General features: G+C 41.1%; 2 protein-coding genes across 4 annotated transcripts; one reads left to right on the top strand and one right to left on the bottom strand.

Annotated features, from left to right (window-relative positions):
- Positions 1-1776: 1776 nt before the first annotated feature.
- On the top strand, positions 1777-95342 carry osbpl8 (oxysterol binding protein-like 8). 3 transcript variants are annotated; one of them, XM_085375589.1, is made up of 24 exons: positions 1777-2111; positions 35267-35364; positions 59202-59238; positions 60419-60595; positions 81399-81472; positions 82697-82777; positions 84272-84373; positions 84580-84783; positions 86195-86279; positions 87496-87661; positions 87762-87987; positions 88554-88738; positions 88946-89027; positions 89120-89218; positions 89355-89451; positions 89566-89664; positions 90162-90259; positions 90924-91013; positions 91358-91494; positions 91780-91965; positions 92539-92692; positions 94049-94151; positions 94523-94628; positions 94715-95342. In XM_085375589.1, exons 2-24 carry the CDS (start codon positions 35320-35322, stop codon positions 94842-94844), a joined length of 2763 nt encoding a protein of 920 aa, XP_085231715.1. In that variant the 5' UTR covers positions 1777-2111; positions 35267-35319; the 3' UTR covers positions 94845-95342. The 3 variants fall into 3 exon arrangements, with proteins under 3 accessions (XP_085231715.1, XP_085231716.1, XP_085231717.1); XM_085375590.1 differs by lacking the exons at positions 1777-2111; positions 35267-35364 and adding an exon at positions 56701-57228; XM_085375591.1 differs by lacking the exons at positions 1777-2111; positions 35267-35364; positions 59202-59238; positions 60419-60595 and adding an exon at positions 72053-72514 and having other exon boundaries at positions 92539-92626.
- A 6172-nt stretch (positions 95343-101514) lies between these two features.
- On the bottom strand, positions 101515-103146 carry LOC146614480 (E3 ubiquitin-protein ligase TRIM39-like). Its single transcript, XM_085376548.1, has one exon. It carries the CDS (start codon positions 103144-103146, stop codon positions 101515-101517), a length of 1632 nt encoding a protein of 543 aa, XP_085232674.1.
- Between the last annotated feature and the right edge of the window lie 18668 nt (positions 103147-121814).

The following is a 121814-nucleotide window of genomic DNA, read 5'->3' as shown; positions in this document are numbered from 1 at the left end:
CAGTGACCTTTAGTGGGCTGTGTGCTCACCAGGCAGTCAGACTGGTGTTTGCTATAGGATACTGGCAGTCCAACGCTGGCGCCCAGTGCGCTCTGTTTTCAAAGTGTCACTTTCATTTTTTTGAGCAGTGTATATTGAAGTGAAAGTTAGCTTTTCAAATTTGAAAACAGGTTTTAGGATATACAGTCTTTATTTTTGGCATTTGTAATTACACACTAGTGTAAATAAGCCATCCTCCGGAAAGGTGAGTTCAAATACAAGGAACTACCTGGGGGTTTCCTTCTAGGGCAAAATCTGATTTTGCAGACTCAGCTAATTAAATAGAAAACTCTTTCTAGTTCCACTTATTTGATTTGCAGTTTGATTAATTCAGTTTTTGCCATTACAATATTACCAACAATGTAACATCTTATTAGTTTTGAATCAGATCTAAAATCTGAGCAACTGTATGAGTTAAGTATATATATCCACCCAGCTGGTATACTCACAGTATCTCATGAGCATTGTAGTTTTCAGCATTTTTATAACATAACAGTCGTATAAAGAGAGAGAGATAGTTATTTATTAATTTCATTTTTTAATGAATCCTTTGCTTATCCTGGTAAAAATGTCACCGAGATTAAAAATCTAATTTCCAAGAGAGATCTGGCATCATGCCAGCAAAGGTGATTTATTAAGAATACATAATTCTTAATAAATCGAGATAAAAAAATTTCCGGGTTGTAAATGGTCCAGTACTATTTGGTTTAGGGGAAAATCCATGATGACAAAACTGATTGATGGTCGAATTTTTATGTGAAACCATCGATGACACTACCGTTATACCGCTTTGCGCCTGTAGATGTTACCTGTCACGTGCACCTTTACCGAACCCAAAACTCCAACCACCACTAGATGTCACCGCACACCCAGGCATGGATACTTGCGGCTCCTCAATTGCAGCAGCTGCAATAATCATTGTAGTTATTACTGGGGGCAGAAAAATGATCAGCTACATTAAAAATAAGGTCGACCAAAAACACACAGGGGTGCTCATGGTAGTTGTGACTCACGAAAACCCGGCAGAGGTAAAGTTTGAATTGATCACAATTAATTAATGTGCACGTCTCCTTAACAAATTTAATCTCAGCAAAAAAGCATGACTATATAATAATAACCTGATGAGTTATATATACGAATTCCAATAAGTAGTGTTACCAGAGGCACCTGTAACTGTCAGCTGTTTGAAAGTGCACCAAAGCGATTACACGTTTGACACGTTTGCAAGGGGAAATCAGACGTTACCCGAGCAGAGGGGAATTTTCGAGCTGACGGGTCAAGTTATCCAGTAACAACCCGTACACGGGATATTAGCTGTTGGCTCTTCAAAATAAAGTCCCAAAGAGAGCCATGGCAAACGTAAAACGATCAACTCTTGATGAAAATAAACTATAACTGTTTTATAAAAAAATTATATTTTATTCACATATAAAACATTATAGGAGAAGGTGATTTAGAAAGAAAAACTGGACAAATACGATAAAGACAAGACATAAACTTTTATTTGCCATGTGAAAGTTAAAAAATTGAAGCAAAGCCCACACTGAAGTAGATTTCATGAATTAAATCAAACAGATAGGAGACCCCAAACTGTCTTATTTGGATAATTTTGACTGAAATACGTAATACATAAATACATAACGCGGACGTCTTAAAATTTTTAAATACCTTTTAGTTTGAAATCAGCGTCCGGAAGTCGTGCATTTTCCGGTTACATTACTTCATTTACCACAAAAACAGTCCTGATAGAATCGTGCAGGCACGCTGGTGGCTAACAAATAGACCGCGGACTGCTGGTAAATAAATATTAGAAAGTGTGTTAGCATTGTCAAAGTTGATTTTAAACATTTCAGACATTAAAACTGGACCTACGTGAAGCCAGCGGGCTGAGGAAACCGCGAGTCATCACTCGCTGACGCTGCCCAAAGACGAGTACCACCCGTAAACATTAACACATCTAAAGCTAACTGTTAGCAGACCGACACACGCCCCGGAGGACTGCTTTTAAATATTTACAGACAGCCTTTTCCTTTCGTGGCACAGCATAACAGGAGACCTCCGGTGGAGCCAAGGTAAGCTCAAACAAGCAAAGAAAAACACCGAAATGAAAGCTAACCCCACTGCCTGCTGTTGATTACAGGCGGCTAGCATAATTGCTAATTGTGTTTGTGGTTGACTGACAGCCGTGACTACAGACGGTTTGTGCGTATTATTGTGTAATAAATCAGGATTAGAGGTAGGGACCGTAGCAGCTCCCGCATCTTCATGCGCTGCACTTGTGCCCCCGGCATCTGTCCCAAATAAAACTCCACATTTAGCCTGTTGGTGTTAGTTAATTCAACGCGAATGCACCCCAGGGCAACGCGCTGAGTGATGAGGCTGGCTAAATTTGGATTTCCTGCCGCCCGCTGTATCCGGGTGATGTATGGGAGAAGCTGTGGATTATAAACCACACCAGCCTTTGCCACTTCAGCGGGTCTAGTGCTGATAATGTTGTTGCTTTTCTAACCCCCACCCCACCCCACCCATGCTGCCTTTCAGTCATATCTCGCTGCAGTGTTGGATGTCTGCAGCTCTGTTTCCACTTTCACTTGACAGGAGACAAGCACTGAAACAGGAGAATCACAGGGTAGCAGCAGCTCTTGCTAACTGTGTCAGACAAGCAATGCATCCGGTGGATCCTGGCGTGGTGTCTGATATCTGATATTACCATGTCATGGTGTCCACCTGCGATTTAACAGTGTTTTCTATGCCATACTCCTTTTTTTCTTGCTACTCAAAATATGCAGTGAGATGGTGAAATTATGTTGGGAACTAAATCTTGGGACCAGACTTGGCATCTGGCACTCATAAATTTATATTTGCAATATTTCCATATTTCCGTCCTGTGCCAGTGTGCATGTAAATAAGGGCAATCCCACACTTTCCATGGCAAACCTTTATTGAGGTGTGCAGTCCAAGGTCACGGGAGTAACCAGCTCATTTGCCAGTCAAAAGGAGTTTCCACTCAGACCTTTTTTGAAGCACTGCTTGTTCCCTGCACACATATGGCTTTCAGTTTGAATGCTAGTTCTATTTTGAGAGCGCAGGCATGATATTAATGCTGACATGCAGAGGAAAAAATAGAGAACTCATTTCACTTTTGTTTGTTTGTACGGTGATATAAGCGTCAGCAGTGCCTGGAAAAAAGGAAGCCGAGATGATTTCCCACAGGTGTATTTCCGTGCGTGAAAAAATAAGTGGTTGTTTCTTCCTCAATAAGTCAGACATGTCAAAAATGAAGCCTAGAAGCCAGAATCGGCCAGGCAAGGATTCCAGCCCAGTGGACAGCCTTAGAAATTGTGAACAAGTACATAGATTTGTAACCATATATTTTTTAGAAGTTTTACAGCTTTTCCTATTGATAAAGACCATCTCGCCCCAACACACACACACACACACACACACACACACACACACACACACACACACACACACCACTCCATTACCATTCACACTACACCAAAGTAATTAAGTAATAGATAAACATGACAAAAAGTTCCTGTTTTTCCATTATGATATAGATTATTTTTTTACAGGACATTATTGATATTATTGGACAGTTTGGGCATTGAACTACCAAAAGTGACTGTAATTTTACACATTTATCACATAGGTTCAGTGGTCTGGTGAACTTAAGAGCCAAGTGTAGGGCTGTATGTACCACGGTGTAAAATGACTTTGACATCCCTGCAATAAGTCGACCTCACAGTTTGTTTTTTAACTTAAAAAGTGTATCTGTCAGTTATCGCAGCCTTCATTTATTTTTGATTTGACTAATTTATTACATTTCAGTGTATATTTGTGGTCTCAAGTCAGAGCATGTAGTTTTTTGTCTGGTGTGATTCTGACCCATGTTGTTCTGGGGTGGAGACCAGGAAGCAGGTTCAGCAAACTCTGTGAGTCTAATAATAAATGCCGGGTTGATTTTTCTTGTTCTGGGAAGACTGATCAGAGTTATTTCAATCAGCTCTTGAGTTTGCTCACCTTGAGTTAAGTGTGTACGTAAAGTAGCGAAAGCAAGCGATCTTCAGTGGAATCTGCTACCACGACTCACCATGGCAACGGGCAGATAAAGAACAGAATCTCCTTTTTTTTTTTTTTAATCCAGCGGAGCGAGTAAATGAACACATGCCCGACCATGATACTTATCTCAAAAATTTGGGGGGGGGGGGAGTTATTTTATTAGCTTTGTCCACACTGTCATCATCTGTGAGAGTATAAAAATTTGTTATAAAGCATCTAATTTGGGGTCATTATTTACTCAACCTGAATTTTCATTAGATTAAGCTTGAATCTTGATTTGACATTTAATTTTCAAAGCTCCAGATCTGCCCCCAAGCAAGTTTTTTTTATTAAATAAAAAGTGTTTTTTTTCCCAGTAATTTAACTTTGTAAAAAAAAAAAAAAAATTTCGCTGGATAAAAATGAGTAATGACATTTACAGAAAAAACTTTGCTTTAATGTTCCTGACTTTAACCATGTGTAATTGCTAATATTAGACTTCACTGACTAATATTAGTCAATATGGCTGTTTTAAAGCCACAGTAGAGATGTTTTACTGAGTTACTGTTAATACTAAGAGTTGAGCAATTGTAACTGTTTAACATCTAACTTAAAAAAAAATAGAGGGCAGCTTTCCAAATCTAATGAAGGTAAAGTTTCATCCATAAAGGGAAAAAGTGTTATAGCTAAGCTTACATAAATTGAAATATTTCAGTGTAGTTTGGAAGGGTTAGGCATTAAATGGTGTTTTAAAAATGGGGAACATAACCTGTTCCTGACAGTTTTAGTTTTGATTCTCTCACTGCAGACTCGGTGCTGTTTAAGGGTTTGGAAGTAAAGATAAAATCTAAACTCACAATTTTAACATAAGCTTAGTTTAGGGTAGATGTTCTGTAGAGAATATACTGGTCAGTAGTGATTTCACGTCTGTTAATCTCTAATATGGAACCTAAACATCTACGGCATAAGTTACCATGGCGATGTAATTTTAAATTTAATAGCTTTTTTTTTTTTTTTTTTTTGGATACATGCGGGCTGTAGTTAAACATTCACCTTGTGTTACTGAAGCTGGTTAATTATTTTGAGCTCTGCAATGAGAGAGGCTTTTTTGCATATTATTTACCAAGGTGGTTATCTGGTTGTATGTTTATGCTCCACACTAGGGCTGCCACAAACGATTATTTTGATAGTCATTAGTCACCCATTATTTTTGCGATTAGTCGACTAATCAGATCATCCATTGGACGTACAGCTTATTGCACCAGCAGCATCTGCTCTTATATAACTATCATTAGCTTACAGCTTTAAGTGTTTAAGGTCTGTGCTAACTAAAAATAAAGACAAGATGATAGTTTATTAATTTTTAATGAAATTTGCAGATTGTTTCGGTGAAGTTTAATAAACTCCTTGCTTTCAAAAATATAACAGGACACCGGAGTAAATTCTGGAGCATCTCACACTTCTGATAATCAGCTGTCTGCTTGAAGTTTATTTAGCTGTGCAAAAACTATAACTTTAATCTCAGCCAAACCGATTTACTCAGGAACAAATAAAATACTAAAGAAAGCCAAACAATAACATTTTTAAGTTATCTAAGTGACTTATATATGTTTAACCTGACTAGCAAAAGACGGCGGTGGGTTTGAAAACGATTTGCCGGGAGTCTGGTGTTCTCACGGCTCTAGTGAGCCTAGCCCCCGCCTAGCTAACGAGCTAGTGGGTAACAGATGTCTCCGAAAACGTCGGAGCGCTTTTGAAAATATGTGGTGTCTTGATAAACTGAGCAGATATTTGAGGTTTACACAGCTACATTCCTGCCTGAAAATATGTTAAAGGTTTATTTTGTGACCCAGAAAGAATAATAAGAGTAAAGTTAAAACTAACTAGCTGCCGCCATTGTTGACAACTGCGCTGGGCTGCGCTATGAATTCTGGGACACAGCTTCTTCTTCTTCGGGGTTTAACGGCAGCTGGCATCCTTGTACATGCAGTGCTGCCATCTTCTGTTTCAGTCCGTTATTACACTCTTAAATCCTACTACGCATTCCTGCGTCCTTTGTGATCTTACAAAGCTTCAAACGATGCGTCGACTATTAAATTAGTCGTCGACGATTTTAATAGTCGACATAATCGTGACTAGTCGACTAATCGTGGCAGCCCTACTCCACACAATTCAAATACATAGGTAAATTAGCTATGCTTAAAATTCTAAGCAAATCAGCCTTTATTTGTGGGACAGGGCGCCTGTACAGCTGTTCTCTGTGGAGCTGTGAAGTGTAGGCTCATAATTTTGTCACCTATTGTTATTTCATTTCTACAGTCTCCATAGGAAACGGAGGAAACTGTCAGTGGTTCTGCTGTATATTTGACTTGATGCTGACATTGTCATTGTCACCCACAGAATAGTAGTACCAATAGCCAGCTGCCAACTCTATGGATGCACTAAAATTATTATTTTTTTCAGACGTTTCATCTGCTACAAACATTCTGTAGTTGTTATTAGTGTTTGCTGTTGAAGCACTTCTCTGAAAAGCATATTGCTTTCCAGTTAAATAATGACACTCATAGCATGTTTGCTTCCCACCCGTCATATCTCCTAAATTATACTGCTGTGCAGTGCTAACATTTTCTAGACAAATGCCCTGTGACAGACTGGTGACCTGTCCAGGGTGTACCCTGCCTCTCATGCTATGATAGCAGGGATAGACATCAAGCCCCTGACCCTGAAGCGGATAAGGAAGGAAATCAGTGAACACATGAATGAGTGAAATGTACAGCTTGAAACTTTGAAATTGAAATAGTTAAAAATTGCTGCTATGTGTGTTTGTAACGTAGACCGAGAACAGGTGGTGCTTATCTCAGCTGATACCGGATATAAGCCTAGAGCCTGGGGAAATAAAGTATGCTTTTATAGGCTCTAATCATATTTACTGTCTTTAAAGGGAATCACAGCAACAACATCACCGACAGCCTCCCCTGCTCACAGGCACAGACTCACCTGAAAACAAGTAGGGATGCACTCATCTGACTTTCAGTCCTGATACAGATACCTTGGCTTTGGGTGTTGGCCGGTACCAAAGACTCATTGGATACTAGTATTGAATTAATAAACGTGGTTCCACACTGTGCGGAAGAGACTGTGCAGTTTTTCTAGCTCAGAAAGCTCCTTTGGGAATGAATACACAAGTAACCACAATATGTATATGAAATCTAGATTTCCTTATTTCTGACCATTTGATAGACAAAAGTGTCTGTTATGTGTGAGCAAAGAAACCCAAATAAACAAAAGTCAAAATAATTCAGCTAATAGTGATATTACTTTGTCCCAGGCTTACTTTTCTTTAGATTTCATTTCAGTGCTTTGTTTCTCCTCTCTTCCTGTGCTCGTTGTTTCACCGTGTGAGCATGCAGAGTGCGGCAGACAGAAGATGCAAATCAAAATAACAAAAACATTTAAATGCAATAAGAGTTTTCCAACAGTTTTGCAAACTAGCCAGCAAAATTAAAAAAGTGAGAATGTGGTCATGAAAAGCACCACCCATGGCAATTTTTTCATCATCGGCCTATTTGACTGGTGTTTGTAATTAAATAGCTGTAATGTTACAAACTACTGACCTGATCAGTTTCATAAAAGAATTGAATAAGGTCACTGTGGCTATCAAAGGATGAATGTCTAATATAAATATGTGATTGTTGCATCACTATTTGAACAGTGTTAGGAGCTCTAACTAATGATGCTTTGATTCTCAAGTTATTGAAATGCCAGGATAAGTGCATCAGAGCGGAGTAATCTCCCCAGCTGGGATGTCCGGGCAACTGGATGCGGTTTGGCTGATTCGATGCATTGGCTCTGACAAATACCAGATGTGCTCAGAGTGAGATAGTGGGCCCTCATTTTTTTGTCGTGGATTTATCCATCAGCGGTACAAAAATAAGATTACATTCTGGCATACTTCTCCCTAGGGTGTAGCTCAGCAGCCTTTATTGCCATCTGTAAGAAGGTTATCTGAGGCTCACCAATAAAAAAAAAAAAACATGAACAAACAGCTGTTTTAATTCCAGTGAAACCACATAACTGTGTGGACCTTTCATTGTTGCCTGACTGCCATTGGGCTCAGACATCAAACAGAAGTGAACAAACGCACCTTCAATTTGTTTAATTTGTGCTGTCTCTGGTAGGGCTGTTCGATATAACGATATATATCGGCTGACGATATAAAAACATCTATCGTTTCATTTTACGCTATCGTTTGTTTCGTGGTGTCGCAAAATAAACTGTTTACAGCAATATTTTTCATCGTTTTGATGGTCACTGTAGTGGCTATATTAATTTCTTAAAGTTCTCTCTTTCTCTTATATTTAATATAACCACACTACAGACAGACAAGCGCCTGTTTTTGTGCGTTGTCGTTAGCAACAACGACGGTAACACCATCGCCTGTCCGCTTGTTTTCCACATAAACCTTTCACAATAAAGCTCAAGATCCTGTTGAGACTTTTCAAAATAAACTGAATCACGTGAAAGAGTATGCAGAGTATTTACGGATGAGAAGTAAAAAAGACGCCAGGTGCTAAAAAATAAACCTTAGACTCAAACGTTAGAACAGGCTTTTCACCGCAGCACGCCGTGTAATAAATACTCACAAAGAAAACGGCGGCCGTTACAACTTATGTCTAAAAATGTATCGTTTCATGCATCGGCTAAAACACTCGACTCAGCTACACGACGTCCAGCTGGAAACACTTGTTACATTTTTGTGATTTATATCGTTATCAGGACGATAGAATTCTTATATCGGGATATGGGATTTTGGTCATATCGCACAGCCCTAGTCTCTGGTGATGAAAGGATTCAGATCTGTGTGGTTTCTTGTATCAGCCTTGCTTCAAGTCCAATGCCAAGCCAGATTTGTCATTTGACCAAAAGAGAGCGGGACTGTGGAGATCTTTTTAAGTGTCCCAGCCAATTAAATTCAGTGTCCACCCTCACTGGGGCTTTGAGCAGAGCTTTGGAAGTAGGGAGACCTCATAAATGTCCACCTGATTGTGTTGCTGGGGAGATCGTGGCTCAAGAGTTGGGAGTTCGCCTTGTAATCGGAAGGTTGCCGGTTCGAGTCCCGGGTTGGACAGTCTCAGTTGTTGTGTCCTTGGGCAAGACACTTCACCCGTTGCCTACTGGTGGGGGTCAGAGTGCCCGGTGGCGCCAGTGTCCGGCAGCCTCGCCTCTGTCAGTGGCTGTGGCTATAATGTCGCTTGTGTGAATGTGTGTGTGTGTGTGTGAATGGGTGGATGACTGGTTGTGTAAAGCGCTTTGGGGTCCTTAGGGACTAGTTAAGCGCTATACAAATACAGGCCATTTACCATAAAGATTTGCTTCTTGTTTTGTTAGACACGTGATGGGTGAAGCCTTGTGCATAGTTTAAATTGAGTTAGTTTTTTCTTGCAAAACATGAGAAACATCATTAAAAAGGGTACAGTTGGAACTTCCACGTAGGGGTGGGTGATATAAACGATATACGATAGAAATGATATAAATTTGGCCAACGATAGAGATTTTGACTGTATCGCTCTTTCGCGATAGCGCATGTTGATGATGTCATCAAGCTGCGCCTGTTTTGGTTGAAAGCATCGCAGCGGCTAAAACAATTATCATCTGCAAATTATGGCGGGCGACAGTCATAGCAAGGAGATGAAGCACTGTTGAAATATGGGGAAAGCCGAAAACTGCATTTCCTCCACTTCCATAACGTTGATTCATTAATGTTGAATTCTCTCGCAGCTGTTCTGTTCCCATGTTGTTGCAGTATATTAATAACTAACCTCGTATTGTGGATGAATGATCTCAGTTGTTCTCCTGACTGACGTTTGGCCCGTGTACAGCATCCTGCTATGCAACTGCATTTGTCCCTGACCACCAGAATCCCTCACGTTAACTTTTATCGAGTGGAAAAAAAGTTGGCGTTCATCCTCCAGCTTCACTGTGCTAATGTTATGCTAACATAGCTGTGTCGCTAGCAATCACGTAGCACATCATTATATACCAGGTAGTCCAACTTCAGTAACCCTGCAAACGCCACTGCTGTTTAGTTTTCTGTCTTCATTTATGTTGGAAGTGGTAGCAGAGCTGTACGTTTGAATTAGTTTCAAAAATCTCTGTCAGAACATGGTATGAAATGTTTAGGTGGAAACTAGCGAGCTAACTTCCTGCTAACTTCTAACTCCGTTAAATTTAATAAATTCTGTTTTCATGGATGCATGGATGTAAAACTTAATTGTTACACCCGATAAAGCAGCAACGCTGATGATTTTATTAAAGATGAAAGAATTTGGACCGTTTTTAACTCTCAGTATTCGTTTGACTTTGGGACCTGAAGTTGACGGAGTTTTGGACCCAGATTACTCCGCGAAGCTCCTCACTACGGCAGCCGTAATGCTCTGACAATCCATCAAGCTGTGCGGCTTACCAAAGTTGTACTAAAACATTTTTTTAACAGATTTCCGCAGAAATCGGTTCGAGGTCAGTAAGCACAATCAGAATTCATACATAAGTCACACTGTCGATTTTGAGAAAATTAAAGGATTTTTAGTGTGGAAAATATGTTATACAGAAGAAAAGAATATATCATGATATATATCGTTACCGCACATGCTTCAAATTATATCGCGATATGAATTTTTTAAGCCATATCGCCCAGCCCTACTTCCACGTGTTCGACAATAAAGCGTCATTTCAAAATTGTTAGTTAAATTATTATTAAAGTGAGTGAGACTGTGATCACCGTGGAACCTTGATGTCCTTCAGAACTGTCACTACCAGCTTCTTGGCATCTACAAGTTAGTGCTTCAAATCTTCCTCCAAAAAACATGCCCTGTCTGAGCTCATAGGTTGACTCATGAATGGCATAAAGCTCGTCTTAGCACAGGGAGTGGAGCTGTAGGTGTGTGTAACCAGTGACCACACCTGACATTATACAGACAATGTTTTAGCTGTGTTTAAAAAAAAAAGTTCAGGATAAAACAGTTGACAGGAGGCACATGTGATTACCTGTGAATCCTGTTTTTAACATTCAGCTTGAATGACAGCGATCCTCTGGTAAAGCTGTAAGAAGGGATCTGTGTTATATGTCAGTAACGTGTTATATAATTGACCTCTGCTACTGCTATGGGTGTATTGTTCTTATACTCTTTGGGCAAAATGTTTGGAACATTTTTCACGTGTAGTGGCTAACAAAGAGAAAAATGATTTTATCAGATCATGCATCCATTGGGCGTACAGCTTATTGCACCAGCAGCATCTGCTCTTATATAACTATCATTAGCTTACAGCTTTAAGTGTTTAAGGTCTGTGCTAACTAAAAATAAAGACAAGATGATAGTTTATTAAATTTAAATGACATTTGCAAATTGTTTCGGTGAAGTTTAATAAACTCCTTGCTATTGTTGGGAAATCAGTTTTACCCCGGTTCTTTTTATTCCTCGAACATCCAGAGATGGCACCGGACTCAGTAGTCATTTTCACAAAATCTTTATTCATCTTCATTTAAGCATGCACTTCTAGAAGGGAAGACGAGGCCGGTGTCCCTCTCTAAATCTTCACCCCTTTGTTAGTTACAGCCAGCTTTATAGAGGTGACCCCATCATAAAACCCCCCACGGTGTGCTGCAAACTATGTCTATGTGCACGAGCACATGAATGCCTACATGTGCTCGTTCCCTCGTGTCTATGTGAGTGCTCGTGTGTGACTGTGTACGCATACCTGTGTGTATGTGTGAGTGCACATGAGTGAGTGTGCGTGTGGATGTGTGTGTTTTGATCGGTGTAGGTAACTCCCTAGAGGTCATAAAACCCCTCTCCCTTCCAGACCAGTTATCCAGTTACAAATGTTGAGACCCCCACCCTAAAACATCCTCTGGGGAATTTCCACTCAGTGGGGGAGAGGCCTCCTACACTCTACTCCTAAGTTCACGACACAGTGAGGCCTTTATTACTTTAAGGGCAGTATCAATGTCTCTACAATAGTTCTACATTCTATGATAACACATTTCTAAACTCTAAAATAAGCTAAACATTCTACACTATCTAAAATATAACAGGACACTGGAGTACATTCTCGAGCATCTCACACTTCTGATAATCTGCTTGATGTTTATTCAGCTGTGTAAAAACTATAACTTTAATCTCAGCCAAACCGATTTACTCAGGAACAAATAAAATACTAAAAAAAAAGCCAAACAATAACATTTTTAAGTTATCTAAGTGACTTATATATGTTTAACCTGAGTAGCGAAAGACGGCGATGGTTTGCCGGGAGTCCGGTGTTCTCACGGCTCTAGTTAGCCTAGCCCCCGGCTCGCTATCGAGCTAGTGGGTAACAGACGTCTCCGAAAACGTCGGAGCGCTTTTGAAAATATGCGGTGTCTTGATAAACTGAGCAGATATTTGAGGTTTACACAGCTACATTCTCGCATGAAAAAATGTTAAATGTTTATTTTGTGACCCAGAAAGAATAATAAGAGTAATATTCAAACTAACTAGCTGCCGCCATTGTTGAAAACTGAGCAGGGCTGCGCTATGAATTCTGGGACACAGCTTCTTCTTCGGGGTTTAATGGCAGCTGGTATCCTTGTGCACTGCAGTGCTGCCATCTTCTGTTTCAGTCCGTTATTACACTCTTAAATCCTGCTACTTATTCCTGCATCTTTTGGGGTCTTACAAAGCTTCAAACGACGCGTCAACTATTACATTTTTGATAGTTGAAGTAATCGTGACTAGTCGACTAATTGTGGCAGCCCTAGTTCCCAGTGTTCTTCATGTTTTACTTACAACCCCACCGGGAAGCTAAATTCCATGTTGTTACTTCATATTTTCTGGTGTTTCTTCTTTTCCATTCTTCAAAAAAGAAGGCCAAAATTGCCTTGTTCTTATTAGCAAAAACAAAAGTCATGATTTTTCATCAAGGATCTGTTAGATGGATGCATATGAGCAGTCCTTGATGACGTTGAATTTTTCTGTCCTCAACTGAAAGCATGACATTTCATCTGTAGCATACACAGACATCCACACCTCTGAAGTCTCCAGCGTCTCACAGCTCAGTTGCAAGGCTCTTCATCCAACTTAGCAGACACTAGTGTTAGACTGCTGGGATTTACCAGAATAGGAAAATTATAGCAAGAATTATGAAAAAAGATGCATATAGCTATATGTTCTTATTGCCTTTACCACAATTTTTCATGATATAAAAAAAGAAAGAGAAACTGGTGCCGACCGAAGAGGTTCTGGTCTTTCAACAATTGAAAATCACCAGGACTGTGATTTCTTTATTTACTTATTGTAAGTAGGGTTTAATGTATTCAAGTTGGAAATGTTTTTCCCCTGTCGAATGTGTGAAAATATTATTGGCTTTTGTTATGTTATTGTTAACAGAGTCTTTGTCTTAATTATATGCAGATCAATCATGCATATGTAATCAGCCCAAAAGCTTATTTTGAACCAGGAAAACCCTGCAATTGGTACACACTGATATTACAAATAGTACTTAAAAATATAGTGATTCATAATCAGTGTTCATTTTTACAGCAGTCACAGTCTTTTGACCAAAACGTCAGTTACTTTTAGTCATCATTTAGGCAGCTAAGCTTTCAGTTTTAGCTGAGAAAATATCATAAGATTATAACAGACTAATGATTCAGTTGAGTAAAATATAACGTGTACATTTTTTTCCGCATTTCTACCGATGAGAGTTACTCCACATGGTTTACAAAGTGTTTTATTTTCCTTGACATTAAACATGAAATATGTCCATACATCTTCTCTTCTCTTTCTTCCAAGTGTTGACACTGTGTCTCGTTTTCATGAGAAACAGAGAGCATGGAAGTTGGCGGTTCTGTTTCCAGGGTCAGATCAAACCTGTGTGACTGAGCTCACCCCACAAGGAGATTCCTTCTCATTGAATCTCCAAAGGTTGATTCTGTTCATCTGGACGTAGCGTTTTGTGGGAGAAACGTTTCGTCACTCATCCAAGTGACTTCTTCAGTCTCAGCTGACTGCAGATTTCCCCAATCTTATAAACAGTACATTTGCATAATGACTGAAACCAGCCCACTGAAGGGACAATGGGCTGGGAGGTCAGTTCTGAATCATAATTATTCCTCCCAGCCCATTGTCCCTTCAGTGGGCTGGTTTCACAATTTACAACCCAGTCATGATCTATTGGTGCACACAGTTATAGTCTGCTCAGTTGAATCTCTCTTACTGAGCTGAAGGAGTTACAGGTGTTGTGCATGCTCTGCTTTCCGGTGTCCTGCTTCACACATTCCGAACTCTTGAGTCCTGCAAACAGCTGCAGCTCTTTGAGGGATGCACAATGCATCGCTTTTGATGTTGCTGTTTGATACAGCAGGACGGGAAGGCATTGTTTTGCTGAGCTCATGTTCACAGAGAGTGTACAATGTTCACCAAATATCAAATTTTATATTACACCAGAATCCTGGAACCCATTATTGTAGTCAACAAAATCTTACCTATTTTAAGCTTTTGCCAAACATTTATATCAATCACTGAGTCCTCTGCATCTCCTTCGTGCTGTTGGCAGAAGCACTTCGGAAATCTCCACAAGTCCGGCTGCAGTAATCCGTCCGGGCTAAGCCGTGACCTGAGAGAAAAAGGTTGTGGCTGTGACGTAAACTCACATACAAATACATCACATTTCATTCCCGTGGATTTTCCACTTGGAGTGTCACATCTATAAGCTTTTTCTTACTAATGTTTCGCGGCACCAGTGATCACAGCTATTCATGATAGGCCAGTGAGGAAGAAAGGAGCTAAACTTAGCTGATACTGTCATCCAGAGCAACTTATTAAGAGGTCATTCATCTGCACTGGATCCCCAGTGTGTCATAATCATCATAATGTAGCTGTAATAAAGATGCACTGACTTCCCTGAAATGCAGTGATGACAAAAGAAAAAAACAGGCCTTAACAAAGAAACTTAATAAAGTCAGTATTTTTACATGTCAAGTTTGTTATTTATTGTCAATATTTTGTTGTGCAGCTTGTCTGTCTTCTCAACAGTCCTTTAACTGCTGCTTTGTGGGGGCATCGTCCACCTTTGTTCCAGATTAGGCAGCCTTTACTGAGTCTCTTTTCAAGGCTTTGGGGGGACGATTGTAGTTATTTCTTCAACAATGAATAGAATAGAATAGAATAGAATTCAACTTTATTGTCATTGCACATGCACAGGTACAGGGCAACGAAATGCAGTTTGCATCCATCCAGAAGTGCTTTAGTGATATAGGTATATTACAATATATATTAGCAATAGTATAGATATGTAAGTATATTACAGAAATGGGTCTATTATGGTATGTTATAATGTACACGGTATGAAGTATGTTGTGAATATTCTATAACTAAGTATGTACAGGCTGTAGTGAGTACAAGCTATGAACAGGATATAAATATGAAAAACTATACAGAATATGAAATAAATAACTTTACAGAAATCTGAGATATACAGCTATACAGAAATGGGAACTATGCAAGTTGTAAACAGTTGTAGGATTAAAGATTATTGAATGTACAGAATGATTATTTACACAGAGCTATACAGTAGTGCAGTTAAGATAAGTGAGGGTGTAGATAGTTTCTACAGAGGCTATATAAAGTGCTAGTGGTTGTGAGTGGTGGTTCACTCCATGTTATTATTGTGTGTTTGAGGGTACAGTTGTCCATTGTGTGTGTGTATGTTCAGTCCATGAGTTTAACGTGGGTCAGATGTCAGGAGGCAGAGTTCAGGAGTCTGACAGCTGTGGGGAAGAAGCTGTTCCGGTACCTGGTGGTCTCCTGTAGCGCCTCCCAGAGGGCAGGAGGGTGAAGAGTCCATGTGATGGGTGACTGGGGTCTTTGATGATTTTCCCAGCCCTTTTCAGACACCGCTTCCTGTAGATGTCTTTTATGGCAGGAAGTGGTGCTCCGGCGATGCGCTGGGCAGTTTTCACGACCCTCTGCAACGCCTTCCGGTCCGAGGCAGAGCAGTTCCCGTACCAGACTGTTATACAGTTGGTCAGGATGCTCTCGATGGTGCAACGATAGAAGTTCACCAGGATGTCTGAGGACAGGTGGTTCTTCCTCAGAGTCCTCAAGAAGAAGAGGCGCTGGTGAGCCTTCTTGACCAGCTTGGAGCAATTGGTCGTCCAGGTGAGATCCTCGGAGATGTGGACTCCCAGGAACTTGAAGCTGCTCACACGCTCCACAGCCGTCCCCTTAATGTGGATGGGTGGATGTGGGTCAGCATTCCTCCTGTAGTCCACGATGAGCTCCTTGGTCTTCTTGGTGTTAAGCAGCAGGTTGTTTGTGTCGCACCACTCAGCCAGACGATCCACCTCCTCCCTGTAGGCGGCCTCATCGTTGTCACTGATGAGGCCAATCACCGTGGTGTCATCTGCAAACTTAATGATGGTGTTGGAACCATCAGCAGGTCTGCAGTCGTGGGTGAAGAGGGAGTAGAGGAAAGGGCTCATCACACAGCCTTGTGGTACACCGGTGTTCATTGTGATGGTAGATGAGCAGTGGTTATCCAGCCGGACATGTTGGGGGCGGTTGGTCAGGAAGTCCAGTAACCATTTGCAGATGAGGGAACTGATGCCCAGGTCTGTCAGTTTCCTGATGAGTTGTGAGGGGTGGATTGTATTGAATGCTGAACTGAAGTCTATAAACAGCATTCTGGCGTAGGTGTTGTTGTTGTCCAGGTGTGAGAGGACAGAGTGCAGTGCGATGGAGACTGCATCCTCTGTGCTCCTGTTCTGGCGGTATGCGAATTGGTGGGGGTCCAGGGTGGGGGGGAGACAGGATTTGAAGTGTGCTAGGACCAGCTGCTCTAAGCACTTAGTGATGATGGGGGTGAGTGCTACTGGGCGGTAGTCATTGAGGCAAGATGGGTTGGAGTTTTTGGGTATCGGGACGATGGAGGTGGATTTGAAGCAGGCCGGTACCACAGCGTGGGCCAAGGACAGATTGAATATGTCTGTGAGCACTCCTGCAAGCTCCCCAGAACACGCTCTGAGAACACGCCCGGGGATGCCATCAGGACCTGCAGCCTTGTGGACATTGATCCTGCTCAGCACCGCTCCTACATCGGTGGGGGAGAGAGTCAGAGGTTGGTGGTCTGGCGTCATGTCTGCTTTGGTTGTGGTTGTGGGGTTCCCTCGCTCAAAACGAGCATAAAAGTTGTTGAGCTCGTTGAGGAAGGAGACATCAGAGGATGCGGGGGAGGGTTTGGTGGTCCTGTAGTCTGTAATGGTCTGGAGTCCTTGCCACATTCGTCGGGGGTTGGAGTTGGAGAAGTGTTCTTCTACCTTCTTTTTGTAATGGTGTTTGGCTTTTTTGATGCCCTTCTTTAGATTAGCCCTGGCTGTGCTGTAGGCGTGTGCATCTCCTGACCTAAAGGCAGTGTTGCGGGCCTTCAGGAGGAGACGAACATCCCGGTTCATCCAAGGCTTCTGGTTGGGGTACATGGTGATCCGTTTCTGGGTGGTGACACTGTCTGTGGTTTCGGAGATGTAATCCAGTACAGATGAGGCGTACTGGTCCAGGTCTGTGTGGGTGAACATATTCCAGTCTGTGTTTTTAAATCTGTCCTGGAGCACTGCCTCTGTCCCCTCTGGCCACACTTTAATTGTCCTCACAGCAGGTTTCACACGTTGGATGAGTGGTGAATACCTAGGTGTAAGGAACAGGGAGAGATGGTCCGATTGTCCAATGTGGGGGAGGGGTGTGGCTTTGTAGGCTCCAGCCAGGTTGGAATACACATGGTCTAAAGTCTTGTCTCCTCTGGTGTGGCAGGAGACATGTTGGTGGAATCTGGGGAGGACTGACTTTAAGTTGGTGTGGTTGAAGTCGCCAGCAACAATAACAATGAGAAGTTGAACTGAGGTATTGTTGGATGGTTAAGCCTTTGACTGTGCTCTGTTCTTGATTAGACTTTGGTTACAGTGTTCTAGCTGAGCTTAAAGGGAGGAAAACCGACTCTGCTTTATACATTTTTTGTTCTTTCTTAAAATGCCTGCATTCTTATTAACACCCTTCAAAGGCTTTCTATTACAGTGGTGTAATCTTCTTACATGGCTATGACTTTTGCACCATCCACCAAGGTCAGATGTATTCAGATAGCCTCTCATTGCAAAGCTTATTTAGCAAAGATTTAGGGAAGTGTTGAGGGAGAACTTGACTGTAGTGGTCTTCTAATTAATGCAGTCAGGTCACCCTTGACAATGAGACCTACTTTTAATGGATGCCACGAGTAATAGATTATCAGGTTATAGACTGCAAGTATAAAATCTGAAGTGTTTCCTACAGGTTTAGATTCAATCTGTGGAAAAGGTGTGGGGGGGGGGGTGTGCGACTGCATGCATGCATCCTGGGCCGGGTCGCGGGGGCAGGAGCCCAAGCAGAGAAGCCCAATCCTCCATCTCCCCAGCTGCCTCCTCTAGCTTGTCCGGGGGAACACCAAGCCGTTTCCAGGCCAGCCGAGAGATATAATCTCTCCAGCGCGTCCTGGGTCTGCCCCGGGGTCTCCTCCTGGTGGGACACGCCTGGAAAACCTCACCCAGGAGGCGCCCAGGGGGCATCCTTGTCAGATGCCCAAACCACCTCAACTGGCTCCTTTCAATGTGGAGGAGCAGCGGCTCTACTCTGAGCCCCTCCTGAATGGCTGAACTTCTCGCCCTATCTCTAAGGGAGAGGCCAGCCACCCTTCGGAGGAAGCCCATTTCCGCCGCTTGTATTCGTGCTATATAAATAAAATTGAATTGAATTCGCGATCTCATTCTTTCAGTCACTACCCACTGTGCGTGGCCATAGGTTAGGGTAGGGGTGTAGATCGACTGGTAAATTTAGAGCTTCGCTTTTACACTCAGCTCTCTCTTCACCACAACAGACCGGTGCAGCGTCTGCATCACTGCGGCCGCTGCACCAATCTGTCTGTCGATCCCCCGCTCTCTTCTCCCATCACTCGTGAACAAGACCCCAAGATTCTTAAACTCCTCCACTTGGGGCATGAACTTGTCCCTGACCTGGAGTGGGCACTCCACCCTTTTCCGGCTGAGGACCATGGCCTCAGATTTGGAGGTGCTGATTCTCATTCCCACCGCTTCACACTCAGCTGCGAACCGTTCCAAGCAAACTCCCATGCACCCTCAAGTATCCTCGAGAGGATAAAGAGCTGATCCAGTGCTCCACGACCAGGACAAAAACCGCATTGTTTCTCCTGCATCTGAGGTTTCTTAAAGATGGGGAGCACCACCCTGGTCTGCCAGTCCAGGGGTACTGCCCCTGATCTCCACGCAACATTGTAGAGACGTGTTAACCAAGACAGCCTTACAACATCCAGAGCCTTCAGGATCTCGGGGCGGACCTCATCAACCCCAGGGGCTCTGCCACCAAGGAGTTGTTTAACTGCCTCAGTGACTTCGCCCACAGAGATTGGCGGGTCATCCCCTTCGTCCCCAGACTCTGCTTCTGCCACAGAAGACGTGCCAGTGGGATTAAGGTCCTCGAAGTATTCCTTCGACCGCCCGCCAATTTTCTCAGTCAAAGTCGGCAGCACTCCAGGTAGAGCACCGCTTTCCCCTCCTGAGTCGCCTCAAACTGTGGTTTGCACAGAAGTCCAATAACAAAACACCACTCGGGTTCAGATCTGGGAGGCTGTTCCTCCCAATCACGCCTTTCCAGGTCTCGCTGTCATTGCCCACGTGAGCACTGAAGTCTCCCAATAGGACAACAGAGTCCTCAGGAGGAGCACCCTCCAGTGCCCCCACCCAGAGACTCAAAGAAGGCTGGGTACGCTGAACTGCCGCTTGGCGCATAAGCGCAGACAACGGTCAAGACCCGTTCCTTGACCCAAAGGCGAATGGAACAAACCGTCTCGTCCACTGGGAGAAACCCCAACATACCGTAGCCCGCCGCCTTTCACCAGGGGCAACTCCAGACTGTTGCTCCTCTGCCGATACTTTTAAGAATCAAGTTTCTGAACTCTGACCCTCTAAAGAGGGGTTCATAGTAGGGCTGCAACGATTAGTCGACTAGTCACGATTACGTCAACTATCAAAATCGTCAACGACTGGTTTAATAGTTGACGCGTCGTTTGAAGCTTTCTAAGATCCCAAAAAACGCAGGAATAAGTAGCAGGATTTAAGAGTGTAATAACGGACTGAAACAGAAGATGGCAGCACTGCATGTACAAGGATGCCAGCTGCCGATAAACCCCGAAGAAGAAGAAGTAGCTCTGTCCCAGAATTCATAGGCAGCCCAGCTCAGTTTCCAACAATGGGGGCAGCTAGTTAGTTTTAATATTACTCCTATTATCTTTCTGGGTCACAAAATAAACATTTAACATATTTTCAGGCAGGAATGTAGCTGTGTAAACCTCAAATATCTGCTCAGTTTATCAAGTCGTTTTCAAACCCACCGCCGTCTTTCACTACTCAGATTAAACATGATATATAAGTCACTTAGATAACTTAAAAATGTTATTGTTTGGCTTTTTTTAGTATTTTATTTGTTCGGTTTGGCTGAGATTAAAGTTATAGTTTTTACACAGCTGAATAAACGTCAAGCAGACAACTGATTATCAGAAGTGTGAGATGCTCCAGAATTTACTCCGGTGTCCTGTTATATTTTAGATAGCAAGGAGTTTATTAAACTTCACCAAAACAATCTGAAAATTTCATTAAAATTTAATAAACTATCATCTTGTCTTTATTTTTAGTTAGCACCTTAAACACTAATAGGCTGTAAGCTAATGATAGTTATATAAGAGCAGATGCTGCTGGTGCAATAAGCTGTACGTCCAATGGATGATGATCTGATTAGTCGACTAATCGCAAAAATAATCTGACTAGTCGACTATCAAAATAATCGTTTGTGGCAGCCCTAGTTCATAGTTGTGTTTGTGTTTGTTTACACATGGTAGATTTTTGGTGTGAATTAAACACAAAGGGTGCAGATTGCTGAATGATTGAAAGTGGACAGGAAAGAAAGCAATGGAAGCGGTTCAAGAATGGGAAGAAGTAAACATCAAAGATTAAAAAAAAAAAAAAAAGCAGCATGAGAAACATACACAGTGGCTGTATTGGACAGAGTATGAGTTTTTACTGACACTCAGGTCCGTATGTTATAGCTTTGGTTGGAATAGCTCACTAAATGTAGTCCCACATATTTTGACACTTCACCCTGGTGAGCGTAACAGTTACAACATGTGAAAGACATTCTGCAAAACAGTGTGCAGCACGAGTGCACAACCATGCTATTCCCTTTAGACTGGTTAACTCAGCAGATCTCACAGCCGACCTCTGGAGTAGACCAAGAACTGTAGCTGGAGTTTGATTTGGTTTGGCTGTGAAATAAAAAAAGACTCACTGATATCGAGGGCCCTTGCAACAGCGACCCGCCCACTGTGTCAATAGGGAAACACAAGACTGGAAAGGCTGGGTAAATGTGATTGGTAATAGCTAAGCTGTCAAGGTAGTGTTCATTTTCCTTTGTTCAGTCTCCCTCCCCTCACCCCCAGTCAGTCGCAGAAGATGGCTGCCACCCCCTGAACCCCTGATGGAGGTCTTTTTCCTGTTAAAGGGTGTTTTTCTTTCCCACTATCGCCAAGTGGTTGGTCATATAGGGTTGTTTCAATATTGGGCTTTTCTCTTTTGTTATTGTAGGGTCCTTATAATATAAAGCGCATTGAAGGGACTGTTGTAATTTGGCACCATATTAAAAAAATGAATTAAAATGAGTCACTGAATGGAGTTGAGTGACCATTATCTGGACCCAGTGAAAGTGTCTGTGTAGGAAAAAACGTGATTGTCATGTGCTTTTATGTTTTTAATTTTTACATCCTTTCAGAATGAGAGTTAATTGTGTGTTAAGATTTTAATACATCAGGAAATTGTTCAGGTTAATTTCATTTTGAACTTTTGTGGAATATTTAGTTGTGAATCTGATAAAAGTATTTGTGCGTCAAATCAGGTCCTGAAGATTCCCTCGAATTTCTGTTACTGTTGCTCCACACAGTTGTGTAATTCAGCTCATTAATTCCTCCTATTTAAGGAGGTTTTAATTTTTTTTCTTAATTTATTTTTTGTAATAACTGAGGAAAATTCTGGCCCTTTAATGGTATTTGATAAAGTTTCCAGAGAATTTGTGTAATGTTATAGAAGCCAGACTGTTTACCCCTTCAGGGAAACAACACTCAGACAAGCATAAGAACAATACAGGTCATGAAGTTGCTCCGACTTAATTATGTAAATTCACTGAAAAATGTGTCACAGGGCTACAGAGGTCAACAATGCTGAATGGCTCTGTTTGCTAAAAATAGCTGGTGCCCTCAGGATGCTCTCAGGTGCTATGGATAAAATAATCAAATTTCCTCTTACAGTTTACCATTTGATCAGCGTGTCTGTTGACATTTCATCTACAGGGCTGAGGTATGGTTTGTGTGTGCTCACTTTTTGCACATGTAGAATCGTCATGACCTCAGCTCTGACCTGACTGTTCTTCCCTCAGGAAGCACACAGCTGGGTGCTTTTGTGAGCAGTTTGTTCCCCCCACAGCTGGACCAGTACACACAAACACTCACTAATATAGGAACACACACATCCTGCATGCTGTGCATACACTTTTAGTACCCAGAGCACTGAGACGTTAATCTTAAAATATCCAAACCAACTGTGTTATTTCTCTGTGTCCACGAGATTCCCACAGAATTCTTCCAAAATTAGCAAACACCAGGGCAGAGCTTTTGGGGTTCAGACATATGGAAGGCTGGTGTATAAACACAACATAAGGGCAAGACTGGGAAGATTTATTTTAATGCGATGAGACACAAGATTGTATTACCTGTGAGGGGCTTCTGGGTGAAAGCTGAATCCACTTAGCCAGGAAATTAGAAGAACAATTGTGAAGTCATTATAGCCAGCTCTGGTGATCCGTGTGGGTCTTTTGTAGTGTAGTTTTGCTCTGGAAATACCCAGTCAAATATGAATGAGTGTTTATTGTTAACCATAATGCTCTTTTTTTTTTATTTCCAAAGGGTGTTATCAATTGCTAAAGACAAAAATGCATCTAGCACATGAGTACAACTAAAGAACATGAACACCAATGTTGTTTCTCCATTCGACAAATGGCATGTTCAAAAATGACCTGACACCCAAAGTATCAACGTGAAGATGAGACTGGTGTCAAAATGCAGGTAAAAAGTAGCCACACAGGGGGACAGGAGAAACCTGAACGTTTACCCAAAGTGTAGTTTTCTTTTAAAGTTTAAAATATTGAAATATCTGGTAACAAAAGAAAGATGTTAGATGTTGAATTAATGCATTTTTCCTATTATTGTTGTCACACATACACTCTACCAAAGCTGAACAATATCAGCTCAAAATAAATGCAACTGTGAATCTTTTCGTCTAAAGATCAAGCTCAACTTGAACAACTAATGGTGAATATTACTGACATCTTTCATCACTATGACACTCACCTATTTCAGTGTTGTGGTAAAATGAAAGGATATTAGAATGAAATTCTGGCTTGTGTACACCAGTCACTTGATATTACTAAGTTAATCACCCCTGTCAACATGTCCTTCACGGTGGCTGTTGGTAACATTAGATTACACAGTGGAGTTGTTGACTTACCTCAACACTGCTTACCCAAAGTGAAAGGCTTGGTAATAGGAGTATCACTTTACCGGAGGTTTGAGCTTCTCTTGTCACTCACACATGGGGCAGCAGATGTTGATGTGGATAACGAAAAATATTTTCAACCACTATGATTTGTTAACTGCTGGGTTTCTTTTTATTCGTAAGTATAGAACTATGAAACCTATAAAATGATTTCTTGGCATCTTCCCCAAGAGGAACATTTTTTAAAATGCTGCTGTCCGGGTCCTTTTCCTTTGCTGTTTGTAGGTGACTTTCTTTTTTCAGAATTTGCTATTTTCAATAACACAGCTGTAATAACACCAATACAAGTTATTATAAATAATGTCACTCGTGGCTTCAGGAACAGGGAGAAATTACTGAACAATTTGAAGCTGCATCTTCTTCTAATTCTAGCATTTGTTGCTTTAGATAATTTCCTTAGTGATGAATACAATATTCTGATTCTGTTGACTTTTTCACTTGGCAGCTTTACTGTAGGGGTACATGGTGCTATCTAATGTGTGTAGCAAGGTTTTTCATATGAAGAGCATATATAATAATAATGATAATGATGATTAGGGCTGTGCGATATGACCAAAATCTCATCTCCCGATATATCGTCCCAATAAATCACAAAAATGTAACATTTTCTGTAAATTCTGTGAATCTCGGGCAGCTCGACTTGATGAAGTGTTTCCAGCTGGACGTCGTGTAGCTGGAGTCGAGTGTTTCAACCGATCCATAAAACGATGCATTTTTAGACATAAGTTGTAACGGACGCCGTTTTCTTTGTGAGTATTTATTACACAGCGTGCTGCGGGGAGAAGCCTGTTCTAACGTTTGAGTCTAAGGTTTATTTTTTAGCACCTGACTGCTCTTTTTTGCTTCTCATCCATAAACACTGCATACTCTTTCACGTGATTCAGTTTATTTTGAAAAGTCTCAACAGGATCTTGAGCTTTATTGTGAAAGGTTTATGTGGAAATTAAACAAGTGGACAGGCGATGGTGTTACCGTCGTTGTTGCTAACGACAATGCATAAAAACAGGTGCTTGTCTGTCCGCTTAATATAGTGTGGTTATATTAAATATAAGAGAAAGAGAGAACTTTAAGAAATTAATATAGCCACTACAGTGACCATCAAAACCATGATTGCCGTAAACAGTTTATTTTATGACACCACGAAACAAATGATAGCGTAAAATGATACGATAGATGTTTTTATATCGTCATCCGATATATATCGTTATATCGAACGGCCCTAATAATAATAATAATAATAATAATAATAATAATAATAATAATAATAATAATAATAATAATAATAAACGTAGAAGCCACCTGCTGGATAGTGAATGTTCATGAGTCAGACTGGGTGTACCTGTGATTTTGTGTATTTGCTTTTCAGTTGATTCAGATGCACTTCTTACACAGGTATTTTTAATACTTTGGTATTAAGTATTGTGACCCTTGAGTATATTTAAGTCACATGCAGCAGTCGTAGCTTCCGTAGAGCGGACTCTTCTTCTCTGTCATTGCACTCGCACGCACAGAGGAAGCTCTCACTGCTGCTCTGCTGCTGACACCGGCAGCCCTGCAGCACTAGCCTACATTTCAGAGCAAGACGGAGAGAAATATGGTGATGTCACCTCCATGTCTCTCTCTCTTTGCCTCTCTCTCTCCGTCTCTGAGAAGCTGTGTTGTGAATGCGATGGTGCTTTCTGCTGCGCGAGCCGCATGAGGTAGGTCCTCCATTCAGCTCCGCTGTTGTCGTGTAGCACACGTGCATGCTGCATCGGTGTGGTTCCCTGTGTGCTTGTTCAGAATTCAGATTCAGAACAAGCACACCGATTGTCCGTTTCAGTTTACCTGCATGTCACGAGGATAAATGTATTCTGTTATGTTCCTGCGTGTATTAACCTCATCTCGTTATCTCTGTATATGTAGAATGGCTCTGTTAAAATCAGATTCTGATGTACTGAGGTCACATCTCACTACAGCTTGATGACGTGGTCTGATACCAGCTAGTTTCTCAGAATTTGTCCAGTTTCAGAATAGAGGTAGCTGATGATTTTCCACGTTTAGATGAAGCTGCTGATAGCAGCGATCGTGCAGAAACAATGATTAGGATCTTCAGGTTGCACTTTTTTTTTTCTTCTTTAAAGGTTATTCTAGGGTCACAAGGTTATCACTCATCTCTGTAGCCTCTGCACTTCCCCAGTGATGTCTGTTCCCTAGTGATCCTTCCATATATACTGTAGAATGATTGCAACCTTAAGCTGAATGTGCCGGCATCTCTGCCTCATATCATCTCTCCTGTTTCTGTTATGCAAGAGGTATCGCACACAAACAGACACACATTATTTGACTGAAGCTGCATGCGTCATACACATTTTTTGTGCAGCTCAGTAGTGGATTCGTGGCTCTGTTCTCTCTGTGATTTTTCTCCCTGTCTCTGTAGCAGGGATGGTTTATTCTGCCTATTATGAGCCAGACTGAGGCAGCCGCAGTGTTTCTCCCATAATCACACTTAACGCTGTGAGGTCACCACAGTCTCCTTGACACTCTAGGAGCATTCTTTAGCATTCCCATCCACATGCTGCTGTTACAGAGCAGATAAATCTATACTACTGATGCTGAGTCTCCTTGTTGTATCCAAAAGCCTTTTATTCATGCAAGGACACACACTTGATGATGGTGCTTCACGTTTTTCTCCCACGAGTAATTGCGATGATTATAGAAAGAAAAAAAGTCTGGAGTGAAGTTACAGCTCTGGATGCTCTGAATACTAGCTGTGATGGAGTGGCTGGTATTTTCACCTCATGAGTCTGTGTGTGTGAGGCACTTTGGCATAAATCGGATTATGTCTGTTCATCTATTGAAAGATTCAGGTTGGCTTTAAAGATATTTATTTTAACAATCTAGAGAGCATCCTCTCTTTGCACATTTGTCTGTCCTAACATGCAACCCACTGCACCCATGGTATCACAGACTACTATCTTAACATAAAGGTAAAGCAAATGCAAATTAACTTAATGGACCTTATAACTCAGTAGTGCTGCTACTGCAAACTCAGAACTTGTCCTTTTGAGGGACAAACGCAGACTGTGTCAGACAAATGGGTATTAAAGTTGACATCGGTGACACAAACTGTTTAACAGAAACTGAAAGTGCATACCGAGACTCTTTAAAGACAAGTAGTTACTCGACACGCATCATATTATTTTGAGCTGTCTGAGGGGAGGGTGATCTAAAATCTGAAATAAACTGAAGAATATTTTTAGCCAGGTCTTCCTAGTGAGTCAACCTGAGGTGTAAACACCATTTTCCTGTCTTTTTCTTCGTTGTTAGATCAGCTTGCGCATCCTTTAGAGTCGAACCTTTAAAAGAGTTTAAGCTACTCAAATGTGGACACAGAGGTGCTATTTAAAGGCTTCTTATATTTATAAGATTGGTTTTGTTTATGGATAAGATTTAATCTGTGCTACAGGAAAGGCTGACAGATATTTATTGGTGCAAAGTTACTATTAGTTTCATAGCCCAATACAGATGCTGCTTTTTATCTTTCATTCTCTGTATTTTCACAGGTACACTGTCAGAATTTTAAGTATTTCTGTTCTCACTAAGGGGAAGAACAATGACAGAGTGAAGTGCTGGATTCTCATTTGCCTGTGCCTACATGTTTAATGTTAGTCACTCTTTGGCCTACATGATTTTATTCTCTTTCAGTCTGACACAGACTTGGGCTATTTTAGCTTTAAAAAGCTGATGTGTGCAGAGTTCAACATGTCTGTACTGAATGATTTCTCAGTAGTGTGGAGTCCTTCTACTACTGTGAAGCAGCAATTAGTGTGTAATATTGTAATAAAGGGTGCATTCAAATTTATATAGTATAATATAATAATATAGGTTCACTGAGATTAAGACACTGGATCCAATAACAGTTGAGCAGCTGGATGACTTTTATTGGCAATTGCTGGTTGTTTGGATGCCTTAGCCAAATGATGTACATGGCACCTGTGGAGTCGGTGCAGGTGCCAGTAGTTTATTTAGATGAATCGGTGATTTCGGTGCATACACAGGATTCGTACAGGAAACATCTAAACAATAAGAAATTGTACTTTACTCAAAGCTGGTAGCCTGCTAGAGGTTTCATTTCTTATCAACCTATGATACTAAGACTCGCGCTATTGCAGTCTAACCGATATAGGGTTTTTAATCCCGATACCGATATTTGGTGGTTTAACAGTATATTTGCAGATATCTTTTTTCCCTTCCATATTCAAGAAATGTAAACTCCCCTGACATTTATTGTGCGCCATTCTTTACTTACTTATTTAGTCTTTGCCCAACTCTGTTGTTGTGTTTGTAGAGTTTCGAGCATAGGTCTCGTCTACAGGAGACCTACAGACCAAACTGTGTATCAACACTGTTTTTGCTGTCAGTAATGTAGTTTTCCGATTTTCATTTACTGGTTGATAAATTCCAATACCGACAGACTGGTTTAATATTGGTGGATTGTGCGGGTAAATTGGACTCTCCTAAATCGTTGCCCCCCCCCCCACCCTCTCCATTTCACAATTATACCATTTTGTTGGCAATAACAGTATTGTAGTAAAAGATTTTAATTATTTACCCCTATTCGTAATGTTAGACTAATTTGTATTTTATTGTTGTATTTCTGCTAAATTAGGCTTTATTGTAAAGCTGAAATATGTTTTGCAGCTCGATATCGATTTGTTTGCTCAGTTATTGCTCAAAAATGTCTTTCTTAAAAATAAAGGTTGACAGCCTCCCCAGTCTGGTCCAGAAATACTATAACTGGTTTAATTATTCAGATTTATTATTGTGCAATATGAGTTAACAGCTGAGTCTACGATGTTACACAGGCCTCATCACTTTCTGGGATGGCAGATGACAATATTTGCCATCCCAGAAATGACATCTGCCATTTTTCTTATTTTCCTCCTCCTTTTTTCATGGATTAGTATTTTTCCTTTTTATATGTATTTTATATTCTGAATAATTTAATCTTTGAGCATTTAAATAATGTTTTGATAAAGCATTACTATCATGAACAAACGGTGAATCCAATTTTTTTTTTTAAATAATGGAGCGATTAAACCCATCATCAAAAAACTGAATATACCATACCATACCATACCACCTTTATTTATAAAGCACTTTAACATAAAACCAGAGTTCACAAAGTGCTGTACATGCTAAAAGCATAAGTAAAGAAAATTAAAATATGAAAACTTTTTGTTCTGTGGTTTGCTGTTTGAATTCTGAAATATCAGCACCCAACTTATGACATAGTCACATGTAGGGATGGGTATTGATAAGATTTTAACGATTCCGATTCCATTTTCGATTCTGTTTAACGATTCGATTCTTTATCGATTCTCTTATCGATTCTTTTTTTTTTTTTTTTAAAAAGGAGAACACTAAGGTCGATTAGCTCAGAGCTTTGTTTTATATCTTCTCTTTGAACAAGATAGAAATTTAGGAGTAACATGGCCTTACAAACCCAACAGTGAGATCTTGAGAGATCCAGCCTACGGCTCTTCAATGGGGTGTCACAGGGTCCCCAGGAAAAAAAATTGTAAATGTAAAATAATAAAATAAATATTCTTGTGAGACATATCACATATTGACGGGGTCGGGTTATGTTAAAAAGTATAAATTGTTATACTTTGTTCATTGGTTCAAAGGTACCCCACACTTCTTTTTTTGTTTGCTTGTTTGTTCTGGTGTATTTTTCATTTGAACTGTTACTCTGCCAGAGTACTCATATTTACAAGATGGCATTGAACGCCCCATTGGTGTATCAGGAAAACTATTTTGTACGTATGTTCCTTGAAGGGGATTGAAGTCGTTCTTTTTTCCACCGCAGCGAAGGGCTAGGAGTAGGAGAGGAGCTGCTGTATGTTTTTGTTATCGAATCGATCTGATTGTGAAATAAAGCATATGCAGTGAGAAAGCAACTCCAGGAGTCATCCCTGCCTTAAAGCTGCAACATTCTTCTGTAGCAATAACAAAGTATAACATAAATTGTTCTGTGGCAATTACACAAGAATATCCAGTAATGTCCCTGCCCACAATTAAACACATTCACTTACCAAAAATCGGGGGCATCTGCTGTAGCAAATGGGTGCAAGCCTTTGACCACAAACTTAGTCACTGCTCGGTGACATTAGTCTATCCTGGCCTGAAAGGAGACGCTACCGGTAGACTGCAGCGAGAACTGCCAGCATCTGAGCCAGACTCTGTCTGTCTCTCTCATCATGGTCACCTACATGTACAGTAATGGCAGGTCTTGTAATAAGGCAGATCGCGCTAACATAATATGCACTGTTAGTTGATTATTTACCTGCCGCATTAACGGGAGAGGACGTGCAAACGTTAGCGCTGCTGCTGGGTTGAGAGTCACGAGTCCGGAGCGGAATTAAAAACGCGTGTCATCGCGTGTTTTGTGAGCAAATGCTTTTGCATATTCGTAGTGTTTCCTCCCTTAAATGAAATATCTACTTTGCAAGTTGCCCTGTTGTCATCGGTTCTCATAAAGTATAATCAAACTTTTGAGCGTTTGAGCCGCTTAGGCGCCGTGTTTCCTGCCAGGTAAATGACGCTCCGCAACGTGGTGACGTCATTCGGGGCGACTGGAATCGATAAGGGAATCGTTTGCAAAAATGGCAAACGATTCCAAGGAATTGAAACAGTGGGAACCGGTTCTCAACAAGAACCGGTTTTCGATACCCATCCCTAGTCACATGGTTTCTCTCAGCTAGCATGGTAGACTTGTATGAGTCACTTAACCATTGGCATTCATTTTCCAAGTATTCAGCAGTGACAGCAGTGTAAATGTGCCTCCCCAGATGTCAGAGAGCTGTCTCACCTTTGGACAGTGGACAGCAACATCAATACAACCAGCTTAGCTTTGGGACATTGGGATTGGAAATTTACACCAAAGGTCACACGGTGCAATGTTTAGAAATTAAAGAAGCAAAAGAAGCGGTAGTGAAAAATATGACTTGTTTGGAAGAACTGCTAGACGAAAGCCTCTGCTCTCTAAAACGAAGATGGCAGCACTGCTTAGGTTTGCAAGGTTGAATCTGGACAACCAGACGAGATGAGTAGAGATGTTTTGCCACCACAGCAAAAACTGAACACAGCACATCAGCACAAATGTCTGATGCCAACTGCCTAGCATGTTGACCACGGGTAATGATTGGGATTTGTTTTGCAGCCACAGGACCAGGGCACCTTGCAGTTATTGAGTTTACCATGAACTCTAGTATTCTAGAGTCAAATGAGACTATCATGCAAACACAGCAGCAAATCTACAAGATAAGAACTAGGAAAGAAACGATTCAAGAACAGGACTGCATAGTCTTTTGAAAATGTTCTTTTTCCCATGACTGTACCGTCATATCAACTGTATGAGGGACACATCCAACTATGAAGGACATCAGTGGTATTTCATCCTAGTGATTTTCTTTAAGAACCTCATCATATTGGAAGTACCTTGTAAAACCAACAGTTAGCCTCTGTAGTGTTTGAAAATATGCAACACTATCATTTTTGGGGGGTCTGTGGGGAAAAAAAGCCCAACCCTGCTTGTATTTCTGGCTTTGTTTTGGGGCCCGCTGCCAAGCCACAATTTTAGGATTCCCTCTGTGTTTGCCCTCTATCTTTGGCAATGATGCATAGCTCCTTGCTCACAGACTGCTGTGGTCCAACTGAAACAAGTGCCAGCAAACGATATGACGAAGTCCAGAAAATAGAAGCAGAAGATTAAGTTCCTGTCATTGGCGTGCCTTCTGTTTTATTAATTGACTCTAATAAATCTGCAATTTGACATGCTGTTAACTGAAGATAATAATAATTATCAGGCAGTAAGTAATACTGTTAACAAGTATTGTTAGCAGAAAGAATACTAATGCAAAGTTGAAATTGGATGGGGATTCTTTATAGTGCCAGCTTTTACATAGCCATGAGTAGCCATGCACTGAGTGCCACAGTGCAAAGTCTCCCGTTGTCCACTTTCACCAGGTTACTCTAGGTACAGGGACTTGCTCGTATTTAACAATATGGCTTCCTTATTCCAGCAAACTCACCATATAAAAAAACAAAACAAAAAGTAGTTAGTATAATGATGTATTACGTGGCCCAACATGAACAAATCTAGGGCAAATAAAAAGCTATTGTTTATTTAATAATCCCAAGATGGGCTAGGCGTATGTTGAATTGAGAATGTATCAACTGAAAATGTAAGTCGGTGTCAAAATGCCAACTGTATTTGACATTTTATGTACCCCAGAGGGAAATTCTGTCACCATTCCTGTTACTGCTTCAGACTATGTAATAGCAGTAAGTGTTAGCAATCATCACAATAGAGAAAAAACCCTCCTACACACTGCTATAGAACATTCTGATATTTCTAATAATTCTTCCTACCTCAGCTGCTGCTCCCAGCTGAGTCATGTGCTGATTTCTAAAGCTGACTTTGACAACGAGTGGAAAGCATCTGTCTCAGCTTGATGGGTCCTTGAGAATTGAGGCCACATGAAGTGTGTGTGCTGGCTGGAACTGAGGCTGTCGAAGCATTGGAGCGTCTCATTGGTTGAACGACTGGTGGTGGGATTTAATGACCGTGTTGTACTCTGGCTGTTTTCTTGTCCTCGGTCTGATATTGGGTACTATTTGCGTTTCCTTGACTCCTTCCTTCCTGGTACTTTTTTCATCTCTCCTCTTGGCACCTTCATAAGGAAACGTGGTTTAAAATTGGCAGCCGCTCACTTGACTTTGCCAAAATGTTAGTAGGAAAAAGCACTTTTTTTAGTCTGTGATTATTTATCTAAAACTGCTGGCTTATGTGGGGAAGTGGTTAATTGGGTCAAATAAAATTGTATTCTATGCTTATGATATTACCTGTAATGAAGCAGTGCACCACCTTTTGAAAGCCTTTGGGATTTCCTGAACATTTCCTACACACAATTCTGTTTCTCACTAATCTGGCTCACTAACATTGGGCTTGAAACTGTCCTTTTATGTCCTCAGAAGGCATTTGTTCCACACTTTTGAGCTTTGATTGTTCTTGATGAATGGTCTGATTACTGTTCTCAGGCAGGGACACATCAAATTGTAATCTTTAACCTTTATATATCCAGTTAAGAATGTGATCAGACAGTTTTCTCAATAAATAAATAAAGCACTCACAGACTGTATAACTGGTTGTAACTATGGATGATGTCACCCACTGGCTATTGGAACAATATAAAACCCAGAATTGTAAGAGATGGTTGGTGCTGTCTGTCCTGGGACATTCTGAATAGCGGGTGTGTGCGATGACGTTTCATGTGCTGCTGCTAAAAATCTGCAGTACATCCTGTACAAAATGGATTTGACTGCAGATGTCCACATATGGAGATTTAATTAAAAATTCTGTCATATGTCATTTTGGGGGGAAATTTTATGAATAAAATATATTTGAGTCTTTTCCCCCTATATTTTGATGACCTCTTCCCTATATACTGATACCTCAGTATATATCAATAAAATGTGGTTTGATAATCATTAAAATAGTTTTGGCATCTTTCCATAGGTTGCTGCATAGGCAGAGACCACCCTCACTAACCTCTGATACAAACTCAGTCATTTTGTTCTGTATTCTGGTCTGAAATATGCCAAAAAGTAAACAGATAATGAAGCAAACTTTGTGAAAACTCTATCAGTTCTTATTAACGAAGGAATCATTTCTAAAATGACCATCAGCCTATAAAGAGGGCTATGCTTCAGAAAAACGTGTGTCCCACTGGCCATAGTGTGTTCAGGTGTTCTTTCAGGTGGGGCCAACAGATTCATAACATTAACATATCAACATAAAACGGCAATCGGTGTAAGTGACTGATATTTTTAAAAAAAGAAAAAAAAATCATCTCCCCAAAAGCGTGGTGTAATTAACCAGATGGTCTCGCTTGTTCAGGAACTGATGTTCAGGATTTAACGAACAGTAGCATCACAGCTGAATACAATGGAGCAAGACTTTATTATTATTGTTTTTAAATATTTTGCATGGATACAGTGACAAAGTGGAAAGCAAACCGATATCAAGGTTTTCCATTTAGGGATGAATTGCAGATAAGAGTTAGTTAGACAAGTCCATATTAATTACATTTTTTTTATTAATGTCATTAAAAATGTCAGTGTTGCATCTAGTCATGTGATCTACTACAACAATTTCTGAAAAATATTTTACTGCTACAGCAGTTGTTGACCTCATCAATCGCATATTTATTTTGGGTGGATAAGTATAGATACTTATTGTTGATACTTTTTACCTCTAAATGAGTTAAATGCTAAAAAAATATAAAAAAAAATAAAACCACCCACACAAACACTTTAACCCACTCCCACCACTTTAAATATCAGGATTGGGTGTCATAGAAATCAATGATAACAATGTTGTCATGATACTACTATTCTGCAATGTGCAATACAAAGCAAGTCAATCATGCACGATGCAGTACACTAATTGTGGAATGAACAAGAATAAATAACCCTACAAATAAACAACAGAATCATACATTATTCACACAGTTTGATATCAGTTTTTTTTACGTAAATAATGTCTGTGCAAGTTAGCTAACTTCTATTCACATCCTCATTAATTTCATAAGAAGGGTTGATGTAGAGACGTGGTCTAGAAATTTAGAAACACTCATACGTTCCAGCAAATCTATTCAAATCATGTGCCACTGTTATTTGTAACATTTCACAATATTTTGCCAAATCAATATTTTGCCCCACTCCTTGACAAATATATAAGCAGTAGCAAGTTTCTGTAAATCCAAAGAGTACATTACAACACTTACTCTACTGATGTACCCTTGAGTAAATCCCCATCTGGTCCAGTGGAGCAGCTAAGTGGTAACCAGCACAACCTTCCCCTGGATAGATTAAGGTTAAAAACAATGCCACGCTCCAACACTTCTATAGGGAAAACAAGCTCAAGGCAGACAGAAAAAGACGTATTGAAAGGATGAATTTTTCAGGGCTCTCTGGGGAAGGGAACTGAAAGAAAAGCTAATCCTCCATCCTCCCCCACGTGCGTTGGAAATGGGCTGTTTATTGAAGGCCTGGAGATATAGCACCCTTGTTTGGGTGGAAAGGGCAATGGTGGATGGTGAGGAGGTTTCTGATTCATTAGAATACAATGGCAAAAATAAGAGAGAGCCTTTGTTCTGCTTCTATATGGCCATCACAACCAGGTTTTTCTCACTTGTAAAAAAATGAGTAGGCATAATGCGGAAAATAAGTCCAATCTTGAAACTAGACTTCCCACATAAGGTGAAAGGACACTTTGAGAAACATGCAAATGAAGGAAAGAAATAACTGCTTTCAAAATAGTCCGTTTTTTTTTTAAACTCCCAAATGAATTTTAGTCACATGTCCACATTAGTCCTCCTGTCTCTGATCTCATCTTCTTCTTCACAGATATGCAGTCTTCAGAGCAGCACTGACAGGCCTAACTCTGGTTTGACACAACCATGGAGTCCTCCTCTGAGTCCCAGCAGGAACCTGAGAAAACTTTGGTAAGTCATAATGCATAAGTGGGTACTTTTCTGGGTAGGCATGTGTTTTTAACATTTTAAGCGAAATTTCTAATGTGATTTATTATCCAAAAATATAAATAAGGACAATAAAGTATGTAAAAGTGCTATATTTTCAGACATTGTGGCAAGCAACTGACACACCCAAGATTACAAATCTGGCAAGTGACCTTAACTTTAAGCTTCACTGTTTTTTTGGCCTATGTGACAGAAAGTACAATTTACACTTAGCGTAAGGTGCTAATATTACCAGCCTGCCACAGACTTTTCAGGCTCAACAAAACTGACACTTGATTAAAGGTCACACAGATATGAGTCATTAAAATGTCCTCAACAAACAGAAATCATGATTTCAGCTACTGAAAAGGAAAAGGGTACGGTCATCTGCAGTTCTTGTTCTTTGTTGTGTGCTGCAATGTAAAGCTGTTGCAACTTCCTGTTGGGCGTTCCTTGTTGAAAGTAGCAAAGTAAAAATCCAGCTTTAAAGTTGAGAAGAAAAGATGTTTATGTCTATAGTTTCATTTGTTCTACTCCTAACAGAGCACACAGCAGGTCTACATTCAGAAATGTAGTTAATAAAATAAAAAGCTGGAAAGCAGTGGCAGCGTGTAACATATAAACTTCAAGTTAGATGTTCTTTGGAGGAGAGATTTTAGGACATTAGAAAAGTACTACGAGCCACACATCATCAGGTTCATCTAAACATTAGATGTTAAAGTATAAATGCATCCAGGGAGACGTTAAGTTTAAGCTCTTTGTAAAATGTGTGTGGTTCAAAGCACATGAAAGCCAGCACTGTGTTTGCTTGTCAAGTGCCAAAGGATTTAAGCTGTTTGGTTGGCAAACAGCTGTTTTTTTAGATATTTTTCCCCCAAAGATGTTGCGCACTAAGCAGTAATTCTATTATATTTTATATGTTACACAGTAATTGTGTTATTTATGGTGAGCTGCATGAAATTGAATCCAGTTCCAATAGTTTCTGAAATGTTTAAGATGAGGCAAGTTCTTTTGTACTGTGGGAAGCTGTGACAGCCACACTCTGTTATTGCAGTGTGAAACTCAATTCATATACAATCGTGTCAAAGGGGAACCCCAGTCCATTTGTTCTTGATGATTGGACTCAAATATGGCAAGGGTGACAAGGCATGGAGTGCTGACACGCTTTCATTATAAAAAAAACAGAGCCTACAGGTGGTGTGCTGGGTGCAGATGTTGAAGATCAAACGTGCTCTCATCTGAGGATACAGTCATGAAGCGCTCAGAACACATCATCGTCCACGATATGTTGTGTGTATATTAATGCATGTGTGCCTTGAAACATTATCATGCTATTTGCTGGGCCTTTTAAAACTGCAGCTTTAGTTAACGGACAGATGTTAGATCATCACAGTCCGGTAATCTAGTAACTTCCTAGTAACTATTTTGAAAGCAGGGTGAAATCCAGTCACAGCCTGAAGAAATATATGCATATACATTTGTGTCATATGCATAAACATATTTTTGTTTGGTGTATTAGGATAAGATCATTGTTGATAGAGACAGTAAAAATCAATGAAAATTGTATCTCCATAATAGTGTCAGGTAGCTAGCCCCCCCCCCCCCCCCCGCTCTCATAAAACACCCCTTCTATCCTCTGTTCTCATTCTGCCCTTTCATTTCACCTTAGTCATAATCCTGAGCAGCCATTTTTGCAGCCAGTAGGAGGGCAATTATGATTGCAGATAACTGGGGTGACAAGAGTGGAGGCTATCTCTCCCACAGGCCTCCACATACAGTGAAACACAATGCCACTGAATGGGAGCGGAGCTAAAAGCCCTGCCTTACTTCTCTGATTCTTGCAAAGAGTGGGAGTGAGCTCTGATAACCTTCAGTCGCTGTTAGTAGCCCAAGCTAATTTCTCACAGCCTGTTTTAGGGACTGCATAATAAAACTGCTGATGCATAAATTAGTTTGAAAGCCATGTTTTAATATTGGCTTTGAACTGCTGTTCTTTAAAAAGTGAATTTAATTTAATGAATCTGTACTACTCTGGGATTTAGGCATAAACTTGCTTTGTTGAGCTTCTGGGGCTGCGTGTTATCACTTCATCACACATTATAAGTGACTACAGTGCCAGAATGGTGTGAGACTTAAACTGTGGGATGTACTTTGCTGCAGGCTCATCCCGCTGTTGCCTGAAAAGGGTGCCTCCCAACCCCAGATGAAAGGCTCTGGGAAGCATGCCGGGTGTCTGCCGCTTCTCCCTTAACTCTGACATCCTCACAGTCAGGAGACACTTCAGGAATGTTTATGGCAGCCCACCCCCTCCTGTTTCAAACATCCACCGTCATCCAGTCTGCTGTCATTTACATTGTACATACTGAAATGAAAGCACTGGTGACCTGCTGGTCATAATAGGCAGCAGTGAAAAGGCACAACAACCATTATGCAGTTGAACAATGGGTTAAGGGAATGAGCACCTATGTAAACAGCACCTTCAGTTGTTTAAACTTTCAGCTGTGAAAGTTGCCCACCACAGCCCTGACTTCAAATGCAAGTTCAAAGTCAGATTATGCTTCGTTCAGAACACTGTTCAGACTAATAGTCAGGAATATTTATTTTGCCCCAGGTATCGGCAAAATAAACAGAGCGGCTCTGATGAAAAGATTTCAACTAGCAGAGCTTATAGAGACTCTTTGTACCGAAATCCAAAATGCCACATAATGTCACAGGAGGAAGAAGCAACAGGAGGCTTCAAGGAACCAGAGGTGAAAATTGGCTTCAGGCTCCTCTTGGGGAGTGAGGAACTGAGGCTGCCTTACTTTGTAAGCATCACTGTGTAGATGAGGGTGGTGTTGACAGAGCAGAGGTGACAGCGTGGGCTGATTAAACACATTGTCACCACTAAAACAAACTGGTTAAAGTAAACAGGAAAAGCAAGCTCATCTTTCACAGCGTTGACCTCAGAAACTGAAACTGAAAGCTAGAAAAAAACAGTAACTTTGAAAAGATGATGTGGCAGCTGTAGCTGATTTCTAAACTGATAAAGCTTCCCTTCCTCTTTGCTGGTGTGCACACTGACAAACAGGTGAACACCACTGTTGGAGTATCGACTTCCTCAACTTGATTGTCTGCTCATGAGCTGTAGTTATGATGCTAGAAGAGTGGCAGCTGTCCTCGGAGTCCTGTGTAGTGTCACATATGATACATGGCACTTTTACAGATCGTTGTTGTTATGACCACTGAAGTGCAAATTATAGCCTTTGTTTTCAACAGACAAAGAACAAGTGAAGTGGAAAAACAATCAGAGGAACTGAAGGTTACTTATAAATAAGTGGTCTGCTACTGGTATAGCAGCCTTCTACTCAATTCTGAGCACTCAAAGTGCATATATATTTATATATATATACATAAGCACTTTTATCTAACATTCACACACACTCACACTCCAATGGATGCATCAGGGCAAATCGTATAAGGGCCGTTGATCGATCTGCCGACCTTCCCATTGGTAGACGACCCATGCAAAGAAAAAATATCTCCCTATTGAGTATTCTAGATGCTGAATCAATGCTTGGGCTTAAAATTTGTTAGCAGTAGATTCACAGAGTTCATTAGAGTTAAATGAATACATTATTTTTGGGTCTGTGTTTCCACAAGCCCCGCTAATGCTAGTGACTTATTCATCATGAAGAAAACAAGACAGTCGATCGATCGATTACTTGCGCAAGGGAGGCCTCGTCTGTGTCCACCACGAAAATGACCCCGACGGCGGCCTTCTCTCACTGCCTTTTATTGAGAGACAGTTCACACAAAACACATCACAGCAAAGCAACGGCCGCATGGTTCTAAGACGAGGCATTGTATGTATATGTGTGAACTTCTGTACGAATGTGTGTGTGTGTGTGTTATGTGAGAATGTGTGTGTGCTTGTGTGTGTGTGTAAGAATGTGTGTGTGTTACCTCCTGCTGACCAAAGGGTCATAAAAGCAGGAGCAACATCACAAGAAGCAGATCTTCCAGATAGGATGCATCTGCAATAAAACATTACAGCCCCCCCCCCACCCAGAACCTCGAGAATCTGGGGGGAAGGACAGTGGAATTCCTTTCATCAGAGTTGGCAAGCATAAAATGACAACATTTAACAATTCACTCTAACAATTATACCCTTTTTTTCAGTTTCTCGTGTGTCATATCGGTGTTTGAAGACATTTTTTTCGCATAGTTTTATGTGAAGCATTAACCAGTCTGTTTTTATACTGAGTTGAGTATTTTTCACTATGTCAGGCCTTCTTACGCAGTTTGCTGACAAACAGAGCTTTTCAGCAGAGTTTAGCAGTAAGTAGTAAGTTGTACTGAGGGCTGTTATTTCCTATATAGTCATTTCCTGAGTTCTTTAGCGAGTGGTTTGTGTCTGTGTTTGTCTAAGATCTGAATTTTGATAACACCGCTGAACATATACCACAGACTGCATGTAGTTTTGGAGCTACTATTACTCCTTAATCCTGTTCAAACGTTTTCTATTTTTGATGCAAACTGTCAGGTAAGAAGTAGCTTTGTTAGCATGAAGTAATGTAGTGTTCTGACAGGTTACAGAAAATCCCCCCCCCCCCCCCCCCCCCCCCAAAAAAAAAAAACAACAACAAAAAAACAAAAACAAAAAAACAAAACAAAAACAAGTAATAATTACAGGCTTGCTTGCATTTCATGTTAAGGAGTAGACTGAAACAGTAAAGCTAACTTCACAGTTTCACTGTGGGAAAAACCCAAACATTTAATATTTGAATTGTCACTACTATTTACATTAAAGGCTCCATAAAGAAGTTTCGCTAAGAGAAACATTGAAATGTTTGATTTCTACAAGTGCCACATATAGAGTCATCACCAATGGGAAACCTGATTTACATTCAAACCGATAACAATCGTGTCTTTACCCATAAAACTAATGTGTGTGAGTTTTTAAAAAAAGTTTTTAAAATTGTCATTAGAAAGCTCTGCTTCTTTTAAAAACGATCTCTGAACATTTCTTAAGAAAAAAAAAGAGTAAAAAAACCCTGTAAAACCAGATTTCTTAAATGATATTAATGGGTTAACAGTGCAGCTCGTGTCTCTAGTATAAAGAGTGCTTTGTTTCTTCTTTGAGAAAACGCTGTCTGCAGATGAACTTTTTGGTCTAATTTTAATGGCCAGTGCTGCAAATGAGTTTTACGTGTCTGAGTGTGTTCGATAGAGCTGGTTGACTTTGTTCATGCTCTTTGCGTAAGACTCTGGTTGCTTCCACTATTTGAACTGCAAAGTGAGAGAAACAGGCGTTTTTTGTGAAGCTGAAAATAACTTTGAACCCTGACTTATGAATCACAGTCATCTCTCCCAGCAGGCTACATGCTGACTGCCTCCTTAAGACTACCAACATATACAATCAGCTACCTCTGTTATGACAGAGCTTTTTTTTTAAAAATTTTTTATTCATGTGCACCACTTTTCTTTGAAAGGTTATTTCCAGATTTCGGAGCAGATGTATTCTTACTCTAATTTAGTCTTTTTCAGTTCCTCACATCTTTGGGTTAATAAGTTGCACGTCTCTCTCTCCTGGAAGACATTCACAGTGTGGCATCTGGTCTTTCACATAGAATGTGCCCTAAATAGTGCTGTATCAAATGTGAAGAAAAAGTTCAGTCCTTGGTTGCTTTTCAGTTCCACGTAGGTGACCGATCACCGTATTGGGCTGGTGTTAATTCAGAAATGCTTAGACACAGACTCACTTATCTTCCCTCAGAGAGGTATGTGGAGGAATGGGGAGAATTTCAACCACCGATCCAACCAGTCTTTGAGAGTTGGGTCCTGACAGGCTGGTAGTTATTGATACTATCTTAACACTAGTAAGCAACGCTGTCTTTTATTCTAAAAGCACAAGAATGATGCTCTGCACACTGTGTTAACATGTGTATGTAGCATCCATGCATTAAGTTTGTAGAGGTACAGAGAGTACAGAAAAAGGAAGAAGCCATCTTTTTTCTTTTTTCTTTAATTGTACAGCGACCTCCATCGATTTGCGGTTCAGTATTCGTGAATTCACCTATTCCTGGATTTTTCTGTGGAACATAACTCGGATAATTCGCCTATTTGCTGATTTTTTATTTTTTTTTTAAATTTTCATAGAGCTAAAATGTTTGATAATTATTTTCATTAGGATGATCGTTTAAGATATATTTGGTGTTTGAACTGTTAAAATAGAAAGTTATAAACGTTTTTAGAGGGGGGAGTGGACTGTACTGATGACTGTAAAGTAGTAGTACCTGGGGTTGTAACACAAGTACTCTGAAGTCCTGTTAACTTAATTTGTAAATAATTAATAATAAATTCAAGATAATCAAAAGTAATTCAATTTTATGTTATTTTTAATATATTTAAGTAAACAGAAATTAGGTTTATTCAGCATATTATACAGTATGTATTATATTATATGTAACAGATACATTGTGCCTGTGAGCACTGTGACTTGCCAAAGAGAAGAGGGTGGGGAAAAACTGTTGGCACATCTAAGTTTCCACCCACATTAAGTTTGTTTTTTCCCATGTTATATTGTCCTGTCACCAGTAAGGTTTACATGCTAGCTAGCAACAGATTAGATGAGAACCACAACAGGCTCTGTTCAGCAGCTACTGCTGACTGTACTTGCCCCCCCCCCCCCCCCCCCATCGCTCAACCTTTGAAACCTTCTTCTAGGCTACTTGCAAAGATGTCGAAGTATTTATAAAGTAAACGCTGCAGACCTCATGAGACACTGGACAAGTCTAAATGCGTTTGCTGATGAGACTGGCGTGGAAGCTGTTTGGCTGAGTCTTGTTTTGCAGATTATTTGCGCTTACTGAAGATGCCACAGCAATCAGACTGAAACTGGAGTGTGCGCGTGCGTGCATGCGTGCGCGTGTGCGTCCTCCTTTGGGGTTATTTTCCACGATGGCTTCGGAAATCGGCACTTTGGTTTATTGGTGCAGAAGAGCCGTGTGGTTACAGTAGCCACGCTCGAGGGGATGCATGCCTTTCTGCAATAACTGCTTCAGCGCACTACGTTTTAATTGTGGCTGCCAGTTCAGTCCTTTATAAACAGAAGACAGCCTACTTCCTTGTTTTTGCAGTTGTGCGGGTGCTTTGCTGCTTTGCGTGTCAGTCAGATGATGTTGGGCTGAAAAACATGTTTGCGTTGTTGTAAAACGGAGAGTAAAAACATTGTTTCATGTTTTTTTGTGAAGATGGAAGGTGAGATATCAAGAGAGACAGTCATGAGTGCTTTTGAGGATAGATAAAAGCACTCATGACACAGTAAATAAATGCCTGCGATGTAATGCTTGAGTGGGACAATAAGAATTTTACTGAAGGCTGTGAGTGATGAGAAGAGGAAGAAAAGGACTGGCCAAGAGAGGAAACGGCGTTCATCATAGAGAGGCTTAAATTCTCTTGCATGCTTGTTCTCGGTGCTGCCTTGTCTCCTCCCTTTAGTGTTTGGTTTGTGTGTGTGTGTGTGTGGGAGACAGAGACGGGCTGTGCTCAGTGGCTTGTTGTACCAGGTTTAGTCCGATCAAGACGTGGTAGCAGCGACAAGCTCACATCCCTCTGCTGACTGACACATGGTACGCATTTCCTTTGTTTCTGTAAGTGAACCTTAACACTGCATGTGTGTCTGCTGGGTTGGTTGCAGTTACAGTTGATCACAGTGTCGCTTTAGAAGAGCTTTGATCTAGAAGATGCTTTGTTTCTTTGAACTACTGCTGCAGTAAGAGTAAGTAATTTGAAGCTCTACATGTAACTGTTTGTGATAAGGTTTCACACAAAAACACAGAGCCTGCCTTGTTGTTTCCACTCTGTTTGTTTACTTAGTGTGTTGTCACTGAATGAAGGCCAACTCTCACTGCGTGCTTTGCTCAAGGGCTGTGGGTACAGCCAACTCAGATTGTATTGCTTCTGTTGGAGCTGTAATGAAGAGTTAGATGGCTCAGTATGTGTCTTCACAGATTTCTTCTCAAGTGTAAGAATAAGGAAGGCTGCTGCAGCTGAAGCATGGATCCACTCAAGCCTAATGATGGGAGGGGGGCTGACTCTAGTTGCTTGCAAGCAAGCCACAGGCAGGAATACAACTACATTATAACAGCATAATAGCTCCTTAATGCAACCCTCTCAAGTCCAATTAAAACCCTAATGAGGCCTACAATGAGATCACAATGAAGCATTTTTTTTCTTTAAGTCAGATCAATTAACAGCAGAAACGGCAGACCAGATTCTTAATTGTCTGACCATGTGTGTGTCTCATTTAAAGGCAAATTACCCAATTATGTATTGGTGCACTAGAGTTATGTAACAGCAGTGTTTTCCAGGAATGATTGTGTTTCTGTTTAATTATATTCCCCTCCTGCAAAAGAAACCCTGCGGGAGTCTTGGAGCTATCCAAGGGCTGCAGGCAGCTAGGACTGGAGTGAGTGTAATCAGATTGACAGTACTGGCCAAGCCCTGAGCTTGTTCATTCTGAACAGCTGCTGGCGTCTGGAGCCAGATCTTAGAATAAAGAAACAGGATAAAGAATGAATTGTGAACGCGCATTTAGCGAGTATTACACAGAGGTCTTAAGTGACTTTCCAATTCCAAAATCACTCAAATTCTAGCGTTATCAGATAAATACACTGATCAAAAAAATTAAAGAAACTCTTGGAAAACGCTGATTTTTTCCCCCCCATTCTCAATGGGACAGTGTAATGTTTGAGGAACTAAAGGATGCCACATCGTTTGATGGGAATGAAAATTCAGTGGGCCACAACAACAAATAGTACTCACTAGTTTGTATGGCTCCCACGTGCTTGTATGCATGCCTGACAAAATTTGGGGATGCTCCTAATGAGTCGATGGATGGTGTCTGGTGGGATCTCCTTCCAGATCTGGACCAGGGCTGAACTCCTGAACAGTCTGAGGTAGGGCTGTGCGATTTGACCAAAATCTCATATCCCGATATAAGACATCTATCGTCCGATAACGATATAAATCACAACAATGTTACATTTTCTGTAAAATCTGTGAATCTCAGGCAGCTCGACTTGCGTGAAGTGTTTCCAGCTGGACGTCGTGTACCTGGAGTCGAGTGTTTTAGCCGATGCATGAAACGATACATTTTTAGACATAAGTTGTAACGGCGCCGTTTTCTTTGTGAGTATTTATTACACGGCGTGCTGCGGGGAAAAGCCTGTTCTAACGTTTGAGTCTAAGGTTTATTTTTTTAGCACCTGGCGGCTCTTTTTTACTTCTCATCCGTAAATAATCTGCTCTTTCACATGATTCAGTTTATTTTGAAAAGTCTCAACAGGATCTTGAGCTTTATTGTGAAAGGTTTATGTGGAACATAAACAAGCGGACACGCGATGGTTTTACCGTCGTTGTTGCTAACGACAACGCATAAAAACAGGCGCTTGTCCATCTGTAGTGTGGTTATATTAAATATAAGAGAAAGAGAGAACTTTAACTAATTAATATAGCCACTACAGTGTCCATCAGAACCATGAAAAAATATCGCCGTAAACAGTTTATTTTGCGACACCACGAAACAAACGATAGCGTAAAATGAAACGATAGATGTTTTTATATCGTCATCCGATATATATCGTTATATCGAACAGCCCTAGTCTGAGGTGCAGCCTTGCAGCATCAGATGGACTGAAACATAACGTCCCGGTGTTCTGTTGGATTTAGGTCAGGCATTAATGGGGGCCAGTCAGTAGTATCAATTCCATCATTCTCCAGGAACTGCCAGGAACTCTAGCCACATGAGGTCAGGCATTGTCCAGGAGTAACTCAGAACACACTGCCCAGTGTATTGTGTGACAGTGCGTTCAAGATTTCATCCCGATAGCTGCAGTCAGGGTGCTGTCCCTCCATGGATATGCTGCTAATTCTAGTATTATATGGCTAATGCCAGTTGGGCTCCATGGTGCCTGATACAGTAACATAAATATTGATATTTACATTGTTCACATTGTAAGGCGCTTTACCAAACTGTATTTACATTTTTGTCCTGGGGCGTTTTCATTTTACAAAGAAGCAGGTAGTGTTAGTGGTTGCTAGTAGAAATGTGCTGGACGTTTGTTGTGACGAAGGGGAACTGGGTCAATTTCAGAAATGCAGTTTACCTAAGTCAACTTTCAACAGGCCTATGAAGTTATGTCCGCCTCACCCTCCTTCAGGTTTGTGATGTGCTGTTTTTTTAATAACTTCAATAATTTATCCTGTGTCTGGAACAACTGATTTTTAAGATGCTGAGGTAGTGAAGAACTAGGTGTTCCATGACAGGACTTAACTAATCAATTGGTGCTGGTTATGTCGGTCTATCATAAGAACTCCCTTTCACCTCCCTGCTGCTCTGGGCTTGATAAAACTGAGATTCCATTCTGTGTGAAATCCACCCAGTCACCCCCACTTTCCCAGTTTTAAAGACTTGCGTGATGAAATGCTACAATTTCATGAAATGCTGTTGATCACCTGTATCAGGTTTCACATTTCTCCCCCATCTCCCAACATGATTGTATAAACTCCTTTATATTGTAAAACCGATATTTTTTTTAATCTACTTACTTCTGCGACACCTACAAGGGGTTGTTATCAGACTTAGAGTTAGGAATGGAGAGACAGGATGATGAACAGAAACGCACTGGGATTCTTCCTGTTTGCTCCAGTGTTTCTGCTTAGAATTATCTCTGTATGGATTTCCTGTCTGACCCTGCATTGCTTCCAATTTCCATTGTGTCACACACTACTTCAGTTTATCTCGAGTAGAAGTTAAAGCTTACATTTAATTGCAATTGAGCATCTTCCAAGGCATGCTATTTTGTGTGGAAATCGAATTTTGACCCTAAAAAAATGTTGAAAATCCAGTGGTGTGCTGAATATATTCAGCAGTCTACACTGTAAACTCTGCTTTATCATAAACAACATTTAGAGTGAAGCAGCACTTAAAGCTATGTTGATCAGCCAGTTGTTGTTTTCTGCCCATCTGGAAATTACTGTCTATCAAGTAATATTTAAAGCCATTGCCTGCTAAGTATCAATTTAAGTGTTTTAAATGGAATATTGAGAAAATACTAAAAATGGCAAACATTTAAGAGACTCGTTCTGCAACACTGTCACTACTTAAACTACGTAAAGCTGTCAGGTTTGCACTGATCCAAGCATTTGTTTGGCGTACAATTGTTATTTTACATCACTGAGTTCATATAATATGAGGCAGTAACTGTAGCTTGTAAGTGGACGGAAAGATTTTGAGGCGAGGGGAAGACTGAGTCAAAAGTCAGACTCATTCTGAATCATAACACAGTCACATCTTAAGACACGGACTTAATGATGTTTTTAGAATCAGAATAACTCAAGTCTCAAAATTGAACTTCCTGCAGTGGTTCTCTCTATATTCATGGAGCCATTGCAAAGAGGAACTGCTAGTAGCTAATTTGAATACTTTCAGTAGCATCAATAGAAAATCAAAACGTGAGTTCCAGTGTTCCTCACTGTATCTACAGTGGGGCAAAAAAGTATTTAGTCAGCCACCGATTGTGCAAGTTCCCCCACTTAAAATGATGACAGAGGTCAGTAATTTGCACCAGAGGTACACTTCAACTGTGAGAGACAGAATGTGAAAAAAAAATCCATGAATCCACATGGTAGGATTTGTAAAGAATTTATTCGTAAATCAGGGTGGAAAATAAGTATTTGGTCAATAACAAAAATACAACTCAATACTTTGTAACATAACCTTTGTTGGCAATAACAGAGGTCAAACGTTTACTATAGGTCTTTACCAGGTTTGCACACACAGTAGCTGGTATTTTGGCCCATTCCTCCATGCAGATCTTCTCGAGAGCAGTGATGTTTTGGGGCTGTCGCCGAGCAACACGGACTTTCAACTCCCGCCACAGATTTTCTATGGGGTTGAGGTCTGGAGACTGGCTAGGCCACTCCAGGACTTTCAAATGCTTCTTACGGAGCCACTCCTTTGTTGCCCGGGCGGTGTGTTTTGGATCATTGTCATGTTGGAAGACCCAGCCTCGTTTCATCTTCAAAGTTCTCACTGATGGAAGGAGGTTTTGGCTCAAAATCTCACGATACATGGCCCCATTCATTCTGTCCTTAACACGGATCAGTCGTCCTGTCCCCTTGGCAGAAAAACAGCCCCATAGCATGATGTTTCCACCCCCATGCTTCACAGTAGGTATGGTGTTCTTGGGATGCAACTCAGTATTCTTCTTCCTCCAAACACGACGAGTTGAGTTTATACCAAAAAGTTCTACTTTGGTTTCATCTGACCACATGACATTCTCCCAATCCTCTGCTGTATCATCCATGTGCTCTCTGGCAAACTTCAGACGGGCCTGGACATGCACTGGCTTCAGCAGCGGAACACGTCTGGCACTGCGGGATTTGATTCCCTGCCGTTGTAGTGTGTTACTGATGGTGACCTTTGTTACTTTGGTCCCAGCTCTCTGCAGGTCATTCACCAGGTCCCCCCGTGTGGTTCTGGGATCTTTGCTCACCGTTCTCATGATCATTTTGACCCCACGGGATGAGATCTTGCGTGGAGCCCCAGATCGAGGGAGATCATCAGTGGACTTGTATGTCTTCCATTTTCTGATGATTGCTCCCACAGTTGATTTTTTCACACCAAGCTGCTTGCCTATTGTAGATTCACTCTTCCCAGTCTGGTGCAGGTCTACAATACTTTTCCTGGTGTCCTTCGAAAGCTCTTTGGTCTTGGCCATGGCGGAGTTTGGAGTCTGACTGTTTGAGGCTGTGGACAGGTGTCTTTTATACAGATGATGAGTTCAAACAGGTGCCATTCATACAGGTAACGAGTGGGGGACAGAAAAGCTTCTTACAGGAGACGTTACAGGTCTGTGAGAGCCAGAGATTTTCCTTGTTTGAGGTGACCAAATACTTATTTTCCACCCTGATTTACGAATAAATTCTTTACAAATCCTACCATGTGGATTCATGGATTTTTTTTTCCACATTCTGTCTCTCACAGTTGAAGTGTACCTCTGGTGCAAATTACTGACCTCTGTCATCATTTTAAGTGGGGGAACTTGCACAATCGGTGGCTGACTAAATACTTTTTTGCCCCACTGTATAGCAGTATTGTGCTTAATATTTACATTCCTCAAAGTGCCAAATGCAAAGAACTTTTATCCCCAGTTTTGTTTTTTGGGTCTCTTTTACACACCGTCTGCTGTAGTCCACAGTTTCAGACTTTAACAACAGCCATTCTAAGCAGCTTCTGTTACATCTGTCTGAAAGCTTGGCTCCACTACATGATTAGCATCAGGCAAGGCATTAGAGGAGCATGTATTTCATTCTGAGCTATATCAGAATTTCCAGGGCACAGAGATGTACTTAAAGACGGCATAATGACACGGCTTGGTTTCAACAGGGTAATTAACAGGAGCAGCCTCACTGTCAGGCAGCCCTGTGGGTCTCCACACCTGCTCCCTATCACAGGGTTGAAAAGCTACCGACTTAAACAGGTTTCAAACTGCATTGGTACTGTATCCCAGCACGCAGTGTTCATCATTTTGTCCACACCTTTCTTTCTAGTATGTAAGCCTAACACCTACAGCTCTCCCAAAACATTAAACAGAAGGATTATACACCTGTGTTTGAGCATGTGGAAATCAAGTGCAGTAAACAAAAACGGACTAGTTTTAGCAGCGATGTTCCAATTACATCATTGACCAGGAAGGAAATTCTGCACGGTCATCATTCATTCTGCCCAATTGCTTTTGGTTATTCTGTGGAATTGACACAGATGAAACAATAAAACATTTGCCATTCACTTTTTAACAGACTTGCATGATGGTTGCTCCCTCTTTACTGAAATAAATACCTTGGCTCACCCTGTAAATTCAGGTTATGGGCTTGGCTCTTGCCTTACTTTGGCAGTATCTTGGCCAGTGCATACAGATCTCTGTGAGCCCATACCATTAGACGTTTCATTTGTGATGCCTGCTGTAGTTCCACTCCAGTTGTAAATAAGCCACCCTTTGGTCAGCACCCATGAGCACCATCCCATACTGCAGCTCTCTACCTCTGAAGTCGGCCTTTAGCCAGGGACTTTCTGATGGATGTGCCAGACTTTGAAGATACTCTGACAGGACTGCGTGCTGGCCTGCAGTGGTTTCACACTAAGACTGCTGCAGAAGGGATATTTGAGTTTCATTAGATTGCAGCTTAGAATATTTTACATGATTAAACAGTGTATTGCACAAATGAGATGTGAAGTACTCTGTTATGATGTAACATTTTATTGTACTGCTCCTCTTTATGCAGATATTTCTTCCATCAATCACTTGAGGCAGCCCAGAAACCTCTTTATTGTAAACGAGGAGCAAACTAAGTGTAAGCAGATCTAATGAACGCACTTTCTAACTTTGTAACTATCCAGTGAAATTGGCTTTGCATTCTGAAAAAAAAGTCACTTTTGAAATCATTTTATGAGACAAAACAAACCTGTTATTAGAATAAGTGCTTCTGTGTTGCTTTGATGTTTAATGTAACAGGACTCTTTCTACCGTCCATCAGGACATCTACTAGAAAACCCCTGAACCTGTTAGGTTGTTCCCTTCAGGGAGTTTTACTTTAGAGCAGTTAATTAATTCATTAAAAAAATATAATTTGCTAATCAACAAATTGGTCATTTGTTAAGCAAAATACAGTTGGAGTGTTTTTCTACTTTCCCAGAACCTGAAGTCTAAATGGCTCCAGTGCTGTTCCTGCTGTCCTCTGTGTTTGAACGTCAGGAGGTTTCAGTTAGTGCTTATCACGTCAGGAATTAGGTTTTAATTGAATTTACATTCTTTCATACAGCAGTCTATGATGGATAGGACTTGGCACGAACCAGCTTGTATGAGGTTAATCTTTTAAAAATGCATATCTTAATGTCATTATGTAAAAACTGGTTTGCATGCTGTCTGTGTGGAGAGCAGAAATTTTGAAACCACTGCCTATTGTCTGGTGATGACTTAGCATTTTATTGGTAAAGTTTATCTATGATGACTGGCACATTGCAACAAAATTTGAACTGTTCGCTCTGCTGATATACTGCATCCATCCATCTTTACTTATAAAGCACATTAAAACAACCACAGGTGACACAAAGTGCTGTTACATTGGAATAAAAATCGAATCATTTTAAGACTTGGTTCTTACTGGCTAAAGAAACTAACCAGTGAACTAAGAACCACTGGGTTCCCAGACTGTTTAGTTTTGTTCAGTTGCAGAGTCTACAAATAAGAAATGTGATAACCATACAGTGGTTTTCCTGATAATAAATGATGAGTTTTATTTGCAGTTTATTGGCTGAGGGAGGGTTTTTATAGACAGCACAGTTCTGGGAAAAGAGGGTGAGGTGTTTTTTATGAGGAACTCTTCAGTTAGTAAACTATTTGAATTGCTGAAAGCACATTAGCACATGCATTTCGAAACTCCTTTGCTGATATACACTATGGGTAGTATAAGTGTGAACGCGACCATTAGTTTGATACACAGCTGGCAAAGCTTCTAATCTAACAGTAGTGATTAAGCCAGAGTCACAACAGCTGCTGTTCCATATTAGCTGTGATGGCTAATATGAAAGGTTTTTCTTCACTTCATGTCTTAAGCATGCAGTGGTTTTCCTGAAAATTAAATAATGAGTTTTGTTTGCAGCTCTTCAGGTTTGGCGTGCTTAGTAATTATTTAGTAATCAGTTGTTTTGATGTCTTTCAGCTTGTTGTTTTGCTTTTACAGCCCACAGCTTTACTGTTTGGGTTTGAGGATATGAGGCAGCTGGTGAGTGGAGAGCAGTGGACAGCAAAAAGGAGCTAGAAGGACAGTCTCTGCTCGGTCCTGCTATCGGGGTTAGAGAAATCCTATCTGTGTGGGAGTGTGTGCGTGTGTGCACTGCAATAGCATGCACAATGCTGTTGGAAAAAACAAAAGCATAACATTCAAATGGAGAAACTCACAGTTTCGATTGCTAAGCTCGTTCTTAATTGAATAAAATGTGTATGTATGTTAATGGTGCAATTGAATTTATGAAACGCTCAGAGATGTTTTAGTTTTAGTAATCTCCAGTACTTTTAAAATCGTAACAATATTATTCCTGCTGACACAATTATAAATCAGTGCTGTGCTGTTTAATTCTAAGCCTCTGTCTGATAACATATTAGCTGAATCAAGAGGAATAGAATTCTGGATTGTGTTATTGAGCTAAACCAGCATATTTGTATAAAGAGGAATTGTTAAGTATAGTATGAACGGGACAAGTTTATGTAAATACCCTGCCATGGCCTCATATCACAACTATATCACAACACAGTGGAACATAAGAGATTTTAGAGCCACACGTTACACTTGCAATATAAATATATATTACATAAATGCAATATAAAGGCTACACATCGACAGACATGAGTTGTGCATGTGACATTTCAAAATATCAGCTTTTATACAAAATAAACAAAGTTTCATACAGTAACAGTGGCTATGTGGAGCTTTAAAAATAGCTGCCAGTGATGACTCAGCCATCCAGCAGCAGTCTAGCACCTGGAAACCTGCAGCTCTGTCTCTGTCGCTCCCTATTGAGATTTTTAGCCTCTGTAATTGTGTCTTTCTTCAGTGACAAACACCTTTGTGGCGTCTAACATACAGGCTGTGGATTTTTTTCATTATATAGATTATATAGAAGAGTTTTAGGCTGTATTTTGATTCTAGTAACTAAAGGTGCCTTTCAGATATAGGGGAAAAAACTGTTGGTATTCTTTTCTCCTTGCTGCTAAAAAGAAACTGGGTCAGGTTTGGAAGGTTTGGTGCGTTCTGATTGGGTGGAATCTGTTTAGGTAGTTACATCATCACCTTTTATAGCTGTATGAATATGGATGAGCATTTGTTTCCCAGCGTTGTGTAGATAAGCCTGAGTGTTCTTAATGCACTGCCTCCGTTTATGTAGGAGTTGGGTTTGTTCTGAATAAATGTGGAAATGGACAAAATTAGGGTTGTCTCTAAGTTTGTGCCTCTTCCCCAGACGCAAGGCCTTAAATGTTGGATATTTGGCTATACAGACTTTAACCACATACTGTTACTGTTATCTGAAAGTTGATTTAATTTATTAAAGACTAATAATCTCAAAATCGTTTCTTGCTAAGTGTAAAAAGCCCAGATGCTTTGCTCTGTGTCTGTGGTTAAAATGTATTTCAGTTTTCTCTCACAGCATCTGCTGCAGTGTCCTTGTTTGTCATGTCATCGGCACAGCAAGCTGCTGGCTTTGAAATGAAAACGAGATGAAAAGAGTCAGACAGTAAAATGTCACCTTGCTTTTCACCCCCTCTAAAAGGGAGCTGGACACCTTGAACGTTGCCCCCGTCTTTGTTTCCTTCATTAATTCAAACAAGGTTGTCTGGTGTCATCCAGTTATGTCGGCGGCTGAGGTTGAAGTACAGGCTTGACTTGCACATCTATTGTGTTTGAGCCTGCAGGTCTGAACAGACCACAGTGGGATCAAACTAGGTGAGCTGTCACAGGGAGTTTACCTTTTTATTTGCATCTGCCTTAATCAAACACAGTAAGCTGTTGCAGCAATAGCTGCCAATGTTTTCTTTATTTTCAGACTGTGAGAACTTTTCAGATTCTTACAGTATTACATGTGCGTCTGCGATCGTGCACACAAAATTGTGATTGCTCAACTCATCTGAGATCTGTTTTGATTAACCTGTCAGTGGAAACTGAAACACTACCCGCATGAAAATATTATGATGATGATTTTTCTCTTGCAATATAAGGCTAGAGCTGGGCGATATATCGAGTTTTAAAAAAATATCGATATATTTTTATACGAGATATAAGATGTGACAATATCTTTTATATCGATATAGTCTATGTTACGTTAAAGCTATACTTGTGGAGCCGCAAGTTTGCCTCTCTTTCGTCCACTTTTGTCTTTACGCAACGTTACTCGGCCTCGCCCCTCCTTCACTGAATACAACTCCCCCTCCTCCCCCATCGCTTCACCTGCAGGAAGCGACAAGACGGACACGGCAAATCTCCGTTAATGAGTTACTGCGCATCGACCCGTGCGTGGGGCTGGACGCCGTCAACGTGTTAGCTAGCTAACCACGCTAACGAGCTAACCACGCTAACGCCATGCAGCCCAGAGGCGCTGCACAGCCTAAAATCCTTTCATTTTCTCAAAAGTTGACAGCGCGCCTTATGTATGAATTCTGGTTGTGCTTGATGGCTGCGAACCGATTTTATGTGGTACACGGCGCTCAGCAATCTGTCAAAAAATGTTTTAGTACGACTTTGGTAAGCTACGGAGCTGCACCGCTTGATGGACTGTCAGAGCATTACGGCTACCGAGGAGCCTCGCGGAGTGATACGTACTGTGCTTCAACGTAATATTACCCTACTGTGTATAAGGACCATAAATGGCACCTGTTAAGAGACGTGGTTACGAAGAGGATTTCAAACTCAATGCTGTCAGTCACAGAGTAGAAGTTGGGAACAGAGCAGCTGTGAAATCTGTCTTTGTTATTACGCTCAGCGTCTTTTAGTTTACATTTTGACTGCACAATTGTGAGCTTTTTGTTATGCACAAAAACAACATTGTTTTCTTTTATTTATGGAGCATTATTATTTAATAAATGCTCATAATTTATTTTTGAGTAAATTTTATGTACATCTATGCTCTATGTTAATAAAAGTGCCTGTGTGACATCTGGGACACAGCTTTGACTAAGAACTCTCTTTTTGTTCTTACTTTATGGCTTTAAAAAAAAAAAATCGAGATATATATCTTATATCGCCATCTAGGTAAAAAATATCGAGATATGAATTTTGGGTCATATCGCCCAGCCCTATATAAGGCTGATGGGTTCGAAACTTTTATTCTCTCTAATGATGGGAAATATCACTGACAGTAAAATGTACACATATCTATGTCCATGCTTTTAAGATCCATCTACTTTAGTGAAGGATTTTAGACATCTTATGATGCACATGTTAATGCATACATTAATACACCAGCACAGGCTCATTGCAGATCTTGTTGTCAGTGGATATGCAGTACGTTCCTCCTCAGGCCTGTGAGTAGAGTCACTGCAGTGGAGGTGCAGCAGACATTGCTTGGTTTGCTCATCAGAGAGCTCTTACTGGAGCTCCTGTAAATAGCTGGATAGTATGCATTGTTTTATTATATATTTTTTTACATTAATGTAAGTTTATGTTGAGGAAATATTGCTGGCTATATATGATATGGTATGATATATATCCGGCATACAAATGTAGATATCTGTATGAGCTTCAAAAATCCAATGTGCATTAGAGCAGCGGTCCCCAACCCCCGGGCCACGGATCGGTACAGGTCCGTGAGTCGTTTGGTACCGGACCGCGAGAGTTGAGGCTTGGGTGTGAAATTTAGGGTTTTTATCGTTTTTTTAGCGTTATTTTTTTAATCGTTAACTCCATTTCCCTGGGTCTTTTCCCGTGTGTTATGAATAAATCTTCTTTTTTTGATACCGGTATTGGTTTTATTTTCTTGTATTAATCTGCAACTCCTTAAAGGCCGGTCTGTGAAAATATTGTCGGACACACGGTCCGTGGTGCAAAAAAAAGGTTGGGGGTCGCTGCATTAGAGCACAGTACGTGTACGAGACTGGGAATGGAATTTAGTATCAAAAGTTTCCAAACCAAACATGGTTGTCAGCTGCTAGCTTTCCCAAAGTCTAATACAAGTTGTGCGTGTGCGTGTGTGTGTGTGTGTTTCAGCAACTACAGTCACTCATAGCTTCACTGAAGGTGATTTTTAGGTTGCTAATATACACTGTAGAAAAAAAAAGCTGCTTTGTGGTGTTAAAGAAATGAACAGCAGGGGCACTAGAGGAGCAACAACGAGATTACTCCCAAAGCACTAACGGTTTCACAGGTGGAGGACATTTTTCCCTCCTCATCAGTTTTGCATTTGGATCATATCAGTGTTACTACTGGCAGCATGAGGTGATACCTGGACTCCAGCACAGGTAGTCCAACTCCTCCAGGCACATCAGAATGTGCCATGGCTGGAGGATTTGTTGCTTCTCACCGTAGTCTCAAGATTACTCACATTACTCAGTCCAAATCAGTATTCAGCACGTCGCCATTGAGATCTGATGTGGTTTTAACGTGTCCCTTTAGTTTTGGGATGTTTTTTGAGCAGTGTAATAGTGTAATATTAATTATGATGATTGTGAGAATATTATTTTACAGAGGATTATCTGTAAAATAATTGCAGTGCACTGCAAAATACAGACAAATGCTAAAAATCCTGCTGGCTTTAAAACTGCGAGTTTTCAGAATGGGCTCATGTGTGGTGAAATCCCCTCCATCCTTTATCTCTCTGAACTTGAGTCAGTGCTCCTCCATCTCTACCTCACTTTGTTTTCCATGTAGAAACCCCAAAAAGATGAACGTGTTAGATTATTCATGACACTAAAAGTTCAGCTGTGAGGATGTGGGTTGTACACTGTTGATTCTCATTCTCCACACAAATGTTTGTGCTGGGAAAACAGCAGACTGTACATATCTCACAGACAACTTGACAACAGACATTATTTTTGAGGATTTATAGAATATTAAAACCTGGTCACAAAAAGTTTGAGTTTGAATGATTCATGCTTTAGGTCAGCTTAGTGCATGCAAACCTCCCACCACCCTTTTTTTGATGATCAATTTATAGTGACAAAAGCTTTTCAAATGCTAATGTGCTCTTGCCACTTGCTGTGGTCCAGCAAGTGCGCTTTTATTCAACTGTATTGTTAAAACTCTTTCTCGGGCTGCCTGTCGCAGTTTCTGTTTTCTATTAGTATCACTTGGAGATTGTTGCTGGCCCTTCACTTTGTGTCTCTGTCAGCCTCTTCACCACCACCCACACTCTCATCTGCATAATTAATCAGCACTAATCACCAGGTGAGGTTGTTATAAACAGCATTCACCCCGGGTTCACAAAGACTGTCAGTCACGGAAGCTGCTGACAGTTGCTGTGAGTTTATTGAACAGACAGTTTGAGGAAAAGTGGTTTATTTTGGGATCAGACTGTGTGCTGTATTTAGAGAAAACTACCAGCCTTCCAGGAACAAATTCCTCTGACCTCTTTGCCCCAATGACTGAGGGTCATCTGTTTGCAACTTGGTGGGAGTGGCCTCAGTGTAATGGTAAGACAGCACACTGAGCCAAGATTAAATTAGGAAAGCACTCTGTTGGTGCCTCTTCACAAAGCCTCGTTAATAGATCTCTGGCGTTCAGTGACAGTTTGCTAATCCCTTATTGTTGTGAGCAGCTCTCAGTATCGTCTGCCCTCTCAGCCAGTAGGTCTCTGGGTTCTAACCAATCAGAACTTTGTGATTTGATTTCATCTGTAGGATTATCTGAGCAATAACCAATCAGTGGCCCTGTTTTCCCCGTCTTCCTTCTCACTGAGCTGCCTATGGTTGTTTTGTCTGACTAGAGATTATATAGGATCCTGCTTCACTCCGGCGGTGACCATGACACCAGATCTATTCACTGCAGCTGCCTGGACTAATATGATGGGTTTCTGTAAACCTGAGCCAGACGGTATCTTGGAGGTAGTGAAATTAAGAATCTTCTGCAGTCGTGTTGATATTTGCTGTGTCAGAGTTATGACTGAACAGAAACAGCGCCCTTACTGTTGCAGAGCTGTTACTTTTAAGATAAAGAGAGGCCATGGTGAGCAAACCTAATCAGAGCCTGTTTGTTGCTTTTGGTCAGCTGTTAAATGCTTCCACTCTCCGCTGTGCACAGGTGGAGGGAGTCATGTGGGTGAGTGTCTGTTGTTTGTGGTCAGAGCTGCTTACCAATTACACTGTAATGTTTATTGCTCTGCGGATAGGACTTAATAAGAAATATAAACCAATGGTTGAAATATTTAAGTTGATTGTAATGATTAACTTCCTGTTTATGAGACATTACATTAATAACTACCTGCAAAGTAAATGGTGTACTGTACTGAAAATATAAAACACTTGAGTAACAAAGTGGTTGTGCTGTTACATGGATATTTATTGTACCCAGAGGATGCATCCACAAATCATTAATATTTTTCTCCTGTGCTATTCTGAGGCTGATGCTGCAGGGATGACATGTCATGCAACCAGTGAATAATCCCGAAAGTTTCATTTGGCCAAAGTTCTTTTAAAAGTGATTCTTGTCACTTGGCAGGAACCTTTGAAACTACTCCAGCACTTATTTAGACGTTCCTGCTTAATTAAATAATTTGTGGCTTTTAATGATTTCTTTGAAGAATTGGGTGCACAAGTTTGAATTAATTTTGGAGTTTGGAGTTTGTCCCTTAAAAGACATCGAAGAACCTTCAGCACCACTTATTAAAGTTGTATGGTGCTAAATCAATCATTCAACCCTGGAAAAAGAGCAGCTCAAAGCTCAAATTACCATAACATGCTCATGATAAGTGTATGTAAACATCTGATCACAGCTCTATACTTCTACTATGCATGCGCAATGTTTGCTAACATAGCTTCTTTGGCTGTTGTTTGGCTCTTTGGGGAGCTTAGACATGACAGTTGTCTTCTTTGCCCCATCTCCTATAGATTTCTGCTCAGGAGTCAGGTCTCCTCCTTATATGATGTGTGGTTTAGTCATATAGCTAGCCAGCTAGCATATCCTAGCAATGACAGAAGCTGCTAACTATAATCTGTAAGAATAAGCTGGTGCATAATATTTCTAAGAGCAGGTTAGCATGAGGACATTATCACATTGCACAAAGCAGCGTTGGGTTTATTAAAATCATGGTTTTTTTTAATTTTACATTTGATTTTTAAGTTTTCAAAATGAATGTGCACTCACTCGGTTTGCTGAAGATTTCTAAACTCATCTTGTAAAACCAGTTTCATTCATCATTAATCAAAATCAGTTCCCACTGTCACGTTGCCTTGAGGTATATAGTCAATATCAGATGTGACACTAACTGAAACCCAGATGATCAATAAAACTGTGTCTTTTGAGTTTGACTAATTGGTAGACACGACCTCTGGGAAATGTTAAAGAGCTACAACCGTTCAGTGACATTTTAAATGCAAAGCAGTTGTTAGTTGCAGTGTGGGATCAACCACTGAGATGGCCCTTAATTATTATTTTGGGATTCTCCGGCAGCAGCTGTTGTAATTAATGGGCCGCTGATTGGTAGTCATTGGGAATGTGACCATTTATTCTCCATCATGTTTGTGTGTGCGCTGTAACTTTATCCATAGCTGTGTATCACCAAGTCTCCCTCCCACTGCCTCCATCACCCAACAGATTTATGTTAAGTTGTCTTCCATCCACATTTTGGTTAAACTAATGTGTTTTTTTTCTGTCTCTTGTCTCCTCTGTTTTTTTGTGTGTGTGTGTGTGTGTGTGTGTGTGTGTGTGTGTGTGTGTGTGTGTGTGTGTGTGTGTGTGTGTGTGTGTGTGTGTGTGTGTGTGTGTGTGTGTGTGTGTGTGTGTGTGTGTGTTTGTCTGTTGTCGTCCTGTGCGGCTGCGGCTTCACCTGCTGCTGTTGCTGCTGATGCTGCTGCTGATGCTGCCCACTATACACCAACCCCACTGCCCGCAAACCCACCACTGCCAACATCTGGTGAACAACACATGGCGGACACCCCTTCGTCCCCTTTAATCTCTATCCAAAATCCTCTGACACATTTTCCAATCCCTTTCATTTTCTGTCTTTCCCTCTGTTTTTATCTGCTATCACTGTCTTGCCCTTCCCCCTCATCTCCACCCTTTCGCCCTGCTAGCAACACGCAGAGTTGAGAGAGCAGCATGCCACCTCCGGTAAGCCAGTGACCTTTCAGACGAAGGGCTAAGGCCAGTGTACCCAGTCAGCAAACTGGCCAGGACTGATATTTAGGCTGAAATTGATTAGAAAAGAATGCATGTGCTCTTGCTTTTCCCAAGTATTGAGCATTTAAAGTCAGTTTTAGTGGTTAGTTAATTATGTATTTTGGGAAAGTGTGTCACTGTCCACTTCATATATGGCTTCACAACAAAATGTATCTGCATTTGGAAAAGCAAACAAAGTCCATTCTTTTGAACAGAGTGCAAAGATGAACTTTTTCTATGTAGTATATAAACTGATATTAAGAACGCTCACCCTTAACTTCAGATGTTAAAGCAAAACGATGTGATTGTGTTGCTCTTTCCTTTGTCTAATATGTAAATTCCACTTTCAAATATAGCACAGAGCCATATGGACTGGTTCACATATTGTGCTTTTCTACTCTTCTTGAGAACTCGAAGAGCTTTATACAAAATGTCCCATAAAGCACTTTTGTCTACACCCAGGTGCTTTCTGTGTAACATTCCCACACCTTCCTACTCTGATGAATGAATTGTGGAGCCATTAGGTGTTTAATATCTTGCCCAAGACTGGCAACTGAAACCATTTTAACTAAAACAATAACTTCTGCTGTTGCAAGATGGTGTGTGTAAAGATAAATGAGTAAACACATTATTTAAATAGAGATGGGATAACAAGAGACATTTAGCTGCTGACCCCAGTAAGACCAGAGCAGTTGTTGTTTTTTCTTGTTACAAATATTTTTAGAACCATAAATGGTAGAAGTGTTTTCATACTTATGCATGAGTCCTGTTTTGTTTTTTTAATGCAATGGGATTGGTCACACTTCATCCGAGATGGGCTCCCATTGCTAAGCAATAACTTGCCTGCCTGCTTCATTAGGGCTCAGTAAACAAGGTGGAGTAATAGGGGAGAGGCTCACATCTTCAGGTTATCAGCTCTCATGAAAACCGTCATGATGATAATGTTGAAAACAAATATTATGTAAGTTATCAAAATAGGTTATGAAACAGAAGGCTGCAGCTATCAGATGCTCCACAAGAGGGTTGTGTGTGGATGTGCTCTGATTTCAAGAAAGGTGGCAACATGTCAGATTTTTCTTCTGATGTCTTCCCTTTTCATCTCTCACCTCTTCTTCCTTCTCCTTTTATGTAGCTGCCATAGTGTGCGGTGATGACACCGTCCTTCTGACACAGACCCCGAGCAGGATGAGCCAGCGCCAGGTGAAGGAGCGGGACAAGGAGAGGGAGAAGGAAGTAGGCCTCCAAACACCCAACAGGGAGCAGCTTGCCAGCCCCTCTACCCTCAGCCCAGGAGTCAGCTACAGCCACGGTAAGATCTGCTTTCCAAAACACTGGTTTGTTATTATTGTCATTAGTTTGCACTTTGTTCTTGTTCGAGAGCTGAGTGCACAGTGAGCGAGAGAGAGAGGGTTATGGCACGCAGCTGAAATGAAATCATGTCCATCATGGTTATTATAGATCAGCGCGTTCGGTCATGATTTAGCGTGTCTCCATTACTGTACGTTATGTCATAGTAGTAACGCATTCTCCCAAAAAGTGCTTTATGACGTGCTCTCAGATCACATTCACACTAAAAAATTAGTCAGGATATTTTAGTTGGTTCAAATGTTGTAAAAGTGCAGAAACGTGTACTTTTCAAACCCTAACCCCTTCATGCTGCTCACTGTTTATGCAAACGTTTGACCTCCTCCTTATTTTTTGGCTGCTATGGTAATGACAGGATAAAGTAAATTACTAACACCACCCCCACTCCACACCCCCTCACATCACTACATGTCCTCAATCATAATAAAAGCAACCTGTGCTGCCTATTTGAACAAGTCATGATTTTTTTTCCCATTCAGCCTCTCAGAGTCATCATGCAGCACTTTCCTGATTATTGCTGTTGTACTTAATGCTAGTGCAGTAAATATCTGTATAATACTGAATTTAAACTCTGAGCAGATTGTTGATGCATTGCTACATGTACTTTCTAAGCAGATGTGTTATGCCAAGAAATTTGATAACGACTGGCAGACAGTTAATCCTGCACAAACATGTTCTGCTTTGTGCTTCTAAATGTTTTTTTTATATAAATTTGTTTTTCAGCCATCACAGGAATCCACAGTAACTTTACATCAGTTTCTAAAATCAGTGCTTCCTCCAGTCTTTGTGGGATTTCTGTAGTGAAATTCTGTCTTAGACCTCCTGTAGCCTGTAGCATAAAATACATGGCTCTTGAAGTACCACCCTTATGACCGACATTAAAGTACAGTAGTATAGGCCTATTTAACACTACACACAGTTTACATGAGGCACTCTTATTAATTTTAACTGTCATAAACAGGATGTGACGAGTGATAATAATAACAACTGTTCTGCATTAAAACATTCACAGCAGGTGGGATATCCAATCTTTAACTGATTACATATGAAAAAAACTACTCTGCATTTAATAAGGCTTTTGTGTTTTTAACATGTTTTAATGTTTTGTATCTTCTCTGAGTTCATTTTAAAGCTCAGTTTTTAAACCCTTACGATGTAACTACAGCCCAGCCCAGTCATGTAGCACATCATTATATACCAGCTAGCCCAACTTCAGTAACCCTGCAAAAGTCACTGCTGTTTAGTTTTCTGTCTTCATTTATGTTGGAAGTGATAACAGAGCTGTACGTTTAAATTTTTCAGAAATCCCTCAGTCAGAACATGGTATATTATTTAATCTTAAAAACATTTTTGGAGACTCCCGCGGTCTCCAAGGGGGAGAACAGCCATCATAACAAATGCTGAACTGCACACTCACCTGGAAAAAAGAAGCAAGCGAACTTACAAACTCGAAACTAACTAAAGACTGACTCAAACAGAAGATTCTTTACCCTCAATAATCACATTAAGCAACGGTTCTGAGAGAAATACAACTGAAATATATGAATTCAAAGGTGTGCATTATATAAACTGAAACTATACCAATCAAGTCATTTTCATTTAAATAGATTACGTCAAATGTTACATCCACTGCCAAGTTAAAAACAGCAGTTATCTTAGTGTGCCTGTAAGCACTGCGTCACTGTACCACCCTAATAAGTACATTTTAAAGTCTGGTGTATGTGTTCAAGTATATTATCATTTTCCTACATGTGTTTTTACTGCAGGAAAGAACCAATAAGAGAAGTTTAATTCCAAAAATAAGAGATCCATCACAGGAAAGATGGTAACTCCTACTGACTAACCAGTATATTGAGCAGGTTTTTAGTCATATCTGTTTATAGCAGACCTTTTCATTTGTGTGTCTTTGGTTTAAGTTATTCAGATTTGTTTGGAAGTACATGTTTATAATTGGAAAAATCAGCTCTCTGTTTCCTTTAAATGAAAAGTTATACTAATCAGACGCATTCCTCTCTCTCCAGTATTTTTAGAAATCGTGTCTATAAGGGATAAAATATGCTCTTCAGTACAACCAGGACTTTTGTGCTCCTGACATGACATATTGCCTGTGATAATATTAGCAAAGTAGCAAACATTGTGTCGTGGTTTTGACTGTGCGGTGGCGCTCGTGATTGCCGTCTGATGCGCCTGTTTAACAGATGGAGCAAAGAATTTCTTTGAAAATCAACCAGCAAGTCAAAGAGAGGAGGTTTGTTTCTGGGCAGCATCACATGGCATGAAATGATAAGATGTCTTTCATGTGATTCCTCAAATTTGACCATTTTCTTCACTAACCAGCTCTGTGTAATGAGGCTGAATGCAGAACTGAGCTCCTCTGCAGCAGTTGCTCTGATAAAGCACACGACTATTAATTGTTTGTTAGATATCCAGAATGGCTGTCCCAGACGGGAGCGTTAAAATATCACCGGCTCAATCGCTACACAACATGCTTGAAAAACACCATATACTTCATATACTGTACACTATAGGTCCAAACACACACACACACACACACACTCTCTGACCATTACAATCATTGTAGTTGCTGTTGAGTTCTAAATAGAGCTGCATACTGTACACGCTGAGCCTCTTAACTCTTATAATCCTGTTTCCTTTGTCTTCTTTTATTCTGTTGCGTGTTATGTTGACACTTTAAGACATAGAAGCAATGGCCATTTGTAGCCTCAGGATAGCTATCAGGGTTTTGCTTAGTCTCTCTCTTTTTTCTCTCCAGCCAACTGCAGACCTTTTTAGGAGATCCCAACTTCAAACCTGCTCATCCTGTTCCACTCGAGATTTGAGCTTCCTTTCTGGAAACCATCTCATTCAGGACTGTTGATGGGCTCAGGGATGGAAGTTCCCATGCAGCAGAATAGGAACAAATCAAAGAGGGGGTTCTATAGCTTTGAGGAAATTGGTCTTACATCATTGCTCATGCCTTATTCTTGTATTACAGCGCCCTCTTGTGGACACCTTACTGTGATTAGAAAATTACTAGAGTGTTGTTAGATTTCCTTGTTCTCAGTGTGTGTTCTTAGTATCAGAAAATTTAGTTTGATTCCTCTTAAGATCACAGAGAGCATGAAGGACAAAGAAGCGGAGGCTGATAGTTTTGATTTTGAGACTGTAAACTGTGACAGATCCTTTGTTTTTATTGCTGTGAGTGAAAAATGTTCCAATGTGGGATTTTTATTTTTAAATGAAAAATATTTTCTGGCAAATCTTGCTTATAGTATACAAGAAAAACTGAATCTCTGTGTCAGTGTTTCCTACATTATTCTAGGGTGGAACTCACTTTCTTACCACAAGAGAGAGCAAGCGGTACAGAGAATCTAATGACTGTGTTGTTATTGCAGAAACGCTCTCTGTGTCAGGCTTATCAGCCTAGGTGTATGCAGTGATCGCTGAAGAGTGTGATCTGTGTGTTGCTGTGTGGATATAGGCTCAACACATCAGCAGCCTTTTGGGATCGGTCCATTAAAATCTTTGTCAGACGTTCAATGAGATACATGTTTTGTGTTTATGGTATAGCTGAAATGTATTAGTATACATACTGGAGTAAGAAGTGCTTAGTCAGCCCTTGGCTAATATTTCTCATTTCCTGGTGTAAGCATACAGAATAAAAGCAGTCAACTTACTTCACATTCTAGTCCTCACTGCTTCAGAGAAACAAGAGTCTGTAAGAATATATACCCAATATGACCCTCAAGTCCCTGCAGTCCAGAATGGGTATCCATGGCAACCGATTTGACTTCAACGTCTAGCCGATGGTCTTGTGTCAAAGTGATGACAGTGTTTGCTTTGACGTGTTTTCTCTTGACCAGTGTTAACATAGATTCTGCCTGATGTCCTTGGGTTAAAATAGGCAGTTTCTTAATATTGGAGTTCACGAATGAATCCACCCCATACACGAGGGCACGACTGCTGCTGTGGTACAGATCTTTCTGGAAGAATATTCTGCAGGAGTTGTGAGAACATTCACATCTAAGGTGTGAAGATGGAATGTGATTTTGAATTGCTGTGTTGGTGTGTCGCTGCTGCAGAGCAGGATTTCTGGAGGATAACAACTTGTGTTGAAACATAATCACATTTGATTGTACCCCAGCTGCGATGTGCTGACTAACCCTCGTGATACATTTGCATACATAGTAATCGTTTTAAAAGGCTAGAGCTTAAAGCTCCATGTTTACATGTTCATGATGGATGAAATCCCTCTTATCCTCCTCATAGCAGATTCTGACCTCATTAGCAACCATTTGATTGTTTTTATAAAGAAATGTGCACAAAAGCACCTCCTTGCATACTCCTGGAAGTTTCAGCGTTTCAGTGTGGCTTCTAGTTTTTAGTTGAAGTCCCCTCTGTTGTCGAAAGCTTATGTGCTTGATCTCCTGATGTGATGCACCACTTTCAGATCTCTGGTATGGAGCTTGAGGCTTGATTTTCATCACTGGTGAAGATCCTGAAAACAATTGGGTCAGTTTGACACTGAAGTTGATTTCCTTACTAAAACTGTAGATATGCAGCACTGAAAGCAGTCCATGCATATCCACATTATCTGAAAGCAGAGAATGTCTAGATTAAATTGGTCCTCATACGTTGCTTAGATGCTACAACCTAGTCAATAATCTTCTTCTACATCTTCTTTGCTGTCTTCTGCTCCTCCTCCTCATTGCTTTTGTCAACCTTTCATCATTGAAGTTAATTAAGTGTATTGTATTGTAATTGATCACGCAGTTCTGCATTTCTGTCCTGCCTGGGACAGATGCTGGACACACTGGAGGGATTATATCTGGGAACATAATGGTGTCCCCATGGAGGTGTTGGAGCGGGTGGCTGGGGAGATCAGTGCTTAAACGGCTATCCCCACATTTAGTTGTAGATGCATGAATTGATCCAAATATATGCGTGAGCATGTAGTGTATTTACATTTCTACACAAAGGGAATCCAATTTGACTGCAAAATTGACTTTTTGGAAATCTAATTACTGCTAGAACGGTTGGGGGTAACCAGATTACTGCAGCATCTGCAGAAAAAGTGACTAGATGTTTGATTTACCACCTAGAGTATGTATTTCCTATCACTGATTGGATAGTTTCAGCTCACTTTGAAAGTGGGATTTTCCCATAAACTATCATGTGTGCTCTCTAAATATGAATTCTAAAATTTTGAATTTTCAAAGGATGATTTTTGACTTTATAGATTGTAATGTACTGTAATAATCTTTCAAGTCAGTTCAGTTCAATTTTATTTACACAGCACCAAATCACAACAACAGTCGCCTTAAGACACTTTATATTGTGATGTAGACCCTACAACACTACAAATAGAGAAAAACCCAACAATCATATGACCCCCTATGAGCAAGCACTTTGGCGACAGTGGGAAGGAAAAACTCCCTTTTAACAGGAAGAAACCTCCAGCAGAACCAGGCTCAGGGAGGGGCGGGGCCATCTGCTGTGATTGGTTGGGGTGAGAGAAGGAACACAGGATAAAGACATGCTGTGGAAGAGAGACAGAGGTTAATAACAAGTGTGATTCAGTGCAGAGGTCTCTTAACACATAGTGAGTGAGAAAGGTGACTGAAGAAGAAACACTCAATGCATCATGGGAATCCCTCAGCAGCCTACACCTATTGCAGCATAACTAAGGGAGGATTCAGGGTCACCTCAACAATCTTGTTGATCGAAGAAAGATGGACAAAAAATCCAACTATACCTGCAAGTTTTAATTTTGTGTTTAGTTCAGATTGCTTTCATGACTCTGTGTGCTGTTTGGATTATTTAGTTTAATTAGTGAGAGACAGAGCATAAAAACAGGCGCACAAACTCGGTGTGTTCCCTAAAGAAATAAACTCATCACTAAAGGAAACTTCACACAGCCACTTTCACTTGCTCCTCTTGCCAGACTGCTACTGGGAAAGTTTGAAAGAGATGCATGTGTGAATCATACGAGGGGGCGGATAATGAAGAGGATAAGATGGTGAGAGAATTTGATAAAGATTTGATAAAGAAATGAAGAGGAATTGTAGAAGAAGGAAAAAAGAGGAAAGGCAGGAAGTTAAGCTACAGTGCCAGAGCAGGTGGAGTCGGTGCGGATTTAAGCTCAGCCGCAGGGATTATGGCGTCAGACAGGGTTAACAGCCACTGCCAATCCAGTGTCCCTTCTTCCGCCTACGCTCTCATCCAATGAGTGCCTGACCCTGAAAGGCAAGAGCACTGAGCGAGTTTGACCAAGGTTTGTCTGTAGAGAGCTGGAGGACACGAAGACATGATGGAGAATATGTCTGCTTGCAGCCTGAGCTCTGCTCGGACGGCTGAAGGCTTGTCTGGACTGACATGACTTGGGTGTAAAGCATGATTTGGGATCTTAAACTGCCGGCAGTACTTAACGTTGGAACATTTTCTTTTAAGACTTAACCTTAAGGAGTCCAAGGTATAGTATTAAGTAGTACAAGCTGTCACAGCAGTTGAAGTAGTGCTTGGTGGAATTGGAGACAGTGAAGGCAGAAGAGTAACGTAGTTTGAAGCCACTCACCTGACTTCCAGCGCTAGCCTGTTTAGTGATTTGTGCTGTCTTGTGTGCTTTTGTGCTTATATACTCCATGTAAGGTTGCTCTCACGAGGACAGAAGGGAGCTCACACCAACATAAAACCACTTTTACTCATCAGAGTATGAATGTGGACTGAAACAAGAGATATGCATGTTGTTTGATTTACTGTAGGAAGGAGGAGTACAGCAGAAGAATGATTTAAAAAGCCTCCGTGCTCCACAGCTAATCTCAGGCTTACAGGGTCTAAGACTATAGACGTTTTACTGCGTGTGACTCTTGAAGGTGTTTGAGTCTTACTATTCTATCAATAGGTTTTTGTTCACTTTTGTGATTGACTACAAAACATGATAATAACTTCTGACTTTTATTTTTTCAATAACTCAACAAACAGCTGTATTTATTGCAAACATAGTGAAGAATAACAGGAGAGTTAATGAACTTTGCTTTGTTTTGAACCGTGACACCATGTAAAGCATCAACAGTGGTCAGATCAACTTAATGTAATAGCAACTTTGCTCTGGACAAATAAGACTAAGAGTCTTAGTGGCTCTTTGAGGCCGTATTTAGCCATAGGAACATCTCGAGCTGACATGCTAACAGTGGTGTGCTATTGCTATCATCACAATGCAGAATATTCACCATCTTCAGCTTAAGTTCATGTGCAGCTAATAGAAACAGTATTGATCAAATGTAAAGTTGTGCCTCAATGATGGCCTATCATAACGTGCCAAGTAATCATCAAAAACATCCCAGAGCGTGACAAGAATATCTTTTCTGTTTTTTTTTAAGTAAATGTCACATACATGGTTGTATTGGTTGCACTGGATCCTTATCTCCAAATTTAAAGCAGCATTCAGTGGCTTTCAAGACGGTTTATGTTCAGTTCTCCTGATGACGAAACAGAACAAGGACATCATACCGATTTTACGTTGTGGGCCACGTACAGTGTCATGAACACTTTGATCTTCATTCAATTCAGTGTCACTTGTATAGCACTAACTAAAAAGCAGCTGTCACCTCAGTGCAAAAGTGTGAGTAGGCCTTACCAGTGAAACTCCTCTTTGTCAGTGTAAAGAAGTTTAGAAGACAAAACGCCAAAACACAGACTTAACAATGTGGTGTATGCTGTACAGTGCAGCGAGGAATGCTCAGACCTCTACATTGGAGAGACCAAACAGCCACTTCACAAGCGCATGGCACAACACAGAAGAGCCACCTCCACAGGACAAGACTCAGCAGTCCATCTGCATCTTAAGGATAAAGGACACTCTTTCGAGGATGCCAATGTTCACATTTTGGACAGAGAGGACAGATGGTTTGAAAGAGGAGTGAAAGAAGCATCTATGTCCACTGTGAGCGACCATCTTTGAACAGAGGCGGTGGTTTACGACACCAACTGTCTGCCATGTATAATCCAGTTTTGAGATCCCTCCCCAGACGCCTTAACGCCCACTCACATCCTGGGCCATCTGACCTCAGGAATTCACATGATAAGGTGGGGCCAGGTTTCACAATGAACACACCCGAAACTCTGGCTGATTGGGACCCACGCCCAGTTTCACACCTTGGCTCAGGCGATTAGAGGATCATCAGGGGGTCCTTTTGTCCCTCTGTGGGGGGCCACTCCCACTAGGTTTATATCTGGGACTCTCCACCATTTGACCTTAGAACTGAAGAAGCTTCTCGGATGAGAGGTGAAACGTCTTCAAGCAACTTAAAGAAGTCTTTGCAAGCTCCTTTGACTACGATGACCTGGATGACTGAGAACCTTCACAGACATAAAGAAGTTTAAATACACATTTAATCCGTTAGATATTTAAGGAAACAGAAGTGTAGTGTCAGGCTTAAATTATAAGAAACAAATGTGTAAAATTACTGAAAAGCTTCTGTTAGCTAATAGCCCAGGCTGTCATGTGATTATAAAACAGAAACATCTTGTTAATTAAAGGTGGGGCTTTTGTTCTTTTCTTTTGAATGTATGAAGAGTCCGCCCTGGGTAGCCTGGATATAGCTGGGAAAATGACCCAGATGATGACTAAATTTAGAAAAAGACTATCATGTGACTCAGAATGCCTTTGGAGTAACCAAAATGGGCATTTCCTCCTCTGCAAGCAGGTTAATGAGGTCTAGGATGTGAATTATACACGCAGACCATCTAATTAGCTGTATTAATTAAAGCACGGTTGAGGCAGGCAGCGCTCACATTTATCAGCTGTAGATTGATTAGCTACGTTGGGGACAGATGTTTTGGAAGGGATTACACTCACAAGTACTTCACAAGTTATCTCGGCTGAAATGTCCATGGACAGCTGGCAGGCAAGGCTTTGCGAGATGCCAGCAGATTTCTAGATTCCTTGCAAAGGTCTAGAATGAAAGAATGAATAGGACGGGTGAGATTAAAGGTGGCAGAAGACTGCAAGGAACAAGAGCTGATAATGTTCTTCAGTGTTGGGTTTCAAATCTAAGACCAGGCCAAATGTGTTCCTTCGCTCTTACATAAATAAACGAGTTATCAGTGACTGTGTTTATATGAACCATACTGATGACACTTATCTTTCATTGGCCTTCAGCTTTGAACCTAAAAAGTTTATCCTTTAAAAAATCCTGAACACATTCACTGCGTGTATAAGAGAACTAAATCTAAAATAATCCACATGTATCAGCTTCTGTCGGATTTCAGACGAGACCAGAGGTCAGCTAGATTCATGGTGCAGAGGTACCATTTATAGAAAGTGCTCAGTGTGTCACAGATGTGTGCCAACAAAGCACTTCACAGTCAGTGTCACCTACAGGCACAGACAATGCACCTGGTTTTAGCTCTATTTACTGTACCTGTGTCCAGGAGAAGCACATGTTTCAATGCGGCATTCAGTGGCCGCGCTGCAGCCCGGAGCCTTCTGTGCCTTTGAACACTAAAGCTTAACCCGGCAGTGCTGACAGGCTTTCTTATTTCCCTGTGCAATGTGGGAATAAAAGGGTGGTCTGAGCAGTGGTGTGACAACAAACTTCCTTCTGTCCTCAGAGCGTGTGTGTGTGTGTGTGTGTGTGTGTGTGTGTGTGTGTGTGTGTGTGTGTGTGTGTGTGTGCATATTTGCAATCTGATGACTCGTTATAGCATAGCAGGTATGGTTTACAAGCTGTAGTTATTTGTGTTGTCAGACAGAATAGGGAATGAAAAAGGGACATTTCACTGCAAATTAATTTGGCCATTTAAAGCAGCAGCAGCCAGCGAGGAAGCTTTTCTGACTCAGTCATACTAAACAAATCCGGACAACACGGTGTACATCGACTGTACAGACATGCTCTTATTAACCCTGCCTGCTTACTGCTGTGAATGCTTCGAGTAATTTGAAGTCATTAGCTCGATGCTGGACTGAATTATCACCGTTCCCATCTTCAGTCTAACACTGCCTCTTCTCTGATGGCTATGGAGAAGGGAATTGAATATTCTTTTACTAATCTTTGAAGACCAGCATAGCGGAGCATTCAAAGAATGGTTCAGCATGTGTCTCCATCAAAACAACCAAGAACTGAGTGATTAAAACATCACTGTTGTACCCTGAGTGACTTAGTAATCGTTAGCCCCCCCATGGATCGGGGGGGGGAACACAGCTAGGTCAGTTAGTGAATTAGAACATCTGAATAATGATTATTCAGCCTGAATAATCACAGTATTAACAAAGAAGATATTTTTTGGATTCACATTTGCCCATCATATTAAATTTAAACAGAAAAGGGCAATGGTGAAAAAAACCATCCTAGAAGCCACTGACTCTGCAGCAGCTTCAGGAGAGTTTGATTAAGTAACGTGGTCATCATTTTTTTTACTTTTTATTCTGAAGGTCATGAACAAACTCTAGACCTTATACATTTGTGAACAAAACTTGCTTCAGTGCAAAAGGAAAATCAAAAATTAAAACTTTGATAACTGGCTAATCGACATTTGCTGAAAAAACAACAGCTACTGATTGATTTCTTACTTTCTAACGTTCAGACTAAGATGTCTGCTGACCACGTGGCAATCATGTAATACGTTTATAATGGACTGAAGCTGAATATGAGTCCTATGTTTATACCCTAATTTTCTAAATTACTGTTAAATGTTTTAATGCAGCTTTGACCTTCTCAGAATTTGGCAAACATAAACACTCAACAGTTTAAATATTTTCCCAACCCTGCCTCAGTGCTGGCAGAGTAGATGAATCAAACTATTATCTGGCAATCCCACCTTTTCATTCGCAGTGGCTGTCATGCTGGCTAACAGCAGTGATGCCACAGCTGCTTCCACAGCAAGACTTTCTACTTTGCTGTGTTAGCCAGGAGTATTGGTAAGAGGTTGAGCTTATCATCTGGCATCTGTGCTTTATAAAAGTCTATTATTTGCCATGTTAACTACATTTATTTTTAATCCCTTTAATTTGTTTCTGTGTCTTCCTTAGTTGTTGTGAGGGCATGAAGGGATCCTTATCCTCATATTTCTTCCTGTAATTTACCGTCATCTGCTGATGTCAAAGGATTGAACGACGACACTAAATTCAGCTGGAGAAATATTTTGACAATAATAAGTATGGTAGACGTCAGAGACATGCCACCCCAGTGACTAATCCAGAGTAAGGTTGAAAAGCGGTGAAGTGTCCCTTTGAATCTGAAATAATGACTAAGAGACGCAGCAAGAGATTGAGCTGAAGTGAAAGATGAGATGCGGAACATAAGGGCTGTTTTCAAGCTAAGATGCGGCTCCACTACCCATCCCGAGGAGAGGGAGTGGGAGGGGCTCAGCTTATTCGTTATTAAGTACTTACAGGCTGCTGCTTTCATACACACTCACAGGGCACAGATTGAGTGAGAGAGAGGGAGGCAGAGAGAGAGAGGGAGGAAGAAAGCAGTCGGCTGAAGGAAGCGTAAAGAAAAGCAGCGACTGCACCGGTCCAATGCCTGCTATCTGAACCGCTCTGTGTTTCTGTTTGTGTGTGTATGTGTTGCTGGTTGGGATATTCGCTTGCACACTAGCTGTGTGGGGAAGATCGGATTGTATCCCGATACCCTTCGACCTTCCACCTTTAAGTTTTCCTTACCCACCCCTCACTCCTCCCCTCCCGTCGGGGGAGCTCCTGCCGGCCCCATGATGAAGGAGGAAGGCCTGCTTAGTCGTCGCCGTTTCTCCACGTGCGGCGGGACGGCATCGCTTCGACCTCCACGCCCGGACGGACGCAAACTCATCCGCAATGCCTCGTTCGGGGGCTATAACGAGCTGTCACCCATCTCGCTGCCAGGTGGGTGCACAATGGCGTGGAACGTCTCGCAAAGCTCAACGCTGGGAAGTGATGCAGGCTTATTAGTAGGTTTGCAGATGATTGACTACTTTTTGGCCTTGTGTCCTAAATACAGTAGTTGTACTGTTGGTATTGGTTTACTGTGGTCCTGAGAGTTTCGAGAACCACCTTAAATTCTGTGCAATGGGATGTATTCATGAAAGGAACCGATTCTGTCGACTGCATCATAGAAGGATTTGTTTGTAGGTGTTTCGAAGGGATACGTGTGAAGGCAGAGACAAGCTTTTGGATGGGGTAAAACACCAGAATTCTTAAAATGGGTACATTATTTGATGCTTTTAGGTTTTCCTCAAAGGCATTTATAGTGTCGACTGCTTTTATTCTCACACCCAGACAATCACTGCATAAGTGTGTCAGTTGACTCAGTGAAAAAGTCATTTTTAACATTCAGCAAATACATGAATTGAAACATATGAAGACTCAAATCATTCTGCTTCATGTTCAAAGCAGGGGATTACAAAGTTGAAAGATAAGTCATTATCAAACACCATGCCACTCACTTTGATTGGTTGTAACTTAAACTTGCCTCAGCTCTGAGGCACATTGAATCAACTAGCAACGAGAGCAGAGGACACTGTTGCTGTCAACAACAGAGCTGTCAAAAGATTAGAGGCAACGCAACAGGCATTGTTTCTCTTTGAAGAGTGCAGCACTGGGCTTTATCCTACGTATGCATTTCTTTTTTGCTTGGTCATTGTTGAGAGATGATGCTTGTCTTAGAGGACTTTTCCTGCTCTCCCCTCTTTCAGAGCCACACACACAACCATTTACAGAGTCAGGAGATAGCCTTCCCTTCAACTGGTTTAGCTTTACGCGGGTTCCTGTGATACCTCTATTAGAGTGCAGTGATAATCCTTATTTTTGAAAGTACACTTAATCCCAGAGAACATTTAGGATTAAATCAGTTTTGTGTTCACTTCCTTTTGTTTATCCTGCTGAAAATGATGTAAACCTGGAGGCAGACAGCTGGCAGGCGCAAGAGCTTTCAGAGAGTGAACGTCCTCTGTCCCACTTTCACAAGTAACCGTTTTAACCTTTATGAATCCAGGAAAGGCTGACTGTGCACTAGAGCAGGGCGATATGACCAAAAATATTTATCACTATATACATTTGAAAATTTGCGATGACGATATAACTGATGATATAATTGACGCTAGACAAAATACTTTACAACTCCACAACTTTATTAGTGCAAAAAACCCCATCAATGTATTTTCACTGAAACAAGCAGCAGTTTTTTATGTGCATTAAAGTTATATAAAAATGTAACAGTGCAAATGCAAATTCCTCGCTGACAGTTTAACCAAAAGGCATTTCCAGTGGAAACTGGCCGACATATCCTCAGCATAACCATGTATAATATCCACAAAACTTAAAAAGAGGTTCTACACACACAATACGGTAACATTATGTTGAAGCACAGTACGTATCACTCCGCGAGGCTCCGCCTATGATAGCCGTAATGCTCCAACAATCCATCAAGCGGTGCGGCTTCGTAGCTTAGCAAAGTCGTACTGAAACATTTGACAGATTTTCGAGCGCCGTGCACATAAAATCATTTCGAGGTCAGTAACACAACCAGAATTCATACATAAGGCACACGGGATTATAAGGGGCTCTGTCGACTTTCAGAAAAATCAAAGGATTGATTTGAAGTGTGCCGTATTTTCCAAACAACACGGTAATAACGACGGCCCGCTAGCATGCGCTACCAAAAATAGTGCTTTGTTGTGTATCTGACGGACGAAAGCTAAACCAGTTCCACACCAGTGAAGCTGCAGCATTTTTACAAACCAGTTCTGGTTCAGCCGTTTCATTCAACGATCCGCTTTCGCTCTTCTCAGTCGCCGCCATGTGCGTATGTAAACATAGGCACTGCACATATTCTATCGCGATATTTCATTTTCCTATCGTTGCCCAAAATTACACCGGTATTACTGTGAACGGTACGATATAGCCCGGCCCTACTGTGCACAAACTCTTTTCAGCATCATACTGTGATTCAGACTTTCACAACGACCTCAGTCCTCTACTGTTTTTTTTTTTAGTGTGCAGCTCTCGCAGTTCAGCACTTTGAGCCATGTCAGTACCATGGTCACAGTGGTGGTCTTGCTCTCCTCGGTCGCTCTGTGTCTGCTTCTTTCCCCTTTAAAACAGCAGCTTCTGCAGCTACGTGTATATTTGGAGCTACGAGACATCGTCTGAGTCATACTCTGTTTCTCACAGTCAGCTCCCAGCCTTAGCTCCATTCATCTTTATTTTAGACATTCTGCTGCAGGAGACATGTGGTGCAGACGGGTAGACTCATTCATTTTCTGTGTTTTTGACAATCTCTTAATATATCTACATGTTTTTTTTGTTTTGTTTTTTACACCCACATTCCTCCAGTTGCCAGTTGACATGACCCTCTGAGACACTTTTCCTTGTTGTGTGTTATTCCTTGTACACTGAAATACATGCTTGCCAGCTGACTTGGTGTTTTTAGTCTTTTCACTTCCTTTTGAGGTTGGGGCTCTGTATTTTCATTACTAGGAGCAGCCGTACCACTTCAATGACAAACACTTTGTTTAACAAAACCGATAAGGGCGAAATTACTAATGAATATTCTTTCTTTGTTTCAATCTGTCAAATAGAAGATTTTTCTTCTCTGCTTTGTCTTTACACTTGTGTTTGTGAGACACAACAGGTGCTAAAACAAATAGTTAGCTGCTGTCCCAAAACTCTGAAGGCAATCAGTGCTGATGAAGGCAGAGTCACCAAGCAGCAGTTATAAGTGGAGGTGTCCACAGTGCCTGAGGCGAGGACGAAGATCCGGAGAATACTTGTAATTTTGTGTCCTCTTCCACTAATTGAAACAAAATGAAAGAGGCAGACTGGGAGGAACCCAGCATGCATGGCAAGCATAAAAACACTCTGGAAGTTTCCTAGAAGCAGAAAAGAACATGACCTTAAAAAGGGGCGATAGATTCATTGAAACTGAAGGTAAACTCTCTGAATAGTGACTAAGAGAAAACCTTCAACTTTTCTTATCTTCCTTAATGTATCTCTATTTGTAAACGATGGCTAGTGGGTGGAACAGGAAATCTTGGGTCAGATATCCACTGGTTGTTTTGGAAGCCTCGAAAAAAAACCCAAAAATAAATAAAATAAAAAAGTAAAAATAAAACTAGAAGTCGTGACACCATCCTGAGTTCCACATTTGGATCTGCCTAAACCTTCCTCCCACTTTATCAGCTGACAAGCCAAAATGTCATTACCTGCGGTCTGGGGAACAGTACCAGCATCTGCCAGTGTACATAAGCTCAGGTGAAATATAAATAGACCAAGACAAAAAACAGCAGCTGTGGTAATACAACCAGCCTAATGCCCTCTCTGTCATCCATACACATCCTGTTTGAAATACCAACCTTTTTTAAAAGATAATATGCTGTTGTCTCCTCACATCAGGATAAAAGTACAGCACTGTGGATCAGAGGTTTATGTGCCTGCTTTTGCAGTGGTAAGCTAAGGCTGCATAATAAGCAGGTTTGAAGGCCACCAACCAGGCCTGGAGATTTAAAAGAAACCTGGGCTCAGCTGCACCTAATGCTCTAACCTTGTATTGAAACGTTGTATTGTTCATCAGCCCATCACTAAGTGAGAGAGCACGCCCTTAGTTCCTCGGTAGTCAGAGATTGAGTGCAGCGGAAATTGATTTAGAGGTTGAAACTTGGCTTTGGCAAAACTAATGAGAGTGGAAAAAGCTGGATGCCTGCGGTCCATAATTAGATAGTCCCTGCTCATCTTCAGGTCAGCATGACCTAGCACATTGTATGGTGGATAGGATACTCTTTTTAGATTATCAAGAGGAAGTGGCACATTACAGTGTCTATGCATAGTTATGCCGATTTGTTTTAGTTTAAACGGGAGTTCCTTTCGAAACATGAAGGGATTAGTTCAGTTGTCATGGGAAAGATGACCTGGCCTAAGAAAACATTTGAACAATGTCATCTGTGGTCCAGTAACTGTGGGAATAAAACAGTTTCTGTCAACATCAAACACAACCTGAATGAATGCACGCATCGAGTGATTCAAATCCACGCTAGCTGGTTCTGCATATCATCCTCACCTCTCCTCGCAAAGCAATTGCAGCTACATGCAGCAAAAACGTCTTTGTGGAGGAACAGAGAGCATTTGAAATTAAATTTGTAGTGGTTAACACATTTGCCTTACATGTCTAAGATCAGGAAAGAAATCAAGAGGTCACAACCTTAGTGTGCTCCTAGTCCCAGTCCCAAGCTCGGACAAATGGGAGTGTTGCGTCAGGAAGTAAAATCTGTGCCAAATCAAAGTTGTGCATCCATCTGCTGTGGTGACCCCTTGGGAAATAAGGGAGCAGCTGAAAGCACCTTGCCAGTTACGTGAATTCATGCACTGCTTTGAGCTACTCTACAGATTTGTCCACGCATACTAAATTACACTAAAACAGTATCCATGACTTTTTCCAGCTGGTGTTTCTTTCCCTTTCAGTGAACCAGACGTCTTTCAATTTTTATGATGTGTCACCAGTACCATAGAGATGCTGTTGCTATGGCAGGTTTCCCACAGTAGCAAACACTCAGGCAGTTTGCTTCCCTGAAATTGAAAAGTCACTCTGCTCACAGGCTCCCCCCCCCCCCCCCCCCCCCCCCTCTCGATTTGTTGTTCTTAGCTCACCTGTTGCCATGGCGGCGTTCATATTTCCTACCAGAATAATAGAGCAGCATCATAGAAAGCTGCGCGTAAGCCGATTTTGAAGAAACCTAGAGACTGCATTGATTAACTCCCTGGATCAATCTGGTTTTATGAGCTTTAAATGAACTTGATTTAATGAATGTGACGTAGTAGGAATCCAAGTGCTTGCAATAAAAACATCTTCTGGTGGGAGAAGCAGCTTCAGGGTTGCATTAAACAGCTCCAAGTTGAGGTGCTGAATACCAACACTGCAGATGATTCTTAGAAGTGAAGGGACCTTTCAGGGCCAGACCTGTATCTCTATGGATGTAAGTTGAAAATGAGTGGTTTGCTTATGTCAAATTCCTAGTGACTTTTTATAGGTTGGAGGATATCAAAGAATGCTGATGTAACGCCTCATTTAAGCAGCAAACTACAAAACCAGGGAGGTTAAAGTACTGTGTTTTTGTCGTGCTCACCCTTTACTAATGCGTCTGCTGTCTGACGTACACTGTGCTTCTAATGATGCAGTCTCATTTCATTCAGTGAGGGATTTTAGAAAAGTGTAAAGGCTTTGGATTTAGCAGGATGCAGCTCTTTCTGTCTCTTTGCTGTTTAATTCCCTTTTCTCTCACTCGCTCTGTCTCTTTATCTCTTCAGTCTATGATGTTTGATGCACACTGAGATCTTTGGAGCTCCTTTCAGTCTGCAGTGGTGTGTTAGTCTCCAACACTCTCAGCCAGACACACAAACACACAGTCACTGATTTCCAGCCACATACATAACAGGGATTCCCATGTTATTGTCTTTGCATCTCACTTCTGTAATCAATTCTACATGTTTCTCATTTGTAGTCGTTTTGTTTATGAGCTCTTTTGAAGCAATCTGCTTGCAAAAGTTTTGACTATCATGAGGTTTTTCTTCTTGCAGTGTCTTATATTAAAATAAAGCTCATCTGAGTTTATTTTAAAAAGGCTAAAACCTTTCCCCCAAGGGTGAGTTTCTATTTCTGAGATTGTCTAGATTAAAAGCAGAGGACATGTCACAGACAACGCTCCGTGCCTTCATGATATGACATTAATGAAGAAACACACAAACACTGGAAGGTGTTGATTTTACATGAGCTCATTAGCAGATGGGCAGTCTCTCAGGTCTCTGCCTGGAAGAGGAACTCTAACCTTAGTCATTAGACAGTGACTGTCAGCAGTGTCACTGTCACATTTGTGACATGGTAACAAGCATGTCAACTGTTTTCCGGCTGATCTTTGCTTTTTTAACTCAAAGTGTCAAGTTTCAAAAATGAAAGTCTGATTTTCAGGTAAAAATGGAGTAAACTTCACACATTTCCCTCTAATATTTAATTTGTCTTTAGTCACAATCGTTAAATAAGCTGCCGTAATACAATGAAATCATCCTCTCTGCTTTCTGTTTGCTGCTGCTCCATGGTGACGCAGTTGTGTGAGTGGAGAAGTGGCACATTAAGGTGTCTTAAATTGAAATTAGGCACTTCATCCCAGTGGCCCACGGTGATTCTGTTCATCAGTGATTGCAAATTGAGTGACTAACATCCTCATTCAAACTTCACTGTTTGAATCCCTTTTATCATTCTTTCATCATCTTCCACTTTCCTCTCAGCCGCATCTTCTGCTGGTACTGCACCGATCGAAACAAATAAGCTAAAAGATTTATGTTTGTAGTTTAGTTTTCAGTTCATGTCCGCAGGCTGAGAGAGAAGGCAAGTACAACCTGTCAGGTTTGCAGGTTCTCAGTCTGGATGTCTAATGCAGGAGAAAACTGGAGATCAAGTTGAATGGATATGATTTATGCAGGGAAATTTTGCTTATGATTGCTGATTCTGAATTAATCTTACACAAGCAGCATGCTTGTTGACCTGTGGATGTACCCTTTTCCGTACCCTGAATGTATTGTTTGAGAAAAAGCCTTCCAAGCCATACATTTCTAAGTAGACCCCCCTTCCCCACCCCCAAGACACAAAGGCACTCCTGCACGTTCCATCTCAAGGTACATGCTGGTTTGGAGTTTGCCTGCTGCTGCTGTCATGAGTATTCTATGTCCACGTAAAAGCACCAGCAGCATGGAAGCAGCTGCTAAAAAGCTTTACTGGAAATGGAAGACACAGAGCAAATAAAGCTGGCTGATAAAAAGTAGGTTTGACAAAAACCTTATGAGGCATGCAGTAAGAATACAGTCCTGTTTCGCTGCAGCAAGACACGCGCCCACTTTTTTTTTTATTAAAGGGAATGGATGCTCAAATAGAATCTGACTTCTGTTCACATGATGAATGTCTCACTTAGAAATGAAGCTCTGCAGTTGTTCCTTCTCACAGCTGAATACTGATGACCTGAAGATAGGAAAGCATAAAATATTTACAGGCTCACTGTCACCTTGAGACCTCGTGTGCCACACACTGCAGTGATCTTAGTGGGGAATCTGTTGATGAGGTTTGGCTTATTGTTTAGAAGCTGGCTCAGTAATTAGGATTAGAAATGCTAAAGCAGAGCTGAAATAAAAAACAGAAAATTTCCTTCTGCGTAGGTTTAAGACACACTAGCTCTGTAGTGAACTCACATTCCTTTCAACAACTTACTACTTTTTCTGTGTCCACTTTTCAAAGCTACACTGTCTGAGACTGAAACGGGGAACCTCCTTTTAGCTCCTTTCAGCAACTAATTTATTGCAGATTTGAGCTCAGTTCAGATTAAGCTCTTGTCACCGGTGCTAGCTTGTTGCCATCCAGCTTCTCTGGCTTTCCTCCAGTGGCTTCAAAGGACAGTGTGCTCCTGTGACATTATGTAATGGGATTCCAGTTAGGAAGGCAGACATTTGGACTTGAAATCGTCACCATGTCACAAAACTGGAAAAGAGAGCAAAAAGAGCTGCAACTCATAATTATTAGCTAAGACAAGTTTGTTGGTTAGTTAGGATTTCTAAAACAAGCAGTGTAACAAATACTTTAAACGTCTGTTTTTGAATAAGAAGCACATTCTGGATAGAGGATAAAGATTAATGCCTCTTATTGTGATACGTCATTAACACACTTGATATCAGTACTTTGTCTGAACATACAGGCTCTAAATTAATTCGTCCAGCGATTAGTTGAACCAAACTTATTTCTATCAGTGTATTTAGAGATTTGTGTTACTCACAGTGTTTTACGACAGCTTGTTTAGCTTATTTTCACTGTTAGCGTTTTGTCTGCTGTCATGTTGTTTCTTTGGAGCCAGTAGTGACCATACTGGGATGAGAGGGCTGAGTGCCAGGTTATAATCATCCGTAAACTGTAGACATGCAGTGTGAGACACAAACAACTGTTAATTTGTACTAAGTAGAGTCCAACACATTTATCAGCGGGCTGATATTATAGACTTATTATTTGCTGGTAAATGAAGAGGATGGGAGAATCAGCCTTCCATGTTATCAATGTTGACGTTGCATAGTTTGTCCACCAGAGTGCAGCTTGTCCTGTTGTCGTGACATCTTTTGAATGCCATAATCCACCAGCCGATGGATAACTACACATAAACAGATTTCCAAAATTTTGGAATTTTAGGCAAATCGCGGTCAGTACTGTCAAACTCTAATATTATACACATAAAACACTAAAACTGCACTCAGCAGAACTGAAGCACAGACTTATTGAACACACTGTTAGAATATTAACCACTAAGAAAGTGATATTATTTGTTAGATAGCTGCACCAACAATGCTCCGAAAGAACCAGCACAACATACATGACAGATTTGGAAAATGCCATACAGAGTGAAGCCAACTGGAACTGGACGTATTGTTGATGACTGACTGCAAGTCTGTGACAGAATTTCTGTATCACAACATCATCATGGCTATAATTCTGACTTTGTCATTTTGATATCATGTGTATGAAAGTGATTTGATAGGCATTGGTAGTATTTACTATTAGATTGGTTCTTTTTTGGGAATCAGAAGCCCCTTATAAGATTTGGAGAAGTCTTCAGTATTCATTCATATGACAGCAATCAAGCATACCTGCCCACGGTTCGTGCACCTGGATAGTGTTTTAAAATAACAGGAATAGAGAATAAGGAGGTGCTGCTGGAACCAGATGAACTTAGGACTTTCTTTATGGTTACAGGTTTTGAGAGAGGGAAGGAGGACCTCTTGCCACTGCCTTTGAAAGAGGACTCTCATTCCATATCTAAGAGCAAGGTAAGAAAACTCACTCCACTGAGCTGATGCACCGTAAAGGCTAAGAAGGAATGATGGGTTGCTTCAGTGTGTAATGAGACCAGAGAATAAGGGAATTACTGCACATCTCCTTTCCTTTTCCGAGTCTAGCCTAAGGCGTGAGAGAGCCTACATTGAGATGAATCATACATCGCATACGCTGCTAAACATCAAACATTTATCAACTAAAATTCGGACTCGACCCGTCTTTCAAGCGAGCTCAGCGTGGAGGCTCGTCTAGTTTATCTGTCGAGGTCCTCATCAAATATGTCAGTGCAAACGTGGGTGTCTCGAGACTTCCTCTGAGTCACTGCACAGACACTATGAAATTGTTTTCATGAAGTATGAAGAGATGATGATCCATGCATGATGGTTAATTTAGAGATTAAAAGAATCTCTCACAGAGGCTTGCCAGGAGGAAAACAAGAGTTAAAATAATGTGTGTGTGTATTAAAAACATCCAGATGACATCTTAGATGACTAGTTCAGATGCAGAATCAAGCCCAAGCTGTGGTTTACAGCAGTCCTCACAGGAGTCGTACTCTCAGCAAAATAAATCTGAACGTTTGTGAAAAGTACAAAAGATTTGGAAGGAGGGTTTTAGCTTTGTTGCTTACTATCACGTAACCTCCATCCTGTCACCTACACTGCTTGTGTGTGTGTTTACAGCTTTAAATAGCTCACACACACACACCTATGTGGCCACTATAGGTCGCTCCGGCTGGCATGTGACGGGATCTGGCAGAGACACACCAGCAATTTTAAGCTTTGTCCTAGTAGCAGAGCTAAGTTGGGTTCTACCATGGAAACGCATGAGCTTGGTCGGAAAAAGATCTGCTAACCTCAAATAATGTCCCCGTGTTTTAGTAGACTGTGTTGGTTGTGTGATTTCAGGTAACCAATTTGTCATTAAGAGGCAAAACTTTGCTGACATTTACGTTTGCACTTTACAGACTACATTAGGCATTTTACCGATTTTTCTTTTAGTTGCCTGGAACAGAAATTCCCAGATTACCAGCATTAGTATTACTAAGGGTCTTTAAGGTGACCCCTTTGAAGTCTCCAACCTTTCAAGGGTGTGTTAACCGTTAGAATGAACAAACATGTAGCTTAAGAACAGATTTTTCTCATTTGAGTATAAAAATGAAGAATAAAGATCTTGATGTGACATCTCCAAGATCTGCCTTTTCTCTCCTGTGTTCTCAGTCTGAAACAAAGCTGTACAATGGTTCAGACAAGGATGTGTCGGCATCTGGGGGGAAGCTCACCAAAAAGGAGTCCCTCAAGGTAAGTGAGCTCAAAGCGGCTTAAGTCTTGCGTATCCAGGCGCTTAATTCTAAGGGCAGGCATAACGAGTCTTAATGAGGCTCTTTCATGTTACGTATAGCTCAATCACTGATGCTTGTCAACATGACGATTTAAAGTGTTTGTATTCAAACTGCGTGCCATTAGAGGTCATGTTTTTCGTTAAAAGCTCATACTTTTCTTCATGTAACAAATGTTAGAGTGAGTAGGACACAGTGTAGTCAAACATGTTGAAAAAAACTCAGAGGTGATGATTTTGTCCTTCAAACTTTACTTTAGTCCACCTGCCGCAGGCACAGTCTTGCAGACCTCCGAATATAAATGCGTTTCAGCTCCCACAGCTTGCATTAATTTGATGTGCGCTTTTTCCACACTTTAACCTCCTAAGACCCGAACTCTTCCACGGCATGCATTTTTAATTTCTCTTTGATATTTGGGCTGATTGGGACCTGATGAATGTAAAAATAAAGATTTACCAGATTTTTTATTTAGTTATTTTTTTTACCTAATTTTTGTTTCTAACAATAATGAGAGCCACATATTCGTTTGAAATTTCAATAGAACAGTAGCAGCATAATGTCCTCGTGAGTGGATATCAGGCCCTTGTAGAGCAAAATTGAGTATTTTGGTCTAAATAACCCAAAAATGTGATGTCCACATATGTGGACGCCAGGTCCTAGGAGGTTACAGCTGTACTCACAACAGGCCAATACGGTTGAGATCAGCTGACTGTTCTGGCACACAGAATATCAGTTATCCACAGGATTATAGCATAACACTGGAAAATGGAGTGGATGCAACTCAAACTCTACCTTTAAAGACCTGTAGTAGCTTTCATTTCTGGAAACGGATTACTTCCCTGTAAGCTGAGCTGTAGACATTAGTCAGACGGATTGCTTCTTTAATCATAAAAACATTGCTTTTGCAAAAGTGCTTTAGGAATTATTGCTTGGAACTGAATTTTGTGAGAACATATTGCAAAGTATGTGTGCTTGGTCTTTTTTTCTTTACTCAGTAGTGTACTGCAGCACTAATTTAATTGGAAAAATACAGTCTAATTAGAATCAGTCTTTTAAGATGATGCTTTAGATCCTAATAATTGATTTCTTTCCGACAAATATTTCTAATCAATTTCATTTTTGGGGGGTTTGTTTGTTTTAATCAAAATCCAGTCGGTACAAATGTTTTCTTTCGGGAAGTTGTGTATGTTGGGCCACACTCTACCTGATGATGTATAGAAAACACAGATTTTTAAACCTGTGGTGCACTGGTGTCATGCACATGTGCAGGCTTAAAGGGAGCCATTAAATGTAAAAGAGTGTACTCGACAGTCGAACAGCACCCTGGTGTTAATGTGACAGGAACACAGAGGAGTGTGATTTCACTCATAGTTTTTGTTGCCAAATGGAATTCAGTGGGAAGCCATGTCCACATAATGATGTCTTTGCATTGTCCCGCCCTCTGCGTTCCCTGTAGGTGCAGAAGAAGAACTACAGGGAAGAAAAGAAGAGGGCAACCAAGGAGCTGCTCAGCACCATCACTGATCCTTCTGTCATCGTCATGGCCGACTGGCTAAAGGTGGCGCATCCCACATTCAGTGTCTGCCTTGTGCTCTATATATTTGCATTGACAACTTGCCCTTAGGCCGGCATAAAATATAACATTACTTTTGCATTAGGAAAAATAGTGTTCCCAGCTGTAACAGTAAGACAAAGAATAAAAGAATCCCTTCAGGTTTTGGTAGCGTTTTTGAGTACCTGACTTTTTCCTGCAACTGTCTGCAGATCCGTGGCACTCTGAAAAGCTGGACCAAGCTGTGGTGTGTGCTGAAGCCGGGCGTCCTGCTCATCTACAAAACTCACAAAAACGGGCAGTGGGTGGGAACGGTGCTGCTCAATGCCTGCGAGCTCATCGAGAGGCCCTCCAAGAAAGACGGCTTCTGCTTCAAACTCTTTCACCCCCTGGAGCAGTCCATCTGGGCTGTCAAGGTCAGAGTGGACCTTTAAAAAGCATTAAGTCAGTTATGTAAATGATCCTAATGTAGCATCTTTTTAATTAAATTATGATTTTCAGACACCTTTTTAGAAAACTAACAAATAACTAAGAGAGCAACATAATAAACGCAACACCATCACAATAATCTAGCTAAGTGTAAATAATAGTAAACACTAAATATTGAATGTTATTGTGCAGCAGGCAAGACTGACAGCGCATGTTCACTGTTAAACACATTGTAACAATTAGTTTAAAGTATGCAGCAAGTGCACAGTTAACAAAAACGCTACAAAACTGTTATTTGCTCAAAAATGGCTCCGTTTGGAATCATCTCTTAGACTGCATTCTACTTCATATGGAGGTCTACAGGGATTCGTGTACTCAATGAAAAAATCACCATGAAAACAGTTGACATATAGCATTTGATTATGACATGATTTTTCTCAATATATATTTTTACATAGAAGCCTGCATGTGTTTGTTTGCTAGTCATCAATTGCTGGTATTTTCAGGCATCTAGCGAGTTCATAAGCTACTTTCTATCATGTCAAACAGCAGGCGTATGATCATTTTACCTTAGAAAGTGGTACCACAGCAGTGCCACTACAGCACACTTGTGTTTTTAAACCAGTGTCTGCTGGTTTTGGCTTAATTTTCTTAGAAATTGTTTCGCATTGTTTATAACAGTGTAATCATGAATGCAAAGCCAGACTGGTTCATTATGCAGACAGAGTTTTGCTTGCTGTCCATCGATGAGCAAAGCAGAATAAACTCTTACACATAATTAGGACTGAAAGGGCCCTTCAGTTAAAAACACTCATTTGTCCCCTGCAGTTACAATAGCGAAGCAGATGTGGATGTTAACTGTATAATGAAAGCCATGTCTTTGTTTCATTTAGGACACACACAGAGAAAATTATACCTCCAGCCAGCCTATTTCAGTTTTGGCAGTTCTCATTTTCCATTGTCCCCGTTTTCAGCTCGCCCTGCTTTCGGTCCACTCCAGTAATTTAGTATTCATCGCTGACCTTGCATTTCAAGCCTCATTTTTCGTTTGTTTGTATTATAAAAAAACAAAACCTTGAATCAAAATTACCAGTTTGTTTTGCATTACAGCGTTCCTGCTCTCCACTATTGAAATAAGCACTTCACCGGCTCTGTTTCTGTGCCCTCTATGTTCTCTCATTTGCATAATTACATATCTGTAATGCTGGATTGTTTCTGTTTGCGCATGAAATGATGTAAAACGAAAAGAGAAAATATAAAAAACTTGAGATAAAATAAAGAAATCACAATGAAAGACTTTTTAAAAGAAGAAGTAAAACACAGATCAAGAAACTGAGTAACTAGGTGAATGTTTTTAACGTGCATTCCCGTCCTTTCTTTGTGTCTTATTGTTATCAGGGTCCTAAAGGAGAAGCAGTCGGCTCCATCACGCAGCCGTTACCCAGCAGCCACCTCATTTTCCGTGCTGCCTCTGAGTCTGATGGTAGGAGACAGGCTGTCATTTAAAGCCATTTCTCTGACTTTTGTCAGCAGCCGCTTACACTGACTGATTGAGATAAACTATCAATTTGCATAATATTGGCATTAACAAAGCTGTATTAGTATCAGATGAATAGCAGATGATCTGACAGTGAGTGGCCTTCATTGGAAGAGGCACTGATCATCTTTGTTTTATAAACCATCTGCTATGTTTTGTCTCCGGCACGCTGATAAAGGAGACCTGTTCTGCTCATTTCCAGCCTCATATTTCTTTTTGTCTTAACTACAGTAGATGTGTATGACTCACAGTGCAAATGAATCATTATTTATCTTATATTGGGTCAAGGTGCCTCTGTCTGAAACAAGCATCTGTAGCTGTTTGCCTTCGAGTCCTGTGATCTTTCGTCATTGTTTTGTTCTTAAAAGGTGGGAAAGGCTTATGTGCTGGTAGACAGAATTTTATTCCTTTTACTCTTTTCAGCTTACAGTGATTTCTTGTACATACACTCACTTTGTTATTTAAAAAGTTTAACATAAAACAACATTTAAATGTGTGTACACGTGACAGAAAGGAAAAGCATAATGGGCCCACTTTAAACAGGAACCGGGCAATCGTGGCCTAACAACGTTAGCGTTTCTGGCCACAATCTAATCAAAGGTACATTAACCTTTATTATCTGAATCAGGCTGTTAGAATAATTTGTAATGTAGTTTCCAGGTAGTGATAAAGAAGCAATAAGAAATATGGTTAAATGCTCTGTTTGCTTTAATGCCAACATAGGAGACTTTAACTGCGGGTTGAACGTTGAATAAGGTGGGATGTGGAAAGGCTGGAATGGCTGTTTGTTATGAGGGCGGATGTGTGTATATGTGAATCTCAGTTTATGTCTGTGTAAATGTGAGAAAATGAAACAAAAGGAGACTTTGTGATAAATCGAAGGCTGTTCGGAGACACAGCAAGCGTGTCCTCTGTGTCTCTGTCCATGGTGCTGAAACATCCATTCCAGCCTCTCCATCATCCACTCGGTCCCTCTCCATGGTGCTGAAATAACTCCTGTTTTAGGAAGACTTCCAAAGTGAAAAAGCTTTTTAACTCACCCAGAGTTGATTCTGATGTGTGGTGAGGGGCTGTTGTGATTCACCATGAATAGATTTCATGAAAACAATAATTCACAAAATGGTTTCTGCGTCTTGTTTATCAGCTTAATTCCTGTTTCCAGGCCGATGCTGGATGGATGCCTTGGAGCTGGCCCTGAAGTGCTCCAGCCTGCTGAAGAGGACCATGATCCGTGAGGGGAAGGATGACATGAGCACTGTAGGCACTGGTGGGGAACACTCCATTAATTTCTACAGCCTCCTCAGAGCCCACAACATACACGGTTTCCAGTGAGTAGGAAATGTCATTTACATTAGATTGTAGAGCTCAGCTATTACTGATTTTATGGATTTAAAAATTATTTCTATGATATTCCCCTGCTTCTTACAGGTTCAATGACAGCGACCATTTGAAAGACCCGGACCTGTACTCAGACAAGTCAGATCGGGAAGGAGAGCAGGACCACGAGGAGTCAGATCCAGAGGGGCTGGAGAAAAGTGAGGAGAGTGACAGCGACACATCAGAGCGTCAGGACGACTCGTACATTGACCTGGACCCAAATGAGCATCTGCGTGAAACCCCATACCTGGAACAGTCCCAGGAAGAGTTAGGAGAGGTATGGAACAGGGGGTGGGGGTGGGAGGCTGCAATTTTGCTCTCCTTTGAACGTCAACAAGAAAAAGCATTGCAGATGAGATGTGATTGTACCACTAGGATACAATCTCCTAGGATTTGTAGCAGCAATTTTCATCTTTAAAACTTCATCTGAAGGCTTGTTTTTAATAAAGTTTCTCACATAATGAGGAGAAATTAGCATGTTCCTCTGCAGGGCTATTCAGCCTGTAACATGGACGAGCTTTGATCGCAGTGTGCGTGGGTGTCTGCGAGGGATGTGAGGATAAGTGTGAGAGTGAAAACACAGATTTCCGTCCTGATGAAATCTAAACGAGACAACTCAATAATTAAACACTGACTGAAGCAAAATGTTTACACTCGAGCTAATGAAAGCACCATTTGCACAAAAAGCCATGTGAACTTTGAAGCTTGTGGACATGCATAAAATTTGAAAGTAGCGTTAACAAAAGTTAAAAAAAAAGTGACAAGTGTCAATCTGTCATATATGTTACAACAGGACACGTGCAATTACTTAACCTGTCTGCTGTTTTCTGACTGTGTCCTCAGGCTGGTGAAGCTGCTCAGACAGAAACCGTATCAGAGGAGAACAAGTCTCTGATCTGGACCCTGCTGAAGCAGGTTCGACCTGGCATGGACCTGTCCAAGGTTGTGTTACCCACTTTTATCCTGGAGCCAAGATCCTTTCTGGACAAACTCTCTGATTACTACTTCCATGCAGACTTCCTGTCAGAGTAAGACATTCCATTTACCTTGACCTTTGTGAAACAGGCTTATCAATTGGGAGTAATTTGATGTGAATCAATGGTAATCGGACTTCAGCCTGCAGATAGTGGCATTAGACTGTAAACAAGTTGGCCTGGCTTTGACTTTCAAAAGAGAGAAAAAAGAGTGTTTGTGTGATGGAGGAGCATCAGTTCAAGCTTTTGCTTCATTCTCAGGGCTGCAATTGAAGAGAATGCCTATAACCGGATGAAGAAGATGGTAAAGTGGTACATCTCTGGATTTTACAAAAAGCCAAAGGTCAGCATAGCTTTTCTGCGTCAGCTGTTGGTCACATGTTTTGTATGTACATGACCCTAAAATCATGTTTTATGGTGCTTTTGAATTCACAGGGGTTGAAGAAGCCCTACAATCCCATTATTGGAGAGACGTTCCGCTGCATGTGGCTCCATCAGAAGACCAATAGCAAGACCTTCTACATGGCAGAACAGGTAACAACAATACTGCTACCGAGAGCTGCCTGATAGGTTCATCTGTTACACTGAATTTGGCTATATGAGGAGTACATATCAGATAATGTTGACAGGGTAAATCGATGACTGACAGTTTACATTATTTATTTTATAGGTATCTCATCACCCTCCAGTATCAGCCTTCTATGTCAGTAACAGGAAGGACGGATTCTGCCTCAGTGGAAGCATCCTCGCCAAGTCCAAGTTCTATGGTACAAACACGCACAGCACACTCACTGTTTAGTGCTGCTCTAATATTACTTTGACATTTTAGCTCTTTGGTCTATTATCTACTTTTGACTATCAGTACTGTTTCATTGTTTTAGGAAACTCGCTGTCGGCTATACTGGACGGGGAGGCTCGCCTCACTTTTCTCAACCGAGGGGAGGACTATGTGATGAACATGCCCTATGCTCACTGTAAAGGTTCGAATGAATCTTTTTCCTTTCACATGTCACTCATGCTGTGTGAACAGTGCTGTAACATCACTGTTCTGTTGGACATCCAAAGCACAGGGGTGGCTGTAGCTCAGGAGGTAGAGCAGGTCACCTGCTGATCGGAAGGTTGGAGGTTCGATCCCAGGCTCCTCCAGCATGCCAAGTATCCTTGGGCAAGATACTAACTCCAAGTTGCTCTCCGATGCATCCATCGGAGTATGAATGTGTGTGAGTGTAGTTAGAAAGCGCTCAGTATAGAGGTAGTGCTTGTGAGAATGGGTGTGACTGGGTGAATGTGGCGTGTTGTATAGAGCGCTTTGAGTACTCCGGGAGAGTAGAAAGGCGCTATATAAGAATCAGTCCATTTACCACATTAGCTTGCAAAAACCTGCCAAATTAACTTTGCTTTGTAGGTGCTGATCTATTTTAGATATGTTTGAGTTTACCTGTAACCTGTGCGTTCTTTTATAAAAACAATCTGCTAGGTATCCTATATGGAACCATGACTCTGGAGCTGGGTGGTCATGTCACCATTGCTTGTGAGAAAACAGGCTACAGTGCACAGCTGGAGTTCAAACTGAAGGTATGGCTTTGTTCTGTAGTTTAAAAAACTTAAAAAATACTTAACTAAAGTACTTATTTAATAGTAGTAAATAGTGTGTAAGGGGAGGCCTTTAGGCTTGTGAAGTCCTAGATTTTGTAGTAACTGTTTAAGACTTTGAAAAAAACTCAGACTCACATGATTTTTCTGAATATCTCCTCCACCCTTCCTGAAAAAACATCCCAACCCCTCCAACCACGCCTCGCTCCATCATCATTTACCAACTAGCGACAGGTACTTTTATGATAAAGCAAACAGGGTAGCGAATTTGTAAAGATAGTAAAAGTTTAAGAAATCCATTTATTTAGTAATTGCTGCCCCTCAGTTTTATATCCCTAAAGTAGGCAAACAGAACCTTGGGTTTTGTGTACCTTCTGGTACCTTAAACATGTAAGCGATTGCCATTGGCAGTTTCTACAATGTTGTTTTCTTTTAATTGGTCTTCAATGAAAAGCGGTCGTATTAGTAAATTCTCTGAGTAATAGTAAGTCACAGGATCTTTTTCTCGTACAGTAACTGCAGCAAGTAAACTGCTTTATATCCTTTCCTATTTCTTCTCCTCTCTCCTCTCCCATCCCTTCCTCTCTGCCTCCTCTTCCTTCTCATTCCTCCATTTCCCGCCCTGTTGTTTCCGTTTTTCCTGCAGCCTTTCCTGGGCAGCAGTGACTGTGTTAATCAAATCTCTGGAAAGATCAAGCTGGGAAAGGAGGTGTTAGCTACACTAGAAGGACACTGGGTAAGACGTGTGTCTGTGTTCCTGTAATCACTGCCTGTTTCATAAAAAACACAGATACAACATGTATCTGTATATATTTTGTATTGTGTCTTTAAAATCATTATTGGATTGATGTGTTGACATTTTGCTAATATTAATTCCTTATACAGAAATGAAATATATAACCAGTAATACAAGTTGCTGTGTTTTCTTCTGGTTTAAGAAAAGCTGGCAGATTTTATCAAACTAGACACGACTTTATACCCACAGAAAAAATTAACTTCTTAGTAAAACCTTCCCTTTGTTAGTTGGGTAATGTTTCAAAACTACCATGTTAAAAGCTATTTTTGTACTTTCCCCCTCAGGATAGTGAGATCTTCATTAATGATAAGAAGACTGGGATAGTGGACACTTTCTGGAACCCCACGACGGAGCTGAGGCAGAGCCGACTGACTCGTTGCACCGTCCCACTAGAGGAGCAGGGAGAGTCTGAGTCAGAAAGGTGAGCTTTGATTCGACTATTATCAGAGTATTGACTGTCAAATGTAATAGATTATCTGAAATGCACTTACTACATTGTGCAAAGGTTTGATGCTTCTGCAAACCACTTTGCAACCCCTTTTGCCGGAGTATTGCTGCTGCTTCTGGATCAGAGCTACATAGCCAAATCCATGTTACTGCACATGAAACTGTAGCTTTGTTTCAGCTGTAGTGGTTCTGATTGAAACAAAGAGTCTTATCTTTTAGTCTTTCATTAATGCTTTGTTTTTCCTTCTCAATCCGGCAGACTGTGGCAACACGTGACACGAGCCATCAACAACAAGGATCAGACCGAAGCCACCAATGAGAAGTTCGTACTGGAGGAAGCTCAGAGGAAGTCGGCGCGTGAGCGGAAAGCCAAATGTGAGGAGTGGAGTCCTGCCCTGTTCGAGCAGGACCCCATCACCGGAGAGTGGCATTACAAATATGCCGAGTGAGTGACTCCTCTGTTGCTCGTAAGCGGGTGTGGTTTGAAATCACATTAAATTCAACTGTGTGTTTAATGGAGATAAGAAAGCGCTGAGGTATGAGCTTCATGCATGTCTCTGCTGGGAGATACCGACAAAGCAGAGCTGGTGAAACTGTAGTAAAAATGACAAAAAACAGTTAAGCTTGTGTTCTGATGTGTTCACCTTCTGCTGGCGTCATTGGAGACAGAATTTGCATGCACTGGACGTCACTTCCGGAAGTCTTTTACAAGCGTATTTGCAGTCAGCTGGTTTTAAATAGATTTCCCTCTAAAGGCACATTTTATTTTTTGCCTCAGTCTCAGAATTTTTTAGTGTGGCAGGCTGCCATCTAGTGGTGATCCCCTATATGCATAGATGATGTCCAGTTTACAGTTATTTACTGTTATAATGAGAATGTTTTTGTGTGTAAGATACAGTATGCTAGATGAGAAAGAGAAAAACTGTGAGCGGTATTTATATCAGAAAAGTTATATTTGTCCCTCTTCTTTTTCATCCTTACTGTGTTTCTTCGTCTCTATCATCCTTTTCTTCCTCAGCACAAGGCCTTGGGATCCACTCAATGACCTGATCCAGTTCGAGAAAGATGGCTGTATCCAGACCAAGGTCCGACACCGCACCCCTATGGTACGTTCTGGCAGTCTTATTAGTCTGAGTAACCAGGGGCCGCGGAGGGACAATTGCAAATGCCAGGTAGGTTGTCCAAATCGAAAACCGCTGTGAAGCAATGCATCTCGCCGTCTCAGCCATCTTCCATCCATGCATCTCAAAGCACCCTGCGCACCACCTTCATTGTGACTTCTCTGTGTTGTCTTCGCGGTGCTGCCACCACCATCGTCGCTTCTGCTCCACTTTATTGTGATGTTTTTTTTCTTAGTGCCACCACCTTTATTTTTACCTTTCTTGCTGTTCGCTCTCAATGCGACGGAAGGTCTTGTCAGACTGCATGCTGTAGTAACTGGATGACAAGGCATTCTTCCTTTGTTCACTCTGAAGAGACGAGCATTGTTCAGCATGAAGGAGTGCACGAGCAGTATTTGGAAACATTGTTTGGCTGCAGGCTCTTCCACACGTTGTGAAATTTCAGAATAGTATTAAAAAGTTCAACAGAAAGCAGCAAAATTCTTCCACATGAACAAAACATCACTGCTGGAGCTCAGACTGGAACTTTTACTGTTATTTAGCTCTTTGTTTTGTTTCAGTAGGTGGCTACTTCTCCTGATAGCTACGTTGTGCACAACCTATCAGCACCAAATAACACTCAAAAAGTTAGAATCTCATTTAACTTAACGTAATAATTCGTGGCTAATTATTTATTTTAGGATGTGGAGGAGACCAAAACAGAGATAAAAGGAGAAAAAACTTTTTTAGTTTTCTAAAATTTGCAAAACGTGAAAGTGGTCATTTCCTACATTACACCCAAAAGCAAGAACCATTTCACCCTCATCAGTCTAATCCTGATCGTCACGCCTTCCTCACCCAACTCCATTCTGTTTTTGTGCAGTGTTTGTTGGACTCTTAAATTCGCTAGTTAGTCGTAAGAAGAGGCTAAAGGTTTCTGTGGACCAGTCAGTCTGGCCTCTTTGCATCCACATGTGTTCAGAGTAACCACCTGCCAGGATCTGAAGTTTGTCCCTGGTGGATAAATCAGTCACCATCAGTGCTTTCAGGCTTTTGCTTAACTGTTGCCAAATGTTGTCCAACAGGGCTGACGCTGTCCCCCGGTTGGAGTCAGTCACGCTTCTGTTAGGCAAACTTTGACATGCTTTTCTATGGCCCAGATCTTTACCTGGCAGAGTTAAACATCTGTGGAAGAAATGATTTGAATAAACAAGCTCAAGGCAGGTTTGTTCATTTGGGATGCTGAGTATGTGTTTTTTGTTGACCAGTTGAAATTAGCCTAACAGCATGCCTCGCACAACCGCCGTTTGCATCAACACTAAATAGCATGTTTGTCTGTGTGTTTATTTTGGATTTGTCAGTCCAAGATGCTGAAATTTGCCTTCTTTTCTGACACGCTTGTGTATTTATCCACACATGTGCCGACAGGTAACGGTGCCAAAGAGGAAACACAAGAGTGACAAGCCCAAGAGTCCAGAGAGCGGCTGCTCCTCACCTGAACCCGACCACCAGGACTCATCCGGCAGCGAACGTGAGCCACACACACTAAAACTCACATCTCAATACGCACATACGCAGGCTGAACAGTCAATATAGTCAGTCAACAATGTTCATTGACAAAATTTATACCTACAGCTGTGAATTTATTCATCTAAATGTCTGTTGTTGCTCTTGTTAGATGAGGAATTTGTGATACAGGTAATAAAGGGTCTTGATGACAACAGCTTTGCATTATGTAGATGTTGCTACTGATGAGAAATTAGACTTTGTGACACACCCATGAATCATATGACTCATGTGTACAAATGCTTAGAAGCAGTCTGACTTAAATACATACATCTGCATTATGTAAGTGCCCATGCGTCTATGGTTTTAAACTTGTTTTGCTCTACTTTATCGCAGGACACAAAAGCAAGCATAACAATCGGCTGAGGAAAAAAGGAGCAGACCTCAGCGAACTTCAAAGTGCCATTGAATCCATAAAGCAGACGCAGGAGGACATTAACAGGTGGGAAGTATAAGTCACACTGTGAGGCGACTGTGGTAATACGCTGGACCTTTTAGCACTCACACGTAGCATCTGTGTGTTTGCAGGACCATCACCGTGCTGCGGAGTCGTGCCGCGAGTCGGGTGGAGGGCAGCTCCTTCCTCCAGCAGCGTGACTACATCATCATCATTTTTCTCATCTTCCTTCAGGTCCTGATCAACTACATCTTCAAGTAGCAGCCATACCCCCAGAGACAGTGATGTCCTCACACAAACACGCCCTCTGAGCTTCATGGGGGCGGACTCAGACTTTGACCTCTCACAGTTAGTGACTTCAACAGTCCTCTCCAACTCTCTTCTCCTCTGTCTTTATTAGACTCACTTACATGTATCCAGAAAAGCAGACTCTTCAACACAAAGAGAGACTTTTTAAAAACATATTTATTTGGAACCAGTCTTTTGGAAAATCTGGAGAGATCCTCAGATTTCAAAGTGGAGAGGAGCAGCGGTAAGGAGAAGTCAAAGGCGAGAGTTTGGTGTGAATAAATGTTGACTGCCACCTGGAGGCGTGTTGATTTGCCTTGATGTAAGCGGCAGAGACAGCAGCCATTTTTAACCTGTTGTTTGTTTGTTTTTCTGATGGAGTGAAATCACTCTGTCGGTTCACATTTCACCTCAAACAGGTAATCGTTTACCACACAATCAAGGACCACAACTCAGATCGTAACAGAGGACAAATAGATCTCTGATTTTAATGTTTTTGTTTTTATTCTTTTGCGTCTTCACTTCGCGTATCCTTTGTGAGTTGATGTCTGCTCAGAGCAGAAAACTAGCGATGAGGGTGACGGGGCTGGGGGACGCAGTCCAGTCTGTGGGACTTTTTTTATTGTAACGGCTGGAGATTCCACACGCGGAAGTGGCAACCGCGACAGAAAACTCACAAGGGACATTGTCGTAAGGAATTAAAGCTATAATTTCTGCTGTATAATAAAACTCCACATTTTGCATACAAAGTCAGTGTTTAAAAGAAAAGTCAGACATTTGACACAATGTCATTGTATACTGTAGGTAGCATGTACAGACAGGAGCAAGGTTAGGACACTAGCCCTATGTATTTTGTATTTTGTTTTAAGGCACAAATGCACTGGAAATGTCAGATGTTTGTATGATTTATACACTTTTTATCTGTGGACATGAAAATGCTTTTACACTTCTTTCTCATCAACAGGAGGAAAAAAAGATGCATTTCTTTTGGCCGTTTCAGTGATCACTGCCCTAGATTTCAGGTAAAAGCAGGTGACATGTTTTTATCTGAGAGCTCACTGTAAGAAGCTGGATTTAGCAACTCTAATGAGTCAGCCAGGCTGAATGATGTAGTCGCTCCTCTCAATGGAAGAGCGCAGGAATTAACTTGACTTTCTTTGCCGAGATAAGCGATGGGATTGGCCAGCAGCTGCTTGGTAAAAAGAGCTAGCGTGGGTAATGGTCTGACCAGAAAAGCTCACTAGTCAACATGTTTTATCTTATTGCTTTTGCACAAAAACCAAAGTGTATAAGAGTCCATAAAACCAGCAGGGGACCTGAGCAGTTCCCTTCTGTGGCTCAGAATTGGTAATAATCCACCAGCCTTCAAAGAGCTGGTCAGCTCTTTAGAGCCCCCTTTGGTGGTATTTGATCTTCTTATCTAACATACAGCAAAAAACTGAGCGGGTATATTTCCCAAACTGAGCTGGGACTACTCCTTCAGAGAAAATATTAAAATTGCATACATGAGCTGGCCTAATGGTCTCTATATGTGAATACAGCCTCCAGATCAGGCTACAGTTGAGCAAAGTTGCCACTTCGTGCAGCGCCTTCATGACGAGTCCAGTTGAGAACATCAGTCACCTCGTTCCAGTGCTTTTGAGCCCCAAATACTAACCAGGACAACTACAGTAGACTCTTTAGTAAGTTACTAGTAAGAGGAGGATGTAGACTCCTAAACCGTCTTCATAGTAAACCATTCCAAACGTACGCAAGTACCAGCCAAGCTCAGTGTGTAGCGTAGGAGTCGATCCTTTTCACTGTGTAAATATCTGACGGCATTTCAACACCGAGGTTTGCAATACAGACACTCGCTCTGTGCACAAACCATTGCTTTTAACCTTGTGTGTCAGTCTCTCCACTGCTCTGTAGATACACAGGCATGTAGGTCGATACAAAAAAGAAGTTAATATTGGGATGCACAATTAGAACTCCCATTTAAAAAAAGAGAGAGAGAAAAGGATCCCAGGGACCTCGATGTTACAGAGGTGTAGAAGTTACATTGCGGTTCTAGTCTGTTGCCTTTGTCTTTGGACGTGCGGATGCTGAAATTAGTCTCAGAGATGGTTCGAATGACCCCCGCACTCATCCAGCTTTACAGTTTAAAAAGTTACAGCCCTGTGAGGACTGCGTTTAGCATTACCGCACATAAAAACAACTCCCAGCAATCTGCTAGCAGTAGCAGTGGTGTAGTCATATGTGATTGATTCGAGGATGAAGAACCCTGCTACCTGACCTTCTGACAAACAGCGTATCAGGTGCTAGTAAGTAAGACCAGTCTAGGCCATTCAGAAAGATCCAGACCGCTTTGTGGACCATAGCTGAACATTTTGTAAATCTCTTCGCCTGTCATGATGTTAGCCTTGTTGAAGTTTACATATTTGATTGCCTCCGCCGTCAGCAGACTGTTAAACTTTGTAACTCCCACACAGGTATGAAGAAGGAATGGTAGCATTGGCAAGAGCCAGCTACCCCCCCCCCCCCCCCCCCCCCCCCCCCCGAGTTACCCGGCTGGCCCGTGTGCGTATCTGTGTTTTTGTGCATCGTCATTGCCTCAATCGCTCATCTTAAATCGAGAATCTAGATGTTAGAGTTTGGAGAAATAAGTATATACCAGTGCCTTTTAGAGTGGGACTGTGGAGGGGGGATTAAGTGTAGGCAGTGGAGGTAAAAGAGGATAAGCAGTGGGGTTTTTTGGGGGGGGAAGGGGCACAGATATAGCCAGAGTATTAAAGGGGACCTATTCTGGTATTTTATAGTTACATTTAGTAATTATTAATGGAATTATTTCATAATTCCTACTTAACTCTGTCCCTCACTTCCTGCTGTGTGTGTGAAACTGCTGGTTTTAGCTCTTGGGACTTTCCCTGAACATCCATTTAATTCTGATTGGCTACCCCTGTCTTCTACAGACTAACATTGTGTTTGTAAGCCCCACCTCCTCCTCAAGAAAACTTGGGAGTGTTCAGAGCAGTCTCAAGTCTGAGCTGTGGACTCACACTTACGTAAACATTGGTCGTGTTTAAAATGAGCGTCTGTTATTGGGAGGAGGTGTAATAGGTCCCCTTTAAGGTGATGTAATAATGAAGGGAGCGGTGCAGTTGGGGTGAAATGAGACTCTGTTGTTTGAGTGGATGTGCCATACTTAGCCTTAGAAATGAGCTCCACAGGTCGCCACCCCACCTGGCTTCTCCTGCCTCCCCTCCTGAAGCGTTGCCATAGAAACGCACCCTTTCAGTTTCCGGATGCCGATTCCTGCCACAGGAGAGAGAGGGAGCGAGGGAGCGAGAGCCCTCCTCTTCACTGTCGTCCTCGTCTCTCTCGCTCTGTAACGCACCAAATTCAGAGGGAAATAAACATCTGTGCTGTCAGTTGTTGTCGCCGTGTCTGTAAATTAATACATTTTATTTATTCCTCTTTTATATTTGGATTCATGTTTACCTTTTTTTCTTGCTCATAGCTTTAGGTCACTGTTCTTCTTCCTTGTTCTATGATGTTTTTGTTTTTTTTGATTGATTTTAAATTCACACACAGTTGGTTTTGTTTTACTCTTCGTTACATCAGCGTACACATGGTCAGCTCCCACTGTTCCTCACCCCGAATACTCACGCACTTTGGGTTGTTTTGTTTTTTTTCATATCCGAGTACCTGAATATATTTACTGTGTCTCCATGGCAACTATAACTTCTTGGAAGTTTATGTTCACATGTAACATAACACAAAATAAAGACAAATGGACAAGTGACGTAAGGTGTTTGTATTTGCTGCAAAGACACATTATTATCCAAACCAAATGTTGTGACGTTTACGTGTTTATACTGAATTTAATGAGATCATCACATGTTGTGTGTGTTTTGGTTACTGCATAGAAGTTCACAATGGGAATAATGTGTCATGTAGAACGCTCCGAAGTGAAGGTGTGGTCGAAGACGTCCAAATGCAGGCCGATGCTGAGCGGCTAGCTTAGAGAAAATAATCGAAATAACATCAGCAAAGCAAAAAAAACCCAAAGAGGACTGGTTTACATGTATTTTTATATGGTCATGATGGACTGAGTGACTCCAGTCTGGACAAGCCCGATAAAGTCTGTCATTTCAGCTGTCATGCTCCTTTCATCCACACACCCGAGGACAACAATGTCCAAATATTACGAATAAATATTTGTGAATGCAGCCCTCATTCATTCTGTTTATTCCCATTTTTAAATCATCCCCTGGTTATTTGATTTGTCTGCACAGGTTTATATTTCAGCTGATAAAACTACCATGAGTGATTTGAAAGCATTTAGTTCAGTGTAAGTCAGCTGGACTTCCATTAGAGGGCAGTGTAAAGCCTTCCAGCATAACTCCAACCCCTAAGCCAACCACCCCACCTACCCAACAGTAGTTTTAAGGTATGAACTGACACCGGGCTGTTTCATTTCATCACAAAGAACATAAGCCACGGCTATAACAAATGAATCACGATGATTACACTATTGCACCTGTATGCCACTACATGTGTCACAGGGCACATAAACATATAACAGTCATTTCATTGCAGTGTTTTGGGTTTTTACTGTAGTGGTTTACACGTTCGCCTAACAAGCGAAAGGTCCTCGGTTCATTTCTGAGAGATGAAGCGCATCATTGGGGTTTGCGTCAGCTGCCAAACCAAAATGCAGATCTGCTTCCTGTGATGACAGCTTGTGAATAACGCAGCAGCTTTATATTAAGCCTTTTTGCAAGTTTCTGTAATGGTGTGTGAGATTGCTACTTATTTTAGTTCATTAAAAAGATGCCTCATCTTTGAAAGTGACTTCCAAGTTGCACGCTTCCATTGAGTAGTCATCCGTTCTATCATTTCCTCTTCCAAGGACGTTGGTGAGGGTTGACAGAGAAGGGCTGTCCTTCCTGTCCCTCTCAGATAACTGCAAAACATCTGATATCAATCCCCAACCTGTACCTGTGCTGCTCTGCTCTGTTCTTTTGCATCATCACTGATCAGTCGATGAAGGGAAGGAGGGAGGTCAGAGTGAAGCAGGGAGTCACTAAGAAACCGGGACTAAAAGGAGTTCAGATTTTAAAAAGGAATGAAGATTTAAATCTCCTCACAAAGGTGAGAGGTAAACTGCCAAGATGTATCCTCTGGACAGAGGAAAGAAGGCAAGGAGACATGGTGGGGCAATGGGGAAGAACAGAAAAGCATTCAAAGAAAGAGGTTGCCAAAGAATATGAAGGATAAGCAAAGAGATGGGAAAGGATAGAGGGGAGTACTGGAAGGCTAGGTGTTCTGCAAAGAGAGGAGGCAAAGAAAAGCGAGTTATATGTGAGGCTGGACCATAAGGGAGGAGAACGGGACTTGCATTGATAGAGATCAGGCTGGAAAGGATGTCCAGCAGGTTAGGATGATCAAGGATGGAGATGGAAATGCACTAACGAGTGGAGAGTGTGTGCTGGGAAGGTGGGAGGAGTACTTTGAGAGGCTGGTAAAAGATGAAAATGAGGAGGATGGTGAATCAGGAAGTGCAGGAAATTAGGAGGAAGTGAGAACAGCTATATAGAGGATCTAGAGAAAAAGGCATTTGGTCCACATAACATACCTGTGGAGGTATGAAGATGTATTTTGTTGTCAGTTCTAACATTTAACATGCTTCTCCACTTGTATCTTTGTCCCTGTATGATGGACTTTAAATTATAAGAAAATGGCTTTAAAACCTTCCCAGACTGATAGACTAAGTTGCAGATAACTTTTCCTTCCAAGCATCGCGTTAGAGACCTAAGTGAGAAAATGCTGGGAGGCAATGTCAAATGTAAATAAAAGAAGAATGCACTGATTTTATAAAACATTTGTTTTCAAAGTACAACATAGAAATCATATCAAAAGCTTAAACTGAGACATTCTCACATTTTATGAAACATATTTTATGATTTGGGTAAAAAATGTAGGATGTCTTAACTGGGTCACAGTTAATTTAAAAATGGACTGAGGCAAAGTGAAAAATCGTTATGTGCTCAGAGTAATTCAAATGTAAAATTGCTCTTGGAAAACATGGATACTACAGCCTCCAGGCTAAAGAGACCTCCCGGCTTATGAGTGCTAACTTAAAACCGCCTTAGTGAGCATAATAAACTGGCGAGGAAAGGCAGGTTGCACAGGTTTAAATCGCTCTCCCGCTGATTGCTTGCAGATTGGATTGCAGGTGAGGCAGGGGAGGTCCCATCCAAAAGGGGAGGACCCGCAGCCACAGATGGAAAACCTCCAGACACTCCAACGGACCATGACACTTTTCTTTTCTCGTGTCTTCAATTGTCTGATCTACAAGTTGATTTTTCTTTTCCCCATTTTGAGTTGAAATACTGCATACTGACAAGGATAAGCAAACTGTATATTTGAATAATTTATTGAACAAAAATATATGAAAACAAATAAGTTAGTACAGAACTTAAGAGTTCAGCTTCAGCTTTAAAACAAACACAGAACACAGAATTTAAAGTTGCCCACTCCACTGAAGCAAACACAACATTCCCACCACCACACCAAGTCATTTCATTCACACAGACTTCTTTTGCCATACGAACATATTTTGACCAGTAGTTTGTCTAAAAAGAAATAAATACTGCGTCTAATGTTTTGGAAGAACAGAAGAGATAATCAGAGGGGTGGAGTTTGCACCACCTTCATCAAAACAAGGACTGAATAATGGGTAGAGTTTCTCAGTGAAGTTACAGCCAGTAAAGGAGTAGATGAGAGCTGCTGCTCCTACATCATAAAAAGACACCAGACCCTCTTCATAGTCCACAAACACGCCCACTTTCTGTGGTTCTGCTTGCAGACTGAGACAGATTGAGGGGCCAACAACAGCTTTGTACTGATTTCCATTTCTCAGCCGAATGGTCCAGTAGCCATTTTTGGGACACAGTGGCTTTTTCTCTTTCCTGTTTATTGACTCGTTGGCCACTCCTAAATCCCACTGAGTTTTTTCATTGACCTGAACTTCATAGTAAAATCTTCCTGAGGAAAACCCCTGCTTTCCCAGAACATTTGCATAATAAATGCATCTCTTGGGGGTCTCGGGGAAATTCTGCCTTTTGTTACAACTAGATACTTGTTTCCCATCATCGGACAGGACGAGGTTAGGATGTGCTGTGTCGGGATCCAGAGTCACATCCACTGCGTACTGCTGAACCCTCTTCAGCTCCACATCATCGTGCAGCTTCTTCATCTCTTTACTGAGTGTCTGCTCCAGCTGAGCAACAGCTTTCTTCACAGTCCCCTCGTATGACGAGTGAACTGTGACCTCGGTCCAGTCTTTGGTGGGTGGAACAGGGTTCAGGGATGGTAAACTCTGGAGAAACTGGAGGTGGTCTCCAGTGTGTGAGAGCTGCTCCAGCTCAGAGATGTTCATCCTCAGCTCAGACACTTCTTTCTCCAGCTCTTTGATGAAGCCTTGAGCCTGGCTCTCTGTTGTTTTCTGCATCCCTTCGATCACACCATCGAGCTGATTCTGACTTTCTTCTATACACTTGATCAGACTGTCAAATATTTGCTCACTTACTGTTTTCTCTCTCTCTGCAGCTTCCTTGCTGCATGTTAACAATTCTCTGAAGTTGTTTATTTTCTTTTGTCTTTCTCTGATCATCTGATGAATTTTACCCTCTCTTGCTTCCACTTCGGCCTTCTTTTGCTCATATTCTGTCTTCAAAGGAATGGTGAGATGTCCCTTGTGATTGGACTGCTTGCAAAATTCACACACTGGCATCCGGTCAGTCTTGCAGAAGAGCTCTAAAGGTCTGTTATGCTCCTTACACATTCTGTCTTCAAGGTTCTTTACAGGATCAATCAGCTGATGCCTTTTCAGGCCTGTGACTCTGCGATGAGGCTCCAGGTGAGTCCTACAGTAGGAAGTCAGACACTGCAGGCAGGACTTCACAGCCTTCATCTTGGTTTCACTGCACACCTCACATGAAACTTCTCCTGATTCGGCTTGCTGTTCCTCTGCTCTGCCATTTTTCTTTACGGTGGACTGTTTGAACATATCCACCATCTCAGATAAGATGGTGTTGACGCACAGCTCTGGTCTGCTGTGGAAAACCTTAACACACAGTGGACACTGACAGCAGAGACTAATATTCCAGTTTTCTGTGATGCAGGTCTTGCAGAAGTTGTGTCCACACGGGATGGTGACTGGATCAGTGAAGACCTCCAGACAGATGGAGCACAGAAACTGATCTTCAGACAGATAGCTGGTTGCCATGGTGTCACGCTGAGAGCAAAAGTGAAAGTGTGACTGGCAGCAGTAAATTTAAAACGTTTTAAAGTATGCACCAACATTTTGTTGAATAATTTTCAAAGAATTCTATGAGTTTATTTCTTTGAATTAAGAATGAAATCAGAATCAGAATACTTTATTGATCCCTGGGGGAAATTATTTAAAAGCAAAACTATTCAGGAGACAGATTCACATCTTGTAATATGCTGAATATGTGTGAATGCTGGCTGTTTAAACAGCTCTTTGGATTAAAAAAAATCTCTACTTGCGCGTACTTGTCGAAGATTTAGTCGTGTCAGCGACACTTTACTGGAAGTTTTTCAGAGAGTTGTAAGGATCAGCCTCACCTTGGGTTCAGATGAGTCTTGTGTTTACTTTCATTTTTCCTTCAGTCATGTTCTCATGTTTCCTTCTTTCCAGTGAAGCTCCGCCTCTCACTGCAGGTAAACTGTCATCATTTTAAAGACATAGTGCTCTTTGACACAATGTGAATAATATTATTTCAGATGAATTACATAACAGCCCTGCTGCCAGCACCAGGAGTTTCTCACTCCTAGCTGTAGATTTTGAGTTGTCTTCTTACCCAAAAGACAAGAATATAGAGAACGAGACAATAAACGAAGCAACCAAACAATCAAATGTTTTGGGTCAAAATCAGGCAATGAAACAAAAACAAAAAAACCCTGGTTGAGATCAGTTCTACAATATATATTATATATGAACCTATATTAAGCTGAAGATGGAATCTGTACTGTTTCCCTAATCTTTAGCTCTTTCATTCATTCATGGCTTTGGCATTTCAGTGTCACAGCTCCCCTCCTCCTGCCTTCAGTCTTCACTGCAATGCTCAGCTGTCCAGCCCAATCTCCCTGTTAACATATGCAAAACAGACGCACCCTTTTAAAATCAGAGGCTTGTGTCCAAGCTTTACTAGCACCATGCTAACTTCCTGTTGTGGAACAAAGCTACAGGCTTCTTGATATGATACAATACGACTCAAGATTAGACCACAACCAGTATCTTCACTTTTTACATAATAAGGCTCTCCTCTTGGCGTATTTGATCAAGTTATATTGAATACTATCAAAGTAATTATTTCTGGCATCTTGATCTGTCCTTCAAGAGATCGACACATTAGCCAGCTATGTATTGTTATTGGCAGAGATAATTAGAGGAGTTATGTTTTTTACATGCAACAAAAGAGCCAGTGTCAGCCTGTTTTACCTTCTGACCCCGGTCAGTGGATTGAGTCTTCTAGCTGCATGCCATAGTATCCTTGGGCAAGATACTAAACCCAGAGTCGGAGTGTGAATCTGTGCACAAATGTTAGACAAGGGGCTGAGGGGTAGAAACAAGCACCTGCATAAATGTGTGTGTGTGTGTTTGGTTGTATGAGGCTAGTGGGGAAAAGCACTTTGCATGCTCTGTTAGAGCAAAAAGGCATTATATAAGTAACAGTCCATTTACAATTTACCTTAAAAATTTACCTTCTGCACACTGTGTTTATATATTCTAGGAAGTACCTCCAGAACACTCTTCTCTTCTCTTCTCTTCTCTTCAGGATCTACTGAATTTTAACGGTTTTCTCCTCAAATTCTTAAGTTTCTTCTTTACCTCATCTTTCAAAGCAAAGATGGGATGTGCTTCTTACTTTTCTTCTTGTGCTTTCTTGGGTGGCTGTAGCTCAGGTGGTAGAGCAGGTCATCTACTGATCGGAAGGTTGGTGGTTCGATTCCCGGCTTCCCCTAGTCTGTATGCCAAATATCCTTGGGCAAGATACTAACCCGAAATTGCTCTCCGATGCATTCATCGGAGTATGAATGTGTGTGAATGTCAGTTGTGCTTGTGTGAATGGGTGTGAATGGGTGAATGCACAAGTTGTGTAAAGCGCTTTGAGTGCTCAGAAGAGTGGAAAAGCGCTATATAAGAACTAGTCCATTTACCATTTTCAAAGTTCTCAACAGGACCCAAAATAATAATAATAATGGATTGAATTTATATAGCGCTTTTCAAGGCACCCAAAGCGCTTTACAACACCACTATTCATTCACTCTCACATTCACACACTGCTGGAGGCAGCTACAGTTGTAGCCACAGCTGCCCTGGGGCAGACTGACAGAGGCGAGGCTGCCATATCGCGCCATCGGCCCCTCTGGCCAACACCAGTAGGCAAGTAGGGTAAAGTGTCTTGCCCAAGGACACAACGACCAGGACGGAGAGCCCAGGGATCGAACCGGCGACCTTCCGGTTACAGATGCGACTCCCAACCCCCTGAGCCACGGTCGCCCAAAAGCCCATGTCTGAGAGCAGATAGACAGTTATAACTAACTCACACCAGACACTGATGATCCAGTGCTTTGTGAGGCAGACCTTGCTTTTGTTTTTTAAATGCATAAATCCTTTATGTGTCTGGATAATATCAATATCCATCCATCCATCCATCCATTCGCTTCCGCTTATCCTTTTCATGTATCAAAATACATTTACGAGTCTAGCAATTGAAATAAAAAAGAGAATAAGCATTGTAGTGGTCTTTGGATCCTACCAACTATATTTTTTATATGGGAAAACAAGGAAAGCCCTCCTTCACCACTAACTAAAGTTCTGCTGCTCATGTTTATGTTGTGTTAAGTTTGATATACTGTATATTTTTAAGGAGAGTTCTTTGTTCTAGGATTGAACAAACTGACAATCACATATGTACAAACAAGCTGCTGACCTTCTTCAAATGGATTTTACTTTTACCAGTACACTGACATCTGGACTACAGAGTAGTCCTAGAGTAAGGAACCACCACTGCTTTCAGTCTCTATTAGCACAGCCTTTCTGTTTTCTTCCCAACCAGGGGACATTTTTAATGCTCATTCAAGCTAGTGAGAATTTCTTTTCAGCATCTTTGGAAAGAGCTGTTTATTTGCCAGTAGGAGTTCCTGTTCATGCAAAACCAAACAAACAAAAAGTATCTTTGGGTATTATGCTTCTGAGCTAATTATTTCTTTGCTTAGTGGTTACTGTCTTATGCAAAATACTGAACAAGGGATTCATGGACTAGGTTTAATGAAAGCATCTGAGTAAAGCTGCCACCCATGCAGTGCTGTTGAATGCTAAGATTGAAGATGGGGTACTGACATTAAAAGCTGATCCATTATCAGCTGATGGGTATCCCTTCACCCCCCTCCTCTACTCTCCTTTCCACTCTGTCCAATCACAATCTCTTCCCTCTTCATCCAAAAATTAAATTCGTCTCATCTTGATGCTGAATGGGTGGGATGTCACTGTTGCTAGGATACATCATTCTGGCAACTGGGTGCTTTCCTTGGAGGCTCAGAGGAATAAGAGAGGAGGGAATAAGAAAGGGCAGATAATGATTGCAGGCGGAAAAGAAGCAAGGAGGACAGCAGTAAAAATAATTGTTTAAAGGAGATGAGGGGTAAAAGCAACAAAGAGAAAGTAAGGAAGATCGTGGGAAAGAACAAATGACCTAACAGAAGGAGTAATCGGAAAGGAAGGAGGGCATAAAGAGTCTTAAAAAGCACGTGCATTATGATGCTTTGGCATCACCTGTTTGAGAGTGAGAGGTAAGAGGTGGAGCAGGACAAAAGGACAAAAAAGAGAAGGAGGGAAAAAAAGGAGTGATTAAATAGTAAAGTGATATCAGAAGCAGGGAAAAGAACAAAGTGGAAAGAGGGGGATGTGATAAATAATAATGGAAACAACTTGTGTTTGTTTTATCATTATGCAATCTGCCTTTGTGTAGTCATCATCCTTGTCCTTTGCACAGAATCCTCCCCTTTGGCATTTTCCTGGCAACTGGCTGTCAGACTGATGCTGCTGAGAGTGACTCAACAGTAATATTTTGCATTGCTAAGTGCTGTGAAACAGGTCAGGTACAAATGCTGGCTAGCTGGATTGAGATTAGAATACCACTAAAATAGGTACAGCGGGGAAAAGAATCAATTGATCCTGTAATGAATGTGTAAATTTTCTTACTTACAAAGAAATCCATCAATCCATCTTCTTCAGCTTTTCCGGGGCCGGGTCGCGGGGGCAGCAGCCACTTCCTCCAGTTTGGGGAACACTAAGTAATTTCCAGAACAGCCGAGAGATATAATCTCTCCATGTGTCCTGGGTCTGCCCTTGGGCCTCCTCCCAGTGGGACATGCCCAGAACACCTCACCCAGGAGGCGTCCTTGTGAGATGCCCGACTCATCCCCTCTGCAATTCGCTTCCTTATCGTGGTGAAAGGGTTTTCTTGTCCCAGGAATTCCATTGGTTACGTTGTCTCGTGTAGGGTTTCCCATGGCAAACTGGTCCTGAGTGAGGGAACAGACAAAGAGCGATTCAGAATACCCCAATGAGTAGAACACCAAAGGAGCAGTTCACCCCGCCCAGGATAGGGTTACTGGGGTCCTACTGGGGTCCAACAATCTTGAAAAAACACATTGCATAAAAGTCAGATATTGATTTGCATCTCATTAAGTATGAGAACCCAGTATTTTAACCTAGAAAGAACAGTGGTGTGTCTAGAAAATTTTTGTTGGGGGGGCCAGGTAGGGGCACAGATTTGGAGAAGGGTGGCAGATGTAATTGGCAGATAATGTTAAAAAAAAAAATCTACCAACCGTTAACCATAATTCAATAATCCTATAAACCTGATAACCAAATGCGCTTTTAACTCTTATTAGAATGAGATTTTAACCACTACGGTGCAAAGTTTTTAGATACTGCGTTGATAAAGTACAAGAGATACAATCAGTGCTTTGTCAGTGTTTACTATTATGTTAACTTTATCTGCCTATTTAAAAAAGAAGATAATCTTCTCACAAACTGGTGTTTGATTTTGAAACAGGAAAAAAGTGGGGAAACAAATGAAAAGACTAACATTTGAATGAAACCTGAAAGAAAAGTAAATACTTTCTATGCTGCCTTATGGTAAACTTTGGTAATATTGATGTATAAAGAACAACACTGGCTGATGATGAAATCCAGTCAGCTGGCATGGTGACACTGCCAGTATTAACCTGCAGGGCTGGACTGGGACAGAAAATCTGGCATTTTGACTACAGACCGGCCCACCAGGTATTAAAGCCATAAAGACTTTGAATGAAAACAGATGCTGCTGTGACAGTGATGTACAGTCTTTTTGGTATATGTATGATTTCTATACATTTTACATCAGATAAAAACTTTGTTTGCAAGATTCAGATAATTATTTAATAAAAGCTAGATATTTTAAATGATAATAAGAAAGTATTTCTTTGTGCCCCCCTCTCCCTGTTAAAGCCCTACCTGCCCCCCTGGCAACACTTTGCTAGACCCGCCCCTGCACAGTTACCAGCTGTCAGCTACTTAGAAAAGGATCCTGGTGTTATTTGTCTCTCAGAAACAGTTCCTAACTTCAACTCATCCATGTCACCTAAAAGGTAAACCTGTTTCTCCATCACCTGTTCAGCTCTGATGATCCAGTAAGGACATCTCCTGGTTTCATCTTCATGTTTCCCTCTCACCACATATCCAAACCGACATCATGACCAGCAGCTTTACAGCTGTGGCTCCAGCAAACATCAGCTGATACTAGAAAGTAATATGAAATAAATTCTAACAACAGCTGATTAAGCTTAAACGTGCTGCTGTTGTTTAGCGCGACATCCGCTGGTTTCCTCTTTCTGGCGCAAAGTAGGCGATAAACAAACAAGAGAGAAAAGCCGATCAGCTGATCACTGATCAGTTTCATGATTGAAGTAGAAACAGGAGATAGAGGGGGAGAGAATGAGAGAAGAAGCAGCTGAAGCGTAACGACAGAATAAATCCAGCTTTGTGTCTTTTTCATTGTAGCTGAAGTCCTATTTTCTCTGAATGAGGGACCATTCCATTTTTAAGGAGCCGTTGGCAACTCTACTAACTAACCTTATGAATAAAGTTCACTATCAGTAACGTCATAGCACCACCCAGCTGTATAGAAACTCCGTCATGCTAGCTAGTAGCAGTACGAGTTGTTGTAACTGACTGTAAAAAGTCAGCAACATGAAAATAAACTCCACCTAAACTTGGTTCATATCTGACCCAGATAGACTGCAGGTCATAACTTCTTACCTGAAGTTCAGTTCACCTGACACTCGGACTGGTGGCCGCCTCGGGTCTAGGGTTGCCAACCGTCCCTTAAAAAACGGAATCGTCCCGTATTTCGAAACAAAAGTACACGTCCCGTATTGAGCTAATAAGGGACGCACTTTGTCCCGTAATACAGTGAGAATCAAAAGTAGTCTATAAATGTTAATGGAATTAACGCTTTGTTTGAAAACATAATTCCCAGCCCCTCTCCTGCTTTGTGACCAATGAGCTGACAGCACACTTATGACAATTCGAGTATGACAATTCAGATTACCGCTCATCTCATTGGTCGAGGAAAGGTCGCTTACGGAGAAAATACCGGAAGACAACAGATGACCACAACAAGAAGCATGGCCAACAGGGAAACAAACGCCGACACTGCGGTGCAAGTCTCGGACGACAGTACACCTAAAGCTGGGCAGACACTGTGCGATTTTTTCAGTCACGTTATTCAGCTCCTGCTCAAACTGCACGATTGACTCGCAGTTGGTAGGTCACGATGCAGGTCTCACACTATACCGCCCGATGCTCTGATGCGACCTGAGTGCTCACACTGTGCCTCCATAACATGAAGGTTTATAACAGAAAATCTGTCGCGCTCTCTCTCTCTCCGTCTTACACTCACACAGACACACCACCACCATCAACTTTGCTAAATTGCTAATGAAAAACATGATCAGGCAGCTGTGATTGAGCAGCAGTGTAAATCCAACTGTTTTCACGGTTGTTGTGGTCGTGATAATTTTGTGATGCCACATCGAAAAAGCTCGGATGAGCTTTCCAAAGTTCTACAAGTTGTGCCTCCATCGCTTGTGTCCAGATCACACGCTGCACAGCCGTGCTGCTCCATCTTTTACACCAACGTTTACGTGTTTGCGCGCGAGCAGTGTGAACGGCTGTGATGAGACCCTCACGAGCGATTGATGATCGGGAGCTGGTCGTGAGGTGTTAAGGCCCAGGGAAACAAGCCTGCCAGCGCTCTGTAGCGGCTGTGACCGCTGCCGATAAGGAAAGGCTGCTCTTCATAGAGGACTCAAGCTCGGGGAAACCTTTTCTGGTCGACTCTGGCTCCCAGAAGAGCCTCTGGAACTCTTGTGTCGTCTTTACAATGGTATATTATTTAATCTCAAAAAAAACAAAATTAAAAAAAATTGGAGATTTCCCGTATCACATAACATGTGCAGGTACACTGGTACAGCACATGTGAGCGAAATTCTTATGTGTGTGCAACAGAGGTGTGCAAAATACAATAACATAAGAACAAGCAAAATATACGAATGGGTAAATCTGAGAATTATAAGAATAAATATATGTACAAATATAAGAGTGTATGTTAGGGCTGTTCGATATAACGATATATATCAAATGACGATATAAAAATGTCTATCGTTTCCTATTACGCTATCGTTTGTTTCATGATGTCGTAAAATAAACTGTTTACAGCAGTATTTTTCATCGTTTTGACGGTCACCTTAGTGGCTATATTAATTTCTTAAAGTTCTCTCTTTCTCTTATATTTAATATAACCACACTATGGGCGGGCAAGTGCCTGTTTTTACGTGTTTTCGTTAGCAACAATGACGGTAAAACCATCGCGTGGTTCCGCTGTACGCTTGTTTGTTTTCCACGTAAACCTTTCACAATAAAGCTCAAGATCCTGTTGAGACTTTTCAAAACAAACTGAATCACATGAGAGAGTATGCAGAGTTTACAGATGAGAAGCAAACAAAGAGCCGTCAGACTCAAACTATATGTATACACCTGCCCGCCTTCGTAAACAACTAAATGCTATGTTGCCCTATCATTTTTTGATTGGTCCACATGGTATATTTTTTCACCAATAGGAAAGGCTGGGGGAGTTGGGAGGGGGACTGAGTGCTTTCTAGTGTTTTTCCTTATAAAAACCGTTTCTTCCCGCAGTAAATATAAACAACGATAGTATTCAGGAAGAAAACCTGCATATATTATACTGAACATAAAGTTGTTTGCAAAACTTGTGCATAATTTTTACAAATGTACAACTTCTATTCGCATTTCAAGTTATGAAAACAATTCCTTAAACATGTTTGTGGCTTTTACAGTAAAAATGACAAGTATTTTCTACTCGGATTTTGAATTTTTTTTTGTCTGAATTTAGATCTATTGTGCAAATATAGTATAAATGAAAAATTAACTCAAATTTCAGATATTTGAGGTTGTGCCAAAAAAAAAAAAAAAGAAGAAGATTTTTTTAAAGGTGAAATATAGAGGTAAAATCAAAAGTAGTCAAAAACGGCCAATTATACTCTGGACCCCAGAGGGTTACTAAATACATTTACATGTCTTGGTGACTGCAGCTGGAACCTTGGCAAAAAGTGTATGTGTGTGTGTGTGGAATGCTAGCTACCAGCATTCATAATATAATAGTTACAATAGCAACAGTAACCAGGGGGGTGGGGCTTAAATGACAGAACAAAGACAGGCTACCATGATGTCACATGCCAGGCCACCATGATGTCACATGCCAGGCCATAAAAATCTATAAATAGGGGTGCCTCGACACACAGTTGTAGAATTCCCTTGCAGGTGATTTTAAGCTAGCGATTGAATTGTGTTTTCAGATGAAAGCGCTTATAACCTTCTCCCAAAGTAGAGTACTCTTCCTCCACCCAAACCTAAAATGTATATTTCTAAATACAGGGAAGCAATTGTATTAGAAAATAAATATAAAAATGAACACAGGACCATGGTGCCAAGAACAGTTAAGGCCCCATCTCATCGCGAAATGTGCCCACAGAGGCCAGAAGGCGAAAAACCTGAACACACATTCAGGAAAAAACCAGAACACACAGGCATGAAGAAAGTCATGGCTCAACCTGCTTGTGTGGATACACGCAAAGGGGACAAGCAGCTCCTTGAGAAATCTGGACTTGTCCCCTTTTATTTACAGAAAAACGATTACGGAATCGTTCCAGGCTACCTGCGTAGAAGAAAGGCAGAGAAAGAAAAGGCTAAGCAGGACAATGATGCCTGGTTAACAAAACAACAGGAAACAGTTAAACCACTGGCCGAACAGGAGAAACAAAACATTCTCCAGGGCCTAAAGAGGAGGTTTAATGAGCTAAACTTTGAATATCAATCCCTCCCTTTTACTATCTCCCCTTCACAGCACAAAAAATACAATTACAAAATGTTTCTTGAAGAGGCAATGAGTCAAGTTGAAAAAGACATTGCCCTTTTTGAGGAACATAAATACATTTACGTAGGCAGGGAAGATGCATCTGACGAACAACAGTTACAGCGGACTCCACTGCCACCCATTAGACCGAAAAACACAAAGTTGACACCCGCTCCTCAAGTCACACAATCAACGAAAAAGGAAACTTTCTCGACCGACAACCTACCACCTTTTCGTAGGATGTGTGTTCCACCTATATCCAGAAGTGGAAAGCAACCGATTCCCACCCAATCAGTTATAATTCCACAACCTAGTCCTGTCCCTCTGCCACCTATTTGTAAAAAAGCTGAATCTACACCCCGACCACCTGTAAGACCTCCAATGAAACGAGGTGTAACACCCATCCTTCCACCCATTTCCACCAAAAAGCTGTAGTGCTGTACCGTTAGAGTAGTTTTTTAACTACCTAACCCCCAACCGGTCTTGACAGAAGCCGCACCATCTGAGCCTGGTTCTGTCGAAGGTTTCTTCTTTTTAAGACAAAGGAGTTTTTCCTTCCCACCGTCGCCCAGTGCTTGCTCAGATGGGATCATTTGATTGTTGGGGTTTTCTTAAACATAAATTGGCCTATTGAAAAAATGTAGTGTTTCTTACTACATTTTATTTTCAATAGACCAATTTATGTTCAAAAAAAAAATTACAGCAGAAAAGAAAGCATGGGAGACATCTGATGCATTTCATTGCTTTTTAAAAAATAATTTATAATTTATCTGGAACAAATAAAAGAAAGTAAAACTAATCTTTTGTGGATTCTTTTCTTCAATAAGTAGTAGAATAGGCAGTTCTTTATACATAAAGCGTAGAGTTTTGTTAAAAAATAAAGTGGCACAGCGGCACTGTGGTAAAGGCCTGTGTTTTTACCATCAGCGTGACAGCACCGTGCCGCCTTTGCAGTTTTAAGGCCCAGGGAAACAAGCCTGCCAGCGCTCTGTAGCGGCTGTGACCGCTGCCGATAAGGAAAGGCTGCTCTTCATAGAGGACTCAAGCTCGGGGAAACCTTTTCTGGTCGACTCTGGCTCCCAGAAGAGCCTCTGGAACTCTTGTGTCGTCTTTACAATGGTATATTATTTAATCTCAAAAAAAACAAAATTAAAAAAAATTGGAGATTTCCCGTATCACATAACATGTGCAGGTACACTGGTACAGCACATGTGAGCGAAATTCTTATGTGTGTGCAACAGAGGTGTGCAAAATACAATAACATAAGAACAAGCAAAATATACGAATGGGTAAATCTGAGAATTATAAGAATAAATATATGTACAAATATAAGAGTGTATGTTAGGGCTGTTCGATATAACGATATATATCAAATGACGATATAAAAATGTCTATCGTTTCCTATTACGCTATCGTTTGTTTCGCGATGTCGTAAAATAAACTGTTTACAGCAGTATTTTTCATCGTTTTGACGGTCACCTTAGTGGCTATATTAATTTCTTAAAGTTCTCTCTTTCTCTTATATTTAATATAACCACACTATGGGCGGGCAAGTGCCTGTTTTTACGTGTTTTCGTAGCAACAATGACGGTAAAACCATCGCGTGGTTCCGCTGTACGCTTGTTTGTTTTCCATGTAAACCTTTCACAATAAAGCTCAAGATCCTGTTGAGACTTTTCAAAACAAACTGAATCACATGAGAGAGTATGCAGAGTTTACAGATGAGAAGCAAACAAAGAGCCGTCAGACTCAAACTATATGTATACACCTGCCCGCCTTCGTAAACAACTAAATGCTATGTTGCCCTATCATTTTTTGATTGGTCCACATGGTATATTTTTTCACCAATAGGAAAGGCTGGGGGAGTTGGGAGGGGGACTGAGTGCTTTCTAGTGTTTTTCCTTATAAAAACCGTTTCTTCCCGCAGTAAATATAAACAACGATAGTATTCAGGAAGAAAACCTGCATATATTATACTGAACATAAAGTTGTTTGCAAAACTTGTGCATAATTTTTACAAATGTACAACTTCTATTCGCATTTCAAGTTATGAAAACAATTCCTTAAACATGTTTGTGGCTTTTACAGTAAAAATGACAAGTATTTTCTACTCGGATTTTGAATTTTTTTTTGTCTGAATTTAGATCTATTGTGCAAATATAGTATAAATGAAAAATTAACTCAAATTTCAGATATTTGAGGTTGTGCCAAAAAAAAAAAAAAGAAGAAGATTTTTTTAAAGGTGAAATATAGAGGTAAAATCAAAAGTAGTCAAAAACGGCCAATTATACTCTGGACCCCAGAGGGTTACTAAATACATTTACATGTCTTGGTGACTGCAGCTGGAACCTTGGCAAAAAGTGTATGTGTGTGTGTGTGGAATGCTAGCTACCAGCATTCATAATATAATAGTTACAATAGCAACAGTAACCAGGGGGGTGGGGCTTAAATGACAGAACAAAGACAGGCTACCATGATGTCACATGCCAGGCCACCATGATGTCACATGCCAGGCCACCATGATGTCACGTGCCAGGCCATAAAAATCTATAAATAGGGGTGCCTCGACACACAGTTGTAGAATTCCCTTGCAGGTGATTTTAATCACTTCTCGTTACCCCACGTATACTACACGATGCACGATGAAGGCCAAAATCGGTCCGATCACTCAAAAAATCGGCTCAAAATGGGCCTAAAACCGCACAGTGTGAGCCCAGCATTAGAGCAGCAATGTTTGTTCCCCTCAGAGAAAGGGAAGAATGGGAAAAGGAAAACACCTGGCTGGAAAAAGTTAATATGGGCATGTGCAATGAATATCAGCGCTATGTGGCCAGAAGTGTGATAATATAATTTATTTTGTGTAATAAACAACTGCAAGGATAGATGATTACAACAAATAGATCACTAATACATAAAAGTAATACATAGATGAATAATGATGATGAGTTAAGATGCGTAATCATGGGAACAAGCGGGTTTACAAACAGGAGCAGCTGATTAGCATTAGAAAAGCTGAAATAATATTTCAACTGAAGCCGATTGTACTAAATGCACTAAATGTGCACTGTTACAAGAATGTTTTTCTTTCTATTGTTTTCTATTATTTTAAGTTAAGCAGGACAGAGTTCTTTTAAAGAAAGATTTACTTATATTCTCAAAAGTTAAGCATGACAGGCTTCTGTTTAAGAAGGAGACCTGTTTTATTGTGTTAATGTTGTCATTTTGAGCTAAAAATAAATGGCTAAATGATCATTTGTTTCACATGTGTTCATATCACAAAGAATACACATCTACTTAAATCAAATTCAAGTCAAAGGGTTAAAAAAATAATTTCACACACAAAAAAAGAGCTAGAAAATTCACCACACTGGGAAGGGTGAAGACAACTGGGTCGCCCGGCCCTGGCCACGAGGTGTCCCTTATTTATTTTTCAGGGAGTTGGCAACCCTACTCGGGTCTCTCCTCCTGCCTCCCCTTCCCTCATCCACCTGCTGGCCTCTGTGGAAGCTCCGTGATGCCACCACCAAACAACTGAGTTATTTTTACACATCAACCTGCATCTGGCCAATCCACCACCTCTCATTGTTCATGCCGTTACAAAAAAAAAAAAGTCATCAGCCCACCGGTATGCCCGATGGTCAGTCCAGCTATGTTAACCTGCAACCAAATCTGCAGCTCCATACAGCAATGTTACGACTTAGATTATATCTTATAACTCAACTAAGGAGGTATGACGGTTTGTCACCTAACTTTGCCCATCAGAGTATACTTGTAGCTCATATTCATACAGCCAGGATGGTTTGGCACTTAATTTTACCCGTCAGAGTATGTGTCTAGCTGTTATTAACAAAGGTAGGATGATTTGCCACTGAATTTTAGCTGTTAAAGTATGCTTCTAGCTCATATTCACAAAGGTAGGATGATTTGCCACTGAATTTTAGCTGTTAAAGTATGCTTCTAGCTCATATTCACAAAGGTAGGATGGTTCGCCACTTAAATGTAGCTATTAAAGTATGCTTCTAGCTCAGATTAACAAAAGTAGGACGATTTGCCAATAAATTTTAGCCGTTTAAGTTTGCTTGTAGGTGACATTCACAAAGGTAGGATGGTTTGGCAGTTAATTTTACCCGTCAGAGTATTTTTCTAGCTAATATTCACAAAGGTAGGATGGTTTGCCACTGAATTTCGTGTTGTGCGCATGCGCAGAAACCACAGGTAGGATGGTTTGCCACTGAATTTCGTGTTGTGCGCATGCGCAGAAACCACAGGTAGGATGGTTTGCCAGGTAGGATGGATTCCCAGAACACCGTCTTTCGTGCTTGGCTCTCCTACCTTTGCTAAGGTGATGCTCATAGTGCAGAAGCCGATGCTGCATTCACTTACACTCGGATATCTGAGCATCGCTGTGAAAACATGATCGTACATTTGATATTTGATTGAATTTTATTGTTTTAGCTTCGGGGTGGCACCTGGGGTGGCCAGTCTGGTTGGACACGCCACTGAGAAAGAACTACTGATGACAATCAACCCGTCAATCAATTACAGACATTCCTGATCTCAGCCCATTATGTATTTAAATCAAACCTGTCAACAGAATCTATTTCTCCCACTGTAGACTCTCCACACCACAGGACAAGACCAAAGAGCTGTCCATGGACAACAGGAACAAGACTGCAGACCTGCACAAGGCTAGAATGGGCTACATGACCAAGCAAGATTATTGGTGAGAAGGTCACAACTGCTGGTACAATTATTTAGAAATCATGCTCTTGGTATGGAGCAACATGCAAGATCTTCTCTCGTGAGGTGAGAAAGATCATGAGAACTACATAGGAGGAAATGGTTAATGATCTGATGGCAGATGGAACCACATTGGTAACACATTTCACCGCATTGGACTGCACGGTCCTCATGCTCAAAAAGACCCATCTACAAGCCCATCTTAAGTTTGACAGTAAGCATTTAATGATTCAGGGAAGGCGTTGATCTGTTCTGGTCAAATGAAACTAAATTTGAGGTCTTTGATGTCAGCAACTCCTCCTGTTTGGAGGAAGAAAAATGCTGAGAATGACACAGTACAACACAGTCAAGCACGGAGGTAGAAACTCTCTAAACACCTGTTCAGCAAATAGTATCAGTGCAAATTAGAAATGAAAAGAAGCTTAGTAGCTAGCTGATAAGCAACTGGAGTGTTGTGGAATCAAGAGCAAGACGTCTTTGCCCCAATACTGTATTTCAAAAATCTATATAATATAATAGTAAGAGCAGAAGCCTAATAGAAGCACAATTCAAAAATAATACTGGAACCAACAGAAACTCAAAGCTCATGAGTTAACTAAGAATTCAAAATACAAGAACACCACAAATAATAGTATTAAAAAGTTGTAGTTGTAGTCTTTATGCAGCTTTCTCATGTCATTCTGGAACAAGATGTGCTCTGTATCACAGCACACAGGCAGTTAGTGTAAACGGCTAAAATAAAAGCGGTGAGCGGTGGGAGACATCAAGCATGGCCGCCAGAGGGTGTTTTCCATCACCCGAGCCCCCTCTGCCCACTTTGGCAGCTGTACTAGTCAGTAGGCTTAAATGGGTTAACAGACATAAAATGAGGTAATCTGCAGTGTTTGCAGTGCAGCGGGGTTGGTGAGGTTGCGATGGGTGCTGGCTCAGCGTTGTGTTTATCCCCCTGTGCTGTCGACAGAGCATAAAAGAACTGCTGCAGCGAGCCGCTCTCATTCACGGCCGGATTAGTGGAGCGTTTAGTCGTCTTTTTATTATGATTTTTTCCTTCTTTCTTTTTTTTCTTTACCCTGCGTGCCTTGACAGCACACAGATGAATACATGAGTGACCTAGGCAACTAGAGGCAGTGCTGTCCATAACACCACCTCTGTATGCTCCATCCCAGCTTTCACATCTCCTCCTGTAACATCTGGGGCAAAGATAAGAAAATGTGACATTCCAAATATATATACATATATATAAAAAATATATATATATATATGTATATTTGAAAGTCATTTTTGTAGAACTTTTTTGTAGATTAATATTATATATACATTTTTCATTGACAAATATTATGAAAGCTGAGTTCAGGTCCTGCTTCTGTCCCTCTCTCTCTCATTTGAATGCATGCTTCGGATGATGATTTCCCCCCTCTTGTCCAGGTTGGCAGAGCTGCAGCTATTTTTAGAAAGAGGAATTGCTTTGGGGAACCCCTGTAAGTACAGCTGCCTTCCTCTCTGTCTCCCCTCTCCCTCCCTGAACACAAAGTATACTCTCGAGCAAAACCCTTCCTGGGATTTCTTACTTTATGCAGCATAAAAAACATACTAAGCTCACACCACCTAATAAAAAGGTTTGTTAAACCTGCAAAATGCAATGTATTCTTTGACATTTGGCAACACTGTACAATGTTTGGCGAAACATATGCATCACCTGAGGACCGTCTGCTCCAAAGCACAGACGAGGTTTATCCTGCTGAAAGGGACGTGTTGGACTGACAGTAGCTGAGAAAGCTGTCGGGCTAATAAGTTACTCAGACGTTTCTGCTTGGCACAGGGCTGCTGATGAACACACACCAGCTGCTGTGAAGCTGCAAAACATTACGCTGCTCACAAAAAAAGTTTGTCTGCAAAATAGCAGATGATGGAAATAGTACACACAGTAAATACACTGGTGAGAAATGGCAAAGAATGATATAGATATTACGCAGATTCATATGTAAGATTATATTTAAACTTTTTTAATTGCTTAAAATCTTATTTTATAATGCGAAACACTGTGACTGTTCTATTTGAAATGTGCTATATAAATAAATTACTTACCTGCATTACAGTATTTGATTATCATTCATTCATTACACTTCAATGTAACATTATTTAATTTATTATAATGACACAATGAACTGAGAGCACACATGCAGGAGAGACGACGGCAACAACGACATCAATGACAAGACAATGAACTGATGAAACCGAGGAACTTAAATACACAGAATGATTGGTGTTTAGAGACCAGTGAGTGAACAGCTGAACTTGACATGAAATGACACATGGAAGCAACTGGAACAGCAAAACAGGAAATGTGAATGAGTGAGAAATAAACTGAACATGACTAAACTGAAAACACTGGGTCAGCGACACAGGAACCCTGGTCAATGTACGTCTTTAAAAAGCTGAAGTAAATTTATAACCCATCACCAACTCCATGGTCTTGGGCATTAGTGCGTAAAAATGAATTTAATTCTGTGCTAATCCATCAAGTTATAGGTCTCTAAACGTTCAGCATTGACCTGTTGGTTTTGATGGTTAAGAAGTGAAGGGATGCCCAAGTTATTAGAATTTAATCAGGCCTAGATCAATGCTGCTAGCACTGCCAAACGGCCATCTATTTGGAAACTGACATTTTACTTCCATTTCGGCAGGGAATCCATAATTATTGTGTCGTGAACTACATCTGTCATTCCTGTGCTGAAACAGAAACATCACCGAAGACAAAATCTTTGCATACATCGTCATCCTCTCTGTTTCATTAATAGACTCCTGGCTCCTTTCTCAGGTTTCCATCATTTAGCTTTGCATAAGAACAAAAGCTGACCTAATGTTGGCGTAAAGGCAGAGATCATCAACGCTGCACAGTTTGCTCAGATTGGGTTTCACTGCTCCAGCATTTTAGCAGAGGCCTTGGACGGTGTGTTACACCTGATCTGCATGTCCACAACCGGGATGGGATTTTGCCTGGCTGGTGAATTTTAACCTCTGAGGATGCTGGAGAATGCATAAAGACACAGATGCTCAATTGCTTTTTCACACAGCGCCGGGCAGATTTGGATAGTTTGAAAACATCATTTACTCGTGTCGCGTTTGTCTAATATTAAACATGTGACTGTGATGAGTGAAAAGAAAGATTACTTTGCTACTGTTTGCAAACACATTTGGAATGAAGCTCATTGGAGTAAAAAAAGTGTCAGAAATCAAATCATTAGAGATCACGATATCCTGAATTTCGTTTCCCCCCCCCAAAACACTGGCTCCGACAATTCCCATAATGCAACATAATGTCACACAACACTAAAATCAAATGCTTTGTCATCGTCTGCAACATTCCTTTTGACAACTAGAATATGTGTAATTTCCTGTGATAAAAAGTATTCCATGGTATGTAAGCTGGAGGTTCTTGCCTTATACAAATATGAGTCTGACTCTCTCACAGGGGAAATCTTAGCCCAAGTAAACACTTTCTTTTCTCCCTCTTTATCTCGTCTTTCTCCTGGCTGGCAGTCAGTGGCTGCATTAATGGAGCATGCTGCTATAAATAGACCAATCGCTTTCACGTCGCTGGTGATTTCGTCTGTGTTTGAGTTGTTGACATATTTTGTGTGGGTTTGCACATCGTTTCTGCCCCAGCCTGTGAGAAAAGTGGAATCTGCTCAGATTTGTATCTCCCATATCATTTCTTAATGCAGACCTGTCGAGAACTACTTAATGACAGAAAGGTCAGCTTGCTCTTTTTCACCAATATTCTGATTCCCATTCAGCTTCAAGTATTTTTCCACTGTACTTTTGGACTTTCTTTTCTCTGCAGAGTGCTGTTCTCTCATATGACCAAGGATATAAAGATCACTACACGCTTGCGCCCGTTAAATCCCTGCTGTGCCCTTTCAAACCTCTCACCTCGTGCCCACTCTGCACTTGCTAATGAACTGCCTGAACTGTCAGAGTTGTCTCTGTTCCTCTCCTCTACTCATGCGCGCTGAAATCTTCTCCCAGTTAGCTGATGTTCATGGCTGCTGCCTGACTCCTAACAGCTCTATCTGCATGCGCTGTCAGTGAGACTGATGGCTGACACAACAGAGAGGGATCGGGAGGAGGGGAGGTGGTGGTACTGTTTGGAAGTGTGTGTGTCTGTGTGTGTATGGGGTGGCAATCAAAGGAGGCCAGGCGATGACTCAGAGATTTTGAAGCGCAGCCTTCTCTGGTTGCCAGCCTGCCTGTCTGTGTGGCTGACAATATGCTGACTCCTCGCCACCTTATCGGATACCCTGGTTGGTCTCGGCTCGGTTTGGTTACGCTCTGTCCCGACCCAGACAGTCCTTTCTTGCATGCTCACATTTTGGACCAATTTAGGGGCCAACTGTGTTGCTATAAATACAGGAATATATGATGTATGTTATCGTTTGCATATGCTCATATAAAGTTTAGGCTGACCCTAAAAGGAAATTTCTAAGCTACATCTGTCACTGCTGTCCAGACATCAGGAAATCCATGTGGGAGGAAAGGTTGGGAGAGGACACTCCTGAGAGCTTGTGGACCAGGGAAGCTTTTCATTACCAAAGCTCCAGACGCTTCTACAGTCCTGCAGCAAACAGCAGCATGTTTCAGCAGT

This window comes from Diplotaxodon limnothrissa, linkage group LG17 (assembly GCF_057381915.1).
Source record: "Diplotaxodon limnothrissa isolate DT_005_m linkage group LG17, D_limnothrissa_male_GT1.1, whole genome shotgun sequence".
Taxonomy (NCBI): domain Eukaryota; kingdom Metazoa; phylum Chordata; class Actinopteri; order Cichliformes; family Cichlidae; genus Diplotaxodon; species Diplotaxodon limnothrissa.
The sequence above is the reverse complement of the archived record's forward strand: the minus strand, read 5'-3'. Positions and strand labels throughout refer to the sequence as shown.

Bases quoted from the DNA above. Each gene is read 5' to 3' on its own strand.
- LOC146614480 (XM_085376548.1), bottom strand. From the start codon at position 103,146: ATGGCAACCAGCTATCTGTCTGAAGATCAGTTTCTGTGCTCCATCTGT.
- osbpl8 (XM_085375590.1), top strand. From the start codon at position 57,133: ATGGTGAGCAAACCTAATCAGAGCCTGTTTGTTGCTTTTGGTCAGCTG. The intron at 89,665-90,161 runs GTTCGAATGAAT...ACAATCTGCTAG, and splicing joins GCCCTATGCTCACTGTAAAG to GTATCCTATATGGAACCATG. The intron at 91,014-91,357 runs GTAAGACGTGTG...TTTCCCCCTCAG, and splicing joins CTACACTAGAAGGACACTGG to GATAGTGAGATCTTCATTAA.